This window comes from Panthera pardus, unplaced genomic scaffold (assembly GCF_024362965.1).
Source record: "Panthera pardus isolate Hobbes unplaced genomic scaffold, ASM2436296v1 HiC_scaffold_27, whole genome shotgun sequence".
Classification (NCBI taxonomy): Eukaryota; Metazoa; Chordata; class Mammalia; order Carnivora; family Felidae; genus Panthera; species Panthera pardus.
In genome coordinates this window covers 125,880,383-125,986,099 of record NW_026526843.1, presented here as the reverse complement: position 1 = coordinate 125,986,099, position 105,717 = coordinate 125,880,383, and the positions used below count along the sequence as shown (strand labels likewise).

The 105,717-nt window shown below is 40.3% G+C and overlaps 3 protein-coding genes and 1 pseudogene across 3 annotated transcripts; 2 read left to right on the top strand and 2 right to left on the bottom strand.

The window, feature by feature from the left end:
* Window positions 1–7,825: 7,825 nt before the first annotated feature.
* LOC128773884 (probable G-protein coupled receptor 160) lies at window positions 7,826–32,474 on the bottom strand (annotated as a pseudogene).
* LOC128772449 (ras-related protein Rab-9A-like) lies at window positions 17,426–18,580 on the top strand. The gene is given in 2 exon segments (XM_053891921.1): window positions 17,426–17,885; window positions 17,887–18,580. Coding segments are annotated over 2 exon segments (603 nt in total). The 5' UTR covers window positions 17,426–17,505; the 3' UTR covers window positions 18,110–18,580.
* A 5,234-nt stretch (window positions 32,475–37,708) lies between the features above and the next one.
* LOC128772519 (centriole and centriolar satellite protein OFD1-like) lies at window positions 37,709–65,602 on the top strand. The gene is made up of 12 exons (XM_053891920.1): window positions 37,709–37,800; window positions 48,813–48,920; window positions 50,886–51,022; window positions 51,556–51,729; window positions 53,762–53,868; window positions 55,644–55,763; window positions 58,321–58,394; window positions 59,694–59,785; window positions 61,023–61,212; window positions 62,393–62,523; window positions 63,063–63,174; window positions 63,708–65,602. Exons 2-12 carry the CDS (start codon window positions 48,821–48,823, stop codon window positions 64,475–64,477), a joined length of 2,007 nt encoding a protein of 668 aa, XP_053747895.1. The 5' UTR covers window positions 37,709–37,800; window positions 48,813–48,820; the 3' UTR covers window positions 64,478–65,602.
* Window positions 65,603–96,182: 30,580 nt separating this feature from the next.
* On the bottom strand, window positions 96,183–98,211 carry LOC128773883 (thymosin beta-4). The gene is made up of 3 exons (XM_053891919.1): window positions 98,169–98,211; window positions 96,949–97,062; window positions 96,183–96,591 (listed from the first exon to the last, which is right to left on the bottom strand). Exons 2-3 carry the CDS (start codon window positions 97,046–97,048, stop codon window positions 96,557–96,559), a joined length of 135 nt encoding a protein of 44 aa, XP_053747894.1. The 5' UTR covers window positions 97,049–97,062; window positions 98,169–98,211; the 3' UTR covers window positions 96,183–96,556.
* Window positions 98,212–105,717: the final 7,506 nt, after the last annotated feature.

The following is a 105,717-nucleotide window of genomic DNA, read 5'->3' as shown; positions in this document are numbered from 1 at the left end:
TGAGGTGGCATTTGTTGCAAGCGCCTAAAGACAAAGATACTCGCAACCTGCATCTCAGGCAAAAGATAGTAGAGCATAGAACAACAACAACAAAATAACTAGGAAAACCTGGAAAGTGAAATCTAATGCAGAGTCATGGGCAGCCTGGCGAAGCAGTTCCTCAAAGAATCAACAACCCTGAATAAGCAGCAGCAACAACAGAAAAAACCCTGCAGAGGGCAGAGAATCTGTTTCTATTAGATTCACATTATCATATTCACAATATCCAGTTTTTAACATAAAATAAACCTGCTGTACAAAGAAACAAAAATTATGTCATACAAAAAAGGGATGCAAACTACAGGAAGCTCAGATACTGGAATTTCTAGAGAAAGATTTTAAGTCAACTATGTCCTCAAAGAGATAAATGAAAATAGCAAAACAATACTATGATAAATTATGAATGCCAGTAAAGATACATAAATTACAAAAAGAAACCAAGAAGATGTCATGCTGGCAAAAAGGGCGTAAACTGAAAAGTTCACTTAAGGAGCTTGTCATCACATTTGAATAAGCAGTATAGAGAATCAGTGAACTTGGAGGTAGTAGGTCCCTTGCTATTAGCTAGTCTGAAAAATGGAAGAAAATAAAAAATGAACTAAAGTAAAGTAGCCAAGGGACTACATCAATATGCAAAATAGAAGTCCCAGAAGAAGAGGAAAGAGAAAGAGACAGAAACAATGTTTGAATAAATAATAGCTGAGAGCTTTTAATAAAATATATGGATGTGTACAGCTGCATATTTTCTTTCAGTACAATTTTGAGACTCCAAACACATCTCTTCACTTTGTACTTCTTTTCCTTTCAGTGCTTGCTGGTGATATGTCTCCTATAGTACACTTTTCAAAATGCCATTTAGGTAGACATGTAAATAAGTAAAATCAGAAATGTTATTTTGCAAAATGAAGTGTGAACGAAAATGAAAAATGCTCTGTTGACATGTTGTATTAGTCTACTCTGGCTGTGATAACAAAATAACAGACTAGATGGCTTAAATAACAGACATTTATTTTCTCACAGGGCAGGAGGCTGTAAGTCCATGACCATGGTGTCAGCTGTATTGTTTTGTGGTGAGGCCTCTCTAGCTTGTAGATGACTGCCTTTTCACTATGATCTCACATGGCTTTTCATTGGTATATGAAGAAGCAGAGAGAGTGAGTGAGCTCTCTGGTGCATCTTTTGTCTTTTGGGTTTACTGAGCGATAACTGATAAATAAGCCTAAGGTATACAATATGGTGTTTTCATATACATACACATTGGGAAATAATTACCACATTCAAGCTAATTAACATCACCCACATAGTTAATTAACTTTTGTGTGTGTTAAAGAGAGAACAATTAAGATCTACACTCAGCAAATTTTAGGTATACAAACCAATACATAGCATATCAAGTATGAAATACGGTATTATCTGTAGTCATCCTGTTGCACATTAGATATCCTGAACTTATTTATCCTGTGAAGACAGAATCTTGTATCCTTTCACCAACATGTTTTCCTTTCCCCTGTCCCCTGTTTCCTGGTAAAAACAATTATACTCTCTGCCTGTTAAGATTTGGTTTTTAGAATTTCACTTATAAATGAGAGCACACAGGAATTATTTTTCAGTCTTTGACATATCACTTGCATAATGTCCTCCAGTTTCATCCATATTGTCTCAAAGGATAACACTGCCTTCTTTTCTAAGGCTGACTAATATTCCACATTTTCGTTATCTACTTATTCATCAGTAGATACTTAGGTTGTGTTCGTTGTGTGACTATTGTGAATAATACTGCAGTGATATAGGAGTGCAGGTATCTCCTGCAGGAGTGCAGATGATGATTTCATTCCCTCTAGAAATATACTCAGAAGAAATTTCTGAGTGTTTCCTATGATAGTTGCTTTTTGAGTTACCTTCAGTGTTTTCATAGTGGCTGTACAAATCTACATTGCCATTAATAGTGCACAAAGGTACTCTTTGCTTTATACATCTTTGTCAATACTTACCTTTTTCACAGTGGCCCATCTAACAATGGTAGGTGAAAATATATTGTTTTCATGCTTTGTCAAAGATTAGTTGACCATACATTTGTGGGCCCAATTCTGGGGTCTCTCTTCCATTCCATTGGTTTATGTGTCTGTTTTCGTACGGAAACCAATTTGACAATAAATTATGTTTAAAATATTGCTTTCATTTGCATTTCCATGATGGTTGGTGATGTTGAAAATCTTTTCACACTATTGTTGGCCATTGTGTGTCTTTGGAAAATGTCTATTCAGATCCTTTATCCATTATTTCTACTTGGGTTATTTTCTTGCTGATGAGTTGTTTGAGTTCTTTCTATATTTTGGATATTAACTCCTTATCAGATATATGCTTAGCATGTATTTTCCCATTCTGAAGGCTGCCTCTTTGTTTCCCTTACTAAGGAGAGTTTTTAGTTTGAGAAAATCCTTTTTTTTTTTTTTTTTTTTTGATTTATTTTGCTTTTGTTGCTTTTGCTATTTTGTCATATCCAAAAAAATCACTGCCGGTCTTAAGAAGCATTTTTCTGTGTTTTCTTCTAGAACTATTACAGTTTCAAGTAATTTTTAAATTCCTTAAAATTTAATATTTAAATTGCAGTCAGTTAACATACAGTGTTATATTCGTTTCAGGTATACTATCTAATGATTCAACAATTCTACACACAACTCAGTGCTCATCACACCAAGTGCACTCCTTAATCCCCATCATCTTTTTCACTCATTCCCCACACTCCTCCCATCTGGTAATCATCAGTTTGTTCTTTAGAGTTAAGAGTCTGATTCTTGGTTTGCCACTCTCTTTCAGTCTCTTCCTTGCTGTGTTCATTTGTTTTGTTTCTTAAATTCCACATGTGACTGACACCATACAGTATTAGTTTTTCTCTGACTGACTTATTTTGCTTAGCATAATAGTCTATAGCTCTATTCACATTGTTACAAGTGGCAAGATTCATTCTTTTTTTAATGACTGAGTAATATTTCATTGTATATGTATACCATATCTTCTTTATCCATTTATCAGTCAATGGACATTGGGCTCTTTCCATAATTTAGTTATTGTAGATAATGTTGCTATAAATTTCAGGTTGCATGTGTCCCTTCAAATCAGTATTTTCGTATTCTTTGGATAAATACCTAGTAGTGCAGTTTCTAGGTCATAGGGTCATTCTATTTTTGACTTTTTGAGGAACCTTGATACTATTTTCCAGAGTGTCTACACCAGTTTGCATTCCCACCAGCAGTGCAAGAGGGTTCCCCTTTCTCCACATGCTCACCAGCATCTGTTCCCTGGATTGTTAACTTTAATGGTGATATCTCATCATGGTTTTGATTTGAAGTTCCCTGATGATGAGTGATGTTGAGCATCTTCACATATTTCTATATATTGCCATCTATAATGTAGTCTTCACAAAAATTTCTATTTAGATTCCTTGCCTATTTTTAATTGGGCTGTTACTCTTTCTGAGGTCATATTTATAAGTTCTTTATATGTTTGGATATTAACCTTTTATTGCATATGTTTTGTTAAATATATTCTCCCATTCAGTAGGTTACCTTTTTCATTATGGACACTTTCTTTAGCTGTGTAAAACATTTTTACTTTGGTGTAATCCCAATAGCTTAATTTTGCTTTTGTTTCCCTTGCTAAAGGAGACATCCCTAGAAAAAATATTTCTATGGCTAATGTCAAAGACATTACTAGCTATGTTTTCTTATAGGAATTTTACAGTTTCAGATCTCACATTTAGATCTTAATTCGTTTAGAGTTTTGTTTTTTTCTGTATGGTATAAGAAAGTGGTCTAGTTTCTTTTTTCTTTTTTGTGCATGTTGCTATCCACTGTATCCAACCCCATTTAAAAAAAAGGAAGGAAGGGAGGGAGGGAGAGAGGGAGGGAGGGAGGGAGGAGAGAGGAGGGAGGGAGGGAGGGAGGGAGGGAGGGAGGGAGGGAGGGAGGGAGGGAGGGAGGGAGAAAAGATTTTATTTTAAGTAATCTCTGCACCCAAAGTTGCATGCTGTATTAACTGAGCCAGCAAGGTGCACCCCCCAACACCACTTGTTGAAGAGACTGTCCTTTTCCTATTGTATATTCTTGCCTCCTTTGTCATAAGTTACATTGACCCTAAAAGCATGGATTTATCTCCCGAGTTTCTATTCTTTTCCATTGATCTATGCATCTGTTTTGTGCCATTACCACACTATTTTGATTACTGTAACTTTGTAGTGTATCTTGAAATCTAGGATTCTGATACCTTCAGTTTATTCTTCTTTTCAAGACTGTTTTGGTTATTTGGGTCTTTTGTGGTTCAGTACAAACTTTAGGGTTAGTTGCTTTAGTTCTGTTGGTACTTTGATAGGGATTGCTTTAGATCTGTAGATTGCGTTGGATAGTATAGACCTGTTAACCACATTGGTTTTCTACTCTGTAAACATGGAATATCTTTACATTTGTTTGTGATTCCTTCAGTTTCTTTTCACCAATACGTTATAGTTTTGGGAGTACTGGTCTTTTACCTCTTCTTCTTTATTCCTAGATATTTTATTATTCTTGGTGCCTTGTAGATGTGACTGTTTTCTTGTTTTCTTTTTCCAGTGCTTCATTATTAGTGTATAGTATGCAACAGATGTCTGTATATCAATTTGTATTCTGTGACTTTGCTGAATTCATTTACTAGTTTTAATAGGTTTTTTTTTTGGGGGGGGGGAGGAATATTTAGGGTTTTCTGTGTCATCACATCGTGTCATCTGCAAATAGGGAAAGTTACTTCTTCCTTACCAACTTACATGCCTTTATCTCATTTTCTTGCCCAATTGCTTTGGTTAGTATTTTCAGTACTTTGTTGGATAAAAGTGGTGACATTGGACATCCTGATCTTTTTACTGACTTTACAAAATGACGACAACAACAACAACAATAACAACAGCAGCAACAACAACAACAACAAAACCCTCAGTGTCTCCTGGTTGAGTATGATGTTAGCTTTTGAGTATGACTCAGGATTTCTGCTTCCTTCAGTTTTATGTTCCCTTTCTCTCTCTTTTCCTTCTGGGATCCCATAATGCAAATGTTGTTACGTGTGATGGTGTCCCTGAGTTCCCTTAACCTATTCTTCTTCTTCCTGTCTTTGATTTGGGTCCAGCTTGGTTGCTTTCTGTGTTGCTTTACTGTCTTTCAGCTTGTGAATCCATCTTCTGCTTCCTGTAATTTGCCATCGATTTCCTCTAGTTTATTTATTTATTTTTTTAATTTCACTGAGTTCTTATCTCTGATTGGTTATTTATTTATTTTTTTTTATATGTTCTCTCTCTTTGTTGGAGCTCTGACTAGTGTCCTCCACTCTTTTCTCAAATCCATTGGTTATCTTTCTTACCATTACTTTGAATTCTCTGTGAGGCATATTCTCATCTCTGGGCCAGCTAGCACTTTTACTATGGTTTTGTCCTATTGTTTCACTTGGATCATATTCCTCTGTCTCCTCATTTTGTCTCACTCTTTGTGTCTGTTTCTCTGTGTTAGGAAAGTCAGCTCCATCTCCTACTCTTGAAAGTAGGGGTCTTATGAAGAACAGGTCCTGTAGTGCCCTGCAGTTTGATGCGCCCTGATCACCCTGGCACTACAGGGGGTGTCTTCTGTGTTTGTTGCATGCACCCTACTCCTGTAGCTGAGCTGTGTTTGCCTTCAGCCTACTCATATGCAGTGGCTCCCTTTGTGGCAGTCAGACCAGATGTCTGCCTGTGAGTCCTCTATTGGGGCTGTCATAGAACCGAACCATGTCTGGTTAGCTTTACCTCTCCCCAAGGCAGGAGTGACTTTGGAGTAGTGGTCACTCTTGGGGCTGCCTGCTGTCAGGCACCACTGTGAAGGGCCGCATGTGGAATGGGGCATGTTCTGAGATTAGCAAACAAATTTTCCCACGTACCCCAGGAACTTTTTAAACTGCTGCTTCTGTGCTGTGTCTCAACAGTGTTGTTTGTTTTGCTGTCTTTTCCTGGGTAGGGATTCCAGTCACCCTCCAGTTCTCTAAGAGCCAAGTGCGCTGAGTTTTAAAGTATCTGGAGTTAAGTCACCCTGCTTGTAAAAACTCAAGCAGTTAAGTCCTACTGGTTTTCAAAGCCAAATATTATGTACTGGTCTTCTGACTGCAGGTTACTCAAGTCTTGGGGGCTTTGAGTGAGGTCCCTTCCTTTCCCTTCTCTGTGCTTCTGTTATCCCTATTTGCAATTAGTCTTGACAGAGATTTGGTTCCTAATGGGTTATCTGACCCTCCTACTGTTTTCTGATATGGCCTCCTCTGCGATTAACTGGAAAGACTGTTCTGGGGCTTTGAGTCATTTTCTGGGTTAGATGTATCAGGGGGATGAGGTGAGCTTAGGATCCTCACACTCTGCCATTGTCTCAGGCTCCCAGCGGTACAGCTTTACTCTAAATACTGCTTTTGCTGTATCCAGTAAATTTTGGTTTCTTGTGTTTTCATTTTCATTTGCTCAAGACACTTTTTTGTTTTCCCCATTGATTTCTTACTGACTCATTGGTTGTTTAGGAATCTGTTGCTTACTTTCCACATGTTTATGAATTTTCCAGTTTTATTATGATGGATTTCCAGTTTCATACCATTGCAGTCAAAAAGATATTTGATATGGGCTTTAATTTTCTTAAATTTTCAAAATTTGGTTTATGTCCTAACATATGACCTGTTTTGTGTATGATTGAGAAGAATATGTATTCTGCTACTATTTTTTAAATGTTTCTTTTTGAGCGATAAAGAGTGTGAACGAGGGAGGGGCAGAGAAAGAGGAAGACACAGAATCCAAAGCAGGCTCCAGGCTGTGAGCTGTCAGCACAGAGCCCAACACGGGGCTCAAACCCACAAACGTTGAGATCATGACCTGAGCCAAAGTCAGACGCTTAACCAACTGAGCCACCCAGGACCCCTGCATTCTGCTACTACTTGACAGACTCTTTGGCATATGTCTTTTGGGTCCATTTGGTCTATTGTGTTTTTCAAGTCCAGTCTTTATTTGCTGTCTGGATGATCTATCCATTGTTAAAAAGTGGCTACTAACATACCTACTACTATTACATTGCCTTCTAATTCTTCCTTCAGATATATTATTTGCTTTACATATTTCGTTGCTCCAGTGTTGGAAATATACATATTTATAATTATAATCTCACAAGGAATCAATCCCCTTATCATTTTTAATGACCTTTTTTCTCTTTACAAATTTTTACGTATTTTATGTAAGAATGGTCACTCCTGCTCTTTTTCGGTTATATTTTTGTGGACTATTATTTTCCAGCACTTTACTTTCAGATGTGTTTGTTTAAAGCTAAAATCAGTCTCTTGTTGACAGCAGATAGTTGAATATTAGTATTGATTGTTTTTTTTTTCTTGCTTTGAATTTAATAAGAATGTTTAAGTTTATATATTATTGGCAATGAATCTCAGACTTAAATAACAATCTGCATCCAGTAGTTTTTTGGGTAACATGGAATTGGTATAGCCAGATCTTAAGTCATTTTAATTTTGTGTTAAATTAATATTTGTAACACATGGTGTTCCTGAATGCACAGAAAACATTTTCCTGGAATTATTTTGTTTTTAATACCATCACCCCTTTTAACAAATTTTGAAAAGGTATGAAAGTTGGGCCTAGGGAGGGGAACTTCAGTTCAGTTCAATCTTTATATGTCATGAGTCGTCATTCTTTCTCATTTGATAATTATGATTCTGACTGTAGTTGTCATTTTTAGTTAGTTTTAACATGACAAAATTAACAAATTACTATTGATATAGGCTTCTCAGCTTGCACAGATTATGAATTGTAAGTGAAATGAAGGAGCATTTCTAGTTGACAAACGGATCCACAGGTAATACAATGTCTTTAAATTAAGCTTGTGACAATTAAACCAATAAACATAGCAATGAAGAAACTGTCTACAAAGTACAACCATGGAATGTTCATTCAATATATGCTGGAATCTGTAGTTTAAGGAAAAGAGTAAAATTACTTGAAGTAGAACAAATGGTAACCAGTTATCAAGAAAACAGGTAACAGACTTGGGCAAGAGGGATTTTTTTTAGAGTGCTTTAGTATAACTGGAGTGGATGAAAAGGGAAAATATAAGATAGTCTCATTTATATAGGAAGTCATCCTAACAGCTTGTACCAATGTAGTCACTTCTGACCAAAGTTTATAAAAGCCATAAATAAAATAATCACCATGGAAGATGACAGCCAGTAACTCTGAATACCAGTAAATAAAGGACATTGACTAAAATAAACCCTCAGTTCTGGTAGATGGCTGGGTCTCCCAAACATAAGCAAGGACTGAAATCCAAATTAAAATTACTGTGAAGAAGTAAAATAGAATAGTTTTGGCATGTAAATACAAGCTTGGTGGGTTTAGAGAAATTCAGATAATAATCTGTACAAGCTATCAGGAAAACTGGATAAAGCAAAAAGCCCTAAGTCACAGAAATAATTGGAGTAAATAGGCAGATGTGATATTTAGTAAATGTAATACCCAAAAGTACAAAATCCCTGAAGTAGGAAGGATATAATTGGAAATGTTTAGTAAAAGATCAATGAATGCTGATGAAATGCAAAAATACTTCATAAAATTTTGATAGGTGTTTTTTCTTCTCATCCCTAGTGTGAGGATATTTAGTAATATTTTCCCAAGTGTAATCAAGGATAGAAGACACTTACCATGTAGGGGATGACTTCCTTGATTTAACTGATACTGCATGACCAATTCTCTGTAGAAAGAGCAATTAATGTTTTTTAGTCGAATATCAGAAGGCCTGCCGAAATACATATGATAAAACACTGCTTCATTTTATCTACTATCCTATGCTTTCTCCAATAGGTCTTTCGTGGCTGATGACCTTCCAATTTCAATTCTACTGCCTTGAGTTATCTTACTTTTGGTACCAGGCATACTCAACTGCTATGCGACTAAATTCTGAGGCACCAAGACTCTCGGCTTACCCACTAAGACCCTGGCACTGGCTGCCAGACCAGACACATGCTGTGCCCAGCCCCACGGGACCACAGAGAGACGGGCAACTCCCTAAGCACTTTTTGTTTTTTTTCTAATCTGATTTACCGCACTATGTCTTTTGTTTGAGGATTTAATCCACTTACATCAAGGTAACGTTTGATATTAAGGTAACTTTTGATATTAAGATAATACAGTAATGTTATTAATTATAGTATTCTTTATCAGTACTCTGGGTATAACATTCAACTTCACTGGCGGAGAAATCCTCTGACAGTCTTTTGGGGGCTCCTTTGTTATGTCATTGTTGCTTTTCCCTTGGTAATTTAAAAAATTGGGGTGGTGTTTTGTTTGCTTATTTTGCTTTGTTTTGTTTTGGTCTTTGGCTTTTGATAATTTCATTATAAGATGTCTCAATGTAGATTTTTTACACTCAATCTACTTGGGGTTCTTTGGACTTCACAGTTATGCACCCCCAGATTTGAGAACTTTCCCCCCATTATTTATTTATATAGATATTCTGCCCCTTCTCATCTCCCTCCTTCTGGGACTTTAGGGACTCCAGAATACTGGTTAGTGTATCTTGGTTAGCTTGGTGGGATCCTCAGGTCCCTTTGGTTTCCCTTCCTCCCTCCCTCTCTCCTCTCCCTCTCTCACTCCCTCTCTCCTTCTGTCTCCCCTTCCTTCCTCCCTCCTTTCCTTCCTTCCTTCCTCCCTCCTGCTCCCCCTCCCTCCTTTCTCCTTTTCCTCCCCCTCCCTCCCTCTCCCTTCCCTCCCTCCGTCCGTCCCTCCCTCCGTCCCTCCCTCCCTTTGTTCCTCTTCTTCCTCTTTCTCTTCCCCTTTCCCTTTCTCTTTGTCTTCTTTCCTGCCTTCCTTCCTTCCTTCCTTCCTTCCTTCCTTTCTTTTCTTGTGATGACTGGATAAATTCAAGTGAGCTGTTCTCAAGCTCACTGATTGTTTCTTTTGCTTGACCGATCTAGTTTTGAACCTCTCTAGTGACATTTTCACTTACTATTATATTCTTCTTGTCCAGCATTTCTGTTTTTGTTTGTTTGTTTGTTTTGTGTGCTTGTTTGTGTGTTCGTTTTGTTTTGTTTTGTTTTGGCTGAGCTTCTCATTTTGTTTATATATTATCTTCCTGTTTCATTTAGTTGTCTATGTTTTCTTATAATACACTGAGCTACTTAATATAATTATTTTGAATTCTTTATCAGGCAGTTAGCATATTTCCACTTCTCTTGTGTTAGATATTGGAAATGTGTTTTCTTCCCTTAGCTGTGTCATTTCTTTTTATTCTTCATGTTCCTTGTAGATTTCTTTTTTTTTTTTTTTTTTTTTTTGCCTATATACTGGCTTTGTTCTTTGAGGAATCCATTACCATTTCTTCTGGTCTTTACAAATTGGTTTTAAATGGCAGAGTCTTTCCTGGTTATCTGTGTTCAATATGAAATGAGATGGACCCTAGGAGAGTGTGCTGTAAGGGTGGGTAAAGCCTTTACTATAAAGTTCTTTATAGGTTTTGGATGCTCACCCTTTATCTGATATGTCATTTGCAAATATCTTTTCCCACTCTGTCTGTTGCCTTTTAGTTTTTGTGTTTTCCTTTGCAATGCAGCAGATTTTAATCTTGATGAGGTCCCAAAAATTCATTTTTGCTTTCAGTTCTCTTGCCTTTGTAGATGTGTTGAGCAAGCTGTTACTGTGGCTGAGGTCAAAGAGGTTGTTGCCTGCTTTCTCCTCTAGGGTTTTGATGGTTTCCTGTCTCACATTTAGATCTTTCATCCATTTTGAGTTTATTTTTGTGTATGGTGTAGGAAAGTGGTCTAGTTTCATTCTCCTGCATACTGCTGTCCAGTTCTCCCAGCACCATTTGCTGAAGAGACTGTCTTTTTTCCATTGGACGTTGTTTCCTGCTTTTTCAAAGATTAGTTGGCCATACATTTGTGGGTCCAATTCTGGGTTCTCTATTCTATTACATTGGTCTGTGTGTGTCTGTTGCTGTACCATGCTGTACATGCAGTACCAGCAGTACCATGCTGTCTTGATGATTCCAGCTTTGTAGTAGAAGCTAAAGTCTGGGATTATGATGCCCCCCATTTGGGTTTTCTTCTTCAATATTACTTTGGCTATTTGGGGTCTTTTGTGTTTCCACACAAATTTTAGGATTGTCGTTCTAGCTTTGAGAAGAATGCCAGTGAAATTTTGATTGGGATTGCACTGAATGCGTAGATTGCTTTGGGTAGTATTGACATTTTAACAATATTTATTCTTCCTATCCATAAGCACTTCACACCAGTCAGAGTGGCTAAAATGAACAAATCAGGAAACTACAGATCCTGGTGAGGATGTGGAGAAATGGGAACCTTATTGCACTGTTGATGGGAAAGCAAACTGGTGCAGCCACTCTGGAAAACAGCGTGGAGGTTCCACAAAAAATTAAAAATAGAACTATCCTATGACCCAGCAATAGCACTGCTAGGAACTTACCCAAGGGATACAGGAGTGGTGATGCATAGGGGCATAGGATGCATGGGGAACGAAACTTGTACCCCAATGTTTATAGCAGCACCTTCAACAATAGCCAAATTATGGAAAGAGCCTAAATGTACATCAGCTGATGAATGGATAAGGAAGATGTGGTGTGTGTGTGTGTGTGTGTGTGTGTGTGTGTGTGTGTGTGTGTGTGTGTACACACAATGGAATACTACCTGGCAAAGAGAGAATGGAATCATGCCATGTGCAACAACATGGATGGAACTGGAAGACCGTGGGGGAAGGAAAGGGGAAAAAATAGTTGCAAACAGAGAGGGAGGGAGGCACACCATAAGAGACAAATACAGAGAACAAACAGGGTTGATGGGAGGATGGGGAAGAGGGGGAAATGGGTGATGGGCACTGAGGAATGCACTTGTTGGGATCAGCACTGGGTGTTTTCTGTAAGCCAATCTGACAATAAATTTATTTAAAAAATAAAATAATTTTTCTTTGATGAGGCTTATTTAGATTTCTAGCAAATATATAAGAAGTAGAGAAGTCAAAGTTTGTCTATAAGATGGTAGATGAAAATTTAAGACATTTATCCAAATGAATAACAACATATATTTTAACTGTATTTTCTGAGAATTTAGATGATGAAGGCTAATAAATAAAATCTCCAACTTTTAATGATTGTGGGCCCCGTTCATGGGCTCTCAACGAATCCATACTTTAACATTTACCATGTTCAGAATGACTTGGCCAAACTTCAAAGCATGGGCTTTGTTTCTGCCTCGAGTATAAATTATACATCTGCCTCATGGACAAATAACCTAAAAAAAAAATGTTTTTTCAAACATGAAATAAGCCTCCCTAAATTCCTATGAAACTAAAGCCATACAGGCTTGCACATAGTAAAAGCTTAAGATAAAGTCTGTAACTTTCTGGAATGTCTTTCATCATGATGATCTGTAACTCTTTGTGTAAAACACATATAGAACCTTACACAAAATGTTCCTTAGCTGGAGAACTCTCTTTGTGAAAATTATATATCCTGAGGAGCTGTCTTTTGCACATATGGGACAATATCCTTAATCTTAAGAGATAAGGGGTTGTCTTTATACAATAATTTAGGAATTTTCTAAAGACTCTACACACAATAATTATATAGTTATACATTGAGTTAACCCAGAGACAGCAAGATATGCACAGTTGTTGAATTTAGAGATAGAGTATATCTATTTTTTAATTATATTTTATTTTTTCATAATTGATAACATTTCACCAACTAAGTCATTTTAAGAACAGTACTTTAAACACTACTACATTAAGAATCATTTATATAAAAATTAGTATACCAACTCTGAGTAATAAACATTTTTTTCAGTTTTCATTTTTGTTGCTGTTAATAAACGGAAATTACCACTCTTGAATTTTCAGCTGAAGATATGCAAAAGGAAATGTAAGGTACAAGATTAGTAAATCTGTATTTTTGTCTCAGATATCAGACGTATATAACTTAAATCTATGTAAGTTAAGATATCAAATGTAAACATTGTAGGGTTTTCAAAGATTAAGTACTTGGCATTAATGTCTGCTAAATGCCCCCTCTTCATATTTACCAAGAGAGAAGGGAAGACAACTCATATGGTACTTCTTAGAGTTGAGATTCTTTAAAATGGAATTTTAATGATTTGGACTAGGAAAATTTTTTTTAGAAATTGATACTTTTAATATGAAATCTGAGGCTCAATTGTTTAAGCATCTGACTTTGACTCAGGTATGATCTCACGGTTTGTGAGTTTGAGTCGCTCATTGGTTGAGGTCTATTCCCACTTTGTGTGAGCATGAACCCTGCTCCAGGTTAGCATGAGCCTGCTCTGTGTGAGTACCAGCCCTTGAGCTACACTCTGGGTGACTTCAAACCTGCTCTGGGTGAACTCAAGCCCTGATCTGGGGTGAGCTTCAGTCTTGCTCTGAATGATCTCTAGCTCACTCCTGGTAAACACAAGCCCTGCTCTATGTGATCTTGTGCCCTGCTGCATGTGACCTCGTGCCCTGCTCCTAGTGACCTCGAGCCCCGCTCTGGGTGAACACAAGTTCTGCTGCAGGTAAGTTCCTGTGCTGTTCTCAGTGACCTTGTGCCCTGCTCTAGGTGACCTCAAGCCCAGCTGCAGGTGAGCTGAAGCACTATTCCAAATAACCTGAAGTCCCATATCTAATGGGCTGGTGTCCTAATTCAGGTGAGCTCATAACCTGCTCTGTATGAGCTCAGACTCCATTAAGGTAAGTTTCTGCTCTACTCCGGTTGAGTCATGCCCCACTGCTTGTGAGCTCATGCCCTACATTGTGTGACCTTGTGCCCTGCTCTGGGTCACCGATAAACCTGCTCTGGGTGACTTCTATCCTGGTCCAGTTAAACTTGTGACCTGCTCAGGGTGAGCACAAACCCCTCTCAGGGTAAGCACAAGCCCAGTTATGGGTGGGCATGAGCCCCACACTGAGTTAGAGTGGGCCTACAAAAGCTAAATATGAGCCCTGGTTCAGGAGACCTCATGCCCTGGTATGTTTGAACTCATGTCCTTTGATTCATTGTCTTTTGAGCTCAAGTCCCGCTCCCAGTGAGCATGAGTCCTGCTCCTGGTGGGCTTGAGTCCTGCTCTGGATGAGCTCAATCCCCATTCTGAGTGAGCTCCAGCAGCCCTCTGGCGAAATACAGACCTTGCTCCGTGTGACCTCATACCACCCTCCGGGTGACCATGAGCTCCACTTAGGGTGAGTTCATGCTCCACTCCAGGTGAGCACCAGAGCACCAGCCCCGCTCGGGGTGTCAACATGCTCCACTCTGGGCAATCTCAAGCCCCTTTTTGCTTAAGCATGGATACTTTTCCCAGTGACCTGGAGCCCCTCTCCAGTTGAGCACGAGACCTTCTCTGGTGAGTTTGTCTTGCTCCAGGTGACCTCAGGCGCTGCTCAGATTTTGCACCAGTCCCACTTCTCGTGAGCACGTGCCCTCTTCTGTGTGACCTTGTGCCCCACTCAGCAGAACCTCCAGACCAATACTGGGTGATCTCTAGCTCGGCTCCTAATGAATAATCTTGTGTCCCACTGCAGTTGAGCAAAGCCTAGTTTGGGGTGACCTTGAATCCCACTCCCAGTGAACTTGTTTTTAGCTCCACATGACCTCGTGCTTCACTCCAGGTGCACTCGAGCCACGCTTGAGTTCAGCCCATGTTCTGGGTGACCTTGTGCCTGTCTCCAATTGAAATGAGCTCGGCTTGATATGCCTTCTTCCCTGCTCTGGGTGACCTTGACCCCCACACCTGGTGAGCTCATGCCACACTTTGGGTGTACTAAAGCCTTTCTCAGAGTGAGAGGTAGCCATCCCCAGGTGAGTGTGAGCCCAGTTTTGATGAGCCTGTGTTATGCTCTGGGTGACCTCATGCCAGGTGATCTCAAGACTCTGTCTTGGTGAGCTTGTCTCACTCTCTATGTGGCCTCAGACCCCACTCGGGTTTTGCCCCAGCCCCACTTCTGCTGAGCACGTGTCCCTTTCTCTGTGAGCGAGGGCCACTGTCCAGGTGAGCTCCAGGTGCCCTGCAAGTGAGCTTGAGTCTTCTTCACATTACCAAGGGCCCCTCTCTTTATGATTCTGTGCTCTGCTGCAGGGACCTTCGAGTGGCGCTTGCTGTGACCTCGTGTCCCTCTGCAGGTAGCTCAAGTTATGTTCCAAGGGACATGGAGTCCTGCTCCTGGTGAGTTCAAGCCCTGCTCCAGGGGATCGGTAAGCCCACTCCAGCTAACCCCGTGCCCCTCTCTGATGACCTGCTTCCCTTCTCAGTGAGACCTTGCCCCACACCAGGGGGAACTCAAGTCCTGATCCACATGGCTGGTGCCCCACTTCTAGTGAATGCCTCTGAAGCTCTGGGTGAGTTCGTGCCCACTGTTGTGTGCCAGAATCCAAGCTATCCAACCAGCCTGATGGCAGGGCCCAGGTAGTGGACGGATTGGTGACTGCAGGGCAGCCCACCAACAGTGAAGCTTCCTGTACTCCTGCTTTTAGGTAATTTGGCCTTAATAAAAGTACCTGGGGAATTGTCTGTTGGGAAATTGCCCATGACAGGCCCTGTGGGAAAGAACTGTTGGGGAAAGAAAATAAGTTTCCACAAGAAAATTGTGCGGCCCTACATTTAGCCCTTGCCACCCCCTATAAAGGCTCCTCTACGTAATGGAAGGATATCTTCATATATTTCTCAGGCAAGGAAGGAACAAATGGATTTGAAAGCCCCACTCTGGTAACTAAGGAGTGTATCTATGGGCACAAGTTACTCCAACCCCTGGGCCCACTTGGCCTCCAGGAGGCATTCCAGATGATGATTGAACCTAGTCGTTTAAGGTACAGAATGGTTCATTAGTTCCTAGGTGCATTGTTTCTCTAAGAATGCATAAGGCATGGGTTCCTAAGGCCCTCTTGGCCCCCTCCTGGCACCTCCCACTGAGGTGAGCCCTTTTGTTCTCAAGCCACAAGTCGTTCAGAGAAACAACTAAGAGGTCATGTCCCTGTAACTGTTCCACTTCAGGTGTTGATAGATAGGTGACCTTTCATGAAAACAGCAAAGCAAATGCTTTATAGATTATAGATAAACATAGATACATAATGAAAATAATGTAAGAAATTAATCAATAAGCAAAGGGCAGGAGGGAATGTTATGAGAAAAAAAACCATGTTTTTCTTAAAGGGTGATTACACATAGGAACATTTTTGGAATTAGGTAATGCCAGAAAACATAGATGATGTACACTACAAGGAAATTGCTAACAAATATATAATGCCATGTTTGCCACAATAAAGCAGGCAGTTCAACACACTGCTGTTGTCTGTGTTCATTTTTATTTTTGTTTTATTTTTAGTTTTTTTTCACTTTTTCCCCGACGCCATTCATCCTTCAGGAACCCCTGGACCTGCTGGAGCTGGACTCTGGCAGTTGTGTGTCCTTGTGCAACCCTCCCCCCGCCCCGCGCCGGGGTGATCTGGGGCCCCAGTCAGCTTGACCTGGAGCTCCGCTCTGGAGGACCTGTTCCCTGCTCATATGAAGTTCTCTCTCTCTCTCTCTGTCTGTCTCCAAAAAAAATTCCATTGCTGGTGGCACCTGAGTGGCTCAGTCATTAAGGGTCCAACTCTTGGTTTCGACTCAGGTCATGATCTTACAGTTTCATGAGTTCAAGCCTGGTGTCAGGCTCTTGGCTGGCAAGGATTCTCTCTCTCTCACCCCCGCCCCCCTCCCGCCCTTCCCCAACTTGCAATGTCTCTATCTCTCTCAAAATAAAAAACTTAAAAAAAAAAGTCCTGCTGACAATTTTAGCATTCCCAATGAAGACAATGGAGTCCATTTACTCAGTCATTGGCTTATTTTTGTTCACAGCAGCATCATCTGCTTCTGTCTCTTGTTTCCTGATTACCAGTTCCTATGGTTATAGCAGTGGAAGAGAGAAAGGAAAGGTTATTGAGGAAACTCCTGGCACAAGATGAAAGCCATCAGCAAAACTGTCACTGTGCCAGTAAAGGGGTGTTTGAAATTATTACAGACACCTGCCTGCTTCGGTCTCCTGCATCTAACACGCGGTGGCAGGGCTTAAAGTGAGGAGTGGGGAATGGTTGAGAGCAAGGTCTTTGGGGTGACAGTGGCTTCGAGTGTTTGCCTCTGTCAACTGTGACCTAAGGGGCTGGGGAAGAACAAGCCCTCACTGCCTTAGGGAGCAGCAGTAGGGCTGTGCCTGGTACGCACTTGAGCACTCAGTAGTGACCGCTCTTGCTACCCGATGACTTTCTGTGCAGAAAGGAGTGGGGACTCTGCGTTCAGTTTCCCTCATGCAGACATCTGTCCGCTTGTGCGTGGCAACGTGCAGGTCGGAAGGAATGTAATGGTGCCTTTTTATTTTACAGGGTTCTGAAGTCAAAGATCTTGAGAGTCATAATGGCAGGAAAATCGTTGCTTTTTCAAGTGATTACCCTTGGAGATGGTGGAGTTGGGAAGAGCTCTCTGGTGAACAGATATGTGACCAATAAATTTGATACCCAGCTCTTCCATACAATAGGCGTGGAATTTTTAAATAAAGATTTGGAGGTGGATGGACATTTTGTTCCCATGCAGATTTGGGACACGGCCGGTCAAGAGAGATTCAGAAGCCCGAGGACGCCGTTTTACCGAGGTTCTGACTGTTGCCTGCTCACTTTTAGTGTGGATGATTCTCAAAGCTTCCAGAACTTGAGTAACTGGAAGAAAGTAGTCATCTACTACGCAGACGTGAAAGAGCCCGAAAGCTTTCCTTTTGTGATTTTGGGTAACAAGATTGACAAGCGAACGGCAGGTGTCCACCGAGGAAGCCCAAGCCTGGTGCAAGGACAACGGCGACGATCCTTACTTTGAAACAAGTGCAAAAGATGCCACGAATGTCGCGGCAGCCTTTGAGGAAGCAGTTCGAAGAGTGCTTGCCATTGAGGATAGGTCAGACCACCTGATCCAGACTGACACCGTCAGTCTGCACCGCAAGCCCAAGCCTAGCTTGTCCTGCTGTTGATCGTTAGGGAGGTCACTGGTGCGGTGTAACCAACTCCCTCACCTACACGAAAACACGGGCTGGGGATGAGAATTAGCGTTCGCAGCAACGGACAATCCACTTACAAAATTAAACTAACCATGTTGCTGCTTCGTTAGTGGGTGGGAGGAGGGATCGATCCATCCACTCCTGGAAGAATCAATTTACTCAGTAGTGGCACCTTACACTTGTAATTGGTAATGGTTGTCTAATAACGTTTAATTTAAATACGTAAGTTACAGAGCAAATAAATGAGATGATCGAGACTTTAATTATGATTACAACAAAACACTTGAATATTCTAGAAGTTACTGGTGTTTTTTCCCCCCCTGGGAAAATGGAGAACTACTTTTTTATGTGTATATTTTATGTAATTAGCAGTCAATTCCTGGTTGAGGCAGAAATATTCCCTAAAGCAATAATGTTCAGTATTAAAGATGAAAATCAAATGCATTTGCGTTGCAGTTATTTCATGACTTCTTCATTCTCTTTAAAATCACTGAGGTGTTCATATTTTTATTATTTTTTAAATTTTATTTAAATGCACGTCAGTTAACATCTAGCACAGTAATGGTTAAGTGTTTCACATGTTCCTTCTCCACATCACAGTCGGGCTCACTGGTAACCAACCACTCGTCATTTGCGTGCCACATGTGAGCCCCCAACCCCACCCCAACACAGAAGCGCACTTTGTCACTCTTGGAGGAAATCCTAAGGCTTGTTTGTCCTTTGTGTGAGGGTAAATGAAGACATCTTTTGTTTGGTCGCGTATTTAGTGCTGATATGCCCCGATTCGAGAGACCCCCGAAAACAAACCACCAGAGTCCAGAGCCAAAGCCAAGTGGCAAGGGTCGTTTATTGCAGGTTCGAACCCGGTCCTCCACGTACTCGTTGCTGGTGAGGCAAGAGGCCCCGAGCAAGGATCTTACAGCTTCTTTTATAGACAGGCACAAACAAGTTAGGGATCTTTTTGAGATTACAGAGTTGTTATAGGTTGACATTTAAATTTGAACGCTCAGCAGAACTTGATTGGTTCGCCTTTATTTCAAACCATTCAGCAGAACTTGATTGGTTCCCGCCTTTATGTCAGACTACCACCCGGAGCGCCCTGGCTGGTTTCGGGAATGGCCGGGGAGGGGAAAGATCTTTTCTTTGCAGTTGTGAGTACACCTGGTAATTTTTCTCTTAGCCTCTCAGTGCCTTCTCCATCACTGAACGTTGTGTAGGGATTTGCTCTCAAGGAGATTTTTTCATCCTTGGACTTAACTGATCGAGCAGCTCTCAGTCTTCGTGGATAGAGTTCATATGCTGCGCCGTTTGTGCCTCTGCCGTCTTCCGGAGGCCAGCTCACCTGCTGGGGGTCATCAGGGGACCTGCCCGGGCAGGGCTGTCGTGCGCTACTCATTGGGAGCCATCATCATTCAGTAAGCTAAGCTTTTGAAAATCTAATTTCCTAACAAATTGGCTCTAAGCAAAACATTTTAAGATTTTGAATTTGAGAGGATTAAATCTCTCCATTTTCTCAGCTAAGAGACAGTTGTAGTTTTTTTTACTTATAAAAAATGCCCCCCCCCTCCCCTCCCGGTGCCTAGATGGCCCAGTCTGTTAAGCGCCCTGATTTAGGCTAAGGTCATGAATTCATGGTTCATGAGTTCGAACCCCACGTTGGCCTCTGTGCTGACAGCTCGGAGTCTGGAGAGAGCTTTGGATTCTGTGTCCCATTCTCTTTCTGTCCCTCCCCTGCTCACACTCTGCCTCTCTCAAAAACAAATAAACATTAAAAAAAAAGTGCTCTTAAAAAAAAATTCCCCCCTCCCAAAATTAATCCTCCATAAAAAAAAAGGAAAAAAAAAAGAAATCCACCATTAACAAATTACTGTATATGATATATTCTTCCTTTTGTTTTTTGTCTAGGGGATTTGCTTTTTTTCTCAGTTAAAACCCATGGTTTTGTGATTCGCTGCTTTCTCTCAATATATGTGGACATATTTCCATTATAGTATATCTAGCTCATTTATCAACTGTACAGATATTTAAGAGTTTATTCAAACCATTCTCTATTGATGGATATCTAGTAGCAGCATATGAAAGTGCCAGTTTCATATACCTTGTTCAACAGTGGGTATTAGGAGTAAGTTTTTTCTTCATTTTTAAAAAGATTTTATTTTTAACCGATCTCTACACCCAGTGTGGGTCTTGAACTTAGAACCCCAAGATCAAGAGTCACATGCTCTACCAACTAAGCCTGCCAGGGACCCCTTGTTCATTTTTTGAATAGATGAGTCACATGTTTCAAAATCATAAGGCATAATGGTTTCAAAATCACAAGGCATAAGGGACAAAAATCTCTAACCTTGCCACCCAGTTCCTGTCCTTGGAGGTGGCATGTGTCAGTTTCTTGGGTATCAAGCTTGATACTTAGTATATAAGAAAAGCATATTGTATTAGTTTGCTGGGGCTGCCATAACAAAATGCATCCTGGGTGGCCTAAACAATGGGAATTTTTCTCACAGTTCTGGGAGCTTCAAGTCCAAGATCATGGTATTGGTAGGTTTAGTTTCTCCTAGAGTCTCTGGTTTACAGATAACCTTCCTCTGTGCTCAGTACCCTTCCCTCCCTACCCCATATCTCTCTGTCCAAGTTTCCCTCTCTTACAAGGACCCGAGTCAGATTGGATTTAGGGCCCACCCTAATGGGCTCATTTTAACTTAATTGCCTCTTTAATCGCCCGTCTCCAAATACGGTCACATTCTGAGGGATTTCTGTCACAACACATTTATTTTGAGGGGGACACAATTCAACCCATAACACTCATATATACGTGTAGGTGTTTACATAGCGTATAGTTTTGATGTTTGTACAGATTTAACTAATACTTTGCTGGTGTTTTAAAAACTAAGCAGCTTTTCAGTAACCTTTTTTTCAGCTGAATATTCAGGGATTAGTTGGTCAGAGTCTAGAGCTGGGAAGCAAAAAATGGGCAAGGGAACAGACCTACAGGGTGTAAAGACAGGTGGGAAGGGAGAGTAATTCAGTTTAACACCGCGACTTAAAGGGATCCGGGGGCTGGCTGACGAAGCACAATGCTGACATGTGACAACTTGGAGGAGGAACTAAACCTGACAGAAAGACGCAATCTGAGTTCTATAAAATGGGTAAGATAGTTTGTAAACTTTCACTAGGGGAAAGAGGACCAAAACAGTAGCAGTGGCAGGGTAAATAGCGCTTACAAGACTCCACACTCTTGGACAAACATCTTTACTTAAGAAACCAAATAAAAAGATGGGGTAAAAAATCATGGTACCAGCTTCACACAAGGATATGAGACCAAACAGAAGTACTTGCCCATGTACTCATGATGGAACAATATTCTGTAGGTGTTCACAATCTGGACAGAACAGATGTGGTTACAGTATTTGTATTTGAGTGGACACTTACCAGTTTACAGTAAGATCCCACTTATCACAGCATAGCCCTCCCCTCCCCCTTGGTGTACAGCCTAAAAAGTAAAGAACACAAACATTAATGTAATACAAACTTTTGTTTGTTAACAATTTGACAATCACAATTTCTTACTAGTCTATCAACCAGTTCACTTGTTAGTTTACTGTCTGAGGGAAAGGCAATATAGGAACATAACCTGTCCCTTTGATCCTGGCCTCCCAATTTACAGACCTGGACCCAGGCTTCTGGATTTATAGCACAATCACTATTCCCAGTCTTTGACTGAGGCAGGCATGTGGCATCTGGCACTGTAAAAATTGTTTGCTTCAGCTTCCTGGGCAGTGCTATGCATGCTACCTATGTGGTTTCATAACAACATCTCTAGATGTATTAAAGCCCACATACGTGGGCTGTCAACTTCATTCCCTACTGCAGAAACTGAGTTTTAAATGTGTCTACCAAATCTTGAGAACGACATTTGGTTCAGGATTGTGACATCAAAGTCAAGTTATCTGAATGAGTAAAGTCAAAAGCTCATTCTTAATTTTTAGAATAAAGATATTTTCAAGGTTATAGGAAGTGTATAAATAACACTGCTCACAAGCAAATACTGATCTATTGATAATCATAAGAAACTGAATGCTCTGTTTTGAAATATTAAGGAATTTCATTAGGTTTACATAAATTTAGGCTACAGGTAAAACTTTCCCAGGCTATTCACTCAAGTTACTTATAATGTTCACATTGCTGAGAATACCCTATTGTACTGACATTGTTTATATCCAAATTTTTCTCAAGTTAAAAATTTTTAACTCAAGTTAAAAGGTGTTTCTTCCCAAGAAACTGAACTTTTCTGTCAAATGCACTTGATTAAATAGGAAAATGGGTTTCAAAAGATGGATTCATTGTGAACTAGGAAAGAAGGTATTGTTAAGCTTGTCAAAGTAAAAAGTCTGATGAATCATCAATCTCTAGAAGGAAATCATTTTAATGTTTTATATTAAATCATCAAAGACATCCAAAACAAAAGTCTAAAGATCACGTTTTTAAGCTGCATGAAAATGTTCCATTGTTAAACAGTAACGTGCCCTTGAGGAAATTTTTGTCTTTGGGTTTTAGTTTTGAGAAGTAATTATGGCAAGCTAACGGTGGTACGATAAGTGTTGCCTATATAACCTAAACAAACTTTCAGGATTCACCCTGCGTCTGAAATACTGATCTTCTCACATTCATTATAAATATATGGATTAATCAGTAAGGCCCTTTGGCCATGAAACTAAAATCTACCATATGCTCACAGTTAAAAAAAAAGAAGTTATACCACAATGCTATTAGGTTACTCTTATGCAGTAATTTTTTTAACCATCAGTTTTCAAAACTTTGACACGTGGCTAAGTGATCAGTTTCTCAAAGAGTGTAATGAGTATATCATAATATAGGTGAAAAAATTGTTAAATGGAATCACTAATAAGGAAAAGGAGTTAACCAGTTTTTATAGCTTAATTCACTTGATGTTGTCCATCTTTATTAAGAGGGCTAAATATTCTTATTTGCTATTTCTGACTAGGAATATTAATGGTGCTAATATGCAAAAAAATCCTGTTGAAGTATAGAACATTTAAATTACTAGGAACATACTGGTAGCAGTGCAGTTTAACCACCAACGTCTTATTAGTATTTTATTTTTTTTAATTAAGGCTCAAGAAATACAAGTGGCATCACTCTCCTTGAGCGACTGTTTGGTAAACTTTCCAACAGTTTATGATCTATAGTCATTGCATTGTAACTTACTTGTAAAGAAGATGGAGAACATTTTAGATTAAAATTATGAATAAATTTCCCTATGTAACCTGCTTTCTTCTCTTTTTAGGGTTCTCTAATGAAATCAACACTATGTGCCAAAAGGGGGAAAATGAAACCAATTTAAAAATAACAAGTCCTCTCCTGTACATATTAGCCTGTCAGGGAAGATGTGCTCGATGGGGAAGTTACCAGGACTACCTCTGACAGGGGCAGAGCTAGTCTGAGATGAAAACCACATTATGTCAAGGAGGTACCGCAAAAGGCCAGTTTCCAGTCACCGTTGCAATCCCTTTCTACAATCAGATTTGAAAAGTAATAGAACATACCATAATTAATAATCTTAGAAATAAAAAATACTCAGCTGATAGGATATCCTTCCACTTAGTCACATGCATTGTATTTTGTGATGGAAAAATAATAACTTGGGTCTGAAGTTAGGTTAGTTTTATCTTAAAGAAAACATAAATTTTTAAAATTAGAAAATAACTACAAAATAAAGTAAAATCAACCTTTTGGTTCAGATTAATCTCAGTTTTATAGGAGACTTGGTTTTAAAATTATCCATTACACAAATGTCGGGTTTTTTCCTGGTAAAAAAAAAATAAAAGTAACTCCCTAAATGGCAATTTCCACCTGACACTCTGAAGTCCCCAGACTCATAGTCTGGAATCTAGGTCCCATGTTGTTCAGGTTTGTTACCCCAACCTTCAGAGATCTTCGTTAAAAAAGTAAGGATATGATCTGCAGTAACAAAAGTTGAAATAAACCACTCATTGAACTTGTCCAGTTTTCAAGTACATGTTGTTCGACAGCCACATGTTCTTGTCTATGAGGTCAAGAGCAGCAGGAGCTATGAACTGGTCCAGGTGACGATGATCATCCTAGATGACAGTGTGAATAGTAGCATATTAACATTTCCAGACAGCATTGAGAACGCCACCATTTCATTGTGTAAATTCTACGCACAGTTTTCTGAGGGGCAGGTGGGGTGCATTTTCTGCTTTTACTTCATTTATTTCTGTCATGGGATTTACAAAAGATCTTAAGTGTTTTCACATCACAATCTGATATTTAACTTGGTATCTAAAAATTAACAAATGAAACAGCCAACTAATAAATAAAATGTACTCAACAAACTATACAGATTAAGTTTTTAATTTCGCAAGAAGGAAGTTACCAAATTCAGTAACCACTGAAGAATGTGAAGAAAGAGTCAGTTAAAAAAAAAAGATTCTATTTTATTTTATTTTATTTTATTTTTTAAAATTTTTAACGTTTATTTATTTTTGAGACAGAGACAGAGCATGAACAGGGAAGGGACAGAGAGAGAGGGAGACACAGAATCTGAAACAGGCTCCAGGCTCTGAGCTTTCAGCCCAGAGCCCGACGCGGGGCTTGAACTCACGGACCGTGAGATCATGACCTGAGCCGAAGTCGGACGCTTAACCGATCAAGCCACCCAGGCGCCCCAAAAAAGATTCTATTTTAAAGACATTCATGTTTTTAGAGAAGACATGAAAAAATACCTAAGTGTCTTTTATGGATGAAGAACAGCAGTTTAGGTAGGCTGGAGCTGAAGAGGTGAAGGAGAGCTACAGAGAAGTGACCTTGGCATGGGTCTCAGGGCCAGCTGGGGTTGGGGGACATAGGGCTGCACTGGAACACGAGACAGCTGAGGTGGCACTCTTGAAGGCCTAGCACAGGCCTCTTTCAGGTGAATGGAGCTCACCTGACAAGGGACCTGGGAGAGGCAGGAGGCCATGCTCAATCCTGGCTGCGAGCAGTCACCTGTCTCAGCAGCAGAATACAGTCCTGTCAGAGTGGAGTGTCCTTTTTGTGGGCATCACCAGAGGAGGTGGTACTGTCCCACCATGGTGCAGAGTGGGAATTCTCAACCTGGAATAGTTTTACTCCTGTGAAATTCTCTATTTCCAAAAAGATTTTTCGAAGAACATTTCTGTTATGAGATGAACTGAATTCTTATGCTGAAGTCCTAACCTCCCCACCCCCAGTACCTCAGAATGTGGGCCATATTTGGAAAGTCAGTCACTGCAGATGTGGTCAGTGGGGGGTGGGGAGGGTGGGGTGGGGTTAGAGACAGCTCAGGGGGTTTAGAGATAGACAAGCACCTAGGGAGAAGGCCATGTGAAGACAAGAGTTCTGCTGCTACAAGCCAAGGAGCTACCAGAAGCTAGGAGAGAGGCCTGGAACAGATCTTTCCTAGCACGTTGAGAGGGCGCTGGCCATGCCTACACCTTGTTCTCAGACTTCTAGCCTCCAGACCAGTGAGGCCATGAGCTTCTGTTACTCTAGGCCACCTGGTTTGTGGTGCTCTGTTACGTGGGACCTGGGAGAGGCAACCTAATATTACCTGCTTGCTGTGGACACTGTTCCTGCGACTGGGCTGGGGGAGGGCTGCCAGTTGCCTTGGAATCCCCCCCTCCCCCTGTCGCACAGCTCAGTATATCACCATGATGAAGCGAATTTACTCCTTAGAGAAAGAGATTATTTTGTGCCTGGCTTACAGATGTGTTTTCCGTCACTTTACATGGATGATCAATCACGAGACTAGAAGAAAAATGTAAAAGAAAAATGCTCTGCCTACCAACAAGGCCACAAAACTATATAAGCAGCCGAGTGCCACACGGCAACCATTGCTACAGAGACACTTCAACAGGAAGTTGTAATGAGCAGTGCACTCATATGGATGTGGGAAAAATAGTGGGGCAACAAACCACCTGACAGAGAACACAAATTTCTACATATTTTAGTGGCAAGATTTAAATAGTTAAAAAAGCATCATACACTGGACATTATGCATGACAATTCATTCCAAAATTCAATTCTTGTCTTGAAGGCCATGAAAGCTTATTTTGGAACTTGGGAGAAACACAGCATAACTTGCCAGCAGTTTGTTAGCAACATGGACGAGTACAGAAAGATGAGAGGGACACAGGGATTCTCAAGACTGTAGGTTTACTATGAATGGCAATATGTTCCCTCTTGAACCAAGCTTGTTTTTTAGAGGCATTACTGGCAACATGGAAGTTGGGTGGCATCACCAGGGAGGACAGCATGTGGGCACCAGTCAGTAGGTGGTGCAGAAGGTCACTGAAAACTGCTCTAGTCTCAGAGACAGCAAGAGGACACAGAGGCAAAGGTCCTCCAACCCTCCCAGGTGTAAATGGATCTACTATGTAGATTACTAATGGACCTAGCAGAGACCCAGGACATCCTGCTAGTCTGTGCCAAGTGTGTGTTGGATTTAAGGGTGAATAAATGACTCAGAGGATGGTCCCTTGCTGGCTTCTATCACCCTGTGGGACTGCAGAGCAAGCCTCATTTAACTGTGATGGATTCCAGCTACCTCCTCTGTTCAGATCTCCCCCCTGCTGTAAAATCACACCACACCCTTACAATTACAACAGCATAACAACACTTTATTGTTTATGTTCCGTATGCACTTTGGATTTTATTACGTTCCATATGCACTTTATTGTTTACGTTTCCATATGCACTTTGGATTCTGCTTTTCCAGCTGACAAAAACTCCATTTCAAAAACTGGATTATCATGGTGGCCAAAAATTACAAAGTAAAAGCTTCCAGACATTGTCTTCAATATAAAACTCCTAATTAAATGAAAATAACACACATTTTTAGTACTTCATACTGAAAACCAAAAATGTATAACAAGAAGTCTAAAATTCAATTTTTTACTTAAACCTGACATTGTAGAAGAGAACACTAAGCTTGTCATGTTTTCCAGTATACTGCCATAGACATTTGGCTTTCTGACTATACAAATTACATGCTGTGATATGTCCTGTAGAATCCACTACTTGAATTTTCATAAGGAAACTGGAAGACCTCTAATACAAAATCATAACAACATCCTCATGACCAGAAAGTTTGGAATATTCAGAGTAAGGTGGGTCAAACTTGGAATGGACCAGTCAGTATTATTAACACTAACAATGGGAGAAATGAATAAAGGGTGATTTTGTCCTCTTATCTGAAGTATGTATGCTACAAATCTAAGTCTGCAAATGCAAGAGCCTAGGATATGCCTCCTCCTGCATTATTCAGAAGAAAGGAAGACATGTGGCCCCTGGCTGGCTCAGTCCATGGAGTGTGCAACTCCTGATGTTGCAGTTGTGAGTTCAAGCCCCAGGTTGAGTATAGAGATGACTTAAAAATAAAATCTTTAAAAAAACATTAAGAAATGAAGACACAATTTTATATTCTAGAAAAGATGAAAGAAATCATAATCCAAAAAGAAAGACATCTGAGATATTAAGAAGTCTTAGAACTAGGGTTAACAGGTTTGCTGAAGAAATAAAATGAAGAGAATGTGGGGGGAAGCAGTTGCAGGGGAGGATCCATGCTTCTGTGGCTTTTAGCACAACCAAAATCTGCACAGACGGACAGATGGGTGGAAGGATTTCTGTATGTACTTTTAGCACAGGGTCTTTGGAATCAGACAAAACTAGGTTCAGGTCTAGCTCTGCCACTTAATAATGTGACCACAAATAATAATAATAATGTGTCCTTAAATTCCCAATGTCCGTTTCCTCCTGGTGGGAGAGACAGACGATAATAGGTCCCTTAAACAGACCTTGAGGATTACACAACCTAATGCATGTGAAGCATCGGGCACAATGTCTGGCTCATGGGAGATGCTCAGCAAATGTGATCTAGAACAACATGGAGGAGCATATGCACAGGGAGGTGTGCTGACACGGCCTCCACATGGAGCAGCAATCTGGTTACCTGAGAGTAGAGTCTCATGGACAAATGTCAGAGCCTAGGGCTAATTGAGCCACACTGAGAGTTCTGCTCATTCATATAGAACATCTGAAACATATTTCCTAATGAGCACAACCTTTGTTAAGGAAATCAAAGCACAGCTGGCACTTTTACCTCTGGACTTGGAAGGCCCATGACTGGAAGACAAGGCAGATGGAACATTCTTTTGGCACACTGAGGTCAATGGGATTTCAATGGGGCAGGAGTTGGCACACTGAAGCCTGCATGCCAAATAGCCTTGTCCATCCTTTCATTATGGTCTAAGGCTGCCTTTGGACAACAGAATGGCACAGTGGGACAGGTGCGACAGACAGCATCTGACACTTTACAGAAAAAGTCTTAGTGGGAAGATGACAAAAAGACCTAAACAGTAACAGTAACAAACACAAGCAGTAATGCTATAAAAGCTATGTAGAACCAGGAGAATCAGCACTGATTCTCAAAAGAAAGAAATTCTCAAGGGGCAGGGGGATGGGAGCTGGAAATGTTAACAAAGTCGACAATGATCTCATTAATTGCAATAGGTTTCACGGCTAGAGTGTGCCAAGGGAAGGGCTTAATTTCTTCAGTATGAACACTTAAGCAGCAGCAGCACACTATACACGTAGAAGGAAGCTAAGCCTCATTCCTATACCTGCAGAGTGTCAGTAAAGGGTGAGGAAAGGGGACTGAAGGAACCATAACCACATAAAGGTTATGTCGCAAACCGTCCCGCTGGGCAGAACTTGAACTGCCAAGAATTTCACAGCAGCTGAAGGAGTACTGTTAACTACTGGATTCTACAGGGAAAAACTGGAAGGTTACTCCTTTAATATTTGAGGCTTCTTATGTTCAGGTGGTAGGCAAAGGGAGATGCATTTTAGAAGTCTGTGCTGTCTGATACACTCAAGTTTCTGGTGGGGGAGGGTGGATGTTCTATATCTGCACCGTCTGATGTGGTAGCCACTGGTGGCTACTGTGTCTGCAAGACTGAATCTGGAACTTCATTTAATTAATTTAAATAGCTGCATGTGGTTAGTGGCTACTGTATTGGACAGTGTAGCTCTAGAACAGTGATTTGAAACTTTTTTTAAGCTTTGCAACCTCTTTCACCTTCCCTCCATCCACAAAGCAAGTATTACTTAGAACTACAGTATGTAATACAAATAAAGCAACTGCCTGTGTGTGTGTGGGTGTCTGCTCGATTTTCCCATCACCCAAAACAGGGGCCCTTCAAGCATCTCCAAGGACGACTAGTCTCGAGGTATGGAGTAAAGGCTGCACACAACTTGGCAATGGATTAAACTGGGGAACTGAGGAAGCAGCAAGAATCAAGGATGTTCCCAAATGCCTGACTGAGATGATCAAGCAGAATATCAAGATGAGTCTATTTGCCAAGAAAGGAAATAAGAAAGGGAAAAATGAGGGATGAAACAACACATCAATTCTGAACATGCGGTGGTAGTCAGAACAGCATGCCCCACGGTTTCCACATCCTAATCTCAAAAACTTGTGGGTGCTAATGTATGGGCAGAGGGGAATGAAAGCTGCAGGTGGAACTGAGGGTACTCGTCAGCTGATTTCAAGATCGGGAAAGGATTCTGGATGAGCCAGGTGCACCCAATATAACTACAATGATCTTTAAAAGTGGAAAAGAGAGGCCCACGAGAAAGGTCAGAAGGAAGGTCATGAAGACGCCACGCTGGCGGGGCTGAAGATGGAAGAAAGAGCCAGGAGCCAAGGAACACGTGCGGCCTCAAGAAGTTGGAAAGCACAAAGAGAGCCACGCTTCCTGCCAGCCTCCAGAGGGGAGCACAGCCCTGAGGATACCTAGATTCCAGCCTAGGGAGGCCTATGCTGGACTTCTATGCTGCTACGGAACTGTAAGAGAATAAATTCATGTTGTTTAAACCGCTCAAATGGTGAGAATTTGTTTGGCAGCAGGAAACAAATGTCAAGGCTGAAAAGCCTGCAGGAATGAGAAAAAAGAAAATGCTCAAAGTGCTAACAAAAAAGTCTCTATAGGGAGACTGAGGACAAAGGGAGTTCGTTTATCACAGGACAAAGCTTTCAAAGCACTGTGGGAAAGGCCCAAGGGAGGGGAATGGGAGACCGGTGGACTGGGGTGCCTCAAGGGGAAGCTACTTGGGGCAACTTGGGGATGATAATCTAGAGAACAGAGGCTGTTTTTGTCTCCCAGCACACATCCCTCATGCTTACAGCAGAGCCTGGCACATACTAAGGGCTCCACGCCTGCAGAGGGGAACTGCGTGGATGGGGGCAACAGCTGAGACGGGGTCAGGTAAAGCTAAAACACAAGAACAAGAGGCAGGCTGGGATTAACTAGACTCAATGCAGAAAAGAACCTCTTAAAGTTCTAGTGCTGAGGACTTCATGGCCTAGAGGCTTAACTGAAGTCTGGTCAAATGATTATTGCACCTTTGTGTGAAGCTGAAGTTGAGGCACTTGTGAATAAACCCTCCATGACCAGAGACTGGACTCTCACTGGGGGTAAAAACAGCAGCTGTCACTGATGGCTATGGTGACCTGAGCTGCTTTCGAGACGGACAACTAAAATTAACGTAGTGATAACAAAAAGCTCTGGACCACCCTGAACTGAGAGAGGGTGTATACATGATGCAAGAACTAGGGCATGAATGGGGTGCCTGGCTGGCTTCGGTTGAGCAGTGAACAACTCTTGATCTCAGGGATGTGAGTTCAAGTACAACACTAGGTGCAGAGATTATTTAAACCTTCCTAGTTAGTGGCCCCCAACCCTTTTTTATAAACATAAAAATGAAACCACAAATCTGTGAGGCTAGCATTAGAAGTGCAAAAGTGCAAAATGAATGGAAATGTGTCAAAGAAGAAAAACAAATGCCACCTTACACTACAATCAGGAAAAACCGGGGAGAAAGGTCACCTGGCACATAATAACAGAAGACATAGATCTGCTGAACACCAATTTTCTCAAAGAGCATGATTTTCAACCTTTTTTTTTTTTTTTTTTTTTTTTGAGAATGTGCCTGCGCACAGGGGAAGGGCACAGAGAGAATCTTAAGCAGGCTACTTGCCCTGTGCAGAGCCTGACCTCTCGTGTGGGGCTCCACCTCATGACTCTGGGATGATAACCTGCTACCCTGGTGCCCCAAAGAGCATGATTTTTTTAATTAAAAAAATTTTTTAGAGGCTGCCAGGTGGCCCAGTCGGCTAAACCTCCAACTTTTGATTTTGGCTCACGTCATGATCTCATGGTTTCATGGGTTCGAGCCCCACATCAGTGTCTGTGCTGACAGTGTGGAGCCTGCTAGGGATTCTCTCTCCATAAATAAATAAGAAAATAAGTAAATAAATAATAAATAAATAAATAAAAGAAGAAATAAAAATATTTCTGAACTGTGTTGGAAGGAAATGCTCTGGAAAAAAGAGCTAGTGAAGGAACTAAGGATATTTAAGCTGAGGTGGGGAGGGGAAGAACTTTCTGGGAGTGGGGAGTGAGAAACAGCAGGATCTTACCATCAAATATAATGCATGCTATCTAAAAGAAAAGAGATTCGACTAGGGATGGCAAATGGGTCACTATTGGTGAGCTGGTTCTCATTAACCAGTAGTGACTGCCAGGACCTGGTGCTGATTTAACATGGAGACAAGAAAGCTCTAGCAGAAGAGACAGCTGTAATCAATTATCCATATCTTCTGTGGGTTTGGGAAAGGGCAGTACCCTACTTGAGTGCCACGTACTTAACTCTGGACTAGACAGACCTTCCAAATCGCTCCAGAGCCGAGCCTTGGGCTGCTCCTTTGAGGTCACGTAGAAACTCCTTTGGGTCAATATTACTGAGCAATTCCTAACAATTAAAATAGAGATACCAGGCTGCCGGTGAAAGGACTAAACACTTCCTTTCACAGGACAGTGCCCACGATTAATTTTCTAGCTCCAAATGACAACCGTATCGTTAACAACAAAACAAAACCCGGATAGCTGAATGAATTTAGTGAAAGGCAAGACAAAGCCAAGCTCCTGAGCTGGCCGACGCCTGCCGGCCTAAACGCGATATGCCCTGGCCGGGTGGCCTGTGATAAGCTCAGCCGACCCGGGGCTGACCAGATCGGGCCCGGATGCCCCCCCGCGGAGTGGAGACACTGGGCCAAGACCCGCGTCACGCGTGACCCGAAATGTCCTTTGGAGCTCCCGCCCCTACCTGCTCCATCTCCTACCCACCCGGCGAAGCCGACTACGGAAACACCATCTCAGCTCCCTCTACAGACCCGTCAGTGCTCTGCAGCATCTTTGGGAACGCTCTGGGAAATCCTCGCGAGACTCGCCGCTGAGATCTCACGAGAAGTCGGAGTAGCTTCCGGGCAGAGGAGCGCGTGGTAAAATGCTTGCGCCTTGACTCTCTGGGTAACTGCCGTTTGGTCTGGCGGCGTCCGGGAAGGGTGGGATCAGCGCTGGGCTCCACGAACTCCTGTCGTACCTTGTTTTCTCTCGTAGCCTCAGTGCCGGCCCCCGCCTTCCAGTTGCGTGGGAAAGTCACGCGTGATCCGCGACCCCGCCCACCCGTGAGAACCGGAGAGAGAGGAAGTGCGTCTCTGCTGGTTTAGAGTCGAAAGCAAAGTAAAAAGTTCAGCTGTCTTGTTCTCGACTGCCCCATTCCAGGCAGGGAATGGGCTCAGAAGGCAGGGATTCCCCTCGTCCTGAGCCTGCAGCTGGGGCTGGCTGTCAACTCGGCCGAGACATCACGGGCGGAGGGGCGGGGGTTCGGGCGAAGCCCGCACCAGATGTCTCAGGTACATACACTGCCTCCTCCTCGGGACCGGCGGAAAAGGGGTCTCTTGTTTGCTTTCCTTATAGCTCCTTTCTTTCCCCCTCCTACCCGCTTGTCCTCTTAGGATTTTCCGGGAGGCCACTTGTCTGTTCTCAGAAATTCGTACGCCAGATAACCCATAACCTTTCTTTCTTCCAGTTCGCCATGCCCCCCACATCTGACGTGTTGAGTCAGGATGAACTGCGAAAAAAGCTATACCAGATGTTTAAGGATCGGGGTATACTGGATACGCTCAAGGTATCCCTTTTAGGTGTCTGTCACATAACTTTTCCAAGTGTAATCTGTAGCAGGTAGTTCCCATTTAAATACATCCAGATCTTGGGTTTTAAAAATAGGACATAGATTGTATTGGTGAGTTACATTTTTCTGCTCCTGTAAAACTCTTTGTTCTGGAACAGAAGTCTTGAAAATAGTTTAGAGTTTGAGTCGTGTTAAAAGAGCATATTCAAATAATAGGTTTACCAGACTGATATTAAGGTAGTACGGGTAACTTTATAAAATGAACACATTTTGGTAAAGTTGGACTTGGTTTATAAATCTAGCTTGCAAGTCCTGAATGACTAAGTGGTTTTGTAATAGTACTCCCTTTTGAATGAGGGATTTGGCATTCTACAGGAAACATTAAGTGTACTCCTTACCATAGAATAATTTGGGGAATAAGAAATTTCTTCCTTAAAATGGATTGAAATGCATCAATATTTGGGCAGAAAATATTAGTACACATTGTATGAACAGCAAGGAGTAGGATTAGCTCATGTTTTAATTATTGTGTACATTTCAAAAGTATATTTTATATTTAAAATGTCAAATTAAGGAAAAGTGATCTTTTTAAAAAATTTCCTCCCTCTTTGTTTTGGTAATTTAAACCTTTCATCTGAAAAATTAAAAAAAAAAACATGGAGAAAAAAAAAGGACATGGAGAAATGTCATCTGTAGTACAACAACTAATTCGCAATTGTGTATCTTTTTTTTTCTTTTAAGATTTTATTTTTAAGTAATCTCTATATCCCATGCAGGGTTCAGACCCACAAACCAGAGTCTCACCCTCTGATTGAGCCAGCTAGGCACCCCTCCCTTTCAATATCATATGGTGAACATATTTCTGTATCCTTTAAAGTCCCTGAAATCCTTATTTTCAGTGACACCAGGCTTGTCTGTGAATGTGTAACAATAGTAGGCCCCTGTTGAAGATTTACATTATACCCAGGTCTATACACATTCCTTCAATTTTATGTCTCATTTTTTGCCTAAGATAGGTTAAGTGGCATTACTGACCCAAAAGCATGACCGTTTTTAAGGCTCTTGGTATATCGGTCTTGCTCTAGAAAGATTGTAATAGTATATATTCCACCAGCAATTTGATAATGCTTAGCTCTCCAATGTTATGACATTTTTTAAGCATTAGAAAACCCTATTTCTTAAAAACTTTTTTTAACGTATATTTATTTTTGAGAGAAAGAACATCAGTGGGAGGGGGGCAGAAAGAGAGGGAAACAGAATCCAAAACAGGCTCCAGGCTCTGAGCCTTCAGCACAGAGCCCGACTTGGGGCTCAAACCTGGGAAAGGAAGATCATGACCTGAACCAGAGTCAGACACCCAATCGCCTGAGCCACCAAAGCGCCCCAGAAAATCCTTATTTTAATATTCTTTTGATTGTTAATGAGGTTGCACATATTTCTGGGTATTCATGTGTTTTCTGTGAGTTGGCAACTCATGTTCCTTGCCCATCACCCCCCCCCCCCCCCCAGCGATGTTTTCTTAATGAATTAGAGGTCTTTTAGTAGAAACAACCTCTGTTCGATTTTTGCAGTGATACTTTATCTCGGTGTTCAAGTTTAATCTGGTTCTAAAAATCCTAATGTTATATTTTTAAATGTGGCCAAATCTATTGATAAATTTTTTTTGCTGATTGTTCTCAGTTCTTCTCCATTAAAAGAATGAATATTCACTTTTCATTAAGTTTTTTAAAAGGCTTTATTTATTTTTTTACAGTTAAATCTTTAACCCACTTGGAATTAATTGTTGTATACAAGGCATTAATACGCTTTCTAATGTGGAATGGTCCTTGGATTTCTGGCTATGGCATATTTTCGTTTAGTGTACTTCTGGATTCAATTTGAGGGTGTTTTATTTCATATTTGCAGTTACAATTGATACTGATCTATCCTTACCCTTTTTAAGCTGTCCTGGTTTGGGATTGGTATCAGGATTATGCTAGCCTTGTTCACTTTACAAATGTAGTGTATCTGCTGGAGAAATAGTGTTTCTTTTCTTGCAGCTGGCTTTTGGTTCTGTTATTCCAGCCTAACCAATGGCAAGACAGATTTTTACTTCCTAAATTTGAGCTCATTTTTATTTTCTCAGTTCAATGACTGTGGCCTGAGTGGGTTTTAATTCTTAAAATCCTTTGAATTTTTTAGTGGCCTAATTCACATTCCATTTAGGTGTTTGAAAAGAAATTGTATTTGCAATGAAGTACAAAGTCAGATCTCTTAGAGATTATCAAATCTTTTTCCTTACTTTGAGTCTACTCTGTTAACTTCTAAGAGAGATGAATGGAGGATTCACAAGTCTCTTCACAATAATTGTATCTACTTGTTTTGTAGGAACATTAATTCTGAATGGATTTTCCTCTTGGCATTGGCTGCTGGAGAGCCCCCAGCCAGTTTTGTGATTCCTTCCAGCAAGTGCTGGATGGCATCCTTTTGTGTTTGTTGTAATGCCCTTTCTTTTTTTTTTCTACCCTTATTTTACTTTCTCCTTCTGTCCCTTCTCTAAATTTTACCCTAAATCATTTTCTTAAGCTGGACCTATTTTTTTTCAATTTTTAAATCAATTTTATTATGACATACTTTTATGTAGAATAAATGACAGTTACTAAAAATTTACAGCTTAATGAGTTTGGAAAGAATACATAACATCTATGAAACCACCCTACAACCGAGATACGTTATTACGGTTCCATCGTCCTAAAAATTTCATTTCCCTCTGCAGTGCAATCCTTCCTTCCACCTCTGATCCCCAGGTGACTGCTAATCTGCTCTGTCAGGATGGTTTGCAACAACTGTGTATACATGGGGCCATCTTTTATATCGCTTTCACTCAGTGTGTGTTTGGAAGTTCTCTATGTTTTGACGTTTATGTTTCCTTTTAATCCATTCACCCAGTGGTGGACTTTGGATTGTTTGCAGTTTGGGACTGTAATTAATAAAGTTGCTACTAATATTTACAAGTTTTTATGTGGATGTATGCTTTCATTTCTCTGAGAAATAGGAAATTCAGTTTTTGTTCACCGTTAATAGAACTTCTACTTAGAGTATACATGCAAATCAATATATTAAACTGGTGGTTTGATCTTTTTGTCAAAACTTGTATCTCACAAGCTAGACTAGGGAGCAAACATCAGAGTAAGTCGGATCTAAATATGTTATTCAGTATGTTATAAATCTAATTAAATCACCTCTAAATTTTACTGGTGGAGAATGCTATAATTTCTCTCGTTTTGTCTCCATTACTGAGTTGTACTAGATGAGGCAGGGCATGTATATTCTGTTGAGTATAAATGTCTTGTTTTATGGTGGGACTTCTATAGTCCTGTTCTGTACTGGTAATGATTTACTGCTCTACCCTCGAGCTGAAGGATAAAAGAAGTACAAGTACTCTGTTTGTTTCTTGTATTCTGTTAATATGAATTCATTAGATAATACTTCGTGCTGAACCCCATGAGTCTATGTGGTATACTCTTTTCTTTTAATATTTATTTATTTTTGAGACAGGGTGGGGAGAGGGGCAGAGAGACAGGGAGACACAGAATCCAAAACAGGCTCCAGGCTCTGAGCTGTCAGCACAGAGCCCGACATGGGGCTCAAACCCATGAACTGTGAGATCATGACCTGAGCTGATGTCAGATGCCCAACTGACTGAGCCACCCAGGTGCCCCTAGGCACCGTACTTTTAAACTCAGCCCAATTGTGTGTTTCCAGATGATATGCAGAATATCACCCAGTAAACACCCAGTAGTCTGAATAATTTAGGGAATTTTGTTAAAACCCAAATAAATAATGTTAGTGTTAAAACCTTGAGAAAATGAACTACTTTGAACCATAATTTTCTTGCTTAGAAAATGTGAGAAAATTACTGTACTTCAGTGTCTTGAGATGTAAATACTGTATGTGAAAGTACATCTTAAAAAGTTTTTGGGTTTACTCCTTTCTCTTGCATATGTGATTTCCCTTTTGGGAATTCCACTTCAGACCCTCCAACAGTTCACAGAGAGGTGAGAAATGGGCAGAATTGTCTCCTCTACTTGATATTCTGATTAAAAACTGAGATGGGCTCCTGGGGAAGTGAAGTTAGAATCTGCCTGTGTTCCGGCTAACCACCAGTTTAGCTCGGAAGCTGGTGAAAACAAGTTTCTTTTTCCAGAACCCCATGGGCTACTTGTGTCACAGGATAAGACCGCGTATAGGGGAAGGTTCCTGACTTTGGGTCCTGGACCTAGAACTGTTCTGGAAATGAGGATTCTAATTCATGGGTGAATCCTACCTCCAGTGGAGCAATTCTGCTGAAAACGTTTTCCCTCCTGTTTGGTTTTGGTTGTTTGAGCTAGACACAACTCCGGAAGCAGCTGATTCATGAATTGATGCACCCTGTCTTGAACGGAGAGCTGCAACCCCAGTCTGTTACAGTGGAAGGGAGTGCCGCTCTAACAGGTGTTTCCAACGCTCTAGTGGCAGATCACATGAAGAGCTGTGGCTATGAGTATTCACTTTCTGTTTTCTTTCTGGAAACTCATTTGGCCAAAGAAAAGGTAAAGTGTTTACTCTTGTGTTTTTGAGTTTTCTGTTAACAGCTTCTTTCTAGGTAATAATAAGTGCTGCATAATAGCTGAGTGTTCCTTAGCTAGCTAGGTCCATTTCTCCTTCATCTTTGAGTTCCCATCCTATGTTTGTTCTGTAATGGAACAAAGGAGTATTAAACTTGATGGTTTATTGTTACCAATTCCATGGAGGCTCCATTAGTCTTGGGTAAAATCATGATGTGCAGAGTCACTAAATGTTTTGGAGCTAGAATTAGTTTCCCAATCCATGTAGTCTGCTAAGATGCAGAGTTGCCATTTACATTGACTGTTGGAAGCTTGTCACCAAACTGGCGACACAGCTGGTGTCCTCTGCATTGCGGAGGAGGAACCATCCTCTGCAGAGGTGACATATTTTGCTCAAGGTCACATGATTTGTAAATATAGATGAAGGGCAGTAAACCTAGATCTCTGAAGTGTGCTCTTTTTACTAAGTTAAAGTCTCTTCAGATATTTATGTTCCCTGGGATTACACTAGAGTAGTGAAGGATACAATCATTTTTAAAAACCTGTGCAATGCTCAAATACTAAAACACCTATTTTTACCACTTTCCTAATTACTTTCTGTTCAATGGGAATGGTAGAGAAATCTAGTCATGCTTGATTATTTTAAGCAATCTGCCTATTTTTTTAATAGACTAATTTTTTAGAGTGGTTGAGGTTCAGAGCAAAATTGAGCAGAAAGGAAAATACCCCATGTGCTCCCTGCTTCCACACCTGCACAGCCTCCCCTACTAGTGACATATTTTATTACATACATTTCCGCAACGGGACCTACATGGTCACATCTTCTCTGCTGAAGTCCATAGTTTGACTCTTGGTGTTTTCTCTGTGTTTTTACTCTTTACCTTGTTTATAATTGTCCAAAAGTTTATATTCAGAGGTTTGAACAAAATAAGTACAGTATTAGTATCAGAAAATTTAAATATGCTGTATTCATTAATGACCAAATTTTATTAACATTAGGAATTCTTATTTGGTGTATCAGTTTTTTAAGTTTTTTTGTTTTTTGTTGTTATTTTTTATTTAAAGTTTATTTTTGAGAGAGAGAGAGCACAGGCAGGGGAGGAAGCAGAGAGAGAGGAAGACAGAGAATCCCATGCAGGCTCTGTGGTGTGAGCACAAAGCCTGACATGGGGCTCGAATGCATGAAGCATGACATCATGACATGAGTTGAAGTCTAATGCTAAATCAACTGAGCCACTCAGGTGCCACGGTTTTTTGTTTAAAGTAAGCTCTGTGCCTAACATGGGGCTTGAACTCATGATCCCAAGAATAAGAATTACATGTTCTACTGACTGAGCCAGTTGGGTACCCTTAAGTTTCTAATTACATGTCACAATTTTGCTTATTGCCTGAGTAACAAGTCAATTACATAGCTGTTCCAACAATACTTAATCCTGCTCATACACTTAAAGGTTTTTATTATAAAATGCTGTGCAGAATATTTTCCTTAAAGGAAAACCATATCAGTGTTCTGAGGGAAGTCCTAGTAAATGATACGTATCGTAGTAGAAATACAGATTAAGAATAACTACCCAAATTGTTTGTTTAAAACTATTTTAGATATGCTTTTGTTAGTCATTATTGTAAAGACAGTGAAACTTTATATTTTGAAGCAGTAGTATTTTAAAAACTTTATTGCAATTGAAATTGCATTTTTAATAAACCCTGGAATTCACAGATGTATTCATTGGTTTGTCAGATTTGAGTGTTTGTAATCTGTAAGGCATTAACCATTTCTATAAGACCCATTATCTTTGATATGAATATTTGGAGGTTAATTCTGTGATTGGGAAAAATATTTTATCCTTGTGACTTGAATATGTTTGTTATCAGTAGTATAAGGAAATACTTCAATTTTACATTGTTAGAATTATTCTTATACTTTACGGACATCATAATTTATCATTTAAACATCAGTGTAAAAATCTGTCTACTTAATTTTTTTCCCTTAAGGCATTTACTATACAAAATATATTACAACTCCTCAAAATCAACCCTGAATCCAGTCTCTACAAATCACTGGTAGGATTGTTTAGTTTTTATAACCTGCTTTGGTCTGTTAATTATAACTGAACCGTTGAGTAAAGGTAAAATATTTTCTTTTAACAGATTTCAGGATTTGATAATGAAAACAAAACAGGTAGGAGCCTTCACATATGTCGAAAATAGCAACAGTTTTTACTGTAAAACTCTGAACGTAATAATCTTGAGGGGTAAGAGTAGGGAATTTAATTTGAATTTGATTTTCTATGCTGTGACAATACCTTACCTTTTTTTTTTTTTTTAAGATTTTATTTTTTTAAGTAATCTGTACGCCTAACACGGGGCTCAAACTTAAAACCCTGACATCGGGAGTGGGACACTCCTACCAACTGAGCCAGCCAGGTGCTCTGATACCTAAGCTTTTAAATAAATAAAATGATTCATCTGTTTTGACAAATGTAGATCACTTCTCCAAATTTCAGTCATCTTAATTGCTCTTAGATACTCAAAAAAGAAACCACTACCACTGTAGAACCCAACAAATGATTTGAAAGTTACTTTTTGTAAAGATACCCACTGTTGGAAACATTTCCACACACACAAACTAACAATGTTAAGGCTCTAGGTATCTTTGTATCCTAGATCTTCCCCTTTATAAAGTACAAATCTATAAAGTACAACTTAAAGATTATTAATATTTGCTTAAAGAGTGAAATAACTGATTAGTAATAAGTGTTACATAAATATTTTTTATTAAGTGTTGATATGGGCCTGGTAAATTGTTTTAGTTTTGGCCTTGATAAGAACCATCCTAGAGGCCATTCTGTAACTGCCACGGGTACAGACTGTGGGCTGGACTTGCCTACAGACTTTGTAGCATGAACTTCAGCTGGTAACTTGCCTGTAATACATATTCTTTAGGTCTTTTAAATAACCTGTAATATTAGGTAATGGCCCTTTCGTGTTGGTGTGCCCCTGGATTTTGTCTGTTGCCAGCATTGCTAACATCCCCAGTCGGGCATTAATTTACAACTTAGCGTTCCACAAACGTTTCAGTATTTACTTTCTGCCAACCATTAGTCTGTGACTGAATTGCCTAGTCTCTTGAAAGTGATGTCAGCAGAGGATGAGTAAATCAGATCACAAGACCTTCTAGAATGCCTGCAAAGTAGGGCATCCATACTGAAGTTGAGTATGGTAAGTGATCCTGTATTCTATATGCCGAGGCAGTACTGTTCCATGTAAATTTTCTGTAGTCATGGGAATGGCTATCCTTGTGCCATCTGATGTGATAGCACATGATTATCCCTGTGCATCTGATACAGCTAGCCATGTGTAGCTGTTGAAGGTTTGAAATGTGGCTAGTGTGGCTAACAAACTGAATGTTAAATTTCAGTAGCCACATGTGAATAGTGGTCATACTGGAGAGCATGGGCCTCAGGTATATAGTGGGTATCTGTAGCTTAACTCTGTGGGAAGGAAACTTGGTGCCTGAAGGGATCTTAAGAAATGGTATAACCACTCTGACAGATGGGTGTTTTCTCACAAAGCTAAGCATACTCTTCCCATCCAACAGTGATGCTCCTAGGTATTTACCCTACTGACTTGAAAACTTAGGTCCACGTAGATCCCCGAATAGGAATGTTTGTGGCAACTTGATTATGATTGCCAGAAATTGGGAATAATCAAAATGTTCTTGAGCAAGAGGATGAATAAAGAAGTTGTGGTACATCCAGACAATGGAATACTAGTGAGTATTTTGATGATGGTATTTTGCACTGTGAATCCATGCAAAAATATAAGTTACCTTTAAACGCATATTGTTAGTGAAAGGGGCCAATCTGTGAAGGGTACATATCGTATGATTTCATATATATGATTTTCTGAAAAAGGGCAAAGCATGGAACTGCTGACTGGATCGGTGCTTGCCAGGGATTTAGAGGGATGGGAGGTGTGTGGAAGGGTTGAATAGGTAAAGCACAGGACATTTCTTAGGTGAGTGTGTTTCCTATGACAGTGGTAGGGTCTATAGCAACCAGATACAATAATGGTCAGAGCCTGTAGAACCTCCTAGCACAAAGGATGAAGCTTAATGTATGCAAATTTAGGAGGTCAGGTACCCCCAGGATGGATTGCAGACAGTGACAAAATGGTCTGTCCTAACCCCCCTGGAGGGGATGGGGAAGAAACAATGCTGAGCTCACTGACGTAAGAAATGAAGATCCTATGACTAAAGGCAAATGAAACTGTATATAGACACTGCATGTGGAGTGATAGCTGGTTCTCATGGGGGTACTGGTTAACCGCTCTGAAACCATTGTACATGGATACTGGATTTGGACAACTAATGCAATGGAGAGTAGAGGGTGAGAACCAAGTTTATCCCTGTTAGAGTGCAATTTTACAGTTGGGTAGGGGAGGAGGCTATAATGAATTTATTAGACCCCTCACTGTGAACTCAGGTTTAGCTTCATACATGTGCAGAAAATATATAGAGATGTCTATAGCGATGTATCTGCACAGGTTTGTAGAACACTCACTTACCTTTTGCAGGCTGAGAGGGCCTAGAAGCAAAGACATCCTAGTAGCAATGTGCACACCTAGTGCCCAGTGTGGAACACTAAAATTTGGTTTCTATGATAATAGGACTGTTCTTTAATAATAGGAACCAGGGCTCCCCGGAGTAATGGCCGATTCTACTACCAGGGCAGAGAATATACAAGAAGAGCCTGGAGCATCTTCTAATTCTACACATAAGTAAATGCTTAATAAAAAAAACAAAGACACTGTGAAGGAGCCTCCAAGGGTCAAACCTAGAACAGTTGAATAAATGGGGAGATCAGAGCAATCCTTTCAGAGGGGTTTGTGTATGGGGAAGAGAGAAAGAAGTGGAAGTAGTTAGGGTCCGTGAGAAGTCCCACAGACCTGTGAAGTGGTGACCCTGTTACAGTGAGTGAGGGAGAGGAGCACCTCTCGAAAGATTATCTACTGCAGCATCTCTGAGAAAGTTCCTGTAGTGTGTCTACCTTGTCTCCAGAGGCAGAGCAGACATGCCTAAGCATAACAGTAGCAGGAGGGTGTGAGGAGAGAACAGGCCAACTGAAAGAAAGGGCAAGAGAAGATCAGTGGATGAGCCAAAGAACTGCAAGCAATGAATGTGAAAGAATGGAGTGTGCATCTACTTAGAAGAAGTGAAAACCAGATTTTAAAATCTTCAGAAGAGGGGTGAGGGGGTGGGGAGGCCTTTAACTTGATTCATGCAGAAGCAGAGTCTTTAAATTGTTTTAAGACACTAAAGCTTCTAATTTTTTATTTCATGTGTATTTATTTTTGAGAGAGAATGAGAGAGACACCCACCAAGCATGAGCGGGGGAGGGGCAGACAGAGAGAGGGAGACACAGAATCTGAAGCAGCCTCCAGGCTCTGAGCTGATGCACAGAGCCTGGTGCAGGGCTTGAACCCACAAACTGAAAGATCATAACCTGAGTTGAAGTTGTATGCTTAAGTGGTGGGGCCACCCAGGTGCCCCAAAACACTAAAAACTTCTAAAATATTTTCTACTCCTGGTTTTAAAAAACGTTTCAAACTATTTGGAAAGGTGTAAAGTGAAAGAAAGGTGGAAATTGCTGCCATGTTCTCTGATCTCCCTTTCCACTGATAACTGCAATGAACACTTTGTTTACCAGAATTTAGTTTGTGAATGAGCAAGTCTGTGTATGTGATTAAAAACACATCTAGTCCTAAAGGGATCATATTGTAGATACTGTTTTGCAGTTTACTTTATTCACCAATGTATCTTTATAACTGTGGACTCAGACTCTTACTTTCAAAGAATTTGTTTAACCCCCATTGATGGAGATTTCATTGTTGTACTGTGTTGTGCCATCGGAAGCCGTTGGCAGGTAGAGTCCGCTGTGTGTGCCTGTGGAAGTATAGCTGTGTGTGTTTACAGAAGCGGAGTAACTAGGTTGAGGGGCATGTGCATCTGAACATTGCTAACCCTGGCACCTCTCCCTGGCACGTGCCTGTTTCCGCATTCCCCTGGCAGCACTTCCAGTGTAGGCGAACTTCACTTTCTTCCATTTCCACTCGATTGCACTTGGCAGATACTGCAGGATTTACAAACATAAGGTTTTTGGCAAGCCTGTGTCCAGCAAGTCCATCAGTGCCGCTCTTCCAATGGCATTTGCTCACTCTGTGTCTGTCCCATTTTGGTAATCTTTGGAACGTTTTAAATTTTTGTTATTTTATCTGTTACGGGGGAGTCTGTGATCAGGAATCTTTGTTACTAGGGTAATTGTTTTGGGGCACCATGAACGACACCAGTATAAGATGAAGAACTTAACTGTGTGTGCTCTCTGCTTTACCACCTGCCCCCACCCCCACCCCCCCCACCCCCCACTGCCTGGTATTCCTCCCCTAGCCTCTTTATGTTGTTGTATATCCATATTTTTCAATAAAATGGTAACTGAAATAGAACAATACAAGATGCAGAAATTACAATTGCATAGCTTATTAACCAACAAAAAATAGATATACCCAGGAAGTACTTTCCATCACAAGAACTAGAACAATACCAGCATCCCAGAAGCTCCCCTTGTATCCATCCCAATCATTACACTTTCCCTATTACCCAGTCTTTATTGCTATTCTGATGTCTGGCCCCATAGATTATTATTGCCTGTTTTTTACACTTTATATACATGGAATCTTACAGTATAATTTTGAGTATGGCTTTCTCTGAACATTATGAGCTTGATTCACACTATTTTAGCATTGGTTTGTTCATATTAATTGCTGTGTATTCCATTGAATGAGTATACTGTTACTTTTCATTCAAGTGTAATTAATATGGTGTTCTATTAGTTTCAAATAATATACCAGCCATATAACGGCTCAACAATTATATACATTTCTCAGTGCTCATCATAACTGTACTCTCAATCCCCTTTATCTGTTTTATCCATCCCCTTGCCCCCTCCCCTCTGGCACCCACCAGTTCTCTGTATTTAAGTCTGTCTCTTTTTTCTTTGTTTCTCCATTTATTTCTTAAATTCCACTGTAGTAAAGTGCTATGATATTTGTCTTTCTCTGACATTGTGCTTAGCATTATACCCTGTAGTTCCATTGGTGTTATTGTAAATGGCAAGACTTCATTCTTTATTTTATTTTATTTTTAATGTTTGTTTACTTTTGAAGGAGAGAAAGACAGAGTGTGAGTGGGGTAGGGGCAGAGAGAGAGGGACACAGAATCTGAAGCAGGCTCCAGGCTGAGCTGTCAGCACAGAGCCCATCGCAGGGCTTGAACTCACGAGCTTTGAGATCATGACCTGAGCTCAAGTTGGACGCTCAACCGACTGAGCCACCCAGGTGCCCCAATTTCATTCTTTTTTATGGCTGAGTGATAATTCAACTGTGTGTGTGTCTGTCCGTCCGTGCATGCATGCACACATACATACATACCACGTCTTTATCCATTCATCTGTTGACAGACACTTGCATTGCTTCCATATCTCGCTCATTGTAAATAATGCTGCTGTAAACATAGGGGTGCATATATCTTTTCAAGCTAGTGTTTTTGTTTTGTTTGCATAATTACCCAGTAGTGGAATTACTGGATCATATGGTAATTCTATTTTTAATTTTTTTTTTTTTTTTTGAGAGCTAGAGCATGTGCATGTGAACGGGGAGGGACGGAGGGAGAGAGAATCCCATGTAGGCTCCATACCTAGCATGGAGCTCAGTGGGAGGGTTGATGCAACAACTATGAGAACATGACCTGAACTGAAATCAAGAGTCAGACGCTCGATCAACTGAGCCACCTAGGTACCCCTATTTTTTTGAGGAGCCTTCATACTGTTTTCCACAGTGGCTGCACCAGTTTGCATTCCTACCAACATGCAAGAGGATTTCTTTTTCTCCATATCATCACCAGCATTAGTTTCTTGTGGTTTTGGTTTTAGCCATTCTGACAGGTGGGAGGTGATATCTCATTATGGTTTTGATTTGCATTTCCCTGATGATCATTAATGTTCAACATCTTTTCATGTGTCTGTTAAGCCATCTGAGTATCTTTGGGAAAATGTGTATTCAGGTCCTTTGCTCGTTTATCAGATTGGTTTTCTGGGTTGAATTGTAGAAGTCCTTTATATATTTTGGATATTAACCCCTTATTTGATAGATCATTTGCAGATATCTTGTGCCATTCAGTAGGTTGCCTTTTTGTTTTGTTGATGATTTTCTTTGCTCTGCAGAAGCTCTTTATTTTGTAGTCCTGTCAGTTTTTGTTGTTGTTTCTGTTTCCTTTGCTTAAGGAGACCTATCTAGAAAAACATATCTACAGTTGATGTCAAAGATAATTCTGCCTATGTTTTCTAGGAATTTTTATGGTTTCAGCTCTCACATTTAGGACTTTATTCATTTTGAGTTTATTTTTGTGTGTGGTGTAAGAAAGTGGCTCAGTTTCATTGTTTTGCATGTAGCAGTCCAGTTTGCCCAGCACCATCTGCTGAAGACACTACTTTATCCTCCTGTTGTATATTCTTGCCTCCTTTGTTTTAGATTGACCATGTACGAGTGGGTTTATTTCTGGGCTCTCTATTCTGTTCCATTCATCTGCATGCCTGTTGTCATGCCATACCTTACTGTTTTGATTACTACAGCTTTGTAATACATCTTGCAATCAGGAATTGTGATACCTCCAGCTTTGTTCTTCTTCCTGAAGGTTGTTTTGGCTCTTTGGAGATCTCTTGTGGTTCCATACAAATTTTAGTATTATTCTAGTTCTGTGAAAAATGCTTTTGATATTTTAATCGAGATTGCATTGAGTCTGTAGATTGCTTTGGGTAGCATGGACATGTTAACAATACTGGTTCTCTCAGTCCATAAGCACAGAACATTTTCTTTTTTGTTATACTCAGTTTCTTTCATCAGTAGTTTAGAGTTTTCATAGTATAGGTCTTTCAGCTCCTTGGTTAAGTTTATTTCTAGGTTTTTTTTTTTTGTTTTTTTGTTTGTTTTTTTTTGGTGCAATGATAAATGGCACTCTTTTATTGCTACTTCACTATGTATTCTTATATGATGTTCCTATATAGGAATGCAACAGATTTCTGTATATTACTTTTGTATTGTGTGACTTTACTGAATTCATTTATCAGTGCTAGTGTTTTTTTGGTGGAATCGTTGGAGTTTTCTCTATATTATGCTATCATGTCATCTGCAAATAGTGATGGTTTTACTTCATTCTTACCAATTTGGATGTTTTTTTGTCCAGTGGCTGTGGCAAGGACTTGCAGTACTATGTAGAATAAAAGGGATGAGAGGGACATACTTGTTTTTCCTGATCTTAGAGGAGAAGTTCTAAGTGTTTTACCACTGAGTATGATGCTAGTTGTGTTTTATATATGGTCTTTTTTTTTTTTGATTTATTTATTAAATTGAAGTTAGTTAACATACAGTGTAGTATTGATTTCAGGAGTGGAACCCAGTGATTCATCACTTATATACATCACCTAGTGCTCATCACAACAAGTACCTTCCTAAATGCCCATCCCCCATTTAGTCCATTCCCCCCACTCACCTCCCCTCCAGCAACATTCATTTGTCTGTCTTTAAGAGTCTCTTATTGTGGGGCACTTGGGTGGCTCATTCGGTTAAGCGTCAACTCTGGATTTTGGCTAAGGTTGGGATCTCACTGTCGTGGGACTCAGCCCCATGTTGGGCTCTGTGCTGACAGTGCAGAGCCTCCTTGGGATTCTGTCTTCCTCTCTCTGCCCCTCACCCCACTTGTGCCATGTCTCTCTTTCTCAAAAATAAATGTTAAAAAAAAAAGTCTTGGGACTCCTGGGTGGCCTTAGGACCACTTGTTTGGTTGGTTAAGCATCTGATTCTTGGTTTCAGCTAAGGTTATAATTTCACAGTTTGTGAATTCGAGTGCCACATCTGGGTTCACAGTGATAGTGCATGGCCTGCTGGGGATTCTTTCTGTCACCTCTCTGTGCCCCTGCCCCACTCTCTCAAAATAAACTTTAAAAAAAAAAACTGTTTTTATCTTCTTTCTCCTTCCCTTCCCCTGTGTTCATCTGTTTTGTTTCTTAAATTCCACATGAGTGAAATTATATATTTGTCTTTCTCTGACTGCTTATTTTGCTTAGCATAATACACTCTAGTTTCATCCAGGTTGTTGTAATGTCAAGATTTCATTCTTTTTGATCACCAAGTCATATTCCATTGTGTATATGTATACATACACTATACATACACCACATACATACATATGTACATACACGTGTGTATTCGTATACACTATATACGTATACATACAGATATACACACCACGTCTTATTTATCCATTCATCAATTGATGGACATATAGGCTTTTTGCATAATGTGGCTATTGTTGATAGTGCTGCTAGAAACATTGGGGTGCATGTTCCCCTATGAATCAGCATTTTTGTATCGTTTGGATAAATGCCTAGTAGTGCAATTGCTGGGTCATAGGGTAGTTTAATTTCTAGTTTTTTGAGGAACCTCCACACTGTTTTCCAGAGCAGCTGCAGCAGTTTGCATTGCATGAATAGTGCAGTGTTTGTTGGTTTAGACATGTTTTTCTGACACTTTTTTTTGCATAAACTTTCTCCATGTTTTGTCTAATTTTTCCATTTTTTTCTGACTTATAAGAGCTCCTTGATATTATGAAAATTACTTCTCTGTCTCCATATCCTCACAAATATTTTTTTCCAGTGTATCACTTGCCTTTTGACTTCATTTCATGCCATATAGGTTTCTAATTCTTTCATTGTTTGATAAATATTTCTCATTATTGCCCGTAGGTTTTGTGTCACGTTTGCAAGAAGAAATTATTCTTAGAAGATCTAGAATGTTTAAAAACCAAGATCATAGAAACAAGGTTGATGCAATGGTTGAATGAGAAAAGTTACGCAGCAAAACTGTATCATACACTTTGTGTCTTGTAGGTTTTCTCATGCAGTTTTTAAGAGAAATGAAAGAATATCATCAGTCCAGAAAGAGCTGTGATGTGGGAACTCAGACAAGTTCAACATTTCCTAGCAAAGACTCTCTTGGTAACTGTGGCTCTCCTTCAGAATTTTAATGTTTCTGTTTTCTCCTCAAATGAAGGAAAGGACCTGATGTGCTGTACTGTGGGTCTGTTCCTTGCCCTGGAGGGGTGCAAGCCCCAGGGGGCACAGGCGCACTGCTTCCTCTGGAAGCCTCACAGGATGCAGCCAGGACTGCTCGCCTGCACTGCCCTCCCCTCTCTGAAGGCCCAAGTGCTTCTTTGTGTGTTGGGTTCAACTGGGAGGTTCTTCCCTAGGTCTCCTCTAACTTGAATTTATAGCCACTAAGTGAGGAAATCCTTGACTGCGTGCCTTGAGGAGAAAACTAGAGAAGTCAGCCGTGTATCACTTTGGTTTAGAGCTCAGAAAGTGGGGGTCCCCAGAGGAAACACAACTTGGAAACACTCCTTCTGGGTCAGAACTAATAGTAGAGTCCAAATTTCTTTTCTTTTCTTTTTTTTTTTTTTAATGTTTCTTTATTTCTGAGAGAGAAAGAGAGAGAGACAGCATGAGCAGGAGACGGGCAGAGAGAGAGAGGGAGACCCAGAATCTGAAGCAGGCTCGAGGCTCCTAGCTGTCCACAGAGCCCACAGAGCCTGACCTGGGGGTCAAACCTACAAACCAGGAGATCATGACCTGAGCTGAAGTCAGCTGTTTAACCAGCTGAGCCACCCAGGCACCCCTAGAGTCCAAATTGTCTAAAATTATGTGATTAATCAGTTTCTTGGCCCCTCCTGAGTCTTCTTGTCCCCTCTGGAGTACTTTTAACATGTAAGAAGAGAAGTCTATAATTTGTAAAAGCTAAACTGTATGACTAGGTCTTTATTTTTGGGCTACGTTTTATTCCATTGGGAACATGGTACATGCTTATTCTAGAGTGGTTCTGTCCAATAATAGCCACATATGTAACGGTTAATTTTCTAGTAGCCATAGTGGGGGCAGGGGGGAACAGGTGAATTTATTTTAATATATTTTATTTAACCCAGTATGTCCAAAATATTCCAACATATAATTGATACAAAAAACGTTAATGGTATTATTTTATATAAAATTTCCATACTCCATCTTTGAAATCTGGTGTTTACACTTAGAACACCTCTCAATTCGAACTGGTCCCATTTCATGTACCCCATGGCCACATGTGGCTAGAGAGTCCTGTATTGGACGGCACAATTGTAAAGCATTTGGAAAACCCAGAAGAGTAAATGGAAAACCTGTTGAAAGTTCTCTAAAAAGATGGACGCTGCCAATCTTTTTAAACTACTTGTGTCAGCCGCCTTGTCCGGTGCATCCTTTTTGGCGGGTGGTGTTCTCCACGATTGAGCTCATCCTGCAAGTCCGGGTTTGCGGTCGGTTGATGCTGGCCCGCAGCTGTTGTGGGGGCTGTGGGTCTACTGGAGAGAGCACTAGAATGACAGCCCAGCAACAGACGAGCTTGCAGCCCCAGTCCTGCCCTTACACAGTTGCTTAGCCCTATGGGACTCACTTAAACTGCACAGGCATCTGCTTCCTTCTCTGCAAAGCAGAGGAGTCAAAATACGTGATCTTTGATTTATTTTAAGGTCCGTGTTTTGAATATGTCAGTCGACTTTAACCACAGTCCAATAAAAGCACTCTCTGCCTTGGCATTTAGGGTCTGGGAAGAGATGCCAGTGTTTTCTGACTTAAGTTGCACTCTTGGCTTTCTTTCCCCCTGACATTGGATGGTGAGAATTTCCGATGTAAGGAATGGTGGAAACGGTTGTACAGTGAACACTTGTATACCTAGACTTACCTGGTAAATTTGTGTCCTCCTTGCCTGATCGCTTATCCGACTCATCCGTTAATCCATCTTAATTTTGTGGGGTTTCAAAGTAAATGGCAGACATCCCTCCAGTTGCCCCTAAGTATACTCTGCTTTTAAACAGAGCTCTAGCCTCTTGCTCAACTGACTGCAGTTCTCTATGCTAATTTCCTATGTTGTTTTAACAGTGGAGAAGCTTCAGCTTATTGATGATCAGTTTGCAGGTGCTTACCCTCAGCATCCAAAGTTAGAATCCTTAGAAGTAAAGTTAAATGAATATAAGAGAGAAATGGAACAGCAACTTCGGGCAGAAATGTGTCAAAAGGTGAGCTGTATCTTGTTGCTGTGCTTGTCTTGAAGGTCTTTTTTAAAATTTTTTTAAGCTTATTTTGCGAGTGAGTGTAAGCAGGGGAGGGGGCAGAGAGAGGGCAAGAGAGAATCCTAAGCAAGCTCCACACTGTCAGCACAGAGCCTGACTTGGGGTTTGAACTCATGAACCATGAGATCATGAACTGAACCATGAGATCATGAACTGAGCCGAAATCAAAAAGTCAAGATATTTCACCAACTGAGCCACCCAGGTGTCCTATGGTGTCTTCATCTTGGGTATGGGGGGAAAAATAGAGAATTTTTATTAACAAATGTGATATACTGTTACACATGATTTTTCTTTCCACCCGATGTCATTTTTTATGTCTTTTGAGTGAATCCTACAGGTACAGTGAATGAGATGAAACTAAAGATGAGTTAAACTAAGTATATTTACTTAGAGCATTAGTGTTAAACCTAACCATGAAGAGAGAAGTTATTTTCTTTGTATAGTTTCGGTATTTACAATAATTCGTGATCGATTGGCAGTTAAAGTATTTTAAAGATACTGAAATAGCAAAAATTAAAATGGAAGAGAAAAGAAAGTCTGAGAGGGAATTGGCTGAGTTCCGGAATGAATTGGAGAGAGCTTCTCAAGCAAAATCTGATGCCCTTATTTCTCGGGAAAAGTTGTCTCTTGAGAGAATTCAGAAGCACCAAGAGGTAAGATTTTAAAATTCTTTGCCGGGTGTCTATTTCCTGCGGCTGTTTGTAGATGGGCTTCAGGCCCTAGAGTGGGTTGTGACAGTTGGTTAGCCAAGATCAAGCCCTACAGGTGTATGAGGGATGGAGGTCAAGAGCACAAGTGGTAGGACTGGCCTTGAAAAGGTTATGGAGACTTCCTCCCCTGAGAGTGCTGAGAGGAAGGGACTGCGGGTGGTAGCTTCCATGTTGGGAGTGGACAAAACTCCCCGCTGAACATGCTGTCTCCTCTCGGGCAGATCGGAGGGCTGGGGGGCAGCCTTGAGGAGAGGATCAGTGTGGAATGGCTGCGTGGGGTTGGGGGCCTACCAGCCCTCTGAAGCAGGCCGGAGTGGCAGAGCTGTGTGGAGGACCTGGCTGTGACACGGGCAGCCTGCAGCTGTAGTGGACTGAACCAACTGCTTGTAGGCAGTTGGTGTGGTAGAGTCTGTAAGATTAGCGAGGGAGGAGGCGCTTGGGGAGTGGACCTGACAGAGCTGAGTTTATTTGGCTTGAGAAGTGCAGCCTATTGGATTGAGGACATTGGGGTTTGGTGGGATAGTGAAAGGGGCCAGGGGGGACGGTGGGTGACTACTAACCTAGGGTGGAGGGAGACAGGGCTGTGTCCAGTCTCCGAGGCATCCAGGATAAGATGTCAGGACACTGACAGAAAAGTAAGCGTGGGCCCAGAGGACAGGGCTGCAGGTTGAGATGTTGTGTGGAGACTAGAAACAAAGTGCAGCATGCTGCCCTTGGGGTTGAGGGTCCCTGGAGTATCAGAGTCTAGGATTGTGTAATGGTCATTTGATCTTTCCCAGAAAGTGACTGGACAGGAGGTGGAAAGGGCAAGGAGTGGTAGGAGGGATGGGGTCCACTCTTTCAGGAAAAACTGTTTCCTTTCCCAAGCAGCTGTCTTAGACCAGCCTGGATTTGGGACACAGTTTCCTGTGTCCAGCTGGAACCACTGCTATGTGGAGACCTCAAAAGTTGAAGGACTCCCTCCCAGCACCCATCCTTGCTTATGGCTTCTCAGAAAGACCCAGTCATGTGATACGATTTTGTGTATGATTTCTGTTGATGGGGCTCTTAGAAAAATCGATGTTGGAACCACTGTCTTTGAGATGACTGGATGATGTTTACATTAACAACCGCATGCTCAAGATGGGTGACTGACTAGTTCAGATCAGTTACCAGACCAGAATATTCATTGAGTTTGCTGATTCTCTGAAGGCTCTGGACAAGATGGCCATCCTCATGCCAAGCATCCTGGCTTTATTCCACCACTTGCAATGCCCTTCTTGTGCCCCTGATGAAACCCTCTTGGCCTTCAAAATCCAGCTTCTGTGTCACTTCCTTGTAATGCCTTCCCTGACTCACTCAGATGCTGTTCCTGCCACAGTCCTGAAGTATTTTAGTTATAAAAGTCATCACATCCTAGTGTGATAATCTCTCTCTCTTTTTCCCTGACTAAACTGAATTTTGGAAAGATTGGAACTCTATCTGTTCGTCTTCCTCTAGCTCTGAGTGTGCTGTTAGACACATGCCAGGTACTCCATGAAGCCTTGCTCAGTGAACACACAAATGGAAGTGTGGCCTGTTCATTCAGCTTGTTAACCCTGAATCAGAATAACCTATGAACTGAAACTTTCAGACGAAAGAACCAAGAGAAATCTATTCTTTGGAAGTTTTATTGCTACATGCACATTTTGTGTCATTTTCCTCATGCTGATGCACTTGTCCAAATGTTAAGTGTCTGAGAGATGTCCATTAGGTAGAATAAATAGAGCAGGAATATTAGGAATATATGATAATGGAACTGAACAGTCATTGAAGGACGGAATACATGTTTGGGTAGCTAAATAGGCAAAAAGAGTACCCTGATCAGAACCTCTTGAAAGTGAAATTGTAACCCTAAGTATCTGTAGTTCTCTGGAATCGAGGAAGCACTATATTAGTTCGGATCTGTTGTATCTTCTTTAGCTTGCTTGCTGAAAACTAATGCTTCTGTACATAGATTGAAACCAAGGAGATTTATGCTCAGAGACAACTTCTCCTCAAAGATATAGACATGCTAAGAGGCAGAGAAGCAGAGCTGAAACAAAGAATGGAAGCTTTTGAATTGTGAGTAACGTGTGTTCGTTTGGGATATTCAGAATGACGATTCACAAGAACTAAATACGCGTCTTAATAGTCTGATGTTAACTGCCAAATAGAGTGTTCACTTGTAAAGGGGATCCCACCTAGCTTTAAAAGGCACAAAAGAAGAGAAAGACTAGGGTTTCACTTATGAACTGGTACACATTAGAGTGAAAAGCAGAGTGAGACGCCATCATCGGGCTACAGTATGACCAGACACGTGACTTGAAGAAGCTGATAATGCTTGAACAAATGCCATGTTTCTCATTTACATCCGGTCATTCGCATCCAGTAGCTGCATGTGTGCAAAGTAACAATTCCAGATACCTGGACCTGCCGCCCTCTCCTGCACTGCTGCTGTCGGGGGAGGGGGAAGACAGTGGCTCCGACTCAACTCCTACTGGGCGAAGAAACTACTGGTGGTGGGTTTTGTTTGTTTGTTTGTTTGTTTGTTTGTTTTCTTAGTACCAATTGCGGAGGGGCAGAGAGAGAGGGAGACAGAATCTGAAGCAGGCTCCGGGCTCTTGGCTGTCAGCACAGAGCCTGACCAGGGGCTTGAACTCCTGAACCGCACGGTTAGGACCTGAGCCAAAGTCGGACGCTTAGCCGCACGCTGAGCCACCCAGGCACCCCTGGGTGAGACCATTTCTCTTGGTGTGTGTGTTCCTTTCCCTAAGTGCTCACATATATATCCTTCAAATCTCAGCTGGGATTAAGAGCAAGCTCCACAGTCTGTAGTTGGTGGAATTAAGCTTTCTTTCCCATTTGGCGTCTTGAAACTCGAAATATTCCAGGAACCCTATTTTATTTAAGAGGTTTGTCTTTGTCTTTATTAATGTTTTTCATTTACGTAGGTTCTGTTCATTTGATTTCTTCCTACCTTACTCTCTTTGGAAATTCTCAAGTGGCAGTTTGCTAATGTGAGAGAAAAGAAAAGGGACAAAGTTTGGGCAGATTCTGGATTGTATAATCATGATTATGTAACCATTTCTTTAACCTCTGTTTGCCCTGCTTCTCTCTTGTAAGCACATTGAGTGAAGTGAATGGATTTACTCGTCCTTTGCTGTACAGATGGGGCAGCAGAGGGAGCTCTAACACCAAGCCTTTATGCTTGGCTGGGAGCCCTCCCATCCCTGTGGTTTGGTCTAAGTGCCTGTGAACCTGATTCCTGGCTCTGGAATTGGTTTTGTAGGTGTTTGAAGGTCTCCCCACGAAAAGCACTCCATTCTTCGAATGTGGAGGTTCTGATGGACCCATCTTCCGTTTTCGGCCTCTTCAGTCAATAGATGATTGAATGCCAAAAACGAATCTTGTACCTCTAATTGTTAGGGGCCAATCAGTTAAGTCTCACAGTTAGAAATAATATTCTAGAAGAAACAAACACTTAAGGTACACTAAAGTTGGCTTTGTGGCTTTGTGACTAAAAGCATCCTTCTTTGACCCCTCAGTTGATTGTGGCCCTTGATCCCCTGTACCCCCGTTTTGAGTGTGGGTTTTCTCCTGTAAGTGTAGAAAAGTAAGAAACCACTTTGGTCACCACACATTGACACTCCCCTTAGCCAGGTGCCATCTGCTAGCTGATGAGCTGAAGTTGGTAAAGTAGAGGGACTTCTGGCTCTTTCAGTTCACTTCCCAGCAGGGAAGCCTTGTAAAGGTTTTACTCCGGAGCTAAAAACACAAGGCGTCTCTTTCCCTCTGAATGTGTTACTTCAGATGTTGGGGTTTTCTTACCTGCTTTCTTTCTCTTTGGCTAATTGCAGGGCTCAGCGGCTACAAGAAGAAAAAAATAAAAGAGCAACTGACGCCCTTAGGAAACGGGAGTTGAATGTCCAGAATATCGAGGAGACCTATGACCAAAAGCTCAAGAATGAGCTGCTCAAGTAATTACCTGGCCTTGTTAAAGAAATCCTGTGTTTGAATTAAGTTGCTGGAAACACAACCACGCTGATGAAGTAAATAGGACTGACAGTTGATGGCAAAATTGGGTGTTGAAAAAAATCTGTGTTTTTATTTGGTAGTCCAGCCTTTCTCGTGAGTATTTAAGATAGGTTGAAAAGGTACATATAGAGAATAGCATTCTCTGCTCATTTAAAAAAAAAAAAAATGTTAACGTTTGTTTATTTTTGAGAGAGTGAGACACAGCACAAGCAGGGGGAGGGGCAGAGAAAGAGGAGACAGAATCTGAAGCAGGCTTCTGGTTCTGAGCTGTCAGCATAGAGCTTGACTCAGGGCTCGAACTCATGAACCATGAGATCATGATCTGAGCTAAAGCTGGACGCTCAACCAACTGAGCCACTCGGCACCCCTCATTCTTACTTGTAGCTTCTCTGACACTTCCTGAGGGCATGTGGTTTGCTTTAATTTTTAGGGGACTTTAAGACTTGCTCAGTTTGCGCAGATGAGAATCTATAACATTGAAATTAAAGTTATTTTCATTTTTTAAAATATTTATTTACTTTTGAAAGAGGGAGAAAGGGAGAGAGGGACAGAGTGTGAGTGGGAGAGGGGCAGACAGAGGGAGACACAGAATCTATAGCAGGCTCTAGGCTCTGAACTCTCAGCACAGAGCCCAATGCAGGGCCTGAACCCATGACCCGTGAGGTCATGACCTGAGCTGAAGTCAGATGCTTAAATCAACTGAACCACCCAGGCACCCCTAAAATCACTTTCTGTTATCTTTTATTATACTGACACTAAGATGGGGCTAGCTAATGATTTATACATTGGTCTTCTACTGGTGATAGTGTTTGTCAGTGAACATGTGCCTTGTATTTCTTCAGGCTTCTGCAGAATCAGAATCCCAAAAAACCCCAGTTAATTCTGTGAAGCAAAAAACAATATAGGAAAGGAGAATGTGATCACTGTGGCTTTCTTGTAGCCTGAAATTTGTGTCCCACTGAATAACCTCTTCATGCAAAGACATTAAGCCCATATGGTAACTTTCTAGTGCACAGTATAACATCTGGCACATAATAAGTGCTCAGTTAATATTGATTGAGTAAATGCATGTGTAGTGAAGAGAGGAGTCAACTAAGCTTCCCTGGGTGTTTCTTAGTCATTGGCCTCATTTTTATTGCCTTGCTTATAATTTGTCATTGATATGCCATTACATAGTACCCACAAAGGTTTCTGGAGGCTGTTTTTTTTTTTTTTTTTTTTTTTAATATTTTTATTTATTTTTGAGAAAGAGAGAGAGCACAAGCAGGGGAGGGGCAGAGAGAGAGGGAGGAAGACACAGAATCCAAAGGAGGCTCTAGGCTCTGAGCTGTCAGCACAGAGTCCAGCACAGGGCTCAAACTCATGAACTGGGAGACCATGACCTGAGCCAAAGTTGGATGCTCAATCAACTGAGCCACCCCTGGAGGTTATTGTTTAAAAAAATTCTGTTAAAAAGTAGCACCATTTTCATTGTATCAGTTTTGAAATGATGGATTTTATGTCCACTCCTCTAACATAGTAGTGAACACTGAAGTAGCTCTAGTCATTACATGGTGGGAAATAAATGAAAACTGTATATGTGAACTTGGTGTAGCAATGGATACAGTGAATTGTTGGGTATCATTTGGCCTTGGGCATACTCATGGCTTCAGCAAGTGTTCAAGTTGGGAGGATATCACGCAAGTGCCTCTCTCTGCTTTCTCTGACCTCTGAACCAGAAAGTCAGCTGGTAACAGCTGGTGGAGGTGGCTTAAGCTTGTAAGATGAGCCTTTGGGTGTCTCTAATTCAGTGCTAATGCTGTTGGCCGTTGTCTCTCAGGACTGTACTTAGCCCCTAAGGGCAGAAGTTCTTCTGTTAGGGAGGGGAGACAGGACAGGTGAATTGCAGGACTGGAGAGGTGAATAACCAACTGACTCAGTTGTCATTTGGGATTTAGAGTCTGTCATGCACACTGGAAATTTAACTTCATTTAGTTCCTTGTGTCGGTTGAGACCAACAGGGAAGTAATTGTCCTTGGTTCCCTCACAAGAACAGGACCCTTCATTTTGTGTGATTGCATTTGAGAATTGAATTTACAGGGTCACAGCAGAGTTCTCTGGACCTTTCACGTTCAGAGTTCAGATCCCTGGCTCTCATCTTGAGAGAGCCTGAGGTTTGCACGTGGTCACTCTCAGTGCCCTTTGGTGCCCCGGTCCTGTAGATAAGCTCGGGTATTGATAGTAGTCCATCCAGGAGAGTGACAAGCTCATTTTAGTTTTTCTTTTTTTTTTAATGTTTATTTTTGGGAGAGAGAGAGAGAGTCAGAGTGTGAGTAGGGGAGGAGCAGAGTGAGAGGGAGACACACATTCCAAAGCAGGCTTCAGGCTCTGAGCTGTCAGCACAGAGCCCAATGGAGGGCTTGAACTCACAAATCATGAGATCATGACCCGAGCTGAAGTTGGACGCTTAACCCACTAAGCCACCCAGGCGCCCCTCATTTTAGTTTTTCTGACTTGCAGATATCAACTTGAACTCAAGGACGACTATATTGCTAGAACTAACAGGCTGATAGAAGATGAAAGGAAGAATAAAGGTGACTCTGGGGGCAAGCTGTATTTTTCCACGCTAACATAGGCTATTAACTTCCTAGTGTCTATTCTGTATTCTAAAGAAGCCATTGCTTACACTTCGTGTTACTGCAAAAAGGACATGGTTTTTGTTAATTTTACAAAATAAAAAAATACTGTTTTTTACTACATTTTTGTGAACCTTTATGTGTAATCATTTGTATATTCGCTAAGGTTAGTGATTTATCAGCAGGGTTTTATCCAACTTTATTTCTGTGTATTTTGATAGATGTGATTATCAACAAGGTGCCAGTGACTTCTTGCTATCTGGTAAATACTACTCTTAACCATAAGACACTTCATTTTTTACTTCAGGAAAATTTTAACTTCTGTGTCGCTGTGATGCAGTTTCTTACTTCTTTTACTTCTGATGTATTTTTATGCTTCATGATATTTTCACTTGACATATAATCTTTTTTTTTTAATTTTTTTTTATTTTGAGAGAGAGATGGTCAGAGAAAATCCCAAATAAGCTCTGCCCCATCAGTGCTGAGCAAGTGTGGGGATTGAACTCACAGAACTGTGAGATCATGGCCAGACCTGAAACCAAGAGTCAGATGCTTAACCAACTTAGTGGCCCAGGCACCCCTACTTAACATATAATCTCTTAAACTGTTGTATACATCAGCTTGGGAGTAGGAAAGTTGAATAATTTTTCAGTCTTTGAGATATTTGACATCTTAATATATTTCTAGGACTTTGTTGATGACAAGAAGAACTTTTAGTGACAATTTCAAGTGGACTCTTGGGAGTGAACCAGGGCTAGGCACATGATGCTGACAGGCCAGGTCACCCAGTATATGTCTGCTCCTCCACAGCTAATTTGTGGAGGCTGATACTTAGGTATCCGTGCCATCACCTATTTGGCACATTAGGGTTTTGATGATACATCTTCATAGACCTTGTTAGATGAAGTGAAAATGACAAAATAGTAAGTACAAAATCACAATGGACAAATCTGCCTTTAAAGAAATTCCGACCTGTCGGCATGTGGGCCCTGTGCTCAGAGCCGATGGTATAAGTGGTGACTTCTCTGCAGCAGGACAAGGCTTGCTACATATCTGACAGTTACACTAACTTCCTGTTACCTGTTGAGTAACGCAGCTTATTTCCTACTTCCTGCTGATTTGTTTTGACCTTGACATCTGCTATTCAGATAATGAAATAATGGTCATAGGTCTGACATACTGGCCACAAATTATTAAATGTCTTGTGTATTCACTAGGAAAACCTGATGATGTTAATTGGTTGGCTCTTTCTTTCAGAAAAAGCTATACGTTTGCAAGAGGAGCTGATGGCTATTGATTCAAAAAAGGAAGAACTCAGTCATTGTATAAATCGTGTCAAAGAGCTTGAGGTAATTGTGAAGTCTTTTCTTTTGATTTAGACATTAGACAATATATGAAACTTGAGCTTCAATCCTGTGTGATTTATCTTAAGTTACCCTCTTGATGTGTTGGGTCTTGTTACCGTGTGACTCAAGGTGATGGCTGCACTTCAGTTCATTTGCTAGTTCTTTGTTTCCATCTTAGTCTCCTGGGGAAACATAGGAAGAAGATGTCTTTTGGGGCCTAATCCCTGCCTGAATCCTGTGTCTCTCTCTTTCTGCTTGTGTGCCTTTGGGCAAGCACTGTGACCTCAGACTCCTCATGTGTAAACTCTGGGATGTTCCCGCCATGCATGGTTGTGGAGGGAGTTGGGGGAGCCGAGTTTTGCATGTCGTATGCGGCTTGTACGCACTAGTTTCTACCTCAGCCTCTTCTCCCTTGCCATCAAGGGCAGAAAAAATTCCTGTCAGGATGTCAGGATCTCCCAGTTTAAAACCTGATGAGATGCACTTTTCAAATGCCATTGTTACTTGACTTGTATTAAGTTGTGTGTTTACGGGACACCTGGCTGGCTCAGTTGTTTAAGTGTCCAACTTAGGCTCAGGTCATGATCTCACAGTTTGTGGGTTCAAGTCCTGTGCCAGACTCTGTGCAGACAGCTTGGAGCCTGGAGCCTGATTTGGATTCTGTGTCTCCCTCTCTCTGCCTCTCTCTTAAATAAAAAAGCAAACAAACATTACAAAAACTTGTGTGCTATCTGAAGGACAGAGCCGGAGCTTGAGGTACTTAAATTTTATGCACAGAACATATTTTTGTAGCATTTTACATACAGAACATATTTTGTAAGGAGTTACTTACTAGAGAATTCTGTAGGCTTCTCACACTTGAGCTATATTTGTACTAAGAAGAGGAAAGCACCACAGTGTATTAGTGAAATATCACCCTTTTGTATTTAAGAAATGTATTGTTGCAATCTGGGGTTGCCTTTTTGGGCCCTTAGTTTCATCTGGAAAATGGGGATCTTCAGACTCCCCAAGCTAGTGCTTGGTAGGACCAGGTCTTCCACAGGTGCAGTTGGATGAGCTTCCTCCTGCCCCAGCTCTTGGGCAAAAGAGTTGTTGGAGTTCGGGTCTTGTTGCAGAGAAACAGACTTTGGTCAGATGACCTTCATTAAATTGTGGCACTCAGTGTTCAGGCAGCCTGGCAATTTTTACTTAGAAGTGTGAAGTCACCATTCACATACAGGTGTTTCTGTTTCGATTCCAGCTTGAGTTAGAGTTGGTCAGAACCCAGTCTTTGGCAATAAGCAAACAAAACCACCTGCTGAATGAAAAGGTGAAAGAAATGAGTGACTATTCGCTACTGAAACAAGGAAAACAGGAGCTTCAGGCGCAAAATAAATTACTTAAACAAGAGCTGGGAGAGACCAGAAATGAGAACTTGCGCCTTCTAAACCGTAAGTCTTGTTTTGTCTGGATGGCATGCCTTTGTGATTAATACTGGCTGAGTATTCCAAAACTTCTCTGTCCTGTAAGGGACGCTTCAATTGAGAAGATTTTCTAAAATTTCATGGATTGAAGGTACATTCTTTTCACTCGCTGCCACAAAATTGCATCACTAACAAGTTTTCAACTGTATAAATATGCCTCTTTGGGTGGCCCTTGGCTCTCCTTCCCTCTCAATGCTGGTTGGGTTTGGCCAGTGGGGACACACTCCCGTGCTTGGAGGGAGAGAAAAGAGTGAGGTCGAGGTGGCTGTGATCCCTTCTGCATCTCCTCCTGTGAAGTAGCCCAGGGCCCGCCCAGGCAGGAGCCCAGGCCTTGGATTCTCAGGGCTCTGTACCTGCTCGCGCTCTCCAGGTCTGGGAATTCCTCCCCTCCTGACCCTCTAGGCCCTAGGAGTGGTGAGGACAGGGCCCCGGCAGTCCAGGGAACTACACCATCCTTTGTGGCTACCCGATGTGAGTCCCTTTATTAAAGGATCTTCCAATGACCCGAACTGGGGACACCATCTGCTTTCTGCCTGGACCCTGAGTGCTGCTGACAGATGCCCAGGTCGGACTGGATGTCAGGGCAGTCGTTGGCAGGTTCTGACAGGTTCCTCCTGTGCCTTCTGTGCATAGTAGGGCAGATTGGTGAGCTTTCATGTTAATTTCTGGATTTGAAAGAATTCTTTTACTGGGAGTACAATCCTGGAGAGCTGTAAAGTGTGCAGTCACGTGCATTAAATTCTTTTGTTCTGGGGCATCTGGGTGCTCAGTCGGTTAAGTGATTAACTCTTGATTTTGGCTCAGGTCATGATCTTGCAGTTCATGAGTTGGAAGCCCTGTGCCGGGCTCTGCACTGACAGTGCGGAGCCTATTTGGGATTCTCTCTTTCTCCCTCTCTCTCTGTCCCTCAGTGCTTGTGTGCGTACGCGTGCTCGGCCTCTCTCTCAAAATAAGTAAACTTAAATAAACTTTTTTTAAAGTAATTCTTTAGTTGGGAAGTTTGTGAGTCAAGATTGCTCTTAGTCTACTTAATAAAATTACTATCGTGTACAAAGGGAAGAACAACGTAAAGCCTCTTGAGCTGCTTTTGTTAGGTGAAACGAGAAAACGTGAGGCTGGTGACGAGCAGGCTTTTTTACCTTCATAGACCTGGCTCAGCCTTCTCCAGAGCTGGTGGCTCTTCAGAAAGAACTAAAGAAAGCAGACAACGCTATTGCATGTGAGCATAAGGAGTTCAAGACCCACAGGCAGGCCCTGCAGAAGCAGCTGCAAAGTGAAGTGAGTACTGCCTGGCTCACCCAGGCATCTGGGCGGGCCGCTCTGTGGGCCTGGGGACTCAGTGTGTGCCACACCGGCACCAGTCAGCCGGTGGCATCAGAAATGAGTCCCCAGTCTGCTGATTACTCCCCCAGTGTTCTTTGTCCTTGGAGAAAACTGTCAAGCTGTTGGGTGACCATAGTAATAAAACCGAGAGGAAAGTAAACCCCCCTGAACACGCAGTTTTCGAATCCCTGTTGGTGCTCCCTGGTAAAAGTACCTGATTCCCCCGCTGTGATGCAACAGTATCGATGCTCTTTCTGACGTCTGCCTCTTGTGCTGGAGTAGCTGTTGTTGGAGAGGAGTGAAAAAGGAGCTGTGGAACTTGCTAGTGGGTTCTGTTGTTGTTTCATCGGGACCCCGGGGGTGATGGGTGTCTGGCTGCTGAGAATTGGCCAAATCGACAAAGAACATCAGCCCGATGAGAGAATTGTGCCTTTGGAAGTATGCTGTGTGATTGGTTTTACATTGATTTCTTTTCCTTCTCTAAATCTTGGCAGATTGAACGTTCTGCACAGCTGAAGGCCCAGATCCTCGATTATGAAGATTCCGTAAAGAGATTAACGAGAGAGGTGGCCGATTTGAAATTGCAACTGACACAAACCCAGACGGGTTAGACACCTCTTTAACTTGTGTGTGGGTGGGTGTGTGGGTGCACACGTGGGAGAGAGCATGCGAGCAGCTTCTGATGCTTGTGAACACGTAATGATGATGCTTCAGTGAAGTTGTAATTCTCACAGTAGGGAAAAGCTATAGAAATGTGTCACCTTAGAAGTAAAACTCTTGTCTTGGGGCACCCGGGTGGCTTAGTCAGTTAAGCGTCCGACTTCAGCTCAGGTCATGACCTTGCGGTTGTGGGATTGAGCCCCATGTCAGGCTCTGTGCCGACAGCTCAGCCTGGAGCCTGCTTAGGATTCTGTATCTCCCCCTCCCCGCTCTGCGTGAAGAAAGCAGGCCTGTGAAGCCATAGCTGGTACATGCACTCTCTTGATAAATGTTGATCATGACTGCAGCTTCAGAAAGTGTTGAATGTGCGAGTTTGTCCTGAATACTTTGATTTTTGCAAGGTAATGCTCTTGATCTCTTTTAACTCTATCCTCCACCTTTTCCCATCCTTTCTCACACTGTCATTTTGTAACCTATAGCCCTAGAGAACGAGATGTACCGCAACCCAAAGAATTCTCTGCTCGATCGGTCCATCAGCGGATTACTGGGTGGCAATGTAGTGGTGCCTCGAGACGATGTAAGCGGGGATTTCTTGAAAAATGCTTTCAGACTGGAAAGGCTGACGGCAGGCACGGTGCTGTCAAGGATTGCAAGTGACCCAAGTGCAAGCACCGGAAGTAGTTCCCCTGATTCTGACCTGGAGTTTGTAGCCAAGACCAAGGCAAGGGTGAAAGAGCTAGAGGAAGAGGCCGAACGTTTGGAGAAAGCTTTCGGAACTTACCATCCAAGAGTTCATCCACGCCCCACGGGTAGGTCTTCAGCAACCATGAGCCCACCACGCCCGCACGCGACAGGAATGCCCAAAAAGGCCACTTCCAGTTCCCCTGGAAGACCTACTTCCGCAGAGGACGCGGCTGTCTCTGAACAGCCTCTGGCAGGCACGGCTGAGGAGGACAGGAGCAGCGCTTCCGCTTCTGAGGCGCGGCCGTGCAGGGGCATGCCCTCCAGACGCCTCTCCTCCACTCCCCTGCCCAAGGCCGAAAGCAGCCTCCTTGCTAAAGCGTATCTGGAAGGTGAGCTGCCAAGAGGGTTGCGGGGTGCTCTGCATTTGGAAGCTTCTGGTGCTCAGAGGGCCTCTGAACCGAGGGAGAGTGCTGCCCGGGACAGCAGGAAGGAGCCAGCAACCACAAGCTTTGCACTGGGTGAGCAGAAGCCACCCTCTGGGTCACTTAGAGCCCCACTTGCCTGACCTCGTGCCCTGCTCTGTGTGACCTCATGCCCTGTTCTGTGTGATCTCAAGCCCCCCTGAGTGGGCCCATGTGACCAACTCTGGGTGATCTTGGTTCCTGTTCCAGGTGATCTCTAACCCCATTCCATCTGAGCTGGTACCCCTCTCTAAGTGACCTCAAGCCTGCTCTGGGTGCGTTCAACCTCTGTTCTTGGTGACCTCAAGCCCCACTCTAGTTCAGTTTGTCCCCACTTTGGGTGAGCTGGTGCTGAGCTCTGGATGACATTGTGCCCCTCTCTAGGTGAGTTGGAGCCCTGCTCCAGTTGAGTTCTAGCCCTGCTCCCTGTGACTTCAATTCCCACTCTGAGTGACTTCATGCCCCGTTCCAGGTGACCTTGAACCCTGTTTCTGGTTATTTCGTACTTCACTCAGGGTGAGCTTGAGTCCTGTGCCTAGATGAACTTGAGCCCTGCTTGACTTGAGCTAGAGCCCTGCTCAGATGAGCATGTGTACCACTCTTGGTGAGAATGACAGTGGCATCAGTGGGCATGAGTGTTGCCTCAGATGAGCTGGAAGCCCATTCTTGTTGAGCTTGTGCCCTGCTCCTGGTGAGCACTAGTCCTGCTCTACGTGAGCTTGAACCCAGCTTTGGGTGAGCATGTGCCCGGCTCTGGTTGAGCTGGAGCCCCTCTCCTCACCTTGAGCCTTGCTCCAGGTGACCTCATGCTCTGCTCCTAGTGAGCTCATGCCCCACTGTGGGTGACATCAAACCCTGCCCTTATGAGCATGAGCTCTGTTCCAGGTGAGCCTCCTCTTTCTGCCCCTTGCTTACTTGTGTCCTCTCTCTCTCTCTGAAATAAAATAAAATAAATAAACTGAAATCTGTTTTGTACTGTCTTAAAATATACCTGTTTACATTTTTTAATTTAAATTTTTGTTATTTCTAATTTAAGTTTACTATATTCAGCTGTTGTAATCTGTAAATGTTGATATTTTAACAAATGTACTGAATTTCTGTTAACATAATGTGGGTAGTTTATGTCAATATTCTATTTGTGTTTGAAAAAACAATGTATATAATCTGATTACAAGTTGTTGGGTTGCACATAATGCCCATGATATAAATAATTTATTTTCTTATTGATAGTTGTCTAGTGGGTTTCTTTATTACGGAGAGATATATGTTATAATCTATCATTCTATCATCTTGGTTTGTTCTTTTCACCTTGAAGTTGTCAGTTTTGCTACATAGTTTTTGAGGTGGGCTAATGTCTATGAGGTGGTATGTAGGGTCTGGCACTGAGAGCTGGCTTTGTGGCTAATCATTGTACTATACAATCTGAGTCTGGTGAGCATCTTCATGGTGGGCCACATGTCATTTCTTTCAAGAGCCTTTTGAACAGTAAGAAAAGTCCCCACAATGTGGAGGAGTACATCCTTATAATTTGAGAGATCTTCCCATAAAAATATTTTTCTGGATGTGGGTTTACTGTGGCTTCCTTAGAATTGGAAATGAATCTAGATCATTGGGCTTGCTATGTTTCAAGAAGTGATAGACCCATTGTGCCATCCTAATCTGATTGGGAAGGAGTCAGGCTTCACCTAGTGTCTTACATTGGCTTTGAGCCTTTGCCCATAGGCTTTAGTAATAATTGGTTGGGCTCACTGCCAAGCCATAAAAATTCATATAAAGAGGGGAAATAATTCTCCCTGTATATTTTCAGTGCTTGCACCTTTGGGTTTGAATTATTCCTTGTCACCAGAAGCCTCAGTTACGGCATTGGTAATTGCTTTCATTCTGATTGACTTACTGGTGTGGGTGCTGGGGAGGTTTCTTTTAGGTGATATGTTGAAGTCACCGGTGTATGTCAAGAATTTGTCCCTTAGGCTCTATGGGAGTATTTTATTTTATTTTATTTTATTTTATTTTATTTTATTTTATTTTATTTTATTTTATTTTAATTTTTTATTTTATTTTATTTTTTATTTTATTTTAATTATTTTATTTTTACTTTTATTTATTTTTATTTTTTATTTTTTATTTTTATTTTTTTTCAATATATGAAGTTTATTGTCATATTGGTTTCCATACAACACCCCGTGCTCATCCCAAAAGGTGCCCTCCTCAATACCCATCACCCACCCTCCACTCCCTCCCACCCCCCATCAACCCTCAGTTTGTTCTCAGTTTTTAAGACTCTCTTATGCTTTGGCTCTCTTCCACTCTAACCTCTTTTTTTTTTTTTTCCTTCCCCTCCCCCATGGGTTTCTGTAAAGTTTCTCAGGATCCACATAAGAGTGAAACCATATGGTATCTGTCTTTCTCTGTATAGCTTATTTCACTTAGCATTACACTCTCCAGTTCCATCCACGTTGCTACAAAAGGCCATATTTCATTCTTTCTCATTGCCACGTAATACTCCATTGTGTATATAAACCACAATTTCTTTATCCATTCATCAGTTGATGGACATTTAGGGTCTTTCCATAATTTGGCTATTGTTGAGAGTGAGCATGTGAGTATGTGAGTGAGCATGTGGGTATGACGCTAAGTGTTTATAGCTAAGTGCTATAAACATTGGGGTACAAGTGCCCCTATGCATCAGTACTCCTGTATCCCTTGGGTAAATTCCTAGCAGTGCTATTGCTGGGTCATAGGGTAGGTCTATTTTTAATTTTTTGAGGAACCTCCACACTGTTTTCCAGAGTGGCTGCACCAATTTGCATTCCCACCAACAGTGCAAGAGGGTTCCCGTTTCTCCACATCCTCTCCAGCATCTATAGTCTCCTGATTTGTTCATTTTGGCCACTCTGACTGGCGTGAGGTGATATCTGAGTGTGGTTTTGATTTGTATTTCCCTGATGAGGAGCGTCGTTGAGCATCTTTTCATGTGCCAGTTGGCCATCCGGATGTCTTCTTGAGAGAAGTGTCTATGCATGTTTTCTGCCCATTTATTCACTGGATTATTTGTTTTTTGGGTATGGAGTTTGGTGAGTTCTTTATAGATTTTGGATACTAGCCCTTTGTCCAATATGTCATTTGCAAATATCTTTTCCCATTCTGTTGGTTGCCTTTTAGTTTTATTGGTTGTTTCCTTTGCTGTGCAGAAGCTTTTTATCTTCATAAGGTCCCAGTAGTTCATTTTTGCTTTTAATTCCCTTGCCTTTGGGGATGTGTCAAGTAAGAAATTGCTATGGCTGAGGTCAGGTCTTTTCCTGCTTTCTCCTCTAGGGTTTTGATGGTTTCCTGTCTCACATTCAGGTCCTTTATCCATTTTGAGTTTATTTTTGTGAATGGTGTGAGAAAGTGGTCTAGTTTCAATCTTCTGCATGTTGCTGTCCAGTTCTCCCAGCACCATTTGTTAAAGAGACTGTCTTTTTTCCATTGGATATTCTTTCCTGCTTTGTCAAAGGTTAGTTGGCCATACGTTTGTGGGTCTAGTTCTGGGGCTTCTATTCTATTCCATTGGTCTATGTGTCTGTTTTTGTGCCATCTATGGGAGTATTTTAAAGTGTTATACATTTTGAGGTCTGGAAATACAGGCTAGGTGCCTCATTTGTGGGGTGTTGAATAATAGCTTGGAGCCAGTATTAAATTATCTTAGCCATTATCTTAGCCTTGTGTTGTACAAAGTTTTAAAATATATTTTGAAAATAAAGAGTAAAGTTTCAAGTTTTCAGTGTCTAATTCTCTGTTATCCCCCAGGGACTTGACTTTATGTATTGTCACTGGAAGATCTTCAGTGGACTTCCCCGGTGACTAAATGGAACTTGCAGGATGTATAGGCAGACACTTCCCTATCCAAAATGTCCTTATCAAGTAAGAGTGGGTTCAGTGTCCATTAGCCCAGTGGTTATAGGATGTTTGGGGCTGGCCCCAAGATCCTACAATCATGGAACAAGCACTTTGCATGTTGGCTTACCAGAGCATGAAGCAACAGGTGTTTTGCATTTAATGATGAACTTGCTAATTTTCATTTTCTAGGTGTCTTAGGTGGTGAAGGCACCAGGTTCTAGGACCATCTGTATTGAGCCATTAGATCTTCTGCCACCAGGAGCCAAGGTTAAGACCCATACTGTCTTATCGTGGGGATGATGTGGAACAACACCGAGGTGTGCAGCAACAGAGAAAATGTGGCCATGTCTGTATTTGCCTTTGAGAGGGGCCATACCTTCCAAAGTGAGAGAGACTATATCATATTGGTTATAAGTCAGAGTCCTGATCAGAGATGAGTCTCCCTCTCCTTCTAAGGGCACTCCCTGTCACTTTAATCCAGTACAACACCCTTGGGCAGGGGTCTGCCACTTGTATGAATTGGCCATTAGCTAATGTGATTGCACTTTGCAAAAATCTTAGCCAGTTTTCCTAACAGTAGGTTACTGGGTCTGCCTAGAGTCAGGAAGCCCAACCAAAGTCTAACATCTGTTGGGAGAGTTTACCCTATCCTCAATGAGACATTAATAAATGGAAAATACATCCTAGCATGTTAAACCTACTCCAGTGAGCAAAACTTCATGATTTAGGAGAATTCTGGTTACCTTTTTCAGGGCTTGCATTTTTTAATGGGAAGTTGTGGCAGTACTGTGCATAAGTAGTATGCAAAGCAGTGCAACTGAATGCTAGCAGGTGATGGATCCATTCCAGATAGAATTACCCATGTGGAAAAGCCCATCAGTAGGCATTTGCAGCTGTCATTCCCTATGGTCATTCCATACTAGTCACAGGTCTACCTTGCCACATGTTCTTCAGACTTACTGGCTATAGATCTGAAGTTCTAATGATCCTCTTAAGTTCAGTGGATTTGCTAGAATGTTTCACAGAACACAGAGAAACATTTTACTTACTGGATTACCAGTTTATTATAAACTGATGTATTTCAGGAACAGCCAGATGGAAGAGATGCATAGGGCAAGGTTTATGGGAAGGGGTATGGAACTTCCCATGCTCTCTCTGCAAACACTACATCTGCATGAGCTTACCAACCTAAATGCTGTCCAAACCCCATCCTTTGTGGGTTTTTTGGAGGCTTCATTACATAGGCATGATTGATTAATCATTGGCCATTGGTTTTTGATTAAACTTCCAGCTGCTCTTCCCTTCATAGAGGTGAGAGTGTGACTTAAATTTCCAACCCTCTAATCACGTAGTTGGTTCTCCTGGCAACCAGCTATATCCTCAGGTGATTTCCAAAAGTCACTTCCTTAGCATAACCTCGGGTATCCTTGAAATAAGCTTGCCATGAATATCAAGAAATCTTTATTGCTCTCGTCACAAGAAATCCCTAAGGTTTGAAGAGTAATTTGATGCTTCAAGAATGTTACCTAATGGGAATAAAATTGTATGTAACCTTTGGTTCTATCTTTTTTTACTTAACCCAATTCCCTGGAGATGCATCCAATTGTTGTATAGATTAAATGATGTGTTCTTTTTTTTATTGCTGAGTTCTAATTCATGGTGGGGATGAATTACATTTTATTTAACCTTTCACCCTCTGAATGATAATTAGGTTGTTTCTAGTTTTGACTGTCATGAATAATGCTTGCCAGTTAGAGGTTCTGTGAACAATAAATTTTTATTTCTCTGGGATAAATGCCCAAATAAATTCTTTCCTCCTTTAAGTAGAACAATATTTTGGCCTCCAATTCTGGTGTTTTATTTTCATTCAGGAATTGAAATGTTACTTTAATATTAATATTACTAGTTTCCTTGTGTATGTAAACATTTCAATTTATTAGGGTAAGTCTCTTTCAAACTTTAGGTTAGTTTTCCTTAGCTGCTGCTCTATTAAGGCTTGTGTTAAAATGATTTGTTGCTGTTTTATTGCTCCCAAGGAATATCTGTTAACTGGTGAATGAGTTCTTCATGGTCTGACTTTCACATTCAAAACTTATGTGAGTGAATATTTGAACCATACCAACCTCCTATTGACTGTTTGTCACAGTCTCTGGGTCTAAAGTTTTCTCTTGTCCAGCAAAAGAGTGGACACAGGATTAAAATCTGAGAGAGAGCTAATGCCTGGGAAAAGACAAGAGCCCCTATTAAGGGTCCTTGCTCCGTTTTTATTAGGATAAGAAATCTTATAAACTTGGTGATGGACGTACACAAAGAGACCATGAAACTGTGAACATTAACTCATGGGTGTGAGGGAAAGTGGGTCTTGAAGATATGCAGGGTTAGGAATTTGGGTTAACACAAAACAAAATCCTGGCACCAGGGCATCCAGGTGGAAGGTTGTTTACAGCAAACATGAGGCACCACCTCTGTTTACCTAAACTCCTCTAGGGGAGGAGAAAGAGCATGTAACTTCAGGGTCAGCAAGGCACCTTTCTTTTGCTAATTAGCTCAGCTCTGGGCAACTTCACCCTGCAGCAGTCTATAGCTCTATTTACCTGTTTACCTAATTTGGTCCTTCCTTCCTGTGAAAGCAGCTTTCTGCTATAGTACTAAACTGGGGGGCGTTTGTGCCCTGAATACCTAATCTTGTTTACCTCATATACCTTGTATTGGGGCCTTTGCCCCACCCTCTCTATCCTGGGACCTTTGCCCTTTCCTCTCAATACTGGGACCTAGGGCCTGCCCTCTCTGTACTTATTTACCTAATCTTGTTTACCCAAACTTGGGTGTGAGCATCCTATGGCTTTGTAGTTCTTTTTGCCTTGTTAACCCATCAGTACAGGCTCAGGGAATTCCTAAGCTTATTCCCCACAACTGTGGACATTTGTCTGCTTGGTGTTCCATACCATCACCTTTTTGTTTCCCAGTATTTTATTTATTTATTTATTTTTTACATATTATAAACTATTTAGCTTCTTAATCTACTTGAGAATTATTTTTTACCCTAAAATGATCTTATCCTCTCTTATCCTACTTTATGTACTCCTTCAGAGTTCTGCTTAACTGTCCCTACCCATGGACTTTAAGTTAATTTTGCCTAAAATCCACTGACAAGGACAGATATCCTTTGCTCTACCTGTGCCACTGTTATTTTCTCATTTAGTACTCCTCTTAAAATGTTAGTTTAGCATTACCTGAATAAGTTTTGTTGTCTGTTTTTCCATAAGCCCATTTGGACATAGGTTTGTGTCGATCTCATTTATTGTTGGATCACCAATTTCTGGGACACAGTATCTCATTTATAAAACCACAATTAAATATCTGTATAACTTTTTGGACAAGAATTGATTAACTTTAAAATGTATGAATGTATATCACTTATTTTGCTTGGCAGAGAGACCGATTTTTGGTGAACTAACATTGTGAGTTTTTTAAGATTCTAAGTAGATTTTAATAAATCAGAAAAAACTTTTCCACATTTTATTGCCTCTACGTCTAAATATGTTAACAAATTGTCATAGACTCTAAGTCTAAAGTTCTCTTTCAGCCAGCAAAAGAGCAGGATGCAGGATTAAAGCAAGAGATGGCTAATGTCTGGGGAAAGACAAGAGTCCTGAATAAGGGTTCTTGCCCCGTATTTATTAAGATCAGAAGGCTTACAAACATGATGGGCATGTATAAAGAGATAAAGGAACAGTAAACATTAACTTAGGGACATGAAGGAAAAGGGTTTTTTTGAAGATATGTTGTGTTTGGGGTTTGAGTCAGTATAAAACAAAATCCTGGTGCCAGGCAGATAGGCAGATGGTTGTTAATAGCAGACAGGAGGTGCCATGTCTGTTTATCTTTGCCAGTCTAGGGGACGAGACAGATAGGGGGAATAACCTCAGGGATAACAAGTCACCTTTTCTTTTGTTAACCATCTCAACTCTGAGCTGCTTCACCTGCAGCAGAATGGTCCATAGTCCACTGATTTACCTAAGTTGGCCCTATCCTTCTGTTAAAGCAGTTTTTCTGCTATAGAAGTAAATTGGGGTTGCTTCCACCCTGAATATCTAACCTTGTTTACTCCATAAACCTATGTATTGGGTACCTTTGTGCCAGTTTCTATTTGGGGCCTTTGCCCCTCCCTCTCAATTCTGGGGGCTCTGCACCCCCCCCTATTTTGGGGTGCCTTTGCACCTCCCTATTCTTAGCGCATTTGCACCTCCCTATTCTTGGAGTACCTGTGCACCCCGCTATTCTTGGGTGCTAATCTTATTTACCCAAACTGAGATGTGAGCATTCTATGGCTTCGTATTTCTTTATGCCTTGTTAACCCATTGGCATAAGCCCAGGGGATCCCTAAGCCTATCTCCCACAACAACTGGTAATCAAGAGAATATTATACTTAAGAGAAATTCTGTTCTATTATAGAAGAGGTTCTATTCACAGTATATGATAGTCAGCAAATATCTATGAATAATCGTGAAAGAAGAATAATATAGAACACTACAAATTCTGTAGATTACATTAAAATTGACTAAATCTTGCTTTACGAATATTTCTAATTTAGCTGAAAAAGTATTAAAATATAGTTTAAAAAGTTATCAAGATGAACGGTAACAGTAGTTCACTTAGTGACAGTTTATACCACAATATTTTCACTTTCTGTTTATCCTTTGAAGATTTTCTTTCATTGTTCAAAACTTTCTTAATGTTTATTTTATTTTTGAGAGACCGAGACAGACATGAGTGGGGGAGAGGCTGAGAAATGGGGAAACACAGAATCTGAAGCAGGCTCCAGACTGCAAGCCATCAACACAGAGACTGACACAGGGCTTGAACCCACGAACCGCGAGATCATGACTTGAGCCAAGTCAGACGATTAACCAGCTTGAGCCACCCAGGCACCCCAGATTTTTTTATTGTTAAGCACAGAAATGACCTAAATGTAAAGTTTTTCTTTGCTTATTGTCTTAAAATTTAAAGATAATAAATACACTATTGTAGCATATTTTAGCCATATGAAGGCTGTAACAGGTACAAGACTTAATTTTAAGTTGGGCTTAATTAGAAATAACGTGATAAGTGAATGTAGATAGTTAAATTTATGGAAAATTAAAATATTTTAAAATAAAGTTCTTGAGAGAGTAAAAACTGCAACTTTAGGTAAATTTTCTATTGTAGCTAAGTCTAACAGGATATCACAATAAGTATTTGGACTTAAAAAAATTTTTTTAATGTTATTTTTTTATTTTGGGGAGAGAGACAGAGACAGAGTGTGAGCAGGAGAGGGGCAGAGAGAGGGAGACACAGAATCTGAATCAGGCTCCAGGCACTGAGTTATCAGCATAGAGTCCCATAGGGGCTCAAACTCATGAACTATGAGATCATGACTTGAGAGGAAGTCAGACACTTAACCTACTGAGCCATCCAGGTGCCCATCTCTTTTTGTTTGTTTTTAATGTTCACTTTCTATGTCAATAACAATTGGGTGAGATCTGAAAAAAAATGTTACAGGACATACCACTATTACTGTGTAGGACATACTACTATCATAAAGCTCTTATACAGAAGAAACTTGTAAGACTTTGCAGTTTGTTTAATGTATTCCTTTGTTATAAGAATTAAACACTAGAATAACTTAAAAATAATAAACAACTAGATGATGGGTTTTCCTGAATATCTACATATTACAGATTATTGCCAAACTACAAATGCTCATAACTCCAAAAGTAATATTAATTTTTTTTACCATAATGGTTACCTAATCATTAGTTTTCTTCTATCTCATGAATAGTACTTATGTCAGCCAAAATATAATTTTTGAGTATTAAAATTTTTCTTTCCAACATTTTACAAATATTTTTTGTTGAAGTCTAATTGGCATAAAATTAATAGTAGTTTCAGATGTAAAATTTATATTAGTTTCAAATGAGTCAACAATTCCATGCATTATTCAGGGTTCACCATGACAAATAAGGTCACTATCTGTCACCATACAATGTTATACAATATTATTGACTGTATTCTCTATGCTGTATTTTTATCCCCAGGACTTAAATTTGTAGGAAGTTTGTACTTACAAATATTATATTTTTCACCTATGTCCCCTTACTTTCTCTTTTGTGGTAAACACCAGTTTGTTCTCTGTATTCAAAAGTCTATTTGTTTTTTTATTTATTGGGTCATTTGTTATATTTATTAGATTTCATATATAAGTGAAATCATATGGTATTTGTCTTTCTCTGCCTGATTTATTTCCATTAACATAATATACTTTATCTATCCATGTTGTAACAAATTGCAAGATCTCATTCCTTTTTATGGCTGAGGAATATTCCATTGCACATACGCACTCATATTCTTTATCAATTTGTCTTTTGTGTGACATTTAGGTTGCTTCTATATCTTGGCTATTGTAAATAATGTAGCAACAAACATTGGGATGCATGTATTGTTTTAAATTAGTGTTTTTGTTTTCTTCATGTAAATACCCAACGGTGAAATTATTGCATTATATGGCATTTCGTTTTTAATTGTTTTGAGGAACCTCTGTAACTGTTCTTCCAGAGTGGCTGTACCAGTCTGCATTTCCAACAGTGCAGGAGTGCTGTGTTTTCTCCACCTCCTCACCAGCACCTGTTGTTTTCTTTCTTTTTGATACTAGCCATTCTGACAGGTGTGAGGTGGTATCTCATCATGATTCATCTGCATTTTCCTCACAACTAACAATGTTGAGCAACTTTTTGTTGTTTGAGCACCTATTGGCCATCTGTATCTCTTCTTTAAAAAATATGTATTCAGTTCATTTGCCCACTTTTAATTGGAATGTGTGTGGGATTTTTTTCTGGTGTTGAGTTGTATACGTTTTTTACATACTTTTGATATTAACCCTTTATCAGATACATAATTTGCTAATATCTCCTCTCATTCATTATGATGCTTTTTTTTTTTTTTTTTTTAATGGTTTCTTTTGCAGCACAATTTATTTCTGGCTTTTGTTTCCCTTGCTTCAGGGGACGTATACATCAATATTTACTAAGGCAAATTATTACTTATGTTTTCTATAGGAGTTTTATGGCTTCAGGTTAAACATTTTGTTAATTTGTGTGTGTGTGTGTGCATGTGTGTGTGTAGTGTAAGAATGTGGCCCAGTTTTATTCCTTCACATGTAGCTATCCATTTTCCCAAACACCATTCATTGAAAAGATTAGCTTTTCCCCATTGTCCATTCTTGACTCCTTTGTCATAAATTAATTGACCATATAATTGTGGGCTTATAACTGGATAAACTGGTATCCTGTTGCATTAATCTAGGTTTCTATTTTTGTGCCCGTTCCACACTGTTTTGATTACTACAACTTTGTAGTAGTATATCTTCAAATCTGGGTTTCTGATACTTTCAGATTTGTTCTTCTGGAGGGCACCTTTTGGGATGAGCATTGAGTGTTGTATGGAAACCAATTTGACAATAAACGTCATATATTGAAAAAAAAAAAAGATTTGTTCTTCTTTATCAAGATTGCTTTGGCTTTTGAAGGTCTCTCTTTTTTAAAATTTTTCTCATATTTATTTATTTATTTTTGTCAGACAGCACACAAATGTGCACACAAACGGAAGAAGAGCAGAGAGAAAGAAGAGAGAATTCCAAGCACTGTCAGTGCAGAGCCCAATGTGGAGCTTAAACCAAAACCATGAAATTATGACCTAAGTCAAAACCAAGAGTCAAGTGCTTAACTCACTGAGCCACTCAGGTGCCCCTTGAAAGTCTTGGTTTTTTTTTTTTTTGGTTTGTTACAGATTTTAGGATTATTTTCATTCTTTGAAAAATCCTAATGGGATTTTAATAGAGATTGTATTAAATTCATAGATTGTGTTACATAACATGGACATTGTAACAATGTAAATTTTTCTCATCCATGAATATGGTATATGTTTATATTTGTTTGTGTCGTTTTCAATTTCCTTTTTCCCATACACTTCTTTTTTTAATTTAAGTTAAATTTTAAATTAAAAATGTTAATTTAAATTAAAGTTTAAATTCCAGTTAATTAACATATTGTAATATTAATTCAGGGGTACAATATAGTCATTTCACACTTCTATAAAACCACATCTCATCACAAGGGCACTCTTAATCCCCGTCACCTATTTGACTCATCTCCTCAACCACTGCCCCGGTAACCATCTTTCTTTCTTTCTTTTTTTTTTTCTTTAATTTTTTTTTTTTAACGTTTATTTTTTTTTGAGACAGAGAGAGACAGAGCATGAACAGGGGAGGGGCAGAGAGAGAGGGAGACAGAATCTGAAACAGGCTCCAGGCTCTGAGCTGTCAGCACAGAGCCTGACACGGGGCTTGAACTCATGGACCATGAGATCATGACCTGAGCCGAAGTCAGACGCTCAACCGACCCAGCCACCCAGGCGACCTGTAACCATCTTTCTTTTTATCAATGTCTTATAGTTTTCAGAGTACAAGTATTCCAACTCCTGGTCTAAATTTGTTCCTAGGTATTTTGTCTTTTCTCTACCAATTGTAAATTGATTGTTTTCTCTCTCTCTCTCTCTCTTTTTTTTTTTTTTTACTTTTATTTATTTATTTTGAGAGTAAGAGCATGAGCAGGCAGAGAGAGGGAAAGAGAGGATCTCAAGCCGACTCTGTGCTATCTGCATGGAGCCTGATGTGGGGCTCAAAATCACAGTGGGATTATGACCTGAGCCAAAATCAAGAGTTGCATGCTTAACCAACTGGGTCACCCAGGCTCCCCTGGGATTGTTTTCTTAATTTCTCTTGTGCTACCTTGTTAGGGTATAGAAATGCAACAAAATTCAGTATATTAATTTTGTACTGCAACTTTACTGAATTCATTTATGACTTATGTATAGATTTTTTGGATGTTTCTTTAGGGTTTTCTATGTATATGGTATTGTTTTTTCTGTTAATACCAACTTCTTTCTTACAATATGGATGCCTCTTTTTCTTTTTCCATGTGTGATTGTAGTGACCTAGGCCTTCTAGTACTATGTTGAATAACAGAGGTGAGAGTGGACATCCTAGTCTTTTTCCTGATCTTAGAGGAAAAACTGAAAGTTTTTCCCCATTGAGTATGATGTTAGCAGTGGGTTTTTCATATATGGTCTTTATTATTTTGAGGTCATTCCATCTAACCCCACTTTGTTGAGAATTTTCTTCATGAATAGTTGTTGTACTTTATCAAATGCTTTTTCTGCATCTATTGAGACAATCATGATTTTTGTCCTTATTCTTGTTAATATTATGTATGATAATGATTGATTTGTGAATATTGAATTACTGTTGCATCCCTGGAATACCTGGATCATAATGAATGATTTTTTAAATGTATTGTATTCAGTGTACTACTATTTTGTTGAGGTTTTTGCATCTGTGGTCATTAGATATATTGGCCTGTAGTTCTTTTTTCTTTTTTGTAATGTGTCTGGTTTTGCTATCAAGGTAATGGTGGCCTTATACTGTGAATTTTAAGTGTTCCTTACTCTTCTATTTTTTTGTAATAGTTTCGGAAGACTAGATATTAATTCTTTATGTATTTGGTAGAATTCACCCATGAAACCATCTGGTCCCAGACTTTTGTTTATTGGGAGGTTTGGGGTTTTTTTCCTTTTTTTTTTTCCCCTTCACAGATTCAATTTCATGACTCGTAATCTGTCCAACTTTTCTGTTACTTCTGGATATACTTAAGGATGTTTTATGTTCTACGTTGTCCAACTTATTGTCATATCCATTTTTATAATATTCTCAGAATTCTTTATACTTCTATGGTGTCTGTTAATGTCATACTTCATTGCTAATTTTATTTATTTGAGTGCTGTCTTTTTTAACCAGACTTAAAAAGTCTGGTTAAAGTTTTATCAATTTTGTTTATCTTTCAGGGAAGCAGCTCTTTGTTTTGTTGATCATTTTTCTTTCTTTAGTCTCTACTTCTGTTCTAACTTTTATAAATTTCTTTATTCTACTAACTTTGTTCTTTGTGAATTTTTTTCTATACCACTTAGCTTAAGTTTACATTGTTTATTAGAAATTCTTATTTTTTCTTGAAGTAATCCTGAATCACTCGACACTTTCTTCTTTTTTTTTTTTTTAATTTTTTTTTCAACGTTTTTTATTTATTTTTGGGACAGAGAGAGACAGAGCATGAACGGGGGAGGGGCAGAGAGAGAGGGAGACACAGAATCGGAAACAGGCTCCAGGCTCCGAGCCATCAGCCCAGAGCCTGATGCGGGGCTCCAACTCACAGACCGCGAGATCGTGACCTGGCTGAAGTCGGACGCCCAACCGACTGCGCCACCCAGGCGCCCCTCGACACTTTCTTCTTAAAACTGTTTTATCTAGTGGCACCTGGGTTACTCAGTCAGTTGAACGAGATCATGATATGAGCTTAAGTCAGATGTGCAACCAACTGGTTGAAGCCCACAGGCATCACAAGTGTGAACACATTTCAAAAGCAATACATTTTTATACCTCCTTGACATTTTATGTGTATAATGTCATACTTTACATTTTTAAATTTTCTCCATCCCTTGGCTTTTTGGTAAATATAATTGTTTGCACTACCTTTGTGTTTTAATCTCCATACTGGCTTTATATGTAGTTAACCTACTACTTTAACTATACGTTTGCTTTTACATGTGAAATTCTTTTCTTTCATGATTTTCTTGCTTCAGTTATGAACTTTCCATTACACTCAAAGAATTCCCTTTAACATTTCTTATAATGCTGGTTTCATGGCAATGAATTCTTTTAACATTTATTTTTCTGGGAGACTCTTTATCTCACCTTCTATTCTGAATGATAGCCTTGCTGGATAGAGTATTCTTTGCTTTAAGTTTTTTTCTTTCATCACTTTGAATATATTGTGTGTCTCTCTTCTGGCCTGCAAAGTTTCTGCTGCAAAATAAGCTAATAGCCTTAGAACTTTTCTTTGTACATAACTATTTTCTTTGCTGCTTTAACGATTCTCTTTATCATTACTTTGTGTGTTTCCTGGTGTGGACCTCCTTGTGTTCATCTTGTTAGAGGTTCTCTGTGTTCTCTGGCCCTTGATGTACATTTTCTTCCCCAAATTAAAGGAGTTTTCAGCTGTTATTTCTTTAAGTAAGTTTTCTGTCCCCTTTTCTCTCTTTCTTCTCTAGGGATCCCTATAATATAAATTATTATGTGTGGTATCATTGCATTGTCTCTCTATCTCTTTTTTTTCTTTGTGTGTGTGTGTGTGTGTGTGTGTGTATTGGGTGCGTATATATATATATATATATATATATATATATATATATATATATATATATATGTAATTTATTGTCAAATTGGTTTCCATACAACACCCAGTGCTCATGCCAACAGGTGCCCTCCTCAGTGCACCATCACCCACTTTCCTCTCCCTCCCACCCCCAACAACCCTCAGTTTATTCTCAGTTTTTAGTCTCTAATGGTTTGCCTCCTTCCCTCTCTGTAACTTTTTTTTTCCTTCCCTTCCCCATGGTCTTCTGTTAAGTTTCTCAGGATCCACATAACAGTGAAAACGTATCTGTCTTTCACTGTGTGACTATTTCACTTAGCATAACACTCTCCAGTTCCATCCATGTTGCTACAATAGGCCGTATTTCATTCTTTCTCATTGCCAAGTAGTATTACATTGTGTGTGTGTGTGTATATATATATATATATAATATGCATATATATATATACATATATATATATTTACCAAAACATGTAAAAAATATATATATTTACCAAAAGATGAATATATATATATATTTGTTATATAATATATATAATTTATATATATATATATATATATATATATATATATATATATATATATATATATACCCAAAACAACAAAAGATTAGAAAGGACCAGAGAACACCACCAGAAACTCCAACTCTACAAGCATCATAATGGGAATAAATTCATATCTTTCAGTACTCACTCTAAACATCAATGGACTCAATGCTCCAATCAAAAGACACAGGGCAACAGAATGGATAAGAAAACAATACCTATCTATATGCTGTTTACAAGAGACCCACTTTAGACCTAAAGACACCTACAGGTTGAAAATAAGGGGATGGAAAACCATCTATCATGCTAATGGTCAATAAAAGAAAGCCGGAGTAGCCATACTTATATCAGACAATCTAGACTTTAAAATAAGGACTGTATCAATAGATGCAGAAGGGCATTATATCATAATTAAGGGGTCTATTGACCAAGAAGACCTAACAATTGTAAACATTTATGCGTCAAGTACGAGAGCACCCAAATATATAAATCAATTAATCACAAACATAAAGAAACTCATCTATGGTAATACCATAATAGTAGGAGACTTCAACACCCCACTCACAGCAATGGACAGATTATCTAATCAAAAAATCACCAAGGAAATAATGGCTTTGAATGACACACGGGACCAGATAGACTTAACAGATATTTTCAGAACATTTCATCGTAAAACAGCAGAATATACATTCTTCTCCAGTGCACATGAAACATCCTCCAGAATAGACCATATACGGGGACACAAATCAGCCCTAAGTAAGTACAAAAAGACAGAGATCATACCGTGCATATTTTCAGGCCACAGCACTATGAAACTCGAAATCAACCACAAGAAAAAATTTGGAAAGGTAACAAATACCTGGAGACTGAAGAACATCCTACTAAAGAATGAATGGGCTAACCAAGCAGTTAAAGAAGAAATTAAAAAGTATATGGAAGTCAATGAAAACGATAGCACCACCACCCTAAATCTTTGGGATGAGAGGCAAAGGTTGTCATAAGAGGAAAGTATATAGCAATCCAGGCCTTCCTAAAGAAGGAAGAAGTATCTCAGATACACAACTTAACCTTATGCCTTAAGGAGCTGGAAAAAGAACAGCCAAAAAACCCCAAAACCAGAAGCAGAAGACAGGAAATAATAAAGATTAAAGCAGAAATGAATGCTATCGAAACCAAAAAAACCAGTAGAACAGATCAATGAAACCAGAAACTGGTTCTTTGAAAGAATTAACAAAATTGATAAACCACTAGCCAGTTTGATCAAGAAGAAAAAGGAAAGGACCCAAATAAGTAAAATCAAGAATGAAAGAGGAGAAATGACAACGAACACAACAGAAATAAAAACAATAACAAGAGAATATTATGAGCATTATATGCCAACAAAATGGGCAGGCTGGAAGAAATGGACAAATTCCCAGAAACATATACAGTACCAAAACTGAAACGGGAAGAAACATAGAAAATTTGAACAGACCCATAACCCGTAAGGAAATCGAATTAGTAATGAAAAATCTGCCAAAAAACAAGAGTCCAGGGCGAGATGGCTTTCCAGGGGAATTCTACCAAACGTTTAAGGAAGAGTTAACACCTATTCTCTTGAAACTGTTCCAAAAAATAGAAATGAAAGGAAAACTTCCAAACTCTTTCTATGAAGCCAGCATTACCCTGATTCCAAAACCAGACAGAGACCCCACTAAAAAGGAGAACTATAGACCAATTTCCCTGATGAACATGGATGCAAAAATCCTCAACAAGATATTAGCCAACCGGCTCCAACAATACATTAAAAAAATTATTCACCACGTCCAAGTGGGACTTATACCTGGGATGCAGGACTTGGCAGACGACATGATACTCTATATGGAAACCCCCAAAGATCCCACCCAAAAACTGCTAGAACTGATTCATGAATTCAGCAAAGTTGCAGGATACAAAATCAACGCAGGATATAGAAATCGGTTGCATTCCTATATCTTAACATCAATCTTACTGTTGGAATTTTCCAAGCAAATATGTATGAAAAATAAATTTTTAGGTGTTATATACCGTGAAAATAATGGGAGACCTCATTGAAGTGTCCAGGAGGCTAGAAGGGGAGGGTACAAGGGGGAGCCCTTCCACTCTGGTCAACCACAGAAAGAACTGCCAATTATAGACCCAACAGAAGAACCCTCATCAGAAAAAAAGTCCTCCATTATGAGCCCCACTTCTGAAAGAAACTGGCTATACCTGCAACTCAGCCCATGGGAAACCATCTCATTGCTGGACTCTTGGAGTCTTCCCTTTTTCCACTGGACTTTAGTTCAAAACAACTCCCAATTTCCTCCTTCTTGTCCCTAAAATAGTATTCTTCTCCTTTGTTAGCTGGACTTGCTGTGGTTTTTCCAAATTATTTGCAATTATTTGTTATTCCTGAATAAACCTATCTTACTCAGTAAAGTGTCTATTTCATTATTAGAGTTAATAACACAAGTCTATTGTACCACCTGAGGGAGGCTCTTAATAACTGAGAACAGAAGGAAACACAGGGAAAGAGGACAGAAATCACTACCTATTTTTTTTTCTCCTCTACAGGAAATCTTGCTGGAACCCACAGAATATAGGCAGCTTGTAGATAAGAAGGCAACCCACCCTGTGATAGGAAGGATATAGGGAAGCTGGCGTTTTGATGTTGTTGTTTTGTTTTGTTTTTGTTTTTGTTTCTCAGCCAGTTTTATTCTTTTGCTTACATACTTTTAGAACACTTAGCTATCTAGGTTATTCCTTTTATAGCTGTTTTAATTACTTCAATGGTTTTACAGTCTTTACTTAATGATTTACTCAAGACTTTGTCTTTTTAACTCCCTTCTGATCGAATTTAAATACCACATAAAAGCAAAAGGTAAAAGTTCCTAATTTCAATTAATTAATTAAATTTATTTTATTTTAATCCAGACAGTTTAAACAAAAAGAGATTAATATGATGATAGAAATATAGATTTTGCAAACAATTAGTGAGCCACTATGGTGGCTGTACTATGCAATTGAACATGGGTTACGGGTTGTTTTTAAATTGGATATTGTGCACATGAAAGTGCCTCTTTGGCTATAAAATTGTGTCAATTTGATGGTAAGGAATAAAAAAACAATAAGGGAGTAAATGAAGTCACCATGCATTTGAGACTTTGTGACCCCATTCTTTTTTCTTTGCTAAACCTCTGATATAAGAAAAAATAAGTAATTGTTAATGGGGAAATATATCTTGCAGTCTTTCATTGGGGTTGTATTTAAGATAAATGGGTGCAAGAGATATATCTTTTTTCTTTTTTTCTTTTATTGGTTTTTTTTCCCCCTTATTTATTTTTTATTCTCATGTTAGCTAACATACAGTCTTGGCTTCCGGAGTTGAACACAATGGTTCATCTCTTATGTGTAATACCCAGTGCTCATCCCAACAAGTGCCCTCCTTAACACCCATCAACTATTTAACTCATCCCCCACCCACCTACCTCTGGTAACCTTCGGTTTGTTCTGTCTTTAAGACCTCTTATGGTGTGCCTCCCTCTCTTTTTATCTTATTTTTCCTTCCCTTCCCCTATGTTCATCTGTTGGGTTTCCATATTAGAGTGAAATCCTATGATACCTGTATTTCTCTACTGACTTATTTTGTTTAGCATAATACCCTCCAGATACATCTACATTGTTGCAAATGCCAAGATGTTACTCTTTTTCATTGTTAAATAGTATTCCATTGTATATACACCATATCTTCTTAATGCATCCATCAGTTCTATAATTTGCCTACTGTGTTGTTCTATAAACATTAGGGTGCATGTGCCCCTTTGAATCAGCATTTTTTGTATCCTTTGGATAAATTCCTAGTAGTGCAATTGCTGGGTCATAGAATAGTTCTATTTTAATTTTTTTGAGGAACTTCCATACTGTTTTCCAGAGTGGCTTCACCAGTTTGCATTCCCACCAACAGTGTAAAAGGGTTTCTCTGTCTTTACATCCTCACCAACATCTGTCATTTCCTTAGTTATTAATTTGCCATTCTGACTGCTGTAAAGTGGTATCTCAAAGTCCTTTGATTTGCATTTCACTGATGATGAATGATGTTCAGCATATTTTCATGTGTGTATATTCCCCTCCCGCCCCCCCCCCCCCCCATTTGGATGTCTTCTTTGGAAAAGTGTCTATTCATCTCTGCTGTCCATTTCTTCACTGGATTATTTGCTTTTTCGGTGTCCAGTTTGCTTAGTTCTGTATAGATTTTGGATACTAATCCTTTATCTGATATGCCATTTGCAAATGTTTTCCCATTCCATCAGCTGCCTTTATGTTTTGTTGATTGTTCCCTTTGCTGTGCAACAGGTTTCTATCTTGATGAGGTCTGAATAGTTCCCTTTTGTTTTTACTTTCCTTGACTCTAGAGACATGTCAAGTAAGAAGTTGCTGTGGCCAAGGTCAAAGAGGTTGTTGTCTGTTTTCTCCCATAGGATTTTGAAGGTTTTCTGTCTCACATTTAGGTCTTTCATCCATTTTGAATATATTTTTGTGTATGGTGTAAGAAAGGGATCCAGTTTCTTTCTTTTGCATCTTGCTGTCCAGTTCTTCCAGCACCATTTGCTGAAGAGACTGTTTTTTTCATTGGATATTCTTTCCTGCTTTGTTAAAGATTAGTTGAACATATATTTGTGCATCAATTTTTGGGTTTTCTGTTCTATTCCATTGATGTGTGTGTCTGTTTTTGTGCCAATATCATACTGTCCTGATGATGATAGCTTTGTAATACAGGTTAAAGTCTGGGATTGTGATGCCTCCTGTTTGTTTTTCGTTTTCACCATTACTTTGGCTATTCAGGTTCTTTTATGGTCCCATGTGGGTAATAAGTTTAGAAATTGCCTGAGATTTCACCAATGGGTTAAAAAGGCTTAGAGTGGAAAGCAGTCCCAGAGTAAAAATGCTCCCCACCCTCTCCCACTGTATAGAATAAAAGCATAGAGTGGGAAGCCGCTTCCAAAGGATGAAAGCATTGGAGAAGAGGTAAACAGCTAAACAGGATGAAAGACCACCACAGCAGGGTGAAATTGCTCAGAGCTGATTAGCAAAAAAAAATTTGCTTTTTGACCCTGAGGGAGCATGCTGTATTTGTCTTATCCCCTAGGCAAGTTAAGATAAACCCACATGGTGCCTGGTGCCTGCTGTAAACAGCCATCTGCTTAGCGCCAGGATTTTGTTTTGTATTGACCCAACCCCCTAACACCGCATATCTCAAAATCCCCTCTCTCTCACACACGTGAGTTAATGATCACTGTTTCATTGCGTCTTTCTGAACATCACTCACGTTTGTAAGCCTTCTGATTCTAATAAATATGGAGCAAGGACCCTTACTTGAGACTCTTGTCTTCTCCCCGACATTAGCCTCTTTCTTATTCAAGTCTGCATCCACTCTCTTGCTGGACAAGAGAGAACTCCAGACTCAAAATTTCCAATAGTTCCACACAAATTTTAGGATTGTTTATTCTAGCTGTGTGAAGAATGCAGGTACTATTTTGGTAGGGATTGCTTTGAATATGTAGATTACTTTGGGTAGTATGAACATTTTAACAATATTTGTTCTTCCAATCCATAAGAATGTAATGTTTTCCTATTTCTTTGTGTCTTCTTTGATTTTGTTCATAAGCTTTCTATAGTTTTCAGCATACAGATATTTTACCTCTCTGGTTAGGCTTATTCCTTGATATTTTATAATTTGGTGCAATTGTGAATGGGATTGAGTCCTTGATTTCTCTTTCTGTTTCATTATTGGTGTATAGAAATGCAACCAATTTCTATACATTGATTTTATATCCTGCGACTTTGCCAAATTCATGGATCAGTTCTAGCACTTTTTTGATGGAGTCTTTCAGGGAAAGAATGGGAAACATATAGGGCATCATGTCATCTGTGAAGAGTGAAAGTTTGACTTCTTTTCCAATTTGAATGTCTTTATTTCTTTTTGTTGTCTGATATCTGATGCTAGGACTTCCAACAATATGTTAAACAACAGTGGTGAGAGTGGACATCCCTGTCGTTTTCCAGATTTCAGTGGGAAAGCTCTGTTTTTCCCCATTGAGAAAAATATCTGTGGGCCTTTCATATATGACTTTTATGATGTTAAGATTTTATGGTTCTCCATCCCGTCACTGAAATCTGCAGGTGTCCTCAAGTCTAAAATGAGTGTTCTTCTATTCCAACTTTCTTGAATATTTTAATTAAGAAATAATGCTGCATTTGTCAAATGCATTTTCTGTATCTATGAACAGGATCATATGATTTTTATCATTTCTTCTATTAATGTGATGTATCATGTTGGTTGATTTGCAAATAATGAACCAGCCCCTGCAATCCAGGAATCGGTCCAACTTGATCATGGTGAATAATTCTTTTAATGTAGGGTTGAATTTCATTTGCTAGTATCTTGTTGAGAAGTTTTGCATCCACCTTATGAGGGATATTGGCCTGTAATTCTCCTTTTTTTTTTGGTGGGGTCTTTGTTTGGTGGGGGATCAAGGTAATGTTGGCCTCACAGAATAAATCTGGAAGCTTCCATTCCATTTCTGTATTTTGGAACAGCTTGAGAAGGATAGGCATTAACTCTGCTTTAAATATCTGGTAAAATTCCCCTGGGAAGCCATTTGACCCAGGACTCTTATTTGTTGGGAGATTTTTGATAACTGGCTAAATGTCTTCACTATTTATGGCTCCACTCAAATCTTCAATTTCTTCCTGTTTGAGTTTTGGTTGTGTGTGTCAAGGAATTTGTCAATTTATTCCAGATTGCCCAGTTTGTTGACATAATTTTTCATAGTATTCTCTGATAATTGGTGGTATTTCTGTGGTGTTCCTTCCTCTTTCATTTTTGATTGTATCTATTTGGGTCTTCTCTCTTCTCTTTTGGAGAAGTCTGACTAGGGCTTTATCGTTTTGTTCATGTTTTCAAAAAACTAACGCTTAGATTCATTGATTATGTTCTGCTTTATGGATTCTGTGTCATTTATTTGTTCTCTAACCCTTATTATTCCGCCCCTTCCCACCCTCCCCCCCCCCTTTTTTTTGCTAGCTTTGGGCTTTATTTGATGATGCTTTTCCAAATCGTTTACTTGTAAGGTTAGGTTGTATATTTGGGACCCTTCTTCTTCCTTCTTGAGATAGACCTGAATTGCAATGTATTTTCTTCTTATGACTGCTGTTGTTGCCTCCCAAAGGTCATGTTTTCATTTTCATTTGCTTTCATGTATTTTTAAATTTTTTCTTTAATTTCCTGTTGGACTCATTCAGTCTTTAGTAGGATGCTTTTAAATCTCTATGTACTTGGGATCCTTCCAAATTTTTTCTTATGGTTAATTTCAAGTTTCATCGCATTGTGATCTGAAAATATGCAATCTTTTTCTACCTGTTCAGTGCTGTTTTGTGACCCAGGAGTGGCCGATTTTGGAGAATGTTCCATGTGTCCTTGAGAGGAATATAGATTCTGTTGTTTTAGGATGAAAAGTGCTGAATATATTTGATAAGTCCATCTGGTCCAATGTGTCATTCAGAGCCATTGTTTCCTTACTGACTTTCTGCCTTGATTATATGTCCATAGTTGTAAGTGGAGTATTTAGAGTCACCTACAATTATGATATTATTTTTAATAAGTTTATGTTTTTGACTGATTGATTTATATCTTTGGGTGTTTCCACATTGGAGGCATAAGTATTTACAATTGTTATGTCTTCTTGATGGATAGATCCCTTTATTCTGATGTAATGCTCTTCTTCATCTCCTGTTAAAGACCTGTTTAAAATCTAGTTTGTCTGATATTAGTAGGGCACCCCCACTTTCTTTTGATGTCCATTAGTATGATAGATGGTTCTCCATCCCGTCACTGAAATCTGCAGGTGTCCTCAAGTCTAAAATGAGTGTTGTGTACGCAGTATATAAGTGGATCTTGTTTTTTATCCATTTGGACACCATAGGTCTTTTGATTGGGGTATTTTGTCCATTTACATTCAGAGTGTTTTTTAAAAGATATGATTTTAGTGCCTTGTGTTATCTGTAGGTGTTGTGTTTGTGGTGACATCTCTGGTCCTTTATAGGTTTTGCTGCTTTCCACTCAGAGAGTCCTCCTTAGGATCTCCTGAAGGGCTGGTTTAAAGGTCATGAAGTCGTTTAGTTTTTCTTTGTCTGGGAAAGCCTTTTTCTTTCATTCTATTCTGAATGACAGCTTTGCTGGATAAAAGATTCTTGGCTGCATATTTTTTCTTCTCAGCACATTGAATACTTTCTGCCACTTCCTTCTGGCTTGCCAAATCTCAGTGGACAGGTATGTTACTACTGTTATGTGTCTTCCCTTGCAGGGTGAGGCCTGTTTGTCCCTAGGTGCTTTCAGAATTCTCTCTTTATCTCTGTTTTTTAAGTTTTACTATGATATGTCATGGTATTCACCTTTTTTGTTGATTTTGAAGGGAATTCTTTGTGCCTCTTGCATTTGGATGCTTATTTCCTTCCCCAGAGTTGGAAAGTTCTCAGCTATAATTTGTTCAAATACACCTTCTGCCCCTTTCTGTAGCTCTTCTGCTTCTGGAAGTCCTATGATATGGATATTGTTTCTTTTCATAGAATCACTTAGCTCTCTAATTCTCCCCTCTTATCTAGTAATTTCCTTTCCCTCTTTTTACAGCTTCATCATTTTCCATAATTATATCTCCTATTTCACCTATTCTCTCCTCTGCTTCTTCCATCCTCACTGTCACTGTGTCTAGTTTATTTTGCATCTCATTTATAGTATTTCTTAGTTCATCATGACTAGTTGTTATGTCTTTGATCTCTTCAGCAAGAGAGTCTCTGCTGTCTTCTATGCATTTTCAAACCCATCTATTAGTCTTATGACTGCTAGTAAATTCATGTTCAGATATATTGTTTTGAGCAATTCTCAGACTGTGATTTCTCCTGAATTTTCTTTTGGGGAGAATTCTTCCATTTTTGTCATTTTGGCTCAAGTTTCTGGTTTTTTTTTTTTCATGTTTTAAAAAGCTTGTTAGGTGTCCTGCACCTAACAGTACTACTCTATTAAAAAGGGGTCATACACTGTCCAGGACCTGGCACCTAAGGAAGTGTTTTTGAAGTGTGTTGTATGCACTCTGTTATGTATTTCACTCCTCTATCCCACTGGCTGTCCTCTGCAACTTCCTCCTTGCTTGTAGTTGTGGTGTGTTTTGGGTCTTCAACTGGGTGTGCTTTGATTTGTTTGTTGAAGTAACTGTGGAAAAAAGGGAAAAGCTGAGGTGCAGGCCTGCTCCCATAAATAGAGAAAAATGTAAGGGGAGAAAAGAAGAACAAATAGAGAATCAAAAACTATACGACTAAATCCAGAGAAAGAGAAAGTAAAAAAAAAAAAAAAAAAAAAAAAAAAAAAAGAAGAGAGAGCAAAGATACAGTAAAAATAGAGTAAAAATTCCTTAATCCTGCCAAACTGGATCCTTCCAAATGTGGAGATCCTTCTGCCACTCCATAGGTCAATTTCCTGGGTGTTCCAACTAATCCAATCTCAATTCAGCTGTGTTTGAGCTATGGGGAAAACTTCAGTTCCCCTACTTCTCTGTCATCTTAACTCTAACTTTAGAAACTGTGGAGAAAGAAGAGAAATATCAGCTGATAAATAGAATGTCCCATGTACCGCAGTAATGACTGTCTCAGCTGCCTAAAAGGTGAAATGGCTGCTCTCTCATTGCCTGTCAAGGTGGTGAGTCCCTCTCTGGGATCCTGAGATTTTTTCCTTCGTGAGCTTTCAGGCTTCACTTGAGCATTTCTTCTTCCAGACTTAGTCTGGAAACTTCAGGGGTCAGACTGCGTTCAGTCTGACTTTAAAAAATAGGATGGCATCATACTGAATCCCACTTCTGACAAGGGTCAATGTCACACTCAGTGTTTTTTGTTTTTTTGTTTTTTCTTGATAATGAACTGTAACCTGCTTGAGAAGATTGTGAGCATGCATCATAATTTGTGGACTTCATCTTTGTTGGAAGGGAAAAGCTTGCCCCAATTCTACTGGGATCCAAAAGTGTGGTTCTTAAGAGTCTGAGGATGTTAGATGTGGTTTTAGGGCCCTTTCAGACTCTCCACAAATGCTCGTTCAGTAGTGACTAATGACATAAAAATGCACTGAGACCAGATTACTCACAAGGCATCTAAAAGGTATGTCCCTTTAGCCTCTTTTCCCAAAAGTGGCCACATTAGAGCAGGGCTCTTCCCCTGTGAGTGGAAATTTGAGGTATTGTTGCTCAAGGGAAAATGGCTCAATCTGAGAGATTCTTTAAGAATAGCTAAGCAAAGGCCCAGTAACCAAGAGTTTTCTTGGGTGTATCCAAGGTGTGGTTGTTTCCATGTTACCTTCAGAGACTACAATAAGAAGAAAAAAATTACAGTGTGAGAAATCAAAGGACTTTTGTCAAGTATGCAAGAGACTGTGTCTAACATAGAGTTGGACGGAAGCAATAAAGTGTGTCTTGTGTGAATATTTCTGGCTGCAAAATCTACCTGTTGCACAGAAACCATGACTATCTAATACATGCTTGCAAGAAACTTCCCAGAAGCTTCCTGTTTCATGTGGCTCATGAGATAGATTGCACAGTACGGTACAAATTTCATTGTCTTTGTGATATTTCCAAGATGGGAGAAAGAAGAATATATATTTTGTATTTTAAGTTATTCAAAAATACTTTACATCTAGAAATTTCTCACTAGTACACAGATACTACAAGACGATAGAGAGGAAGCTGTAGAAAAACTTAGCCTTTCTATCTAGGCTTTGGGGAGGAGTTCTAGTATCTCCAGTGCTAAAAGTAGTATAGTTTGGCAAAGGGTCTTTCAAAGAAGCGTTGGGCTGAGATAGGGGAACATGACTGACATACGGTAAGACAGTTCTTGAAGGTGGAACAGATGGGATCAGCATGTGTAGATAGGTTTGTGAGGCCCAAAGCCTTGCAGCCTCTCCAACAGAGTTCAGTGCAGAGGAAAGATCAATTAGAGACAGTAGAGGAGACTGTGGCCTTATGTAAGGTTCACATCAGACCTCACAAGTTAGTTCCAAGTATTAATTGCCTAAAGAACGGCCAAGGCCTCTCTTCTTGTAAGTTGCAATGGACACATATTCAGTGCCATTAAGGACAGGTATCTGGTTACCTGGTGAGCAATGCTATCAAAGTTCTGGTTGCAAGCTGAGCAGTTTCCTGACAATAAGAGAGCTCTGTGACCATAGCTACAGGTCCCGAAATATAGGTCTCTAGGACCTGTAGGCATCTCCTCAAACTCTTCCCAGTGTTTGTTTCAATTTGCTCTGAAGGCTGTGGTTGATGAAGGCTTTCTCTTCCCTGTGTTATTTCAAGGAAACACAAGAATGTCTCAGCTAGATACGAGTGCCTGTGTTTTCCTGTCTCTGCCAGTCAACTTCAGTCAGTTGTAAGAAGGGTCACAGCACACTGTCCCTGAATTAGCATGCAAGAGAAGCTATCTCCTTGTCCACATGACTGGGAAAGCTTTTATTCACTATTTCTGAGCATGAAAGCAGGGCTTTCTGCTGGTCATAAGCAGACCAGTAGACTCAGCACTGACATCATTAACTCCCATTACATCAAATAGATTGGTACCACATGCCTTTTCCTCATTTTCATTAAATTAATTAACTAATTAATGTAAAATCAAGAAACTTTGAAGTGAAATAAAATTATTTAATTTCCTAAATGATTTTTTTACTTATAAACATAATGCTTAATAACTAGGAATTTGGGGACACCTCGGTGGTCCGGTCAGTTAAGCCTTCGACTCTTGATTTCAGTTCAGGTCACGATCTCACAGATCATGATTTGAGCCCTGCATAGAACTCACACTGACAGTGTATAGTCTTTTTGGGATTTTTCTCTATCCCTTTCTCTCTGCCCCACTTCTACTCGAGTGCATCTGCATGCTCTCTCAATGAATAAAAACTTTTTTAAAATGTAGGAATTTTGAACAATAGGGAAATGAACAGTGATTAGAAAAATTATGAACTTCCTCCTTAGCTAGTTTATATATATATATGTATACATATATGTAGAAAAACATATGTATATATATGTTATATATGTTATGTTATATATGTTATATATATGTAGAAAAACATATATATGTTATATATATACATATGTACATATATATATATACACATATATGCATATGTATATATATATAACACATATATATATTCTTATATTTTCCCCTTTATTTCTACATATGTTTGTAAGCACATCTCTTTTTTTTTTTTTTTATAAATCTGGGTTATTCTGGATATTCAATTTCTTTTGCATCCTGTTGTTGTTGTTGATGATGATTTTTATGTTCTGCAGTATGTCATACACATTACCACATTATCCTGAAACACCATTAGTAGATATTTAATGGATTTTCACTATAAGAACATATATGCATTTTTTTAATGGTTATTGCTGAACTTTGAAAAGGTCTATTTTTCTCTATGATGCACAACACTGCAGCAAACAGTGCAGTGCAATCTATCTCAGTATATAGATTTTAGAACGTATCTCTGAATATTGACCAAATATTGATTCTTAAATAACATTTTCAAGGTCAAAAGGTTGATATTTTTAGGGCTGTTGGTGCATATTATCAGACAGCTCTGCAAAATGGCTATACAATTTATAGTCACATAGCTTTTCTTTATCTTTATTATCAAGGGATCCTTGATACTGAGGATTGATAGTGACTGTGCAGTGTCTTAAGGAACAGTGAGAATCACAAAGCAACTCCATATCTGGAATTTGAAGATTTGAGTGGAACTGATCAGATGTGGAGTTGAGGGTGTTTCTCAGGGTTGTTACAGAAGGAAATGACCCCTCAAGCACCATTTTGTCAGAAATCCTGACCTTTATCAGTACTAGCACAAATGCCCTTAACTGAAACATGAAATTTTCTGAAAAAACCCCACAAAACTTGAACATCCAAAATTTCCCTTATATCCCTCAAACCACACCTATCCATTTAAGTCAAATTCTGTGACAAGGTAACCAGTTAGGGTCTGAGGCTTCAGTAAAGCAAAGTGCGGATGTCTATGATTAGCTCTTGCAGAAAAGGAAAGTGAATGTACAAGTTGACCTTTGAGGTCATTTGGTGCACACACCCTGTGGTCCCCTTCAGCTTCTGTACAGAACTGATGTGTCAGATCTGTTTTTCCACTAGGGATAGTACTACCCATGGGCTTCCCAAGGAGTGTGTGGGATTGACTCACTGGTTATCAAGGTTTGGAGGACAGGACCGGAAAGTGTGTGTAAATCACAGGCAGGAAGGTCGGCCCTGGCTGGGTTCCAGAATGGCTATCCAAAGAGGCCTTGGGTTGCTCACAAAATGAGGCATCAAAATTAGCTTTCATCTTTACATGGTTTCTGGGTGATTGTGCAACAGACTCATAATCTGGTCACAGGAGCAAAATGAATGCCTATGTTGCAATAACAAAGAATTACACTGGGCTGGAGTGAAAGCTGGTGCTTTAAAACATCTATTGCCTAATAAATGATTAGGAAAGATGACTGGGCCCTCAGAAAAATATATGAGAGATGAGAGAGAAGGTAGTTTGCGACAACATTGTATATAGTGTCTTACACTCTCCTCTATTGTGATAAGAGTCAATCTTCCCTGGTTGATAAAAATCCCGGAAGGGGATTAATGGCAGTTGAGTTCCATTGAGAGGATTTGCATTTAGTCAGGTGAGTTCAGAGAAACCCTGTCTCTGCATTTGCTATTTTTTCTATATGTCTTTTGCTAAAAAATGTTTCAATTTTTGTGGTGACATGTTACACTACCCTTATGACTAAATAATGTACTTTAACTTTGCATTCTGTATAAGCAGCCTCAGGATGTTTTATGTTTTATTTTGTACTATTTTGTTTTCCAAAATACTCTGTTCTTTCCAAGATATTAAATTCGCCTCACTTGTTTAGAAACAATAGAAAATTATTTTATATTGGTGTTGGAGAGTTAGATGCGTGTTTCAGGTAAATAAACAGGTCTTTCTCCTGCTTTTAAAGGAAACAATATGTAACTCACAAGAATGTAGGCAGAGTCCAGTGACAATTAAGGAGGTAAGCGGCCGTATAGAAAAGAAATTCAACACTTGTTGAGACTTTATCTGCCTTTCTACCACCCCCATCATATACATGTAATGCTTGCACACACAGCCCCAATGTTTTGTCTTTTGAAAAAGTAAAGAATCTTTAAATTGTATCCATTGGAAGACTGATAATGTGCCTGCAATGGTTGAGAACTTTTGAGATTTAAAAATGAGGAAGACTGTGTCCCAGGAGTCCTTTGGTGAGGTGCTTCTTCCTTCTTCTAGTTTTGCATTATTTGTCCTGATGAATTAAAAATTTGCAGAAGTACAAGACTGACCTTAGGGTCTTAAATAAACTCCCTTGGCCTCCACGGGGGAAAAGGGAGGGACAAGAATGTCATTGCTAGGGAATTCTTCAATTTGAATAATCTCTCATTCTAATGGTGAATCTCAGATTCACTTTGTGCCTATGAAAAAGTTTATGTCCAGACTTTTAATAGCATGGGTAAATTCCATTGGGAATTCATAAATACCCCTGGCCGTTTTGGAATATTCTCCTTCCCTTGTTAAGAAATTTTTTGTCTCCCCACTTAAAAGTTTGAAATGTTGCTTCTTCCACCCACTGTGGGCAAAGTGAATGTAATTCATCCACAGAACGAAAAGAGAAGGCTTGTCTTCACTTGAGATGGCTCTTAGAACTCTGTACTTATCATTCTATTTTCTCCATCAAGCAAGCTGTGGAACTCCAAGTTACAGCCACCCAGACACATCCCTTCTCTTGTGATGTAGAAAAAGGCTTCTAGCTGATGGGCTGGCCAATTGTCTAAACAACAGGCAAATGATTTCCTGTCCATTTCTCAAAATACACGTTAGGCAAAGAATGAAATAAACTGGCTTACTCACCAATTTCTACCTTCCTTCCCTCCTACAATCATTCTCCACCTACTTAATAGTAAAAGGCAAAAGATTTATGTGATCTGAAGAGAAACCAGAATATCCACCCCTACTTAACAATGTATTTCCAAAAGTCAGTATTTGGGGGAAAATTTACACTTCTTAGACATGTGCATTGTATAGAGGAGATACTACGTCATCTACCATCTTTGTCACTTTTGTTCATATCTGCACTCTTCTTTAGAGGATGTAGGAATCTATTCAGGATTACGGTATTTAAGAAATTATGTGTATTATAATTATTAATTATATGTTAATATATAATTATTATAAATACATAAACTTCCCTCTTTTCCTGAGTATTAAATGACCAAAACCACGGGCACTATACCACTGAAAGAATTTGACACTGTTGAATGATAGTAATAAAAACTTGGAAATGATTCAAAGAATTCACTGTAATTAAACTTTTCACAAATTTCACAGGTACTCTACTTGTATTGTTACCAGTTTAAAAAAGAAAAGTCCAAGTTTTGTTCAAATTAATGAATTCCATTTTTGTAAAATAAGACTGACGGTAGGTGCATTTTACAAAAACCAAATATTTAATTATAATTGAAAACGAAATGCGGATAATGAACACAAGTACCAAATTCTTTTATAAAGCAACTGTCAAAAATGCAATTTTCACCTGCTTTTCATTTGAAAATGTTGCATCAATTCTACTGTGCCAATGTCACTGATTTAGTAAACCTAGTCCAATTTTACACCAGAAATATTATTCTATAAATGCTGCCACCTTCTTGATTATATAAAACAAATGTAATTATTTTAATCAAAACCTTTAAGATTACAAATATATTCTTGATAAAACCTTGATACTGCTCATAGGAATTCAGTCAGCCTAAGAAAAATGATGTCTCAATTAGCTTGTCTGGACAAGATGATCCCATTTTTATGTTGTAACAGGGTTATCCAAATAATCACATATTTGTTATTTATTTTTCCCCAGTTAGACCAAGAGGGTGGCTCTCCTGCACAGATTTCAGGTGGAATAAGTCACTCTTTCCAAACAAATCACACCAACCACATTCCAAACTTTTTATTTGCATATTAAAAAATTGTGCATTCCAATAATTAAAATCATATGAAGAAAAAACTGGCACTGTGATTTCACTACATTTCACAGCCTGCAGGTCACCTTGGACCAGCAATGGTCGTCTCTACCCATCTTCTTTCAAAACCAAGTTCTTTTCCTTTGCTGCCAGCCAGACAGGCAGAGGTGAAAGGCTTGGCATTCGTAGTCAGTAGTTCTCGATTCTTTGCTGTGAAAAGGGGCAGCACAGTCATTTAAACTAGATCCAACCTCTTTGCATCTTACAAAGTTAAACAGCTAAAAGAAGTAAAATAAGAAGGCAATGCTTGTGGAATGTACAGTGCATGTTGGCGGCGAACGCCTCATTACGATTCGCCTGCTTGCTTCTCCTGCTCAATCGCTGTGACAGGAAAGAAAAAAGAAAGAGAAGAGCTCATTAGGGGGACTCAGTGTAGCCTAGTGGCAGATGATTGCACTTTCTTTTACGATCGCTTCCCATATCCCAAGTATCAAGCCGTTCCACCACGAAAACATGTACATTAAAAAGACCATTTGAACAGATAAAATGGAATACATACTGCATCGTAATATATTGGAAACATCCCATTATTAAATTATTAAAGCCTTATTGGCTGGCTGCAAAACAATTTTTAATTAGCCTTTGCAGGCCACATTCATCATGAAGAGCTGTCAGCCCCTCCCCATCCTCCCGCCCAGCCTTTTCTCAAGGTGGTGGGGGGGAGGAGGTGAGACTTACTTTCTTTTGAAGGCAGCGGATTTTTCTCTTGCGTTTCTGTCTTCTTCAATTTCGATTTATCGAATTTCTCAATCTCAGCCATATCAGGTTTATCAGACATGGTTGCAGAAGAAGCTGCATACACAAAGCCAAGAAGGAGGGTGAGATCTTGCAAGGAGCGACGCACCCTGGTCTCTCCCAGCTCAGAAACGCGCTTTTGCCCTCGCATCTCCTGCGTGAAACCCCACCCCTTCCGCTTTCATTCAAGGCTAAGCTTCCTCTTTCTATACAAAAAAGACCCCCCCCCCATTATTTCCAAATGCTGGGGCCCAAACCGGCAAGATCCCTCCCCCATGGGGGGGGGGGGGGGGCGAATCTTTCGGAATAATGAAATTGACCACGGCGGGTTGTGAATTGCAATGTGGAACCATTCAAGGCTGGTTAAAAGGGGAACACGGTGAAGCCATTTCAAGTGGGGGGCGGGGGATGGGATCGAGTAAAAATTCTTAAAATGAATCCCGGGCTGCACAGCGCTGCCATTTTCCATGCGCGCTCTGTCCGCCAAAGATGCGCGCCCGTGCTTTCTTCTCTGCTCACAAAGGCGGCAGCTGCGGCCGGCGCTCCGACCACCGCCCTACCGCTTCCTCGCTGGCGCTCAACAATGCCGCCGGCTGCACACAAAGCTGCCCCACACCCCATCGACCGGTGGTGATCGGCACGCAGGGGCCGTTCGGCAGCCCCCGCAAGAAGGGCTGACCCCCCCCCCCCCTTTTTTTTTTTCCATCTCACAGTGGAGCCCAGCCGCCTGAATCTGGACAGATAGGAGCCCAAGAAGCCCTCGGAGGCTACAAGAAAAAATGTAATTGTTGAAGCTCCGGGTTCGGGTGGGTGTGAGTTGGAACAAAGGATCTTTCTGTTCCTGACTAATCACCGCCTAAGAGACAATGTAGAATGCCTCGGGCGGGGGAGAAAAAAATGTTCCCTCGAAGCTGCACCGCCAAAGGTCCGGTTTGGGGGGGGGGGGGGGATCGTTTTTTTAAAATCAGCGAGTTCCCGACCCCGTTCCCCCAGCATCTGGCAGGGTCTGGCACCCCCAGGCCCCCAAGGCAGGCCTCCCCGGGAGGACCGTTTGGGCTCGGGCTGCAGGGACGCCTCGGGAGGGAGGCGGCCGCCGAGGGGCGAGCGCGGGCGCGGGGCGGGGAAGGGACGGGAGGGCAGGAGGCAGGGGCCCTGGGGCTCACCGGAGCGAGGTGCACGAGCGAGCGAAGTCCGAGCTGCGCAGTGGTCGCCTCCGAATGCCGGGCGGGACGCGCCGCGCGCCGCTATATGCGCGCTCCTATGTAAATGAGGTGATGTCACCCGCCGGCCCACTTAACCCCTTCGCGCCCCGGCTCCGCACCCTGGCTGGCGTTTGGGGGACCCCCCGCCCCGTGTGCACCAGTGCACCCTGACCGCAACGACGGCGGAAAATTAAAACGGGCCCAACCCCCCCCCCCCCCCCAGCACTTCCTGCATAATGTATTTTCCCTCTTCGTGTCTATTTTAGCATCGTGGATCTTTGGAACAGCCGCGGAAGCCTGCTCTTGGGGACCGGGGCATGATAACTAAGGGTCTAGGGTGGCACCTACGAGGGGGCGGGAGGGGCGGGGGCAGGCATTCCTTTACTGCGAAGCTGGCTTTGTCTGGGGAGGACATCCCCAAGCCAGGGTGCGGTGGCCGCGCGGGAGGGCCTCGCCCACTGCAGGGGTGCGATTCCTGTAACTCGGCTTTCGGCTTTTGGACCAGCCAGGGTCGGCGCCCCACTCCGGCCCTCTTTGTCTCTTCGTCCGGCTTCTCCTTGAATTGGGTGGGAGATAAAACACCCTTAAGGGATTGATTAATTGATTGACTGATTCATTGATACTTATTTTTTGTTAAGTTTCCATACTGTAACATAGTATATTTTCACCGCCATAATTTTTGTGGTGTTGATTTGGTCCCCAAATCAAATGTCAAGTTGAAGTTGTGTTCACTTGAACCTGACGAGGAGGAAGTTCTTTTCTGCTCCTTATTTTTACTAAATATGAAAAGGATTACCGACAAACTTCTCTTGAATCTCATCTCTAAAATTTGACAATTTAATTTAGGAACCAAACTGTAAATTTTAAAAGGAGCATTTTCACCACAAGGTATTTTTGAGCTTTGCTTCTTTAAGCTATCTATTTAGATGAAGAGTAGCTTTCAAAATGGTGCCTCACTCTGAATAATAGTGACCTTTTTGCTGCTTAATCTGGTTACACATACCATACCTTGCACCTGTAATGGTATCTGAGAGGAAAAACACTAAAGATTGAAAAATTCCTACTTGAGATCATTTTAAGATGCAAAGTAGTGGGCGTAATCCTCCTTATCCCCTCTGCAGCCTGTGGAAATATTTCCAGAAACCCTTTGCAAATCATATTTATGGGAGACGATTTTTCTCCCTGGGGATGAAAGTCAAGTGTTATATAGACCCTTAAAAACCAATGCAGGAGCAATGACTACTTCCCCATTTCTTCATCTATTTGACTTCCTTCTTGGTGGGGGGATGAACAGGAGTTTGTTTACTGGATTCTCATTTCAGGTTCTGGTGGGTGGCTGCCATTCTGCTCTCTGAATGGGGACGTTGGACTTTTTCTGCAGACACAGGATGTCACCCCTCTAGTTACACATCCGTATAACCCTAGCTTGTTGACTGGAATGAAAGTCCATTTCAGTAACAGACACTCAGAAAACATCATGCAGGGTGAATTTTTGACCCATTTCATCTGGCAGCTCTGATGAGGAAAACAAAGGCCAGAGATATGTAGTTGAAATTAAATCTCTTTACAGCTTGCAGCCCGCTGATAGACATCTGAAACATGCAGAGTGTGACCCTCCTCAAGGAACTCATGGCTGTCTTAGTGCCTTAATGTTTTTGTTTTATTAAAGACTAAAATATCCCTATCTTAACAGCAGCTAGCTCAAGGTCCTGAAAGCTTTGCTTCTAAATTCCTTAGAGGCTTGCTTTATCTCTATCCTGCTCCCTCCACAAACTTAAAATATATTATCAGCCTCCCCTTATACTTGCAAGTGCAGCTCATTCTGCACATGGGTCCTGTCCCCATGCTATAATAAAACCACCTTTTTGCACCAAAAATATCTCAAGAATTCTTTCTTAGCCCTTTGTTCATGAACCCCACTTCATAATTTCATCAGCTATATCATACCATTTCTGTAGGTACTGTGATTTTATTTTCCCTCATTCAGCTGTTGTAAAAATTCACTTCTTTCCTCCATGGTATCTCCCAATACAAATGAATGTCATCTAAGGCCCCAACATGGAGCTCAATCCCACAAACCTTGATATAATGACCTGAGCCGAAATAAAGAGTCAGACATTGAAATGACTGAGGCACCCAGGTCCCCAACTTAGGGCTTTTTCTTTAGAAAGTGTTACACCTTGTACAGCAGTATCTCAAAAAGATCCAGAAGCCTTGAGATTTATAAAACCTGGGGAATTTTTCTACATTGGTAACAAGCAGCCTCTTGAGGTATTTAGATATTGACAGGAAGAGAGAAAGAAGAGGCAACTCTCTGAAAGGAAGGAGTCTACCATAGTGGGCTTGTCTTGCCCCTTATCAGGGACCTAGAGAGTATATACGTCACAGAGTTGTAGGCATGTCTAAATGCTTAGGAGGTTGCATAATAGTAAGCACTTTGTATTATTACTATTATGGGGATGATGATGATGATGATGATGATGATGATATTGATGATAAAAATTTGAGAAAATAATACTTTAGTGTTTCACGTTAACTAAAATTTTAATTTTTTGTTATTTCTCATAAATTACTAGCAAGAATGAAATAGACCTTTTGGTAGTTTTTTGGCAAAAAAAAAAAAAAAAAGTCTTCCATTGGTTGATGCCTTCTAAGACTCAGGCATTGTAACAGGTGTTTTATCTTTGTTTCCAACTTTGCTGCCTGCTGCCTGTCCATGAGCAGAGGTTTATAGATGGGGATACTGACATTAAGAGATCCAGCATTGTGATAACTCACCTGGTACCCACTATATATCATTTATGGTAAGGGTACATAAGTCTTCACCCCCATCCCCCATGTCTGTGCCTGAGAATCATCAGGAAGCATGTGAGCAGGCAGGCTGCTCTGTTTCCCAAAATGCCTGGAAGAGAACAGCTGCTCAATGAATAGTTATGGCATTTCACTGAATTGACTTGCTTTAGTGAGGAAGGTCTTTGAATCCAGCTCACCAAACTCTGAACCTGTGGCTCTAGTCACCTTGCTTTCTTGCCTAGATAATTCAAACCTCTCAATATCCACATTTCAGAATCACAGATAATTCCTGCCTCACCAAAGCTACCATTATAAGTGGGTTAGCACGTGCTGGTCACAACCACCATGGAGATGTGGTTTTTCCATCTGAATTGAAGAGACGGTGGCTTTGAGTGGCAAAAGAACTGCAGGGTACACTTCAGGCTCAGGGCTCTTTGGTAAAAGATGGGTAAAGCACCCACCTGACACTGACTCAGCCTTTTTCCTTTTTTATGGACTACAATATCTATGAAAACTGTGCTAAGAGAGACTGTATTAGATAGTTCCCCTCCTCCTGGCTCAATCCAACCCACAAGTGCATGCCCCTAGTAGAACAAGGAAGAGGTGTCAGGGCACATTGTGTCTCATTTTGCTTTATAAAGTGGGCCCTGAGACAGATTTGTAGCTATTTTCAAAGCTGGAGAAACAACCAGGGAAGTCTGGGTTGATGAAAACCAGTCCTAGTATTTTTAACCTATTAAATTCTGTGCAGAGCATTGGCCAGAAGAAGAAGAGTAGGAACAGAAGTGACAGCAGCAAGTTTCCCCACCCTTGGCCTTCTCAAGCCCGGGGTCTCTGTGTCCGGGTTCCAGGGCCGCCCACCAGCTGCCCTACCTGCCTGCAACACACTTACCCCTGTGACTCAGCACCATCTGTTCATCTCAATCCTCTACAGACACAGCCTGAGTCCCCACCCTTAATGACAGGGAACGGGTATTGAGTAGACTATCCATATACACTAGTTCAACTCTCAGTCGCTGCAGTGGGCACTAATACCTCCATTTTATTACTGAAAAACAGAAGCTCAGAGAATCTAAGCAATTTGCTTGAGATCAAGCACACAGGTCTATCTACCACATCTATGGCCTCCCATTGGGAACATCTCTATCTGACTCTTGTGTTTCTCCAGGACTCCCACCTGCCATGGCTCTACCTTGTGCTCAGTGTGATGGAACAGGAGGCTGCCTTGGCTAGTGTGGTAAAAAATGAGTGGAGGAGGTGAAGCAGAGCAGAGTGGAAGACCACTTTGGAGAATGTCAAATGTGCCAACTTTCCTGTTTGCTTTTGTTGATGTGATGGGATCTTAGTGCCAAAGGAACTTTTTCTTTTTAAGTTTATTTATTTTCAGAGAGAGAGAGAGAGAGAGAGAATGTGAGGGGCAGAGAGAGAGGGGGAGATAGAAAATTGCAAGCAGGCTCCACACTCTCAGTGCAGAGCTGGACATGGGGCTTGACCTTACCAATTGGGAACTCATGACCAGAACAGAAATTAAGAGTCACAGGCACAACTGCCTGAGCCACCCAGGTTCCCTGAGCCAAAAGGTACTTTAAGGGTGATTTCATTCAACCCAGTTCCCTTCTGTGGCTTAAATTCATTCTACAAGCTCCCCTGTGAATGTTTACCAAGTCTATGCAAAGCAAAGGCAACAAAAAGAAGGCAGAGAATCTTCAAGTATATACAGGAGATATTAAGTTTGGCTGGAGTTTACCTAGAGTAAAAGAAGGTGACAGGAATTAATGTTGAGAGGCAGGCAGGGGCCAGATTGTTTAATAATAATAGTAACAACAATAATAACAATCATGATATAATAATGGCAGTAGTTACAATAAACATTTTTAATGCATACTATATGCCAAGTAGTATCCCATGTACTGTCTTGTTATATCTTCACACAAAGCTATGGTAGAGGCACTGTTAGTTTTCTTTACTGTAGGTGTGGGAAGCCTGGAGGTATTAAATAGTCAAAAATCACATATATCTGCATACACAGTTAAAGCCAGAGACGGTGTTTGAACTCTGACTAGCTGCCTCAGAAGTTATCTCATTTAAGCACAACACACTTCTCTAATCCCAAGTTAAGGCAATATAATAGTAAAGTTATAATCTGTCTCATTAAACCATCCATGTTTTCCATTATTACAACTATTATATGTAGACATTATTATAACATAACATATCATATAAATAAAAAAATTTCCTTGCCCCAGATTTCAAATTATTATGTTATATAACTCAATCTGTTCTTTTGTTTTTGTTTTTTGCTTCATCCTGCTAAGACCAATAAATTCTCAAGTAAAGGAATTTTTGCCTTGAAAACTGGTTGTTTCACATACCTTTTCAATTCTTTAATGTTTTCCCAGTAGTCATTCATATTATAATAATTAAGAAAAATGGCAGGTCCAATATCATATTGAAAATGAAGCATTACTTACTCCCGAAAGGCTTCTATGCTAAAAATGATAAACTTATTCCATTGTGAAGCAAAATTATTACTTGCAAGTAATACATGTTCAGATATTTTAGTGTACTTCTTTTGTGGATATCAAAGCTGTTTCATAGAATATAGCATCCATGTTAGCAGAGGGTAATAACTGACTTTATAAGAAAAATATCTATTACATTATAACAGGTTATAGACAATTGACCCAAATTAAATTCAAAGCAAGCCAAGATCAGTCTTCTTTTTGATCCTAATGATTTTCCCTCTTCAGGGATAGCTCCAGGGGTATGTAACATATGCAGCTGGAGAAAGCCCCATATTCACCATTGCACTTTTATGGCTTAATGCTGTGCTGCCACACCTTAAAATTTTTAATTTTGAAAAGAACCCAGACATTTCATTTCTCACTGGTACCCAAGTTATAAAGCCAGTCCTGTCCCTCTCTCTCATTCTCTGTGTGTGCCCTCAGTGCCCCTGGATTTTCCTGATACCTAGAAATGGGACTGTCTACTGGTGTGCTACTTTCTCTACCTTCAGTCCCTCTCTGATCATTCCCATATATGCTGCCCAAGTGTGAAAATGTCCTGTTCTTAGATCTGCTGAAAAGGTGGTAGCAATTTACAAAGGGACTTTTTATCAAGAAAGTAGAGGAAAACAAATGTTGAAACAAAAATCCCCTTAAATAGAGACCACAGGTCTTGTTTCCTTTATTCACAGGGCACGTGGGAGGAGATGTTGATACCAGATAAATGTTCTCAGTGCTTGTCTCCAGTAGAGCATTAGTGGAATGTTACCCCCCTCTTAGGATTTTCTCCCTTGTGAGAATCATCTTGGATCCAGGACTGAGGACTGCTTGTGCACAAAATTCACCTGAAGGCAATTCTGGTGTTTGCTCTCTGTGAGAAAGGAACTTCCTTATATGACCTCCAACTGTCTCTGTTCAGGGTTCTTGACCTTCTTGTTTTGACCAAGTCTTCTTGTTTCAACTGTCTTAGAAATTTTCTAGGCTCCCAATCTTTAACATGTTTCTTGTGCTGGTAGATCGTTCTGAGTGCACACAGCATGGTTTGGCCTCTTCCCCCTCTGCTAAGTTTCAGTCTGAGTCTGGTTGTCCTTGGAGCTGGTGACCTATGGTAACTACCATGTTTTTCTAGGGCCTGTGCCAGGTGCAGTCTTTCTTTCCTTTCTGCCTGTCTAAGGAATGTCTTCAGCTCTCAGCTTACTTATGAATTAGAATTGACTGACATGTACCACAGCTAATGAAGGAGATCCTTGACCATAATTTCCTCTCACTTACCCAATTTTCTCTGATGCTTGCAATCACAAGAGCCCTCCCTGAGAAATAATTCTGTAGACCTAATATTCACCAAGCAAGAAGAGGAGGGTATAATCCTTCCACACAGAAGCCAAAAAGGAGACAGATGAAAGCACTAGCAACTGGAGAATATCACCAATAGGATTTTGAGAGATAATCGACGAGATGGTATGGCTATAAATGAACAGGATAAATCACTGAATAATTTTAATTTTGCAGTTTTATTTACCATTTACTTTTGCATATTCTCTGTAAGGCCTATTCTACAATCTACACTAGCAAGTTACCTAAAAGGGCATAGACACCACCAGCTTACAGAAACCAACAAATTAGATGTCAGTTGTAGGAAATAAAAGACCAGTTTATTGGTTTAGGGTTTAGTAATTCCTCATATAATTCACTTTTATCTGGTGTTTGTAAATTATGTCAATGCATTTTCCCATCTTTTGTTTTATTTTATCCTTAAAGCACACTTTGGTAGACAAAGGGGCATGAACATTTCACATGGGATGAAACAGCACAGAGAGATTAAATAACAAGTGAAAAACACAAATGAAGATGCTCATAAACTAGGAAGAATTAATATCATTAAAATGTCCATACTACCCAGAGCAATCTACATATTCAATGCAATGTCTATCATAATACCAACACTATTTTTTGCAGACTTAGAACAAATAATCCTTGAAATGTGTGGAACCACAAAAAATGCAGAGTAGCCAGAACAGTCTTAGGAAAGAAGAACAAAGGTGGAGGTATAACAATCCCAAATTTAAAGACATACTAGAAACAGTAATCAAACGGTATGGTAGTGGCACAAAAATAGACAAATCAATGGAACAGAACAGATAGCCTAGAAACAAACACATGCTTATATGATGAGTTAATCTACAAAAAAGGAGAACATAATATATTATGGGGAA

Excerpts from the sequence above, each read along its gene's own strand:
- LOC128772519 (XM_053891920.1), top strand. The coding sequence starts at position 48,821 with ATGCAGTTTTTAAGAGAAATGAAAGAATATCATCAGTCCAGAAAGAGC. Across the intron at positions 51,023-51,555 it reads GGGCAGAAATGTGTCAAAAG|TTAAAGTATTTTAAAGATAC; the intron begins GTGAGCTGTATC and ends ATCGATTGGCAG. Across the intron at positions 53,869-55,643 it reads AGAATGGAAGCTTTTGAATT|GGCTCAGCGGCTACAAGAAG; the intron begins GTGAGTAACGTG and ends GGCTAATTGCAG.
- LOC128773883 (XM_053891919.1), bottom strand. The coding sequence starts at position 97,048 with ATGTCTGATAAACCTGATATGGCTGAGATTGAGAAATTCGATAAATCG. Across the intron at positions 96,592-96,948 it reads TCCGCTGCCTTCAAAAGAAA|CGATTGAGCAGGAGAAGCAA; the intron begins GTAAGTCTCACC and ends TTCCTGTCACAG.